General features: G+C 40.4%; 9 protein-coding genes across 19 annotated transcripts; 5 read left to right on the forward strand and 4 right to left on the reverse strand.

Moving 5' to 3' along the window:
- The first annotated feature begins 2,388 nt into the window (after nucleotides 1–2,388).
- Nucleotides 2,389–25,113, forward strand: mdu (mitotic spindle positioning protein meduse). The gene is made up of 5 exons (XM_089590315.1): nucleotides 2,389–2,619; nucleotides 17,950–18,087; nucleotides 22,999–23,456; nucleotides 23,551–23,719; nucleotides 24,722–25,113. The coding sequence occupies exons 1-5, from the start codon at nucleotides 2,608–2,610 to the stop codon at nucleotides 24,824–24,826; spliced, it is 882 nt and encodes a 293-aa protein (XP_089446441.1). The 5' UTR covers nucleotides 2,389–2,607; the 3' UTR covers nucleotides 24,827–25,113.
- An 899-nt stretch (nucleotides 25,114–26,012) lies between these two features.
- Sec5 (exocyst complex component secretory 5) lies at nucleotides 26,013–30,446 on the reverse strand. The gene is made up of 11 exons (XM_014350009.3): nucleotides 29,717–30,446; nucleotides 29,204–29,498; nucleotides 28,913–29,111; nucleotides 28,343–28,844; nucleotides 27,963–28,270; nucleotides 27,697–27,881; nucleotides 27,509–27,623; nucleotides 27,151–27,432; nucleotides 26,732–27,058; nucleotides 26,466–26,653; nucleotides 26,013–26,395 (listed from the first exon to the last, which is right to left on the reverse strand). The coding sequence occupies exons 1-11, from the start codon at nucleotides 29,823–29,825 to the stop codon at nucleotides 26,209–26,211; spliced, it is 2,697 nt and encodes an 898-aa protein (XP_014205495.2). The 5' UTR covers nucleotides 29,826–30,446; the 3' UTR covers nucleotides 26,013–26,208.
- Rfk (Riboflavin kinase) lies at nucleotides 30,287–32,625 on the forward strand. Of its 6 annotated transcripts, none has more exons than XM_014350015.2 (7): nucleotides 30,447–30,497; nucleotides 30,786–30,846; nucleotides 30,925–30,962; nucleotides 31,084–31,244; nucleotides 31,364–31,512; nucleotides 31,590–31,692; nucleotides 31,774–32,625. In XM_014350015.2, exons 2-7 carry the CDS (start codon nucleotides 30,826–30,828, stop codon nucleotides 31,875–31,877), a joined length of 576 nt encoding a protein of 191 aa, XP_014205501.2. In that variant the 5' UTR covers nucleotides 30,447–30,497; nucleotides 30,786–30,825; the 3' UTR covers nucleotides 31,878–32,625. The 6 variants fall into 6 exon arrangements, with proteins under 6 accessions (XP_014205498.2, XP_014205501.2, XP_089446271.1 ...); XM_089590145.1 differs by lacking the exon at nucleotides 30,447–30,497 and adding an exon at nucleotides 30,640–30,654; XM_014350011.2 differs by lacking the exon at nucleotides 30,447–30,497 and adding an exon at nucleotides 30,658–30,701.
- LOC106637296 (uncharacterized) lies at nucleotides 31,989–34,752 on the reverse strand. Of its 2 annotated transcripts, XM_089590143.1 has the most exons (7): nucleotides 34,101–34,752; nucleotides 33,735–34,037; nucleotides 33,404–33,671; nucleotides 33,207–33,321; nucleotides 32,860–33,128; nucleotides 32,631–32,794; nucleotides 31,989–32,527 (listed from the first exon to the last, which is right to left on the reverse strand). In XM_089590143.1, the coding sequence occupies exons 1-7, from the start codon at nucleotides 34,417–34,419 to the stop codon at nucleotides 32,073–32,075; spliced, it is 1,893 nt and encodes a 630-aa protein (XP_089446269.1). In that variant the 5' UTR covers nucleotides 34,420–34,752; the 3' UTR covers nucleotides 31,989–32,072. The 2 variants fall into 2 exon arrangements, with proteins under 2 accessions (XP_089446269.1, XP_089446270.1); XM_089590144.1 differs by lacking the exon at nucleotides 33,735–34,037.
- A 4,041-nt stretch (nucleotides 34,753–38,793) lies between these two features.
- On the forward strand, nucleotides 38,794–40,242 carry LOC106637317 (uncharacterized). Its single transcript, XM_014350051.2, has one exon. The coding sequence runs from the start codon at nucleotides 39,039–39,041 to the stop codon at nucleotides 39,672–39,674; it is 636 nt and encodes a 211-aa protein (XP_014205537.2). The 5' UTR covers nucleotides 38,794–39,038; the 3' UTR covers nucleotides 39,675–40,242.
- Nucleotides 40,022–44,383, reverse strand: Dok (docking protein homolog). 4 transcript variants are annotated; one of them, XM_014350049.2, is made up of 4 exons: nucleotides 43,978–44,383; nucleotides 43,580–43,871; nucleotides 42,716–42,889; nucleotides 40,022–42,622 (listed from the first exon to the last, which is right to left on the reverse strand). In XM_014350049.2, the coding sequence occupies exons 2-4, from the start codon at nucleotides 43,649–43,651 to the stop codon at nucleotides 41,129–41,131; spliced, it is 1,740 nt and encodes a 579-aa protein (XP_014205535.2). In that variant the 5' UTR covers nucleotides 43,652–43,871; nucleotides 43,978–44,383; the 3' UTR covers nucleotides 40,022–41,128. The 4 variants fall into 4 exon arrangements, with proteins under 4 accessions (XP_014205535.2, XP_089446412.1, XP_089446411.1 ...); XM_089590286.1 differs by having other exon boundaries at nucleotides 40,022–41,807; nucleotides 41,853–42,622; nucleotides 43,580–44,383; XM_089590285.1 differs by having other exon boundaries at nucleotides 40,022–41,203; nucleotides 41,237–42,622; nucleotides 43,580–44,383.
- A 320-nt stretch (nucleotides 44,384–44,703) lies between these two features.
- On the forward strand, nucleotides 44,704–52,243 carry Ir93a (Ionotropic receptor 93a). Its single transcript, XM_089590300.1, has 15 exons — nucleotides 44,704–44,742; nucleotides 46,267–46,425; nucleotides 46,634–46,732; nucleotides 46,801–46,950; nucleotides 47,631–47,854; nucleotides 47,917–48,078; nucleotides 48,543–48,710; nucleotides 49,341–49,586; nucleotides 49,727–49,909; nucleotides 50,720–50,947; nucleotides 51,044–51,200; nucleotides 51,277–51,521; nucleotides 51,590–51,834; nucleotides 51,920–52,080; nucleotides 52,146–52,243. Exons 2-15 carry the CDS (start codon nucleotides 46,317–46,319, stop codon nucleotides 52,241–52,243), a joined length of 2,475 nt encoding a protein of 824 aa, XP_089446426.1. The 5' UTR covers nucleotides 44,704–44,742; nucleotides 46,267–46,316.
- A 1,905-nt stretch (nucleotides 52,244–54,148) lies between these two features.
- On the forward strand, nucleotides 54,149–62,981 carry LOC106637255 (uncharacterized). Its single transcript, XM_014349967.2, has 9 exons — nucleotides 54,149–54,209; nucleotides 55,921–56,258; nucleotides 56,514–56,736; nucleotides 56,841–57,045; nucleotides 57,120–57,274; nucleotides 58,166–58,386; nucleotides 58,648–58,833; nucleotides 60,223–60,400; nucleotides 62,752–62,981. The coding sequence occupies exons 1-9, from the start codon at nucleotides 54,149–54,151 to the stop codon at nucleotides 62,889–62,891; spliced, it is 1,707 nt and encodes a 568-aa protein (XP_014205453.2). The 3' UTR covers nucleotides 62,892–62,981.
- A 3,028-nt stretch (nucleotides 62,982–66,009) lies between these two features.
- LOC106637256 (uncharacterized) lies at nucleotides 66,010–73,748 on the reverse strand. Of its 2 annotated transcripts, XM_089590281.1 has the most exons (11): nucleotides 73,673–73,748; nucleotides 72,586–72,882; nucleotides 71,852–71,996; nucleotides 71,473–71,800; nucleotides 70,986–71,239; nucleotides 69,626–69,818; nucleotides 67,484–67,668; nucleotides 67,151–67,420; nucleotides 66,773–67,070; nucleotides 66,270–66,395; nucleotides 66,010–66,168 (listed from the first exon to the last, which is right to left on the reverse strand). In XM_089590281.1, exons 1-11 carry the CDS (start codon nucleotides 73,746–73,748, stop codon nucleotides 66,010–66,012), a joined length of 2,331 nt encoding a protein of 776 aa, XP_089446407.1. The 2 variants fall into 2 exon arrangements, with proteins under 2 accessions (XP_089446407.1, XP_089446406.1); XM_089590280.1 differs by having other exon boundaries at nucleotides 67,151–67,668; nucleotides 71,473–71,996.
- Between the last annotated feature and the right edge of the window lie 59,220 nt (nucleotides 73,749–132,968).

The raw sequence follows: 132,968 nt of genomic DNA on the forward strand, positions 1-132,968 counted from the left end.
AAAAGGTACGAATTCGAAAGGGAAAATGGTGGTGGGTGGCGTATAAATACACACAGGTGATAACTTAACAATAATTTATATCATGAGAAGCACAGTGGGAAGGATGGAGTGAAAGATGCGCGCAGTGCGATAAAGCTGGGCCGGTACCGTTAACGTTACGCTTTACGGGGCCGTATTATATATATATATATATATATATATGTACTTATACAGTGCCCCCTCTCTTTTGCCCATCAGGGATTTATATATACCTATACCTACATTACGTGGGTACATAAAGTAGGTACGTGGTACCTTATTATTATGGATTTGTGAACACTTTGAAAGAAGAAAAAGTGCATTTTCTTGAACGTAGTACATTATGTATTTTCACCGAATAAATTCTTTGTACGTCACCATAAATTCACAATATAGTATTAAATAAGTTTAGCCCAAAGTATTTGAAACCATTGTTTTTTCTGAAAAATTTTTTACTCATTAATAATAAGAAATATTAAAGTTTATTCTAACGTATTTAAATATATTCGATTCTTTTTTATTTTAAATTATTTTTTCATCTAAATTGGAATGCATTGCTTTAGCGAAAAAAAAAATTTTTTTTTTCAGCTCTGCGTTACAAGTTGTAGTGGAAAAAAAATTCTTAGTATAAACAATGCCTCGTACTTTTAACAAAACATTTAAAAAGTACATATATGTGCCCAAGTCTGCTTGTAATTTTACAAGAACATACCTACCAGTATTCTCGAATTGGATTTTGGATTTAATTTTTTCAATCATCTCATAATTGTTTCAGTTTGGAAGTTCGTTAGAACTGTTTATTTTCAAACTCGTAGAGTGCAACAGTTTCATGTATCGGTTAATTTATTAATCGAAAACCATTTGTAAAATACACGTGGTATCATTCAACTGACGATAAAGTTAGGTATCACGTCCACACCTTGGTACAATCGGACGATGATGTACAAGAGCGAGCGCTAAAAGTGCAATTCAGCATTCGCGATGTGGTGATAAGATAACAATTTTCTGATTTATCGTTAAAAGAATGTGTTAAGAAACAGGGGATCGCATCGATATATACATATATACATATATATATATATATATGGCTAGCTGTTAAATTATATTTATTTATTTATTGTTTTAGTTTTACGTATTATACACAAACGACTTAAGTTGCGTGGATATATTAAAAAAAAACAAAGTGTAAAACCAGTGATATTTTTTAATTAACAAGTTCGAAAGTTTTTCGCAAAATTTAAAAAACGTACATTATATGTCCGTTGAATGAAAAATAGTGAATACACCGAGTTCCATTTTTTTTTATAAGGAAACAAAGACCATAAATATTTACGGAAGACTAAATGATCCAAGTCACGTGTCCAAGAGTTGACCAATTGATTCTACTATAAAATTTGTCACGTGTAATTTAAAAGTGTCGAAAATCATGGACGAACCTAAAACGTTATAATCTTTCTAAAGTACCAGAAAAGGTGCCTCGTGTCAACATCTTTTTGATATTAAAGCGAAGTAAAAAAAAATCTTTGAGAAAAAAACTATTTGTGACATTAAAAAAGTAATGAGATTTTCCTAAAATGACCCAGTTGCCGGTTCTCAGTTGGTTAAGTGTATTATTCAAAAACTTTATACCCCTTTCCCGACTGTCACATGGCTACTTTTTTCATTTTTTGTGGGAAACCCTCATCGCGTTATTTATGCTAAAGCATTTTTAAAAATTATTATTTGAAACAAAATGTTCAACAAATTTGATTCCTGCAAAAAATAGAACTTGACAGTTTGAAAGAAAAAGCAATTTCGAAAAAAAAAGGGTAAAAATATTTGATTTTAAGTACCTAACAATAAACTTTGATTTAGAAAATGTACCGAACATTTCTGCCCGAAAAACATTTTTTTCTATATTGCATTATAAATAGTGATGAGTAAAAAATTCTTTTTCTCTCAAGCGTTTAAAAATCCCTAAAATAATCGCGCCCAAGTCAGCCCCCGTCAATTTCTCCAATCAAGCAAAACTGCACCCGACCGTCCGCGAAGCAGCTACTACCTTGAAAAAATGACGCGAAATCCATCCGACGATCGGCCGAAAGCATAAATCACCTGCATCATCAACGGTTAAGAGAAAAAGAGAGAGCCCAGACCAGACACCGCCACCACATTGTGTACTTACCTGTGCATGGCCTCTTCATATATACCAAACGAGAGCCTATACACGGAGCCAGTCTTTCTCCGACCAGCGAGCGCGTACGTGTGTATACTTACCGAGCACGTCTGGATCACCGGTGCGCTTCGTACGCCTATTTGTTTATAACATAATTAGCACACGTAAGAAGGTGTCTTGAAATATTCGCACGCGTTTTTTTTCTTTTATTTTTTTATTTTTTTTTAATTTCTCTGTTTCTTTTGGAAAAAAATCGAACCAAGCGCCAGGTGGTCTATGCCAGTTATAGCCCCGGGACACCTGCTGCTTCGAAGTTGACTCTCTTTTCGGTGATACTCAGTGCAGTGCATGTTTGTATCATACGCGAGAGTAAAGAGGAAGAGACGCGTGCTGGAGTGGATTTTCACCAACGATCGCTGCTGTCATTAGCGACTATGAAGATCGAGGTAAGTTGTTATTGTTTTTTTTTATTTTATTGTTTAAACGCAAAGGGTTATTGGGGTACTTTTTTTTATTCGTGGTTTCTTCGAGTGGCGGATGATTCGGTTTATTGATTGCGCACAGTTTTTTTTTTTTTTTTTTTTTTTTGCGAAATACGTGTATGCAGTCAAAACGAGAGATAAACTCCGGCTAGCGAGTCATCGTGATTGATGTTAGTGCTTTTTATCACTTTTCGGCGATAACAATCGGGTGTTGTCATCCGTAGTGTGTTTAAAAAAGAAAAAAAAAAAAAAACGCGACACGATTCAAGTTTGCGATTACGTTGATCAAAAATCATGTTGGTATGTTCATGAGCAATTTTATAGTAAAATTACGCTTACGCGTGATTTTAAAAGTATTGTACAAGTTGCTATTTTTTTTAACTATTTGTCAAAATTACACTATGAACTTGTGCACTCTAGTCTGTGTATAAAATATGTGGATAATGGACTGAATAACACAAAATTTATGTAGCTTTAACATGAAGTTTGTGTAAAATATAATTTAAACGAAATCTACAATTGGCAATGTTTGGTTTTATTTTGGAGTTTTTTTCAGCAAAACTTTAGGGGAAAAAAAACCATTTATTTATGAAACTGCGAAGAATGTAATTGACAAAAACATTAACTGGATCATTTGCTACTTAGAATTAATGTAACAAATGGTGTATTAATCATCTTTCTACCATTTTTGCACAACTTGCCTCAAAGATGTACCACAAAAAAATTATTTTTTTTCAATTCTGAGAGACTCTTTGACAGTTTTTGTAGAACTGTCCATACGTGCTGATAGAGAGAAGTGTGTGTATGTGTGAGAGAGAGAAAAAATAGGATTGTCCTATATTAAACGTCGCTGCGTCTGTTTACCTACTTAAAATTCAAGAAATGTCTTTACTCGTTACACCTATAACGAGACTTGGTATTATGTACACCAAATTTTTTTAAATAAAAGTTGCGCAACCGTTGCCAATGCTATCAATGACACATCTTTCTTTATTGCGTGTGATCTCCAGATGATTTTTTTTTTTTTTTTTTTTTTTTTTTCTTCAATGATGCACAGGTAAAGAGCTTTTTTGGGCAATGCGAGTATTGTTACTGTTTTCCTTTGTGAGAATAAGAGAACAAAAATATGAGGAAAACGTGCATGTACCTTGTAGTACTGATATTTACGATCTTTAGATAAATCGGTGTTTCTTAGAACTAAAAAAAATAATACCTACAAATAAAACTATGTTTTTCTCATGTTTTGTACTCATCGTGAATTATCGCGCAAATATTGACGTAATTTCTAATCAAGATGGGAGTAGGGAAAAAATGTATTCGAGAAACGCAATCGGTTGACATGCTTTATCTATAAGTACATCGTAGATAAGTATCGTGTTTGACACCCACATAGGTAACTATACTCTTATTTCATCATTTGCAGTAATAAAGTAATTCTTATTTATACGATACATTTGTCAATGCGTTCATTGTAATGAAAAAATCTAAGATGGCATCTGAAATCATCGGACAAAATTATAAGTCCAAACAAATGTACAGCTCGAGTTGCTCAGAAAAGTGTCGATGTCTATAACACTGTACAGTTAATAATTTTATTAGAAGAATAAAAAAGTTTTTTTTTATTTATTTCAGTAAGTCGCTTTGAAAATAATTTTAATTTATAGAAAAAAATGTCCCTTGACCGAGATTTATTTTTAAAACCGCACTAACCACGTAATATTACTATCCACTGTAAAAATCAGACGAAGAGTTCTAATATTATTAGAAACCATTTATTTCTTACATTTTTATAAGCAAACAAAAAAGTACATGAAAATCCGTCCCGACACTTAATCATATAAATGTATAAAATAAAAGTGGCAATAATATCTCTCATACCTCATAGATACAAAACACGCGATAAAAAAATTACTGTTAATTATTGCCTCGGCAAGCAGGAAAACACACCATTTCACGTGACGACACTTTTAGTTTTTTACTCGATGGCCGCAAACTGAGTCTCTTTAGGGTTTAGTAATATATGGAGCGCGACACGATTTTCTTATCAGCATCATAAAGACAAGAAAAAGTGCATCCTTGTATTACGTGAATGCGTTTACCGCCGAGATAAGCTAAGCCTGGCCGAGTATAACCAGGTGTAAGTAACACTGCGAGTGAAAAAAAGACCACGACACTTTTTTCAATAGCTAGCAACTAATTTTCCATGAAAATAAAAAAAAAAAGACTTATTACTCAATCAACACCTTGTAACGTGTATCGCGTGATTGATTTTTCAAAACGACTTTCCATGTGTTTCATGTGCATAAAATCCGTTATCGCGATTTCGCAACGCGCGACCGTATACGCTCGAACCGCACGTTGAAAATTAATACTCCTCGAATTTCCATGTCTACGCACCCAATAAACGTATTCCAACCGTACTTGGATGGTAAAAAAAGAAAAGAGAAACCTGAATAAAAATGGAAGGGCTTTTTTTGTATATAAAATCATTAGACTATCCTTAATTGAAATCGGGCCGAAATCAACGAAAATAATTTATAAACATAAATTGAAATCTGATCAAATGGTATTGAACATTTCATGAAATCAACGAAATCGTGAAATTTTTTTGGAATCTAGATATTATTGTGCCGTAGGGACATAAATGTATTGAACTTTATTTTTAGTGGAAAGGTAAATTTTGTTTTTAAATACCAAAAAGTATATATACCAGTCATTTGAGGTATTGAAATATTTAGAGAAAACGACATGCCCTTATTTAAAGTGTTTATTACTTTTTATCATACATATGATAACAAAAACTGTAATGAAAAATAATACCAAAACTTAATTCGTTGTTGTCCTTTACATCTCCTTTGCGATTTTGATTTAAAACATTGTGTAAAAAAATGTAAATGACTTTGAAATAATTAAATTAAAAAAAAAAAAAAAAAAGAAAAAAGATACTTTATTTACCAGATACTATAGTCGACAGCAGCGACACTCAAAATCTATGAGTTAACACGTGAATTACACATGTATACGCGTATTAATTATATATTAATATAACATTGGAAGGTGTGTTTTACCAGTTTCCCGTAACATACACCCAGGCATTGCACAGGCAAATACTTTCATGTACAGTATAGCCAATGAAATCATTATGGAAACAATTATGGAACCATTAACAAAATTTTGTAAATCCCTCGGAACCCTCGAGTAAGCGTGAATAGTTATCGCAAAAATCGGCAGTTTCCATGGAATCTGATCCGTGGGACCTTTTTTTTTCGTAAGCCTCCTTAGCACCTTCTTGAGCACACAATTGAGAAACAACCCGTGGCGCTGCTTGTAATTAGCATAAAAAAAAAGAGAACGCGCGTTATTTCAAAACGAAAATCAAATTCCCTTGGGACACGTACAAACGTAAAAACTCGCGGCGATCCCGATTTCGAAACAACGTTGCTATCGCCTCCATCTCATGTATGTATGCACAGATGCTTACGGCGGAGAGACGAAAAACGTCCCTACGCGCTCGCTCACAGGTGCCCGATATGCATCCAAAAATATATGGCGAGAATCTACAACGGAGTCTTCCTATCTCATTTGCATACCTGCACGTTCACGAATAGACGCGCACCTCGAAATCATCGCTCGATATGCTGTTACGGTTTTTTTTTTTTTTTTTCTCCCCACAAAGGATGACGAGCCCGTGGAAAAAGAACCGCTAGGCGGGCGGGGAAATTCATAACCGTCAGTCGGCGGATCGAGCGCGGTAATGAAATCGCCCCGAAGCCTCGTGATTCGAAATGAGTTGTACGGACAAATGATAGGATACGGAATTTAGGTGTATCTATGTTGCACCCGGTGATTTGTTTCTTTTTTTTTTTTTTTTTTTTTTTTTTTTTTTTTTTGGTATAGGTACGCTGCCTGTACTAATGGAGGTACGTGTAATGACTCCGGATCGCCTGGACGTTGATTGCGCATTTATACATGTGCAAATCCATCCGACTGCGTCCGGAGAATTTTGAAATTGCACTCGAGCTATTGAATATTGGCTATGACTTTTTGGTGCGGAGACAAATCGCTTCACTTGGCGAATAAATGATTTTCGTTGATCAATGTTTTGCGACACATTCCGCCCGTGGGTGTTGAGATAATATTGCAAAGCGTCGCGTTTCGTACCTTCGCGGTTTCGACGCGGTTGCTCGATCGAACATGTTGTCGTCGGGGTTTCCTCGAGTCCGTCCCATAAGCGAGTGTTTTCAGAATAACAAGGTTTATTTATTCGAAACATAGTTTTGAGAACTAAGTACTGGATATTTTTTGGTGGCCCTCAAAGTAATAATTTAGTGCTCGGTTCAAATGAGGTTTAAATAATGAGAAATGCTTCATGAATTGTTTCATGAATTTTAAATACTTTGAAACAATTTTTTTTCCCTATACGTACGATGCACTGATTTTGCTGAATAATTTTTTTTTCATTAATATTTGTAATACAGAACAAAACAAATTTCTTTTCTGCTGAATGTGGCGTGATTTTTTCTAATATTTGAACATACTTTTTTTTCGAATCTTTTTTTTTTTTTTAATTTCAAAACATGATGCATGATTTTTGCTGAAAAAACGTTGTTTATTAGTATGGAGTGAGTCAGAATGAAAACAAAATTTTCGTCACACAAGTAATACATTGTGAATTTAAGAAGAAAAAAAAAATTTAGTTTAAAGTATTCGATGAGGTATGAATACCCCAATCAATGGGTATTGTTAGAAAAACAAATTTCAGAGTGATAAATACTCAAGCGTACTTAAAGTATTTGTTTTATTTTGAAAAAAAAATTTTTTCTTTTAATTTATGTATTATCCATTTTTGTAACTATGATTTATTAAATATCTTGAATATCGTAAAATTTTTTACGTGCGATATCCATTTAAAATGACTAAAAAAACTTTTTCAGTTTATTTTAATTAATATCAAGCTCCGTTTGACCAATCGATATGGTAACAATACAGAGAGAAAAAAAAAGGAAAACTTAATATAGGGGGGGAAAAAAATAGGAATGACAAACTCACTAATGGTACTGAGATTCGATCGAATGACAGTCAAAATTAAAAAAATAATCGACCGAGCTCTCTCCATAGTATAACACCCTCTTCAACATCCACTCGTGAAGCCCAACGCATGCATATTATTCACTCAACAGCCGGTCAGCTCGAACAAAAAAAAAAAAAAAAAAAAAAAAAAAAAAAAAAAAAAAAAAAAAAAAAAAAAAAAAAAAAAAAATGACAAATTGAAGCTCAGGTGGGCCCTTGTTGGGTGTAAATAATACCGTGCACACGTGTTTGAAAAAGAAAAAAAGGAATTATTACGTAGAAGGAGCGATACCATACGTGCATCGAGTAGGTAACGAAAAGTCGGAAGCGTGAAGAAGAGGTATAACATAATATTATGTTCTACATGTCGGCAGCATTGGAGGGGAGAGGAATTTCAACAAGTGCAGCCGCGTGTCCGGCCGGCCGTCAGCTTCCTCTATTGTTTTTTTCATTGCCGTGTGTATATATTATGGTGTACGGACGTAAAGAGAGAGAGAGAGAGAGAAGCCCGTTTGGCTCAGTGTTTCATTGGAATCGATTTTTCGTAGGCTGCACAATGACGATCGTTCATTTTTTTCGGTGTTGTGGAAGTTGGCTCGTTGTTAAAAATTTTTATTGTTATTTTTATTTCATCGATGCGCTCAGTTGTTTTTTTTTTTTTTTTTTTTTTAATACTTCCTCATTTATTGGTATAAATACATTTATTTAAATGTTTTGTCTGACTAAAACTGCTGTTACAAAATAATTTTATATTAATTCTCCAGTTGTGAGTTCAATTATTAATATTTTGTTTAAATTAATTAAATTATTACATTTGTATTGTTGCCCAGATATGAAATCCAACAAAACAATGTGCGATAAATTCTGCCAAAGAAAAAAGTAAAAATATCTATTTTTTTATTTTTATTTGCCCAGATTATAACGCCTTGTGCATAATATTTATTAAATTTAGAATCTCGGAAAGCTTTGATTGTGCTGCGACTAGACATTTAAAAGTCCTACTTTCCTGTCACTTTATAATGATTTTTTTAAATTATTAAATAACGATGTTTTAAACATGAATTACAATTGATATATATATATATATATATATATATATATATATATATATATATATATATATATTTAAAATCATAAATATATAAATTCAAATCACAAAAATGTGTAATCAATACAAAAAAATGAATGAATTTTCACGCACAACATAATATAGTTTTATTCAATGGGCTTGGAAATTACAATAAACAAAATTCAACTATAATTCTAACTATATACTCATATACATTTGCTTCGGATTTATTGAAAAAAACTTGTTGCTACGTACTTTCAAATTTTTTACGAGACAAATAATTAAACTTATCATTGTCAATTTCGATCCAGATTTCCAACGAATAATTCGATTTTGAGTTTAGTTGAGAAAGTGCTGTTTTTTTTTTTCCAAAATAAAATAAATGCAATTTGAACCTGAGTTTCAAGCATTCGCCTAATTTTTCAATTTGCTACGAGTAAAACATTTACTTCATCTCTACTACACTATAATTTGTGTCATCAATCCAAAAATCAATTCGTCAAAATCTTTGTAGATAATATTTTACGTGTTACATGTAACGACGAGTCTGCAAAGACGTCAGACCCGAAGAGTCAGCGACCGCTAAGTAAGAGCAAACACACACACACACACGTATGCGTGCACGTACAAAGTCACGCTCGTAATTTCATTTTTTTTTTTTTTTTTTTTTATGATTGTTCTATGAAAAGTGTTGCCACGCCGTGTCTTTTGCTGCCGCCATGTAGGATGCGCTGTACCTATACATCGAGATATAACGAGCACTTCCGTAACGAATGGTGTAAGTAACGTGTATACATAGCCATACGGCAAAGACTTGGTTATTCAAGTCGTGGTCGTTGTCACGCTTGTATGTACAAATGACACATCATCCACTTGGGTAACGTGGAAACATCGATGCCATTTTACGAGATTACTGTTATTTCCAAGACGTGTGGCGTGTCAAACGAGCGTTGTACGCGCGTGTCGCGTAATATACGCAAATACACGAGCGTATTTGGAGTTTACAGACCTGTAATTTGTGTAGTTTTCCATAGGAATGAGTTTGTCTTTGCAAACGTTTGCAAAATTACATGGCGTGTGTGTGAGGTGTCGACGGGTGCATTTGGGCTACTCGTTTTCACAAAATCGTACAATCATGTCGTACATGAATGATTGATCACTCGCGATACGTACCGATTCGTCAAATGCAAATTATGGTTAATATACCCTTTCTCGAGTCTTTTTCTTTCTCGAGTTTTTTTTTTTTTTTTTTTTTTTTTCACCTCAACCTTAGTCATCGCCGTTAAAACGTCCCCTGGATAAATAGTACACAATTGGAATACATCATCTCCTATAGACATTACCTCGATTTTGTTTACTTGTATGGATGATTTCATGGTTTTTCGAATACTTTTATCCATTTATTTGTATTTGTACTTGTCTATACTACTTTCTTGTGTTTTTCGTTATTTTTGGAGAAATTCGCGTTTGTATGATACTTAAATATTGATCCAATTTTACGGGACAATGGCTATTTTTTTTTTCTCCACCAATCAACTGCTCGATTAATTCATAACTTGTTTGTATAACGAAGTAACGAGTATATATTATGTTGTCGTCGTTGTTTTTGCCAAGAGGAGCAGGCGATCACTTTCGTCGCATGTAGGAGAAACAACAAAGTTGTCGCTCGACAACAGAAAAAAAGAAACCACAAGCCAACCACTCGCAACGAAAGCGACATCGTCGATCGGAGGGAAAAAGAAAAAGTTCGCTTTCATTATCCCACCAAGCGCGTGTTTCGCTAATTGTTGCAAACGAAAGCAATACATATATATATATATATATATATATATATATATATATACATGTATATATAAAACGCACGAATAACCGTATCGGCTCTCGCGATGCATGTACAATACAATGCGATAAACGCAAAAACGAAAGTATAACGTGTACGAGTGCGTCGAAGGCGACACACTTCTCATACGTGCAGTGTGCGGTGCCCAAACGATGACAAACAAACGAACCCTCGGAGAGCACACTCTCGCCCGCGGATCGACAATCAAACAATCGCAACTCGGTTCTCGCGAGTTTGTAGGTATGCATAGTAATTGTGGCAAAAATCTTTTCGCAGCGCAGAGGGAAGAGTCACCCAAAAGGAGGAGAGGGAAACTATTTTCGCTCGTACGTATATACACATATGGACCCATTTCTCCTCTCGAGCGCGTCGGGCAATGATGAGAGTCGAAATGGCCGATCGCGTTTTTTTCTTTCTCTGGCAACCTTTAGCGGATCGGCTGTGGAGATACGGGGGAGAGAGGCTTTCACAAAGATGGAACGATTGCTTCTATATGCGATATAAATGTATACCTACCAACGGTGTACAGGCATATTTATACGATGCAAGAAGAAGTTACGAAGCGCACGCTTTTCCCCTAACACACACGCTGCGGGCTTCGAGAGTATTAATGTGTACCAAGTTAATGGTTTCGTGGGTGCTCACTGCTTTTGGGCTCTTCTTTTTTTTTTTTTTTTTTTTTTTTTTTCTCATCGTACTACGTTGATTGACGCTACTTTTACAGTCGCGTATGAATATTTTCAAATTTCAACGTTTAGTCAGCACACAACACCAATAGCAACACTTTTTTTTCTTTCTTATCTTTGCGATTTGGATATCAAATTTTACCAGTACAAACTCTTCGCCATTTAATGGGTCACGCAACAATGACATTACAACTATACGCGGCGCACAATTGAGTTTTATACTAACGTAAAACAAACGAGTTTTTTTTGTTGTCAAACTAGTAAAAAAAAAAAAAAAAAATTTAATAACTCTACAACATTGTAATATCACATTGCAACAATTTGAAGCGTTGGGTTTTTTTTGAAAACCCGCTAAACGAACCATGGAACCGTAGGTTTGACTAATCACATTTCAACGTTACTTTGGCATCCTTTTACGTGAAATTTAACTTCTCGAATATATTGTACGATACAGTATATAATACAAAGTTTTTCGATTTGAGCAAAGGACGTGTGGATTACTTTACGTACGAGTGTTTGCATATATGCAACTGGCCACCCTCAATGTTAATCTCCCTTTGATTTCTCGTTATCATTTGTAAAATAAAAAAAATTAACCCAGCCTCAAAATACTCACGATCACAACTTCAAATGGGAACAAGGGATACATGGATGTTTAATATTTTTCGCTAAATACTAAATAACAGTATCCGCGAATCACGAAACGAATAAAAAAAAGCTTCATTGAGTGGTCCACGGTATTTTAGGAAAAAGTAATTATTTATCACAGAGAAATGTACCGATTTTAAAGAGAGAGAAAAAAAACCCTTTAAAATTGAATTAAACGATCGCGTGCAATGCATGTATCCTGGAGATGAAGAGACTTTAATGCCGGCAATGCGGAAGCCGCAATGGCTATAAGACATATATAGATAGCCAACCGCACTCGTTTCAAGAGAGCAAATCACGATTTCTCTCGTAAACGCGAACCAAGTTGTACGGGGTAGGAGAAAATCCAAATATGTGAACCAGATCAACAAAAAAAAAAAAAAAAAAAAAAAAAAAAGACACATCTCCAGCAAGCTCTTTTTTAATGTGTACCAGCTTACATAACGGCGTCATCTCTCTCTCCCCTGCACACCGGCAAAGGCAGCTGACGCGAAAGCGCGAGCTACTTTCACCGCGCCTGTATTAAAAACGAAAATGAGAAAAAAAGAAAAACATAAAAGTGAGTGTCGCGGAGAACCTTCAATTACAACGACGCGCCGTACAGATGTTCCCTCGGAGGCTCTTGCATGACCTGATTTTCTCGTCTCTCTCATTGATGCTATCTTTCTTTTCTTCCTTTTTTTGTTTCGAGAAAACGAGTGTCAAGAATTTTACACGAGGTGCGTGACTCGCTCGAGCCCAAGGGAAGAGGAAGCGCCACTCTCGCAACGCCGAGGGAATTCCTTTGTTTATCGCGTATATATATATACTTGCCTTTTTCGTCTCCTCCTCCTCCATTTTTTTTTCTTTTTCGGCTCAACCACCGCGCGAAAAATTCAACACTTTCTTGATCGCGCGGCTCTCGTGAGAAAATTGCCTCCTTTTTTTTTCGGCGGCGATATATGTTAATTCAAGTACACCGAGCTATGTGTTCTCGTACGCGCGTGCAAGTGTATATGCTGATGGGTAAAAGTATATCTGGGATCTCTTGGTTTCAAGAGAGAAAGCGCGGGGTTTTTTCTATCGTAAACCTAGTAAGGGGGTGAAATGCTTCGACACATCCAAGTAATTCTCCTGTTCGTTGAAAGTTTGGGCAAAAAGTTCCGAGGGAGATTCATAGATGGTATTTTAATTGCATTGGCTACAAGTACGTAGGAGTTGATGTGTGCCATTTTTTTTTTTTTTTTTTTTTTTTTTTTTTTTGTTTCAATGGTATTTTCGTGCGAAAACGTGCGAGAGTATTATCTTATTAATTCTCATGCGCTCGGAATAATCGAGACTGGAAATTCGTCAACATTGACAGTCGTTGGTAAAGATGATAAATTATTTGGACGATCCTCAATCAAATCAATCTGAAATGAGCTAAAATCATTCAAACCATAATAATTAAAAAACGACATCGGCCTACGTATATATATTTTCGAAGTAAAATCTTACTACTTCGAAAGTGAAGAGATATTTTTAGATATTTAGTTAAACAAAGCAAAATATGTACATGTATTTTGCATCCAAATACTAAATTATTTTCTAGTTGTACACACGCCCTGTACAAAACCAAGTGTGGAAAATTACTAGAATGTGTATTTTTAATGATTTTTCAATTCAAAAAGAAACACGAAATTAAACTACATCGATAAAAAGTGAAAAAAAATGTATATTACAAGTCGTAATCATAATCATATTCATGTTGAAATGGTTTAATGAAATCGTTATGAAATAGGAATAAGAAAAAAAAAAAAAAAAAAAATCCAACAGATTCACCCATTCAGCATGAAACGAGCCAAACGAGCAAAGAACCCTCCGTGTATGTAATTAAACCGAAACAAACGAGTACACGCGTGGCAATTTATCCGAGTCGAACTTTTCAATTGTAATTAATTTTTTTTTTTTTCTACCTCCCTTTCCCTCGACACACTCTACTGCACACACAGACACACACAAAAGCCACAGGCGTTGCGGGGAAAAGAAAGAACAAACGCGAGATAAAAACAAAAACAAAAGCGCTGTGAGTCCCCTTTCCGAGGGAGCGATCCGATCGCACGACGTGCCCCGCTATATTATACATATCGTGCCCAGTTGTGTCGGACAGTCGCGTCGCGGAAGCGGTCGCAAGAGTATATCCGCGGGACACTGCTCCTCTTCCTCCTTTCCTTTGCTTTACTTTAGCGCTTTTTTTTTTTTTTTTTTTTTTTTCTTCCAAGTAAAAAAACAACTTTGTATACAATATACGAGTGCTGCAAAGGTGAGATATCGGTTACACTATCGGGCACATGTACGGACGTCGTCGCGTGGACGGAAACAAAGTGCCATCACCGCGGACTGGTCTTTTGTCCCCTTTGGTCGTGTTGCATTTCACCGGACGGATGTGAATAGATGTATACTTACTACTTATACCTGCAAAGAAACGAATGATCATTAGTCTCGATGAAAATTTTGGTGTAGAGACGACTTTTGACTTATTTTCCGTAAGTGGCTACTTTTTTTTACGTGTATTATAGGAATACGGACAATCATCTATCAAAGTGATTTTTTTTTATAGGTGACACTTTAATGTTAATATGCGTGCGTAATACGCGACAGTTTAATATTCCATCGCGTGATTGTGATAAATATCAAATTATTTATAATAATAGCTTGAGCGCGTTAATTAACAATAACTTACATGTTTTGTACATTTAAACCACTTGGAAATTTGTATATTTAATTGTGTATACGAAAAAAAAATATATCGTTGTTGGATACGAGTTCTATCGAAGGAATTCATTCATTTTTTCACATTGTTTGAATACACATTTAACAAAGTGTTCCAACGCCTTAAAATTATGTTTTTAGTATTTTTTTTTTTTTTTTTTTTTTTTAAGAAAAAAAACTGCCACGTATTATTAGTTCCTACACGTGATTATTGTTATTATTAGTTCCTATACGTGATTTGATGAAAAATTTAAATACGTAGATATCTATGTATTAATTCTAAATCTGTGAAGTAACATGTGAAATTGAAAAATAATCCAAAAAAAAAAATATCCTGTGCCAAATAAATCTCGTTACAATAAAGAAAATAAAAGCACTAGACCAATTTTTTTGGATTAAAATTCGGAATGGTCCAATAAAGGTTCTCTTTATTTATTTTATCATTTTAAATTATTTAAAAAATGTGTTAATGATTATTTCTGTTTTCATATTCATCGTAATAAGATTGCTTGATTAAACATTTTTTGCTCTTCACAGCACAATACGATATTTAAAATTATATATGCTAGACTACATTCAGAAAATTTTCACGGGGTTGGATACGTTTTTCATCTCAAGATAACATACCAAAAGAATACACTCTGACATTTCCTTGCAATACCACATAGTGTTACCAACAAGACAATGCATATTGTGTAAAACAAAAAAAAATGGCATCAAAAATCCACCAAGGATTATACAATTAATTAAATATTTCAAACTGATAGTTTAAATTAAGAAATAACGTAGATTTACCTAAATATGATGTTATATAAAAAAAATATTTGTATTTATTATTGAGTTACGGAGGAGAGTAACACTTTGTTAGTTGTGTGTCATTTTAAACGCGTTTTAAGAAATTAATAAATTATAGAAAAATTTTTTTTCTCATCTGAAATTGTCTCTGTTCACATATTTATTAGAAACGTAGTTAAAAAAAAAAAAATACTGAAACCTTACGGTGATTTAATACATGAAAAATAATAAGAATTCTGAAACAAATTTTAGCTTTTGGTTTTAAATGGTTTGTTAGTTCTTTTTTTCTCCTGAAAGCAAAAAATAAAAAATAAAAATAAACGCACACCTGTGCTATTGGGAAATTGAAAAGAAAAACTTGATTTTCATCATCCGACAAGCGCTGTAGTAATCAATACCCAAGAGATCTAGACTAATGTTCAACCACATGAGCGTAAATATTTTTTTTTTGCCATTTTTATTCGGAAGAAAGGTAAAAAAATCGCTCGGAAGATTTCCATATGGCAATAACACATGTACGGATGTACGTGAAAGTAGGTTTCGAGGTGAGAGGATCATCCGTTTGAGATCTGCATACATATGTTATCGTTTTCTCATTCCAGTGCGATTTTACTTCCTTTTATTCACTCTATTAGTCCTTGCCTTTCAACGTCTTCAAACATACCATTTACACACGATTGAGTTTACTTTTTTTTTTATACTAAAAAAAAAAAAAAAGCATTTCATCAAGACATCGAACAAAACTCTTGGCCATAAATTAATCATCTCCTTCTCTGGATGTGCTTCCGAACTAGCAGCTAAAAGGTCAATACATTTCCCGATCTCGCGTGTACGGATACGTACACATTCAACTAGTTTTGCGGAATTTGGTTCCCGTTACGCGCGACGGGGCTTCCACCGCTGTATTGTACGTGTACGCTCTTCCTCGCTTTGCCCCGAGAAATAAAAGATATATAAGATCATAATGATACGGCTACGCGTCTCTGTAATACCTACTATTACTCCTTAAATACATTAATCGAGGTACGGGTAACAGTTGTTAAATCATTTTCTTTTTTTCTTTTCATCGTATTAGAGATTTCTTTTTTTTTTCAAATTTCGTCTATACGTGTACTTATATTATTTTTTCCATCAACTCAGACTTGGGCGTAGTTGTTTTATGAATTGTTTGAAACTTTAAAATAATTTTTTTTTATCAAAGTGCGGTTTTTTTGCTGTGTTCATTATTTTATTTTATTTTATTTTATTTTTTAATGTGATACTTTGTTTTTGATGGAAAAAACTTTATTGAGCACCAAATTTAAAGTATAGTAAACATTAAAAATTGTACGTATAAAAGACGATGGCTCGAACGGAGGCTTAAGCGTAACGTTTGTAAAAACAGTCTTTTTTTCTTATCCTCATATTCATCAAGCAAAACACAATCATCACTTAACCACTCAAGGATGCATGGCATTAAAAAAAGATGCCAATGTCCCGTCATCCCATGCAATGACCTTTTTTTTTTGTTTTTTGTTTGACACACCACACGCGTACGTACTTGGCAGTCAGTTTCAGTACTCCACGCGCTGTGATCGTCATTGAAATAAAACACCGCAGCAATGAGGAAGAAAGGAAAGACGTCAAAGTTGATGACACATCTCGTGAAACTTTGCTACTACTACTATTCTCCCTTCCCATAAATCACCGATTTTTTAAACATTCGCGAACGGAGGATTACTTTTTTTTTTTTTCTTTTTTTTTTTTTTTGTACGGAAACGTGGATGCGCCGATGGTCGATTGTACGTGCAACATCAATTGGCTAATGCGATTATGCAAATCGGCCATCGTTCTCTGAGCAACTTTCGTTGATTTAGTGATTTTTTTTTGCATCTCGTCTGCGACGGTATAGTGCACCATAATCGTTGATTTTATTATAATAATTATTCTCATCGTTTATAGAATATTCGTATAATGTTCACTGTTTTATGTAGAGGAGACATTTTGTTGTTTCGAAAAAAAAAGAAATATTAAAATTCAAAAGTCGCACCAAAATTTTTGACGCTCGGGTTGTACGGAGTTCATTGTTATGGAAGCAACCTTCGACCACCACCTCCGAATGCTTGGATAAATATATGTATAATGAGATCCTCATCGAAAGAAATCGGAAAAAAATTTAAGTAACAACTACCGCTATTTTTTTGCGAAAAAGAAAAGAAGGAAGGTCTCTCGTCACTTATTCTTTCGTACCTATATGTTTTTACTTTTTTGCGCGCATCCCTGCCCCAGGAGTATTTCCAAAGCTCCACCCTATCGATAATTACCGCAGACGGGCAATAAAAAAAAAAAAAGGAAAATCGAAAGCCAGAGATTGAATGGGCTGGTATTCCGATTGCCAGTGCATAATTACACCTATTGAAGAAACCCCTAACATCACAGCATTGATGTTTGCTTTAAAAAAGTTATGACATTTTCAGACGCAGCACAGAATCGAGCAGCTGAGGAAGGCGACAGATCGGATCCAGAAGGAAATCGAGGAGGTCACGGAACGAGAACACGAGCTCAGAAACGTCGGCAGCATTAAAACTTTATCCCACGATCTCGTCGACTCGAAGGTGAGGACAATGTATATTTACGTGCGATTGATTTTCGTTGTTCGTTTCACGGTTCGGTTCATTTTTCATCGTTAAATAAGCCCTCAAGCTCCAACGTTTTTTTTTTTTTTTTTTTTTTTTTTGCTTCGTCTCGCCCGCAAAAATTGATTCGAACCCAGTAGTCCACGAGGGGCTATGTACTCTTCAGTTAATCTTTAAAAATCTTGAAATGGATTTCAAGCTATTCAAAACTACACAAAGTCTTTTCAAAGTCACCTGAGACTTACGATCAATTTGAAGTCCCCCAAAGTCGTTCATTGGCTAAAAAATTCACAAAAATGCTTTAAAGCTAAAGAGTCACTTTGAAAATTTACTAAGAGTTTTTTTGCTGACTTTAAATTCTCTCGTGGTCCATCAAAGACTGTAAAAGTCTCGAAAAGACTTTAAACTTTTCATGAAGACTTTCAGCTATGCGGACCCTTGGAGCCCCATGAAATATCAATAACAGGTGGGATACACTCGCGTCGTCCACCATTGCAGTCAAAGCTTCATACGCACCGATCGCCTTATTTTGTGCTAATGGTTGATTGACGTTTTGGAGTGAACTGTAATTTAGAGATTTATTAGGTTTTCGCTTGTAATTATAAGCTATTTGGGTAATGTTCGGCGCTAATGACGATGATTCCGGGCAATGCTGTAGAACCACGTATTGTATACTTTTTTTTTTTTAAGCAGAAAATCATCCCGCACGTCGGGGTAATTTAACTGTACATGCAATGATATTTTAATGCACGCGAACGCGGCTTCCTTTACTACGTAATACTATATGTAATGCGTGTGGTAAATGGGATCTAGGTGAGATACCGTCGAATGAGAAATTACCATCCAAACGATCCATGTGTTAAAGTTTAATGACATGATGTCTGCGACGATTACTGAGTGCAGGGGAAGGGGTTATTCCACTTTTACGGAGATAGGTACGAAGGTTCTGGATGAAAACAGATTTGATTATGATTTCATTACGATTTCACGGTGATTTCCTAATGATTTCACCGACTGCCTTCAAAAAAATTATTTTTTTATGAAGCATAATTATTATTTTATTTTTAATTCATAGTGATTTAAATGATTTTGAAGCAACATCAAATAAAGAACCATATGCGAGTCATTTAACAAATGGAAACCAGCACATGTAAACAATAGAAATAATCTATTGAAACCTTGGTTTAACTTTTTTTCGTTATAATCTCCACCGGTAAACTTTTAAAAACTAATTCATGTTATTGGGTCTAGTTGCTGATCTGACCAGTGTATAAATAAACATTCACTTTATCGTTATCTAAATAAAACTTCCATGATATTATGATTTCCTTGTTTCCTTATTTAATTTTTTTCATCATGTATTTTTATACATTTATGAATGATTTCAGTTGGTTCCCTCGACGATTACTCTATACTTTCATTTCGGCAAAGAGAGAACTCCAGAATCCAACTCTATTGTGTTATATCTGGTGTAAGACCCAAACATCCGTCCTCATGAATGTCACAACTTAATTTAGAAAATTCGCGTCACTCCAGGGTCTAAAATCTTTATGTTGTAGCTCTTGAATGGTTGTATCAAAATCACCGGTAAAAAATGCCATAGCCGTCGATCCGACGTACACCAGAGCCGGGGGAAGGAATCTCCAGGCCTTTCTGGTGCACATAGCGGCGTTTTCGCCAACGGTATTGTAGAAATTGCGCCACCGCCGCCGACAACAAGAGCATCGCAACAATCGGCGGGACCGTTTGCCGGTGCATTCGAGAGCCACGTATACATAAATATCAGCCCGTGTGGGAAGGTTCTCTCTATAGCGTTGAGTGCCGAACGCGTGCTCTCCTTTTTTTTTTTTTTTTTTTTTTTTTTTACCCCCTTGTTCTCTCTAGGTGCTCGGGAAAAACGGGGTTTTTCTCCTTGATCTATAAGCTTTTGTACAGCGACTCGGTACGTTGCGTTTTGTCGTCATTTTTCTTTCCTTTTACAAAGGCCTTTTTAGCACCCGGCTTTGGCACACTTGTTTTTGAGAGGTTTTTTTTGTTTTTCAAAAATGCTTTCGTACTTTGTTTGATTTTTTTGGGGGGGGGGGGGGGTGAACAGTTTTGAAATCGGTTCGAGCGTCTTTTTCTTGGTACGCCTAAGTATAGAGGAACTTTATATGGAGATCAAAGGTTTTTTTTTAAAGCACTTATTTAGAACGCAGATTTTTGTTTTTCACGTGTCTTGAAGAGGAGAGAATCTGCGAGGAAAAATTGAGTTGAGGGTGGCATACGCATTTTGGGCGTTTTCAAGTTTAAAAAAAATATGTTTTCCGACAATTTCAAAGTATTTTTTTTTAAATTATTTCCGACTCATGAAAATATTTTCTAGGTTCGTTGGATTATTTTAAGCTGAAAATGTTTCATCCGGAAAATTAGTTTGAAGGGTTTTACTTAATAAATCTAAGAATAAAATAAAAGTTTTTTCATTTAAAACCGTGTATGCAGAATAAAATTCATGAAAGAAAAAAATATTGCCCACAAGATCTTTTTGTTAAAATTACATTAACTTCCATCAGCTGTGAGGATAGTGTTTTTTCCCTTAAAGTAAAAAGAGTGTGTCAATAAAAAAAAATAAAAAAAAATCAATAAGTAAAGCAATAACATCGTAACTCTAATATGGAGCTCAAACGAGAAAACCGTACAATCGACTTTCCACAATTCTCACCGAGCACGTAAATAAAAATATCCCAGTTATCACAGTGGCTCAAGGAAGTGATAAGAAATTATTCACTGCCACCTAAGCGAAGCGCAAAAAAAAAAATAAAATCGATTTTACTTCACGCAATTACCGATTTATAAATACATCTCACGTAAAAAAAATTTCTCCTTCGCTCGGGTACGCGTTAATTTTACTGTCACCCGTTTGAGCAAAAAATAATATTTTACTTAAAAAAAAAAAAAAAAATTTCTGACAGTAAACTCACTCTCGTTCAACAAAAATACGCACACGTATGTGTCCCGAGGAATTGTTCAAGTTTAGGTTCCTACCGCCTCAGGATAAATCTCTAGACATACAAAGGCTATAAAGTTCTCCCCCTTCCGGAGTAAAAAAAAATGCGAAAACGCCTACTGCGACAGTTGCAGCGAGAAACGAGGAAATCGCGGTTGTTTATGCACGTGTATAGGCGCATATAACTAGTTCGTCGTGCCGATCTCGACTGGATCGCCCAAAGAAACAAGAAATCGCCCTTTCTTTTTCGATGTTTATCGATGCTGTTGGCTTTTGTTTGTCGTACAATAATTTTCGTCGCTACGAGTTGTACTTTTTTTCTTTTTTTTTTTTTAAATCTTGAGTTTGTCAAAAATTTCGCAAATAGATATCCTCCAAGTAGAAACTGTGTAATTTAAATGAGTAAAAACGGAATATTATCATTGATAAATGCAATCATAAAATAACCCAATCCTCTAACTTTATCCAGATATAGTAACGCCAGAATGGCCAATCGTTTACACACCAATCATTAACACATAAGCATACAAAACCATTGATATTTTTGAAAACAACGTTTTTTCAACGTTTTCAAACCATTACCTTGTAATGATAACGAGCCCCGCTGTGAGCTCCAGGAAACAGTGCACCCCCACCCCCAACCAAGTGTACCATCCCGTTAAGCCTCACCCCGGAGAGAACAATGGCCACTAAGAAGGTAAAAAAATCCCGCGATATCTTATCAGTAATCGCAACTGTAAATCGATTCTGTCAACCGATCCAATACGTCTCCTTGGTCATACATGCACAGGTGTACCAATAGATAACCGATTTATCGCATTTATAGCCACGCTGCATCTGTCGCAACTGGCGATCGCCACCGGGAGCCGAGGTGGCATTCTTTTCCCACGACGTGTGAGAGAAATCGGTATATGAGGAATCGGCTCTCCCGCGCGATTATGACTGATGCTTGGAAAAACACGAAGCAACCGATCCCCCAACAGAGCATCGTCGCGCGAAAGGTTCTTTAAAAGTTTTTTTTTCGAGGCACATCTGTAATACCTTCATAAAGTTGTAAATTATAACAATATGGACTGGGTTGATTGGGAAAAATCGTTATCGTACGGGTTTGCAATACGAAAAATGTAGACTATATGCGGTGACAAGTGAAAGTGATTCATGCGTCGCGCATTTATTTTTTTCAGCACATATGTGCATGCTTCAACGATCGTTACTGCCAGAATCATCTGAAAAAAAAAAAAAACGACTTTAAGGCCACGCGATTCGTTAGTGAATCTATTCAAGTAAAGTAACGATTTAGGCTCTGTACATTCTTCTTTTTTTTTTTTTCAATCAGTTGATTTTTTTTTCGAGCTGATTATTTTGGTTAAAGATTATTTAGTTTCGAACTTTCTTGAAAGACTGTTTTTTCGATGAATTACAAAATGACTGAGGAAATCGGGTGCACTGTTATGAATCTGACTCATGTGTGAACCGATTTCATGGTGGCTCAATGTGATAAAAAAATAAAATAAAAAAATAGATTTCTTATTTGAGAGGGAGGCTAATCATGTATGTCTCTGAGTTGGTTGAATGTCAATCTGAGGCCTATTTAACTCTTTCACTCGCAGACCCGCACAAAAAATGAATTGGTCCCCCATCGCTTTACATTTGACTCGTAAATTCCTCATTTAGATTCGGCTTTGAATCATAAGTTCCAAGTTATTATTCTCATCAGGTGAATGGTAAACTTTTATTAAATCGCTTACAGTGAATTTTCAGTTAGATAATACTTAGTTATAGAGATCAGATACCGATTACACACGTATCACAAATAAAAAATTGATTGTATAAAACTCAAGTAAGTATGCTGCAAACGTTGATGATGAAGCGAGAAAAAAAAAAAAAAAACTTTAATTTTGCAGGTCCGCCGCATGCCCCAGGCGCTGTCCTGCGGTCGCCTGAAGCGCACGACCTCGACCCCCCAGATCCTCGAGCCCCTGACCCCGAGCCCGTGCAGCACACCGGTCGGCCAACCGCCACAGCTGCACAGCCCCTTGAGCCCGAAAATGACGAACGGCGTGATCTCGACCACCCGCAGCAGTCCCCAGCCCCTGCGCTTCGCCAGCGCGCCCAGCCAAAAGGGCCTGATGAACCGGTTCCTCGCGACGCGCGGCCGCATGTACCACAGCGACGCCAAGGACAACAATAACTGCACGCCGACCATCATCACTTTGGACCCCGAGTGCGTCAGGGCCCTTGGCAAGAGTTTGCTGGGGGGCAGCGAGCCCAGGAGGCCGCCCACGAGGAGAGGGTACGTGCCGGTCGAGAAGAAAATCCAGAAAGAACTCACGGAGATGCGCGAACGGGAGAACGAGCTCAGGTGAGTGTCCCTTTGGGTTTTTTTTTTTTTTTTTTTTTTTTTTTTTATAGAGGAATCGCGAAGAAATGTTGGGTGTGTGCTTTTTTTCGTATAGATTGATGCGGTCAAAGATGCTGGCCAAGTCGCAGCCGAATTTGCTTGACATTGGCAACGACAACGACTCGGACGTTTACGACAGCGCGGGATCGCTTAGGAGTGGCACGTCCAGCAATACCCTGGACGAGGATGAACCGGAGAAGGAGAACAAGGACAACAGGCACAAGGTTTTTCTTTCTTCTCTCTTTACTTTGATCTGTCTTTCTATAGGGTTTTTTTTTTTTTTTTTTTTTTTTTTTTTTTTTTTTTTTCTACACGTTGTACGTTGTTGTACGCGTTTGGGTCTTTCGAGAGTTGACGGTACCGATTATAGCTGTTTTACACTGATTCGTTTTTTTTTTTTTTTTTTGTTGATTTTATTTTATCTCGCCTTCTCGGGAAGATAAACGTTTTTGTGAATTTTTTACCAACCGTTTGTCGCGATGGGAGATATTTAATTAGATTTTTGAAGATTATTGTTGATCGTTTGCTGAAAAAAAAAATAATAACTAACGGTGATTTTACTACGAATTAATTCAATGCAGGTGAATGAGATTATGATGATAGTTTAATAAAGATATTTCGCGTTTTTTTTTTTGCTGACCATATTTTTAATAATATTAATTTTTTTTTGAAAAAAGGACAATCTTATAGTGTAAGAAATAATCCTACCATATGAATAGAAAATAGTAGTTTTTCGACACTTAAAAATTACTTTTTTTCGAATAATGTATAGTGTGTTATTTATTCGGATTTTTTTTTTTTTTTTTTATATAAATTATTTTTTTTTAATTAGTACGAAATTTTTTATCGATGATAAATATTTTAATAAATATTACTATGAAGTATTCGAGGAAATGTACAAAAATTGTATTCAAATACTTTGGCACTCGAAAAAAAAACATTTTTTTCCTTATCAAAATAAAATTCATAGTGTTTAATACAAATAATTTTATCGATTTGAATTAAATAAAAATTTTTCAACTCAAACATTTCACAACTTTTTTAGAAAGCAATGCCAATGCCGAGTACTTTAAAAAGTATGTTTATACCCATTTCTGATTGAGAGTAATAACTTTGCAAAATAAGAATAGTAAGCTATCTGCCAATTCATAGAAAAAAAAAAATAATAATAATTTTTAATATTAAGTGCATGATGGATGATAAAGCTATATTTATCGAAATTGCAGCCGCATCCGCGACGAAGAAGCAATCTGATTGCGCAGTGGGAGAGTCTAATTGCGGCAAAGAAGGAAGCCAACGAAAACGGCACGGAAAATGCCAACACCGTCTAAAGAGGCTGTTTTTTTCCAACAATGTTGAGAATTGATATCAGATTCTCGGTAAAACTTTTTTTTTTTGCGTAAGTTGAGCTTACTTTTGGATAAAGATGTTTTTGGATGAATGCATGTACATAAATATATATAAATATGCCAATATATACATAAATTATGCGAACGCTATCTCGCAAGAATGAGACGACTTTGATTTGGTGTAGCGAAAAAATTGAAATGGAATCAATATTACACATACTTATTTTCATGAATTTAATATAACTTGGTATGATTATGAAAAAAAAAAAAAAAAAAAAAAAAAATCCGTTATCCGTTGTAAAAATTAATAGATGAAGATTGAGTTGTGAAAAGCAAGTATTGCATGTAAATAAAGTCTAAATAAGAGAGCATATGATAATATATCGAAAAAAAATTTATTTATATTTACGTATAACGTTATATAAATTATTAAGAATAATAATCAATCGTAAACTATTTTTAAGAAAATAAATCATTAAAATTTTAATACTATCATTCATACCATGTACTGTATATCTTATTATCGTGTGCGATTTATAAGTAGTTACTTTAAGAACCCGATAGAATTCCCATCAAATGAAATATTTCGATCAATTGTATTTAATAGACTAAACAGATAAATAACAATATATTGTATATTGAACTGTAACAACCAAATATACAATTTTATTTTTAAGAAATATTTAATGTGGGCCATCGAGCGCAGCTTTATATTAATATTTGAAGTTGCATGTAACAAAACAATAAAATTTTTTTTAATCACCGTCATTATAAATTAAACACCTTGCAGTTGATGTATTTATAAGAAATGTTTTTTCAATATTTTTACAAAAGAAAATATGTAAAAAAAACGAGACTTGTAAACTCAAGGTTGAGGTAACATTACTGTTTTGTTTATCTGTACTGAAATAGTCTCTGTTCAGCCATTATTATTATTATTATTATTATTATTATTAAATTAAAATACTTAATTGTAATAAATAAACATCACGGAAAATCATGAAAATCTACTCATTTGTCTTTCTTTGTAGTCTTGAACTTTATTATTTTTTTCTTTATTTCAAAATCAAAATTAAATAATGTTTTACGAGCTAAGGGTAGGAATTTCAGTACTTTGAATACATTTGCAATAATAAATAAAAAAATTGTATACCACAGGGTATTTTTCATTTATTAAAAGGTATTTTTATGTACATTTTATTGTTAAGATACTTTGTTTCAATAGTTTTATTAATATCTATACGATCTAATATGTATAAATACGAGTACATCATAAAATATGTTAAAAATAAATCACTTTACATTTTCACCTGATCTTTCAAAAATCCGATTTCTACAAAAAAAGTTGAATCAAAATTAACAGTTTACACAACAGTTGTGTGATCTGAATCAACTTTGCTCGAGGTTGTATCGTCCTCAAAGTCATCTTGCAAAGATATAATTTGCAGTTTCATCCTCGACGTAACTTTGGTCATCAAAATGTCAATCCTTTCTGCATCTTCTTTCGCAACTGGTGGCGGTACAGCTTTTAAAGCTTCATCAAAAAAATTTCTGCAAAAATACATTGGAAATGGGAAATTCCAATCACAGCTAAAATTAATTGGAAGCCAAATGTACTTACTTGGCTTTTGGCGTACTAAAACTGGCAAGGATTTTTCTCAGCATCAAAATATCAAGTCTGGCTTGTATAATGCCACTTGGACTGAACTTTGAATTAACGCACGTCATCAGACGAGCCAGTTCCTCTGCAATGTTCTCAACGATATGTGATAGAACGCGACTCAACAGACACGGTGAAACTCGACGGACCTGTAATTTAAATTAACTCGAGCATTTGAGGATAAACATCAATCCCGAGTTTCGCAGTGCACTCTTTAAAAATCTCACCTCAGCGTGCACGCCTATCACATTGGAGATGATTTCTTGGGCGTATGGTTTCATGTGCATGGGTGGGAGATTCCAGCTCCAGTCCAAATCGCCAAGGTACATGTTTGGCTCGATAGTGCCGATCAATGGATCGCAACGGCGTTCCAGGTAGGCGTCGAGCACTGCGGTGTCCAAGGTTTCCAACTCCGTCCAGTCGGAATTATAGCCAATTGAAGAGGACAGGTCTGGGTAGCCTTGCTTCTTCAAGCTCTCTTCGACTCGCGGCAAGACGTCCGACAACGTGTACCTTATGTTGCTGAGAGAGATGAGTAGGCATTGTTCCCACGTCTGCGCGTGATTGAAATTCAAGAAAAACGTTAACATTTATGTGCATAAAAAAAAAAAAAAAAAAAAAAAAACGTTCAATCGTTAAGGCTGACCGGTCCATGCATCTTGCTGTCCCTCATTCGGTAAGAAGCAGTTTGCGTGCCAGCGAAATGCGACTCAGTGGTCATCTCATCATCGAAATTGTCGTCGGTACCACTAAAAGCTAGTTGCTGCAAGCAACGGGCAAACGACGAGAACAGCGATTTTATCGCGTCATAGTAGAGCGACTGCTGACCAGGGTCGACGAGTAAAGAGCCCTCTCGATGTCCACACTCTACTGCTGTTTCCCGAGCTAGCTTTGACGCTTCTATCGTCATTTGTTCAAAGAGGGACGGCTGAAAATGAAAACGACAAGGGTTGATGGCGTAGTTTGGTACACTATCACGCAAAAATTAAAAGCATGAAGGTTACCAATTTAGTGATGCCACCGGTGTCGTCCAAGTATTCGATCTGCCAGTTTTCCTTGCGGCCCAGTAATAATATGTTATCAGCAGCTTGCTTGAAAATAGCCACCAAACATTGCGTTCTTCAAGAAAATATTGTCAATGTTAACTTACAATTTTCAAAAGTTATTTACTGTAGTTAAATATATATCTCACCTTAGATCAAATATAAAACTTTCAAATAGACCCAAGGCATCGCTAGGCAAGTCCAAATGGATGAGCGACACGTACATGTGTCTAATGCATCTGAGACCGTGGAGGAGCCAAGGAGCTTCCAAGTTTGACTCACATACGTTCGACATAGCATCAACGGCGTGCTGAATATTTGACAGAACGAAATTCTGAAAACCAAAATTTCTCGTTTGAATGAATCTTTGATAAATAATTATTCACAAAATTATTTATTGAATATTCATGATAACCTTAAACGGCCCTTGCTTTTCATTGTCGATGGTAACATGCAGCTGCCCCGTAAAATAGCTTTGACCTAATCTCCATAAATCTGGCAGTTGTTCTAACATAATGTCACAGAGCGCTTCGATACACTGGACTCTGGAAGGTACGTTATTTTCATCGCTCTTTGTTAATTTGAATTGTTTGATGGACATTGGAGTCGAAGCGTTTGATTTAATAGTCAAGCCTCCTCGGTAATCATCGTCTCGACTGTCAGAATCCAAATACTCGTTTGTACAGGATTTTATACTCTTTTCCAAATAATTCGCATGAGAAACTGCAAATCAGTTTTATTTTCAAGAGCATAAAATTCACCACTAAACAAACAAAATTTAAAAAAATATCTTACCTATCGCATCCCAAGCCGGATCTCCATCAGCTTCAAGATTAATGAGATGCCTGATGATTTTTTTCTGTTCATCTAGGGTGAAAGGCACTTCCTCCAATTTTTTCCTCAAAACTTCTCTTAGAGTTTCTATTCTGTACTCGATTTCTCGCAGCACTTTTTTAAACACATCCACCTCGGTGTTTTTGAACAAGTTTTTGACACGTGCGTAGTCGTTAATTACAAGGTCGTAATTTCCATTTTTAATGTTCTTCTCGATATTAACAGGCATACAGAACAAAAACTTATATCTCTGCATGACTGCGAGAGCGTTTCTTGTAGCATCGGCTCTGTCTCTCCGCGCAAGAACATCGTCAAAGAGTTTATTTGCCTCTGTCATGGATTCTTTGATAGCTGACTCTAGTTTGTCCATGGGATTTTCGGGACAATTCTTTACGTCCGTCTCAAATTGGTCCTTTAAGAGTACGATTGTATCAAGCTGCTCCATCACAGATCCAACATTTGCCTGCAATAAAATATATTGTGCTTACTGTGTGATGACTTAAAAAATATAGGAAATTTATGCTGCAGTACCTTTAAAAATGAAAGCTGACCCTCTTTTTGCGAATTGACCTTGCGTCTCAAATAGGCCAAACCTGCTTTGAGGTCTTCCAGTGAAGTTGCATGATGATTTTGCAAGAGAAACATACCTGGATGGAATTTATCACTGGTCAACTCACCACTAACGTCCGAGCCAAACAATTCCATGAGCTCGTCTTCAGGGAACTTTTTTCTGTAATTTTAGATAAAGAATTAGTTTTTTTTTTATTGTCTTCAATTTCTTCTTCAACGATGCACAAGTAATCTCTTATTTTGTATACTTACTCATTTCCTTCCACACTGAGACCAAGAGGATCCTCCTGTTGGTAATTTGTGGGAGACAGGGCTCTCCTTCCCCAGACAAAACTAGGTGCTTCCTCAACCCATACAGCAGACTCCTTCATGGGACCAATGGTCTCATGGTAGCCCCTGAACTGAACAGTAGAAGTCCCTTGGCCGCCACTACGTGTTGTCACTATTATATCACCTCTGCCTTTACACGGACCAGATCGTGCAATTATTTTGTTAGGTGATTTCCATTCGGCAGATAACAAACAGTCGCAGCCGCATATCGTTAGACCTAGGGATCAACAATTTCATTGATGAATGTAACTTTGTCAGTCAGAGGCCTCTTGAATTAGACTTACAAGGATTTTGGATTGAGATAGTTTAAAAGGAGACGAGTGGATGGACAGAGCAGCAGATAAAGTATAGATTAATATAAACAGAATCCAAACACTTGAGGACAAAAAAAATACATGTATGACAGCTGATCGAAGAAACGTCAAATGAACTAACCTACGAGGTCCTGAACTTGAGTGCCAAGGAACTCGCCGCGGATGGTTATTCGCGTACCAGGCGGTCCTTCTTTCGGGGATATACCCGTAACGACGGGCGGTGGTGCCATTTATGTTGATAAATTACCAATTATCTTTTCATCAAATTTAATAACACTTTCTGGTCTCTCTTTTGATCATTTACACTTTTCACCAAAACGACGCCTAATTAAATTTTGATAAACATTTGATAACACAGTTGATGTGTTTGGATGGGAGTTTTTCACATCCTATTTTATATTCCAAGAACTTGAATTTATAACTTTCTCGATCACATAATCCACATCAGGACATTTCAGAATATTCAGGAGTTTCAGGACTCGGGGATTGTGTATGGATGCGTTTTACCGTAATGTGCAATAGCACACACGACTTTTATTATACGGAAGTATACTCCAGAGAAAAAAATTAATTGAATAATTTTTGCAATAAAAATCGAAAAGCAGACGATGCAATTTTACGGGGGGAAGAGAAAATCAGTAGTATTAGTACCACACACACGCGTAGACACACCCATTCATGAGTATTATTACTGTTATCGTGTTATCGCTGTTATCAACGCGAATATACTCGATTCACAATATATTTAGAAATTCTTGACTGCAACAATGACTCATTACTTGTGTATTTAAATTGCACTAATTACACAAAATGTTAATAATAACGTTGTGTTAAACGCAAAAAAATTTCGAGAAAAATAGAGTGAAATGCGTAAATTTGGCTGGAGATTGTTACTATGGCCCGTGAGTTTTCTTATCCAATTCAATATCTTCTTTATCAAAATAATTATTTACTTTAGAGGAGGGGGGGGGGGAAGAAACATAATATATATACGTGTATAAATGCGCTAAAGACTAAGTTCCTCGCTTAGTAATAAATAGAGAGGAACAAGTAACATTGGTAAGCCTTTTGATTTTCTACCACAAAATCATCCGTATGTATAATATGTAGGTACTAGCATTTGTAAACTGAGACTTCATACTTGTATTCTCAGTGTTTAATTTTTATAATTTGTTTATGATTGTTTGCAGATACGGATATGCGATTTCGGAGCTGACGCAAACAACTTCAATGCTGGTTGCAGAACATATGGTAATTGATCAAGTATATACTTGAGGGGTTTATATTTTCAATAACTGATGTTTCTACGTTTGAAATTCGCGTTTGTAGAACTTTTTACTGATAAACAAGCACACGAGAGATAAAAGGTGTGTATGTAACGTCAGCGTGGCTTATCAGAAATATCATATACATTCAGTTTGAATGAAAAAATTCAAAAGATATCTCCCCCATTAGAGGTTGATACACGCCAGTTTTGTGATTTTAAAGCCTTTTTTTAGGTAAGTTGATTACGGATGCCGAAAAAAATCTCATAAGCAAGAAGAATAAAACAGTTTCAATGCTGCACAAAAAATATCTTCCGTACTATGCAGCTGGTGAGGTTGTCTCTGGTTTTGGCAGGGGCTCCAAGTCCCTAGGCTGTCCAACAGGTGTTTGTCTTGTGTATATTACTTGTTACTTAGTTTTAATAGCTTATGCTTATGATTAACATGATTGTAATAGCAAATAGCCTTTTGTGTAATTAATGCTGAAATTGTATGGTTCTTAGCTAATTTTTCAGAAGAAGTTGTTGAAGCTCTGCCAGCAGAATTTAAAACTGGGGTTTATTATGGCTGGGCTTGGTTGGAAAAGCAAATTTACAAAATGGTCATGAGCATAGGATGGAATCCGTTTTACAAAAATGACAAGAAATCCATGGTGAGATAATGATTTGGCAATAATTTTAATGTATAGAAACGTGAACTAAATTTGTATTTGTTGCATTGACTTCATAGGAAATACATTTAATTCACAAGTTTGACAATGATTTTTATGGCAAGGAGTTGAAAATTATAATTTTGGGCTTCATCAGACCAGAAATGGATTTTAAATCCGTTGGTAAATTTCAAATAATCAGTTATTTGTTTGATTAATAACTTTTACAGAAAACAAATCATCTAACATTGATGAAAATTTCAGATGATCTTATAAAGGAAATCCAAAGTGATATTGAGATAGCGAAAAAATCTCTTGACCACCCAAGTATGGTGGAATATAAGGGTGATCCATTTTTCCATAGCTAAATTGATACACTTGCAAAACAAGTGTCGAAATGAAAAATGTACATCACGTGCTAACGCACAAGTTATTTTTAAATACCTTAAGTAGTTCAATGAATAGTAGAAATTATAATATACGTTATTTTATAAATTTATAGAAAAATTTATTTTAATTATTCAACAATTGAGCATGTAACAACAATAAATAATAATAAACAGCTATTTGTTTTGATCTGATGGAGGTGGGGGTGGGGGTGGCGGAGTCAATAGCTGATATTGTGAGACCAGTCTCGACAAATCTTGTACCGGCGGGCTTATATTAGCTTGCGGTTGCTGTTGCTGCATCTGTCCATAGCTATTTGTATCGATCTGTGGATAATAAGTAGCTGCCTGCTGTGGATTGCTGTACCCAAACTCGTGTTGTTGGGCCTCTTCGTGTAACTGAGGGCCGTAAGCAGATGCCCAGTTGGCTTGTTGTATGAATTGAGGGGGCTGTTGTTGAGACGGATGTAAAGGCTGGTACCAGGCCCAATTGTTGACTTGCGGATAGCGCGGACGGGACCACGGATGATGCGAGCGATAGAACGGCCTCGTGGCTAGTTGCTGTTGCAACTGTTGATTCTCTCGATATCTATTCCAGGGATGATTAGACTGCCAACCTTGTTGTTTGTTACCTGTGATCGAGGGGTATTAATTTTTTTTTTTTTTTTACTTTTAAATTGTTTGTACAAAATTGTCAATTGTAAAATGTGCAAATAAAAAAGTATTTTTCGTTACCACGACGGCGTTTGTTTGGAATTTCACCTTCTCCAGCTTGCTTGTGTTGATTAGCTGTATATTTATTGGACTTATTTTTCAAACTGGCCAAGTAAGCTCGTTCTTCCTCATCATCAGAAAATTGTGGAGGGTCATCCTCTTCCAAATCATCCACAGGTTTTGACCTAAAATTTAGAATTTTGGTACAATAATCATTCCAAGCTTGAATGTTATTATAACTTGTGCTTACTTTTGAAGTTCACTTAAAAATACTACGGATGTATAAGGTGAATTTGGACAGAAGTAAACAGTCATGCCCTCCTTAATATCACGTTCATGAATGTGTTCTGAACTGTTGAACCTCACGCAGTAATGTGGCTGGGATACTTGACCAAATACATCGAATATGTGGCCAAGAGCCCTTTTGCCCCTTTCAATGAACAATACAGTATCTAAATTAAGAGTCAATTTATCAGGTTCTGGCTTCACAACAACCATTTCTTTGACAAACCAAGCAACCTAAAAAAATAATGGATATTTTTAACAAATTGAAACGTAAATTGATTTTTCAACGATTTGTTTAGTAGTTGATATTACTTTGCCTAAAGGTTCACACAAAACTTCAGGAACACTAATTTGCAAGTCCTCAATAGGCGGCAAATCGTATTCCTTTGTTGGTTGTGTGTTCTTTCTAGTCCTACTATTTTTATTTCTGTAAGAATTCCAACATTATTAAAAGTTACAATTGCTTTTAGATATTGTCTAGAGTTACGAAAATAAACTGTATGTCTTACTTAGATTTTATCTCATCATTGGATTCATCATTAGAATTTTTACTGCCATCAGAGTTGGAACTTTTTGAATTAGTTTCAGAGTTACTGCTGCTTGAGTCACTTTCACTGTCACTAGAATAATCACTCGAGAGCACCATTACATCTCGATTTCTATAATCTTGGACGTTTGAAATACTAGTTTTTTTGGAAACTGTATCTTCATTGTCATTAGTTTCTTCATCCGAACTATCATATTGCATGGCTATTACTTCTAAAGGTGTGCGTTTATCTGAAAGTATATATTATATTAATGGTTATTGTGTGAACTGTGTTTTGTACAATAAGTACATACCTATGAAGAATAAATCATCTATTTTTTTTACATGAACATTATCATTTGTACTTCTACTTTCGACACTAGCTTCATTAACTGCAGAATTTTTTTCATCACCACAATTGTTTTGTCTGTTTGAATTGTCTACAGATGCAGAACTTTCCACTTTAATTTTAATATCACTGATGACTTCAACCGACTCTGATGTACTGTTTACATCTTTGCTAGACCCACATTCTTCATTTTTTTCAATTAAAATTTCATCATTTTCTTTCATATCATTGCTGGTATGTTTCGTTTCTTCAAGTACAATGGATTTATCTGAAAGTATATATTATATTAATGGTTATTGTGTGAACTGTGTTTTGTACAATAAGTACATACCTATGAAGAATAAATCATCTATTTTTTTTACATTAACATTATCATTTGTACTTCTACTTTCGACACTAGCTTCATTAACTGCAGAATTTTTTTCATCACCACAATTGTTTTGTCTGTTTGAATTGTCTACAGATGCAGAACTTTCCACTTTAATTTTAATATCACTGATGACTTCAACCGACTCTGATGTACTGTTTACATCTTTGCTAGACCCACATTCTTCATTTTTTTCAATTAAAATTTCATCATTTTCTTTCATATCATTGCTGGTATGTTTCGTTTCTTCAAGTACAATGGACTTTCCATTGTCGATATTCATGACTCGAAGTAGATTTTCACTGGATTTTTACCAATGACAATTTTATTTAAGTTAAACAATATTCGTGTTTAATAAGCGGCAATAACAAACCGGCATTAAAGTTACCCGGCGGTAAATTAATTGAATAATACTTCAAACAAAATTTCACGTTCTTGTGAATAATTTTAGAAACAAACTGGTGAAAATGATAAGCATAATTTGCTGAACAAACTAAATGACAAAGAATAAGTTATTACATTAGAATATGGAACTTGGTAAAAAAACTTGAATCGTATTATGAGCACAGCGTGACATAACCTGTTGACAATGAGAAAATAATCATGTGCACGGTGCACAACGTGTTGCGGATATGCACGGCATGCACGCCCATGCATGCACGGTCTCGGATTCAATATACCTATATATATTCTTCTCGCCTTTTGTCACCATTTGAAAGGGTCAATTTTAATTTTCAATTTTTCAAGAAATTCTTCGCCAGACAGCGCTAGTATAGTGTTTTCTTAATTTTCAAATTTTCATTTAATTTTTCATTTTCAAATTTTTTTAACGCTGCTCAGAGCAGCCTGCTCTTCAAAAAATTTTGCTCACCAAAAAGCCAAGAAAACAACCACCGCTAGATTGCGCTGACAACATTGTTATCAGCAATCGAGCAATCTGCAGTGTTTGACCATAGGATACCCTATGTGTTTTGTGAGAGCGCAAATTTAAATTACTTGCTGGTGACGACGATTGCGGAAAACACCCCAAGCGGTGTTACCACCACGACCTACACGTAACTTTACAGCCTCTGATTTTATCATTCTGGTAAAGAGAGCACGGTGTAAGATGTACGTGAAGTTATGTGTAGTAATTAAAGAAATTACTACTAAGTAATGCCATATGGTCGATTTTGTTAAACCATATGAATATCTCTATTTTTAGAGGTCAACTTTTGAGTAAAAAATAGATGTTAAACTTGCCGCAAACAGCACAAACCACGTCAAATTTTAATTATCTATCTGTAAGATTAGTTGCGGCTGGTTTGTAATTATCAAAGTGACTTTGCTGTAAATAGCAATTGTTATTTGGATCAGCGCCATCTAGCGGTCTTAATTTTTTGGCCAAAAGTGGCTCCTAAAATTCTCAATCAGAGCATTCAGGATTAGAGCCATTTAGTCAATTATAAACCAGCCGCAACTCATGATGAAGCTATAAAATAAAAAAATAACGATACATGTGTTTTTAGCGGCAAATTAACAATGCATCTTGTACTTGAAAATTTATCTTCAAAAGTACAAACACATAGGAGGTCGATTTTTTCGTAGAAAATAGATTTTACCTTGCCGCCAAAAATAAACGTATCGTTGTTTTTTCATTCTATAGCTTCATCATGAGTTGCGGCTGGTTTATTATTGACTAAATGGCTCTAATCCTGAATGCTCTGATTGAGAATTTTAAAGGCCACTTTTGACCAAAAAATAAAGACCGCTAGATGGCGCTGATCCAAAATAATTATTGCCGCTACTTACAGTAAAGTCACTTTATTAATTATAAACCAGCCGCAAATAATCTTATGAATAAACGATAAATAGTTGACATTTTTTGTGCTACTTGCGGCAAGTTTCTACATCAATATACTACATGTCTTATATGGCTCATAAAATCGACAATATTTACAAAATTACAATACTCTTGACCTTTTACCATTAACTCATGTAAGCACAAATTAATCAGTCCATTAAAGAGACAACCGAAGAAAAAAGGCCTGAAAAAGAAGCACAGTCACACGAAAAGTCTCATACAAGAATGGAGCATTGTATCTCACTTGATCAGAGAAGGTTGGGTTCTTTGTTTACTTATAACACTTAAAATTTACTTCTCTGTAATATATGTATTTTTTATTTCGTGAGATCCGATGCTCCATTCCTAGGAGACTCTTCGTGTGGCTGCTTCTTTTTAAGACCTTTTTTCTTCAGTTGTCTCTTTTCGACTGATTAATTTACGTGTATATTTGATCGTGATTTACGATTTCTGTAACACAAATTTTGCTATGTACATATTATATAAGTTAACTGTTTATTGGAAATCTAAAGTTGAAGGGCTGTTCTTTCATCAGTTAATGGTAAAAGGTCAAGAGTATTGTAATTTTATAAATATTGTCGATTTTATGAGCCATATAAGATAAGTAGAATATTGATAGCTTTGGAGGTCGATTTTTAGGTAAAAGATAAATTGTAAAGCAATTTAAATTAAGTGAGATCCAATGCTCCATTTTTAGGAGACTCTTCCTGTGTAACTGAACTTCTTTTTTAAACTTTTTTTCTTTAGTTGTCTCTTTTGGACTTATTACGTATCTATTTAATCATTGTTCAAGATTTCTGTAACACAAATCTTGGTATGTACATATTATATAAGTTAGCTGTTTATTTAAACTAGAAAGTTAAAGGGCTGTGCTTCCGCGAGTTAATGATAAAAGGTCTAAAGTATTTTAATTTTGTAAATATGGTAGATTTTATGAGCCGTATAAGATAAGTGGAATATTTATACTTTTCAGGGTCCATTTACAGGTAAAAGACATATTGTAAACTTGCCGCAAGTAGCACAAAAAATGTCAACTATTTATCGTCTATTCATAAGATTATTTGCGGCTGGTTTATAATTAATAAAGTGACTTTACTGTAAGTAGCGGCAATAATTATTTTGGATCAGCGCCATCTAGCGGTCTTTATTTTTTGGTCAAAAGTGGCCTTTAAAATTCTCAATCAGAGCATTCAGGATTAGAGCCATTTAGTCAATAATAAACCAGCCGCAACTCATGATGAAGCTATAGAATGAAAAAACAACGATACGTTTATTTTTGGCGGCAAGGTAAAATCTATTTTCTACGAAAAAATCGACCTCCTATGTGTTTGTACTTTTGAAGATAAATTTTCAAGTACAAGATGCATTGTTAATTTGCCGCTAAAAACACATGTATCGTTATTTTTTTATTTTATAGCTTCATCATGAGTTGCGGCTGGTTTATAATTGACTAAATGGCTCTAATCCTGAATGCTCTGATTGAGAATTTTAGGAGCCACTTTTGGCCAAAAAATTAAGACCGCTAGATGGCGCTGATCCAAATAACAATTGCTATTTACAGCAAAGTCACTTTGATAATTACAAACCAGCCGCAACTAATCTTACAGATAGATAATTAAAATTTGACGTGGTTTGTGCTGTTTGCGGCAAGTTTAACATCTATTTTTTACTCAAAAGTTGACCTCTAAAAATAGAGATATTCATATGGTTTAACAAAATCGACCATATGGCATTACTTAGTAGTGATTTCTTTAATTACTACACATAACTTCACGTACATCTTACACCGTGCTCTCTTTACCAGAATGATAAAATCAGAGGCTGTAAAGTTACGTAGGTCGTGGTGGTAACGCCGCTTGGGGTGTTTTCCGCAATCGTCGTCACCAGCAAGTAATTTAAATTTGCGCTCTATACGTTACCGTCAGCCTGACGGCGTCAGGTCAGTAAGTCAACAAATATATTTATTCGGTAATCTGCAAGTTAAAACAGCAGACGACGTGAAAGTCGAGAAAAAAGTGAAGATTTCATCGCTGTTGACTGTCGTCTGCTATTTTAATAGATTACGGAACAGAGCGCCAGTTAATTCAAGGTAGTTGACTTACCGACCTGATGGTATAAGCGAAGAGCGCAACCTTAAATTACTTGCTGGTGCAGACGATGGCGGAAAACACCCATATTCTGTTTGAGTTTGATATCAAATGAGTATGTAATGTAATATTATATTACGATTTGCAATTTACAAAGGTCCAAACAAACAGCAGGACAAACCAAGTCTGTTATGGAGTCTTTTCGTCACAGTTTCGTTGATAAAAAATACGCGGGAAATTTTAATAAACTTTACGCGTGTTTTGAGGATGACCAAATTTCATCGAAGTAAAGTTACATATCACTTTTTTAAACCATTTTTTAAAAATTTTACGTACATGTATGCACAATTTCAAATATCAATTACTCTCTATACTTTTCAAATTAAATTTTTATACGCCTCCAGTGCGTATACATACGTTTAAAATGTTTTTAATGTAGCTTCTATCAGTGAAATTATATTATTGTTATTTTTTTTTTCAACCATCGCAATAATATAAGTCTATACTTGCATAAACATATTTTGGCCTACTCTCAAATCTCTCAATATGTAATTAATTACAGTACATGCATACATGTACAGCGGCGCTTTTCTCCAGTTTTTATAAAAAAACAAAAAGTTTTTTTGTTTTTCCATCAAATTGTAGCACATCACTGATAATAAGTTAATAAACATGATAAGACTATTTGAATGTATAGAGTTGAGTTCGTTCAATAAGAAAAAAAAAATACGTCAACAACTGTTTATTTTTGTACTTAGGGTAGGAGTAGATTGCACCATCGTTTGCATTTCTTACATCACGTGGTAGTTAAACGAACTGAACACGCATCTTTCATAAGTCATCCATTACTCATTGTTAGGTTATGTGTTGAAACAAACATCTTCAATAAAAGTACCTCAGCCCAAAGTCAATCATACTTATTGTTAGAAAAGTTATAGTTAATCTGCGTTTCGGTGTTGAACGGGACTAAAAATGTGGTGCTTGTCGAGACGAGTATTAAGCTTTGGCTTGAGGATGACGTTGAGGCGCATGCAGGACAATGTCACGAATATGCAAAATCTGAGAAGAACAGTCATGTTGACGCATCAAAACAGCTTTTCCTTGTCGAGGAGCATAATGTCGAGGATCAAGTACGAGCCAGCTTTGAAGAGCGAGCCGCCGAAGCTTGAGGACGAAGGCTATAAGAAAAGTGGTAAAAATTTGGTATTGAACAGACATCAACTAGGAAAAGTCGAGGGTAAGCTGATGCTAGGTTTCACTTGCAAGCGATGTAACACAAGAAATGAAAACAAAATCATAACAAAGCTGGCATACAACAAGGGTGTAGTGATTGTACGCTGTGACGGTTGTAAGAACAATCATTTGATAGCTGACAACCTTGGCTGGTTTGGTCCTGGACATAAAACGAGAAATATTGAAACTATACTCAGGCAGAAGGGTGAAAGTGTATGCAGGATCAGAGATGACATTGGGGGATACTTTGAAGCCATAGCTGAGGAGGAGGTGATAAAGGTTCAAAGACGAATAAAGGAACAGGAGTTAATTGATGATAGTGCTATCAAAAGTGAGGAAAGTCCTAAAATTGAAGAGGATGGAAAGAACAATTGAGAAGATTAAAGTACCAAAAAAAAACTTGATCCGAGGACTCCTGTATATGGTTGTGTATAAAGGTTTCTTGTTATTTGTTGCTGTGTTCAACTGCATATGGTTTTTTACACTTTTGTAAATATTTAAGCAACTGTACAATAAGGTTTTTGTGAAAATTGTGTATTAATAAGGTTAGATTGTTTTGTAGATAGATAGGTTTTTTTGGATTGATTGTTTATAGCTGCATATTGATGCAGGCAAGTGTTTCTTGTAAATAAGTTCGAATTAGGTTGCAATTGTTGAAACTCGACACTTTGGTAATAATAAGATAGATTTTATTTAATTAAAACATTTGGCACATGATTTTTGACAGTTTATTTCAAAAAGTATTACTGATACAAAAACTTTTTTTTCACATGTATAATATACCAAATAAAAATTTATTATATTTTATGCAAACTATATTTCAATTGATTTTTTTGTACACTATTAACTCATGTCTATCAAAAAGCTATAATTGATCCACTGATGAGTTAACACGTTTAAAGTCTAAAATTTTCACAAAATATAATAAAAATTTGTTCAATTGGATGGAAAATAAAAAATTTATAAAAAAGTTAAAACTAATATAATTATTTTAAATTAGAAAATTGGTCCATTCTTATATAATAGCGCAAGGCACACACGAGACTATTAGCACTATTGACTCAGAAATTCTTTTGATTACTCAATTTTTCATGGCAAATTGTGATTGCAAACATATGCTCATAGTCTCGAACATCATTCTTTGGTCGCTCTTAAGAGGCATATCACGATTTTCGACACTTAAGGTAGCTTAAAATCTAACATTCCATTTAAAATATAAAATTGTTGCAGTACTTATACATATACATATGTATGTACGTGTATATATATATATTTCAAAAATATATTCGTATATTGTGTCGTTTTATCAAAAATGCTAATTCAATCGTAACAATAACAATTATTGGACAAAGTAATGGTAAGTACACAAGTTTCTGGAAAATTAATAAGACGTTAAAAATAAAAGAGAAGAAGAATTTGGTATTTTTTTTCGCACAAAGTTAACGATATAAAAATTACGAGATAACAAAGTATGACTCCATAAGGATCGAAGTTTCAATCAGTCCATAAAAAACATATGTACAAGACTTATTGGTCAGATCGAGGAACAAGATCAATATCCTACATAAATAAAATGAATGAGAATCACAAAAAGATTTGAATACTATTAAAAAAAGGCGGTTCCAAGTTGATTTTTTTTTTTGTGAAAATAGTCACAGCGAAAAGTAACCTTCAATTCTCGCTTTAATTGATTTGTCAATATTTAAATGCGTCTTCAAGACATAAATATCTAAAAAAATCCGTAGAATGCACAGTATCTATCATGTACCACATACAAGTACGAAGGCGTTGAATGGTAAATGAAAAGGGAAGAAAACAATTTATCGTCGTTAAACTCGCTTGGGTTTCGAAACGATGGCGTACTCGCTGTCATTGACCACGTTATACTTGGGCTCATGCATCATCTGATTGGTCGACGATACGACGCCAAAACCCGCGGACGACGAGCTTGACTTCTTCCTTATGCTGCCGTAACCGTGATGAGCATCGTTGGCCAGCCTGATGGCGTTCAAGTCCTCAACGAGGTCGTAATTATTGACGGAAACAGGACTCGAGTCCTTGGACGAGATGAGCTGAGCCGTCGACGAGGCGGAGGAACCGATGGAGGGCGTCCGATAACCAGGATTATTCTTGTTCTTGTGAACCGTACCAAAGTGCTGAAGTCTATCGTAGTCCGGTGGGTCGTTGGGGCTCGGAATGTTGTGTATAATGGAGGGCGAGTTGCTCTTGATCGAAGAATTCTGCGAGGAAAAGTTCAACGTCTGGTAGCGCGGTTCATTGATCTCTTGATGAGTGTCCTTATCCATGGGTGCTACCGCCGCTGGTTTACCGCTCTGTTTTAGCCTCTCTGTGTGTGGTACGTTCTCCAGGCCATGAGTCCTCCAGGCGTCGCTCCTGACCTCGACAAGGTCGTAGGGGTGCTTCTCGTCATCCGTGACGATAACGCTCTTACCCTTTGGTAATACCTCGGGGGAAGTCGGTGAGGCGAGGATCTGTTGCTGTTTGCTGCTGTACTTGTTACTGGCCGACAGATCGAGCACCAGTGGTTGGTACTCCGAGTCGAAGTTGCTGATCGGCGGCTTAACGGCGAACACCGGCTTTCTGGGAGGTTTGACGGGCTTTGGTTTGGAGGGCAGTGGCGGCTTGACGGGATCTGTCGGTGAGATTGGGCTGGGCAGTAAAAGCTGTTTCTGCTGGCTGTTATTGTTGCTGTTGTTCTGCGTGAAGCCAGATATGTCGAGGTCGATCAGGTTCTTGGAGGTGTTGACCGAGGGGGGCAGGGGCGAGCGCGAGCCAGCTTCCATCGAAAGGGCGGCATGGAACTGGGCATCACTGCAGTCGACCGTGGGACTGTTTTCGCCACCACTGAGCATCTGCTTCATTTTCGTTTTGTTGGATACAAAGCAACGATAGATATCGAGCTGGTTCTTGTGCTCCAGGCAGAAGGAACCCTCACCCGAGCCGCAACGCCTGCCCGCCTCGAAGGTAAACTTTTTCTCGCTGTAGCCATACTTGCGTATATACTGGTAGGGCCACGTGTAGAGTACGTGCAAGCTTGTATCCATGAGCTTCATCTCGGTGGCACCGACTATTAGAGTGTAGTTTTTTAAAGGTTCGAGGCCACACTTGCGCGACGCCTCGGTCTCGGATATTTTAACGGTGAAGACACCCTCGCCGCTCGTGCAATAAAGGTCGTTGTCTTCCTCGACAGTGATGCTCGACGCGTCGTCTTTGAAAGCTACCGACTGGAAGGCACTCATCCAGTTGGCCACCTCGACTTCGGAACAACAACCGAAGTGGTGGACTCCTGACTTGGTCACCAGCTGTGGAGTGGGTAAGAAATGCGTGTATGATGAATACAACATGTTATTTGGTGGTTCTTTGTTTTGTAAAATCGCTAGTGCTTTTTTACTTACAGTAAATGTGAGGGGCTGACTGCTCAGCGAGATTTTTATACAAGCCTCCAGGGTGATGATGCGCTGGGTGTGCTGTTGAGTTAGAGCTTCCTCCTGACTGTCGTAAATTTCCAGTCTCTGGATTCCATACTTGCTGGGTTTGAATATCTGGCAGTACTTTTTGTACCACGATTTCTATTGGCAGAACAACGAGTATTTTTCATTAACATTTTCTTTATTAACTCGTGGTCTAAGATACATAAGATAAGAATCATTATTTTCATTGACTGAAAAGAAAATTCGTTTTCTCATTCCGTGTAAATGATTCATCAGACATAGGGAAAAAAGAAAGTGAAAGTGCAAGAGTTCAAACGGCCGTTAGTCAAAGTTATTCGAAAAATATCGAGTGACAACGAGAACAATATTGTCCGAGAATAAGAAAAAAAAAGAAGAACGAGCAGGAATTTCCTGTCTCCTTTTTGTCAGCCGAGAGACGAATCACCGGATGTCGGAGGTTCCCCGAACGATAGTGCAGTGATGTCGGTTGATATTTTTGCTGATTTTTCACTCGCGTTCATGATGGTCGAAAGTGATTCGATTACCGGTCATGGAAGTCAATAAATTTTCACGATATTATACTAAATAGGCATTGAAAGATGTCAAAAGTAGAAACAAACGAACAAAAAACCGGCCGTGGTATTAGCTGCTGCAAAAACACTTGTTGCACCAATATACATGTATATACACCCGACAGTACACTCCCATACTGTCGAGATGATTTTTTAAACACATCTTATAGGTATACTGCATGGTGTCATAGAAGACGTTAAAAACAGTTGAAAGTAATAGATAGGCAGAGATGCATTGCGATTGTTGTTCACTGACCTTAAGTTGTTGCAACATGCCCTGGGGCGGCAGTAGCAGATAGCCCTTAAGAAGCGGCTCCTCCAACCCCATGACTCCTTTTTATCCACTTTTTTTCAACAACAGTAACAACAACACAACATAAAAACAATCCGGACTCCGGACGAGGGGCGCGGCAACAGTAACAATGATAATCAACAAGAACAGCCAATAACTTTATTCCTTTCTCTGCTGCTGTTACTGCATGCACTCTCTTTCACTCTCTATGTATCTCGAGGGCACTTATAATTGTTCTGCCTGAGCTACGGTACTCCTTTGACATTTGATAAAAAGAATAAAGAATTGTTACAACGTATAGGTAACAATGGTAGTAAATCGTACTTCGACAGATGCGAAAAAAATATTTCCTGCTCTGTTACCATGTTTATAGTCGCCTCTCTCTTCAGCCCTTTGCCCAAAATGCTAGTGATGACGACAACAAGGACAATAAAAAGGCTTCTGTATCCATTGCCGTTGCTGCTGATTTGACAATTTTGAGGCTAACGATGACAACAGGAGACTGACGACTATGAGGACAACGGCAAGTGATCGTTGTGCAGCAGCCCCAGCTGTTGCGCTTCCTGTTTCTTCGGCGTCCTGGTGAAACTCTCCTCGTCGACACGCACATCGGTTGAAAATTTGCTGTCTTTGTGGCGAGGGTTGCTCTTTTTTCCTCCAAGGTTCACGGCTTTACTTCGACACTATGCCATATTAAAGTATAACTGTTACTTCTCGTGTGCGGTGATTAATTTTTTCGTACACTTGTTAACTTGCATGCTTCGTAGTGCAGACTACACGCGTGTTATGTGCTGTGCAGAACAGAAAAACAAGCTCATATATATATGTATATATTACAGGTGAAAAACACTCTCTGAAAACCTGAAAACTTGCGTGTGGGGGGAGTGTGCGTGTGTGTATGGGTGTGTGAAGGAATCAAGTTAAGCGCATGCGTAACGTTGAGAGCGTGAGCGTCAGAGCGTCGAGCGTTCATCAGAGGTGACTTCTGACTCGGACCGTAAAAGTTTAAAAATTATCATTCGGCAAATTGAAATTAAGTTGTTTTGAATCTATCGGGATGGATAATATCTCTGTGAGCGCTGGGGAGAAAAAAAAACCAGCAACAACATAGAGTTGCAAAAATAAAAGTTATTTTTTAACCGTGTACATTCGTAAAAGTATCGTTAAAATGTTGTGTCCTTTATTTCGGTATAGTTTACAACCGATGGACTATAATTTAAAAAACACCCACACGATCCTTTTTTGCAGTCCTTCGTTTCGCAGAATCAAAAAAAAACTAAACGAGATACATGAAAGAGCAAAAGTTTTTAATTAAAATCATCGATCGCGAGACACACTCCGTATACGGAGAAAAAAAAATCAGAGCGGTAGTCGTTACAGGTGTACGTACATGTATACTTGGGAAAGCTCATCACGAAAAGAAAATCAACGCGAAACGCTGCTAAAAAATTCACGAGCAATTCCACAAGTTGATTCATAAGTTTTTTTTCCCCATTTGCTTTCTCAAATGTAACATAGCGAGTTCGTTATTAGTTTTTGAATTTTTAATGATATTCGAAGGATGGAACGTTGAGAAAATCGATCTTTTTCCTTTAATCTTCTTAGCTCATAGCCACATATAAGTATATGATCATGTATACTTTATGCTCGTGATGTCGAAAAAGCCAAACTGGGTGACCCAAAACCAGGACTGCATTATTCACGTACGCGTAAACGAACTCTCGTGGCCCGTTCGATTCTCTTTTCAATTAATAATACGAAAGTCCGCTCCGCGTGCGCATACCCTTCGTAACCCGGATTCTCAGTGTTTTTTTCCCCTCCCCTGACCCTGAAGATATACGTTTTCTTTTTTTTTTTGCTCATTTCAAGACTCTCCACAGCCAAGTATGGTCGTGTGTTCCGTATTAGCTTGGAGTAATGAAAAATTTCATAATTCAGTACTAGAGCATAGTGAATCGGTTATGGATTTAATATGACGAACGCAACCATCAGGTGCAGGTACTGTTCGTTGACTCGAAACGCTGGACGCAACGATGAAGAATCGCGCGAATATATCGTTCTCGGGACGCAACCGTCGCGGGTGTTGTTTTCGAGTTTATTGGTGTTTTGCGTTTGTTTCAGTTAAAATATGGTAATTCGGCGAAAGCCGTAGTAAAGAGAGATGTTATTCGTTTTTCCATTTGTTTTGCTGTTGATTATCAGAGACACCGCGGGCTACAATGATTTTCCGTCACTCGTTACGGCTAACGCATCAATGGGTGAGTTGTGCTCACACTAAACCGATGTTTAATTACTTTTCACGGGACATTTACGTATGTATACTTTCGTCGTCCAACTGACATGGAAAAAAGCAATGAGTCAAAAATTCGAATGACGTCCAAGTATACAGTCAATCGTTGTGTTTTGTTAGATTTGAAATGCGACTCACCGAGCGTTAGTGTGATAAAACAATCAAATTTCAAAAATACTGATGAAGCACTTCATCGTACGATGTTTGCAGTGACGTCCATGCTTATCAATATCAGCAAACAACGCACATGAAATGTCTTGCTTTTCGTTAACACTTACATTTTGAATCATCTTTTCGACTGAAGTCATTTAAATTCATATAGTTGTATTATCAGTAACTTTTTGATTTATTTTAAAAAAAGCCGTGGTCATCGAGAAAGATTTTTTCGAACACGTCGAGTATTATCACAAAATGCTATCGGAGATCTCGGATATCATCGCCCACGTGGTTGGAAAAACCATGAAAACCGGTGGAATCGACTTTGCAGTGTATGGCGATTCGAACGCCAATTTGCGACGAGGTAAATTCTGAAGTGCAAATGGTAAAAAGAAGTATGTACTTACTGGTTTTTTAACGATTTGTTTTTTTTTTTTTTCGATCAACAATTATGATCCATTATTTGTACTTGATTTTATCAAACATTGCACTGTGTGACTATGAAAGAACATTATAGATAAAAAAAAAATTAAAATTTGTGATTGTAACAATTAATTTATGCTTTTATTCAGTGGACTACACGGTCTTGTTCACCGTGGCGACTTGCGAATCAACTTGGCACCTGCACAAACAAGCCGAGAAAGAGAAACTTGTGCATCTCGCGATAACGGGTAACGCAACGAGCTTTTTTCAATTTTCATAAATATTCCGAGCTCCATTCTTCCTCTGTTAAAAAAAGATCCCGATTGCCCGAGAATACCCGAGAACTTTGGCGTGGGCTTGCCGCTAATCGTCCCGGGCGAGGAGCTGCCCCAGATTTTCTTCGATCTCCGAGTGAGCAGCACACTATCGTGGCCCAAAATCAACTTTATCCACGACGACACCTTCGGTAAGATTCCAACGAAGCATTGCAAATAACGTCCTACTCTTTAGCGCTTATCACCGGCTAAAAAAATATTTTTATTTTCTCACAGCACTCATACACATATATGCAAACACCTCATACATTTGTTGGGGTGGCCCGCGTAAAAATTTTTACGTTTTGCCTAACTTTCGCCAAAGTTCATGTGGCCAACGTTTGGCCAAGCTTGGGCAACGAGAAAATCCCAAACTTGAATTTTCGTAGAAATATTTGACTCAATATTTTTCGTAAGTCGTATATGCAGACCAACTAATATACTGACACAACAAATTAATTTTTTAGACGTTTGGATGAACATTTGCTAAATTTGAGTCAAATATTCCAACGCAAATTCAAGTTTGGGATTTTCTCGTTGCCCGAGCTTGGCCAAAGTTTGTCGAAAGTTAGGCCAAACGTAAAAATGTTTACGCGGGGGAGTATCGAATCTTCATCGATTTCACCATATTATTGATCAAACATCGAGTAAAATACACACCCTTCTGAAATCATTGCTCGAGGTATACATGTATTTAATTTTACGGTACAATTATTCATCCCTCATTGTTTGTAGAGGAAAAAAAAAAAAAAAAAAACCCAACTTTTTCCCCACACTCAAACGTTGGGCTAAAGTGTTGAGTATATGTCGTAAATAACGTGACAATCCACAGCTAGAGACACCATCAGCCGGGTGGTGAAAGCCCTGTCGGTCGAGCTTCCGGACGAGCGACTCACGTTGTCGGCCCGAGCCCTGTTCTCGACCAAGTTCGAGAGGAACGAGGTGGCGATGCGCCAACGCCTCCACAAGATCCTCGCGGACTTTCGCGTCGAGCAGCTCGGCACCTGTTTCATGGCCATCGTGACATTCGACATGGTGTTCTCGATCCTCGAAGTCGTGAGTTTCGGGAACGGTTTCCCATAGACCCGTGCACGTATCCGGTTTGCTTTTTCCCGCAGGCGAGGTCGTTGAAGATGCTCCACCCGGAGAGCCAGTGGCTGTTCGTCATAAGCGAGAGCTCGGACCAGGAGACCAACTTCACGTCACTGGTGCACTTCCTCCGCGAGGGCGAGAACGTGGCTTTCGTGCGCAACGCCACCGACGTCCAGCCAAACTGTAACGTTAGTTCATTGGGGGATTTTTTTTTTTATGTGGCTCGACTCGAAAAGTTTTCGCGCCAAAACTTTGAGTTTACTGAAGGGACATTTACTGTTATTATAGAAAATGGTGTGATTATGTCGGACGAAAAATATAACGCGATTGGTTCTCGATTGTTATACATTCGGAGGACGCGAGATGTACATGATATGAACTTTTTTTAAAAGTATTTGTCAGTATATAATTAGTAAAAGATAATTGGGAACTTGCGTTATACTTATACACGAATAATGTCTTTTTAATTCGCACATTCAATTTGGGCATCTTTGTCTGCATATTATGTGTATGGTTTTTTTTTCTTTTAAAATTTACCTTGAAAATTCACAGATGCATCATAATAACGGATTGTTGAAAAAAAAAAAAAAAAAAAAAAAAAAAAATGATAAATCGACGCTCTTCGGTCCATACATATTATTATCCCTCATAGATGGGTTTGGCGTGCCACGTGAAAGAGATGATTCGAGCCTTGGCCAAAAGTTTGGAAAATTCGCTGATGAGCGAACAGGAGCTCTACGATCGCGTTACCGAGGAGGAGTTCGAAGTCGTCAGGCTGACAAAAGCCCAGCGAAAAGTCGAAATCATTAGGAACATGAACGTGAGATTTTTTTACATTATTTAATTCTTGTGTTTTTACTGCTGCCGTATTTATTATTATTATTATTTTTTTTTTGTTGCTAAAAAGTACTAAGGAATATTTTTTATGCCATAAACTTGGTTGATGTATTTTATGTAGAGAAAAATTGTACGAAGAAATGTAAATTGTAGCTAGGAACTTACGCAATTTTATGCTTGAATGTTGTTAAAAGTTAGTGTCAACTATGTTTTCAAGTCTCGAGTTCTATCGAATCTCCTACTTTGTACATATACTTGAGAGGAAAGAAAAAAAGAAACGACATTTTGATTTAAAGTTGGAATACAATGCCCATAATATATACATACCTTTACCTGTACTTACAGTGCAACTTTTTTGCGTATAAGACCCAAGAAAATTTATTGTCCATAAAGTTGATTTCAAACAAAACTTCAATCATCACGTTGGTATCAAAGAACAAAAGATTGAATAAACACAGAGTCATGCTTGAAGGATGATTCTAACTCAAAAATCTGAAATTTACAGCTTAGCTTTTGAAAAACCATCAAAACATTTTGGAAAACGATCGCTTATTACGGATAAAACCAAAACTGCAAAAAAAAAAAAAAAAAAAAAAAAAATGCATCATTACAGAGGGAGCTGTCTCGTGCCCGCTCACTCCCTGGCTCCGGCTGCGGGGGATGTTTGACCTGGAAGCTGGTATCAGCCATCGTGTGGGGCATGTCCTTCGATGCCCCGGAATCTGCCGCGAGAGGAGGGCCGTGGTTCCAGGAAACGGGCGACTGGAGCCCCGGACCCGGGATTCGCATGACCGAGCCACTCTTCCCGCACATCAGCCACGGCTTTCGCGGCATTTCCCTGCCCGTCGTCTCCTTCCACGTACGTCGACCGCGTGCCTCTGTTTTAAGACCAATTGTGAGCCCCTCCGTTGGGACGTACATTGGCTCAACCGTGCCAAACTCCAACGGACGGGGGTAAGGTTGCAACGAGAGACGTGATGTTTGATCCTCCCTCCACAGAATCCGCCGTGGCAGATAATCAAGCATTCGAACAATAGCGGACCCGTGTACGGTGGCCTCGTCTTTGACATATTGCGACAATTGAGTGCTAAATTGAATTTCACGTACACGGTGCGTCTGCCCTCGACTCTCACCCCCACGGCATCCACGGCGCTGCGGAGCGACGACGACCACTCGTCAAAGGTATAATACCAATGTGAATGAATTATTTATTTATCGCCTTTTCTTTAGTACTCTCAGTGTCTTGAAGCACACGTTCAAAGCGTGTAATCGGAATTTAATTCATTTCAGTAGTCTTGATGAACGTTTTTTAAAAACAACCAAATGGATCCACTGAGAGAAGAAATAAAAATTACCGTGCCAGAATGGTGTAATCTGGTGCCATTTTGATGTTGCATAAGGACTTTTTGCCGTGGCAAACCTAATTTTTTACCATTTCATTGCTGTACAGTAATTTATATTGTACAAACCGTAAAAAAATAAGTGGTACTTACAACAAAAACTGCTGTTCCGATCATTAAAAAATTATAGAAATGGTAAAAAGTCTGTATAGACCACCTAACAGTATACCAGATGGCCATTCTTGCACAGTAATTTTCATTATTTTTTTTTTTTTCTTTCAGTGTACTTCGTAAACTATTGCACACCAATTCCATTAAACTAAACCATTTTTTTCTTCTTCAACGCTTAATATGGGATTGGCTGTAGGGAGTAAAACATTATTGTCACGGATAGCCAAGTTTTTCAACTCTACAGCTTTCCTACATTGGGTTTTTCCATTAAAAAGTATCCAGTTTGATGGAACTGGTTAACCAGTTGGTGCACCATACCTCCTTAAAATTATTACCCCCGATGTCCTTTATGAGAAACAAAAATGTTTCAACTACACCCTTTAATCGAGTACTTTGACGACATTTAAAAATTATATAATACCTCGATTTCTCTCTAACTTTGGCGGAACTGTACGTACACATCTGTCATTTTTGTCCCGAGGATACCGCAATCGCGGCCATATCCGTAGGCCATAAGGTGCCGCACCAGGTAGCAGAGCTTGTGCGGTCGCGCAAGGTGTTCTTGGCCGCGGTCGCCCTCACCGTGGGCGAGAAAGTACACGGGGTCAACTTCACGGCCTCCGTCGCCGATCAAACCTACGCCCTGCTCTCCGCCAAGCCGAAACTACTCAGCCGGGCCCTCCTCTTCGCTGCCCCCTTCACCGGAGCTGTCGGTCTCTCCCGAATACACACACACACTCGTGTCCTGTACAAATACAACATACAATGTTTTTGCTTTCTTTTTTCCCCCTTTCCCCCCCAGTAGACCTGGATCTGCCTGTCATCGATGATTCTGGTGATCGGACCGATTTTGCATCTCACGGTGCGCTACAGTCCGCGGCCCCTCGACCCGCGCGACAAAACTGCCCTGTCGAGCCTGTGGCAGTGCTCCTGGTACGTTTACGGTGCCCTGCTCCAGCAAGGTCAGTATCTACCAACAATCTCCTCCCAGGATATACACCTCCCCGATCTCGTATCTGCAGTGTGTGTGTTCAACAGGTGGTATGAGCCTGCCCAGGGCGGACAGCGCTCGGCTGATCGTCGGCACGTGGTGGATCGTGGTGATGGTCGTGGTGGCCACCTACTCGGGCTCGCTCATAGCTTTCCTCACTTTTCCCCGGATGGACGCGACCATCGACACAATCGACGATCTCCTGGCCCGCGGTTCCGACTACCGGTGGAGCTTCCCCAACGGCAGCGCCCTCGAGGCTTACCTCGTCTACGCGGCCGCCGCCAACGAGCGCGTACGTCTTTCCTTTCGTTGCGAAAAAAAAAAAAAAAGGAGCCTTTATTCTGTCTGCGTGTATTACAGTACAAGGAGCTGCTGGCGGCCGCTGAGAGGCAGGACCCGACCAAGCCGCTGGAGATCCTCGAGCGCGTCAAGTCAGAGAGCCACGTGTTCATCGATTGGCGGGTGTCGCTCACTTTTCTCATGGGGATCGACCTCAACGAGACCGGGACGTGCAACCTCCATCTCAGCGCCGACGACCTCATGTCCGAGAACCTGGCCATGCTCGTGGCCGCCGACAGTCCCTACCTGCGGCTCGTCGATGCGGCGTGAGCGACCCACCTTTTGGTACATGGCCTTGCAGTTTGGGTCGGGTGGCCGCGACGATCGAGCGTTTTTTTTTTTTTGTCGCAGGATCAAGAGGATGCACGAGTCGGGCCTGATTAAGAAGTGGACCGAGGACAAGGTGGTGGCGAAGAACAAGTGCTCGGAGGGGATGAGCGCGATACAGGAGGCCACCAATCACAAGGTCAACATGAGCGACATGCAGGGGATATTTTTCGTCCTGGCCATCGGTGAGTATCTTCCCTGTGTGCTTTCTCTTTTGAGCCGTTAATTGCTTTTTTTTTTTTTTTTTTAGGGTTCACTTGTGCCTTCGCCACCATCGCCATCGAGTACTTTTGGCACAGGAGGAAGGAAGCCGCCGCCCGGAAACTCGTTCGTCCGTTCGTGTCCTAAGGATCACCGTTGGTATACTAGGTTTTTTTTTTTGTTTTTTTTTTTTTTTAAATTTTGGTTCAAGAGAATAAAGAATGACGAAAAATTAACCAAAGCAAGGCATTTTTTTTTTCATCCAACTACACGCAACTTGATGAACAATTAACTTGCAATATTTACTATGGAAGACTGCGGACATGAAATTCCCTCGAAACTTGGGCGTCTCCATATAATATCTTCTTATACATATAGCATAATTATATTCGCCAAGGAGTGAATTGCAAACCCTGGCAGAGAAAAACTATATAAGCGATCATCTACATTCAGTTGGAAGGGGGGGGGGGAGAAATCCTCGTCAAAGCCTGAGGAGCAATTTATCGCGAGTGCGGCGTTTAAGCCATGATTAGCCCATACCTATATACAGTGCACTCGCTACAGTGTCCATGTATAACATCCTCGTAAAAGCGTGGAGCAGCTACAACGTCGATCGTATATAATTCCCGGCTCGTCCCCGCAATTATGTATCGAGCCATTGTCTCCATCCACTCGGCCACTCGAGTCTTCGTTACGTGTTTAAGGTAAAAAGTCCAGCCCGCACTTGTTCGCCGGTTTACGTAACGCGCTCTCGGATAATGAGGCCCCCCCCCCTCTATCAATCCTTACCCCCCCCATGGGAGATGCCACCTCATGAATAGCTTCTTTTCTTTCTTCTATTTCCATTCCGTTTAACGTGTGCATTGCGCGAATAACGTGCAGCACGGATGATTCCAAAAGACCGCAGCGCCTGTTGTCTCGCAGGCGCCCAAGGTTTGCACGGACGCGGAGGTGAATGCTCGGTATACGGGTGATCGATGGTCGGATGGATTTTCCTTGCCCTCGAGTGGATTATCGAGGTTTCGAAACAAGCCCGCGCAACTGCAGCGTTTTGGTCGTTAACGGAGATTGGACGGCCCGACTGCTTGGGCTTTCGAAATAATTTTCACGATCGATACGACTCTCGTTTGTAACGGATAGTATAAGTCAGCTCACCGTCGCCCTTTTTTCTCTCCACGGTTGTTTTGGCTTTATACCCCCTGCGTATCTGTACGAGCAGCCACGGAGCCACTGGGTTTTTTGTTTTTCCAACTGCACACCCAAAGAGGTCGTTTGTTCGTTTGTTTAACCAAAAGGTATATAAGGATGCGAACTCGATTCCTACCCTTTTAAAGTGGCCAATGCTAATATCTTTCGGAAAAAAAGCGAGATCTTTGAAAAAAAAACCCCGTATTGCATTTTCTCACAGACGGGCCTTTGATCGAAACGACTTGTATCAGACACCAACGTGTGGGCGTACAAAAGTAGAGAGAGAGAGAGAGAGTAAATCTTTCTCCCAGAGAGAAAGAGGAGCGTAATGCATAGATATAGTGTTCCGCGAGAGGTATGGAAGGGGAGTTTGTGTGTTCGCCGTGCGACCTTGTCACGGTTGACCTGATGCCGAGAGGAGTACAACAACGTGTATATGTAGGAGGGAACAACCGAGCAGCGCTCGATCTGTTGTCTTTGGCGCTGAGGACCCTGTGTTACACAGACGCGCCGCTACGGCCAACTCCTCAGTCCCATTGTGACGCCCGCGCTGATCGCCGGACGATCTCCTTGTATACATTTTCTTTTATCCCGTCTCAACTGCATGATCCACCGTTTGACTGATACGTTTTTTTTTGTTTTTTTTTTCCCCCTCTTTGATTTTCTTTGGCGAATCTACCAAATGTGAGTTTCAAACGAGCTTGCCCCGCGGTGCGTGTTTAAGGACTTTGGTGTGCTAGCATGAAAAGCCGCCAATCCAAAGCGGACTAGGACCAGAGATACCAAAAATATCAGGGGTCGGGCGTGACAAGAACGGTAACAGTACACACACATCCACCACCATCAAGAGGAAAGGATATTATGATGGGCGACCACGTAACGTGCATCGTCAGTTTTTTCTTCGCCGGATGCTTCGTCCTGTCACGTAATGCAAATTCTATAAACCGCACATCATATATGTTATATACACACACGTGTGTCCTTATTTTTATTTTTTTTTTTTTCCGGATGATGATAATAGTTTGGATTGATTTGGCTGGCCGAGATGATAAAAACGCGCGTTGCGCAATCGCGCAGTATAATATATATGTATACGCGTGGTAAAACTTTTGTTTTTTTTTTTTTTCCTTTGTTTTACAACTTGGTGTTTTCAGCGTATCTCTTGACTTTTTCATGTTTGAGCGAATTTACGTAATTGGGTTGGTATTTTATATCACTGGGGCTCTCTCGGGTGCGAAAAGAGCCATAACTTCCAGGCAATTAAGTTTCCGATTGTGCAAACGAGCCTGGATTTTTCCGCCAAACACAATATATATACTTTGTCACTTTGAGAAAGTTGAACCAAACAGGTTGAGTTTATGTTATATAAATATACTCCATGCTAATAATATATGCGTGTACGCAAGTTGTCAGCGAGTGGGAAGGAGGAGAGTTCGTAACTAACCAACTGTCGCGAGTATAAACTCGCGTGGAATCGGCTAATTGAGTTGTTAATTAGACTCGCTTCAAGAGTACCTAATAAGGGGTGTTTGTCGGTTTGCCTGCTGAGTTTCACGGAGATCTAGGGGGGGTATGATTTTGCAATTGAAAACAGATGATAAAAAATAAATAAAAGTGTAAAATTTAAGGTATAAAGAGACGCGTATACGCGCGTGCTTTTTCTTCTTCTTCTTCCCACCGGGTCGTAAATCAAATCAAAGATTTTTCTCCCGGGCGCCAATCGCGTTTTTGCTCGACGGATCAGAGTCAGAGATAGAAATAAGGATTTTTCATCCTTTGTGCAGATAAGAGAGAGAGAACGCGATTCCGAGGAAAAATAGTGCGGGTGGCGCGTCCGCCGATTCTTTTTTCTTCTTCCCTTCTCCCCCTTCCCCCTTGAAAAATAAAACCAAGGCGTCTCGTGTACCATGTACTCCTTTGAAGGGAATTTCAAAGAAAATACAACTTATTCGCGCTCCTTGCGAGTACTTTGATTTGCGTCGTTTGCTCGCTGTGGGCATATCGAGACCTATACGTGGAAGCTCTTGAATCACGAGGACTCGTCTCGCATGAAAATCATACAATACGTTTTGCTCCTACACAATGACTCCTTTTAACTTGCAAAATTCACCGTAACCCCTCGTTGGCTACGACTTGTCGGCGAATCGTTATCTTCCCACAAAACATTGATGATACTGACATCGTACAGATGTCTAATTGACGCCAAATTCCATCACTATGACGTCTTTTAGTTATAAGTTGTCAAAATGTTATCTTCAGACAACTGATAACTAAAAGACATCATGGTGATGGAATTTGGCGTCAATTTGACATCTGTACGATGTCAGTCATGATCATTGTTTTGTGGGTTTGTTCAAAAACACTTTCCAAGAGTAAAACTCCGGTGTTGTTTTTTGTTTTTAGCTCATGTACACGGAAATAGATTTCGTCCCAAACGTTGTATGTAAAAATGAAAAAACACACCGTATATTTGACCAATACCCAAAGGTATTGTAAACCCAGCACGCACTTGTCTTTATCTAACGACGAAGGGCGAAACAAAGGGTCGTTATCCACGTGTGGCGTTGAACGGCCCATCCGTATACTCATGCCCCACGCCTTTTTTTTTTTTTTTGTCTCATTAAATGACCCAACAGCCCCACCGGAAGCCCACGGCCACTACTACGACGCGCAACTGCACTACCAACAACCGCACGCCGGCTGGCAGCATAGGTACCGGGTGCCGGCGCCACCCCTCATCAAGCCCGTGGACCTCATGGCGGACGTGGTCAACTCCCTGGGCGCTCGGGTCCTCCAGCAATACGTGGAGGCCGGCAACGTGGCCTTCTCCCCGGCCGGGCTCGGCTTCATCCTCGCCGCCCTCTACGAAGGCTCGGCCGGCCGGGGCAGGCAACAGATCGTCGAGTGCTTGGGCTTCCCCAGGGACCGGGCCATCGTGAGGCTCGGCCTCGGCGACATACACCGGACGCTAAGGGTACGGGCCCACCCCCCTCTCAAATTTTACACCAAATTCCACAGCAAATGTTACCGCTTTGCAAGTATATATAAACAGAAAATTATGTATTATCATTGCTTCGACAGTGCGCAATAAATTACTGAAAGGATATGCTGTAGAAGCAATAACGATCATTGCCGTTGAATATAAACAGCGCGGAATGGTAATTTTTATCATTATTTCCTCCCCCCCTCCCCCGCCCGGCAATGTTGGTGCTTGGTCGTCGGTGCGCAGACCTACCTGAATCCCGACGGCTTCCTCGGTGGGCTGAACCTCAACCGGGAGAACACGAGCTTGCGGCCCGAGTACGAGGCCGTGCTGAGGATCTACGGGTTCGACCTCACGATAGACCTGTCGAATTTCGGGCCCAACGGGACCAACAGCTTCGGCCTCAGGGGCTCGCCCACCACCACCACACCTCCGACCACCACCTCCACCGAGCAGACCCCGTTGAACGGTACACATATACGTATATAATGTAATGACGATGCTGCACGTGATGGCGTGAGAGACAAAAGTACACGGTACGAGTGTGGATACAATTGTGGGTATATCATGCAGTGGGTGTGTCGATGTCCATGGACGGCGTGACGGTAGCGACGACGATGGACCCCTCCGTGGATGACTCGACGACGCCAGCGGGTACGACGGTCCCACCGCCGACCAGCCCAACGAGGGCGACAACCACGACGCAGGAACCGATGACCACGACAACGGATGCAGCCACCACCACCATGGCGACCACCAGCCCGAGCACCACTAGGCAGTAAGTGTGTTTTGGGGTGGGAGGGGGGAAAATTTTCGATCGAGGCGTGTATGATGGGTGTTGGGCTGTTACAGGCCGACCACGACGAACGAGGCGATCGGGTCGACGATGGTGCCAAGCGCCGCCGAGACTACCACCGGGCTGGGGGATGACATCGCGACTGTCGCCGCCCCGAACTTGAGGAGGAGGCGACGGCGCAGCACCTACGGCTACTACTCAAATTATCCAGGTACACGTGTATAATAAGGGCTCACACCAACTCGAATCGCTCAACTTTAAATGTTAAACAAACGACAAATGGGTGGAAAACAAAGGGTGGTACGTGTTTGGGGCTACAAATGTCCATCTACGTGCCGATGAGAGAGATGGTATTTCACCATTTGCAAGTATACAACTATATCATGTGGAATGTGTAAAATTTACGGTGTGCGCGTGCTCCATTTGTTGTATACCAATGTAATAGTTTCAAATTTCGAGAGAGACAGAGAGGCCTTTTGAAGTCGGGGGTAGAGAGTAATTGGCTGCTGGTGCGTTGGAGTCGGCTTTCCCTCGCTCGAGAGAGCTTCAAGGGAAATCGTTGAATTTCGTTATTACGTATGGTTTTCCGATCTTCCGTGTATACGGTATTTTGGTATTTATCCCTTGTTTTGCCTCGATATGAAAAAAAAAAAAACAAAAACCAATCCTACGCTGTACTTGAATAATCACGAATTTACTTGAAATGAAAATTAGTTTTTGTTGTATATACGTGGGTGGATCGAGAGGCAACTCGTCATGCTTTTCCCACGAGTCGAGTTTTCTCATAAGAATTTGATCAACCTCTAATTGGTTGAAACAAAGTTTTCGCAGATAAATATTTCCCGCTTAAACTGTCAATACCACAATCCAATATGAAAGTTGTGCACTACGTCTCATGCTCACCGCGGCCCTGAGAACAGTACATGTGTCGCTTTTGACGTTTCATCGGATTATTGGGGTGTAGGTATATACGTGTGCACCGCAAAAGGAGAGCTTGGCTCTGTGCGTTTGACAGCGCACGTATATATCACGCATACACGATACGTATTACACCTACGACCACATATATGTATATACATCACGATAACGTTATGATTGAAAGGACGATCCCTTCACTTGGTGGAGGAGGGCCCGTGGATGCAAGACTTGAACGCATGGGCGGACCAGCCGGCTCTGCCCACCAACGTTCAGGACACGACCGAGCTGCAGTTTCTGGTTAACGGGTGCGAGCCCGTGCAGGTGCCCGCGGCCATCTACACCACCGTTTTGCCCTTCGCCTACTTTCCCACCCTCAAGGCTGTCGGGCTCGAGTTTCCGCTGGACGTCAGTACAATTTTTTTTTTTATTTTTGTTTTTTTTCATTTCCACGAGGGAATTATTTTGAAATACCTTGAAACTCAATTGTCGATGTAAATGAGAAAAAAAAGAAAAAAAAAAAAAAAAAAAAACGGGGTATCGAAAAATTATGTAAAAAAAAAAAGTCGAGGGTAAAAAAAACAAAGAGCGTTACAATGTTACATTGTCGCCTTGTCATGATAATAATAATAAACAACAACAAATACGATGGGGTGCGCGTGGGCGTAGAATCCCAAGTACAGCGTGCTGCTGTTCCTGCCGACCGAGAGGGTCGATACGAGCCGATTGGGGCGCGAGCTCACGGGCCAGAGTCTACGACTGCTGCGCAAGCACCTACAGCCCACCTGGATACGCGCCACCATACCCTCCTTCATGCTACGGGGCTTCGTAACCCTCACCCCCTACCTGCAACGGGTGAGTTTGTTTTTTCTTTCTTTCTCCCTCTTTGACCTCCTCCTTTGATTTTTCTCTTTGGTCCTTTGCCGTGGCGAGGGGGGAGGTTTTTCTTTTTTTTTTTTTTTTTTTTTTTTTTCATCCGAGGAGATAAGGGTGTGCGTTTGATGGGACTTTTTTTTTCTCCCCTCTTCCTTGAGGTCACGCTTCTGCATAGCGGACGAGGGGTGAGCTGTTTTCTTTCCAATCGATAAAATATTAATCCTAAAGATACAATTGGCGCAAAAAAAAAGTATACAAATCGCTCCCTTGGTTTTTTTTTTTATTTTATTTTTTTCCTGGTGACGTTAATTCTTATTTGGCTGCACGGGCTCTCGCGCTATAATGTATAGAAGCGAACAAACGAGGTCCCTTCAATTTCAGAGTCGAAGCGGACGAGGATGGAACGAAAAAGAAAAAAAAAACAAATATATAGGGAAGGTAATCGGGGGCGTCGATTTGATGATGACGAATAGCCCAACGCCGTTCGTTATCATTTATTACCGCCGGCCTACACACACACGCCAGCCCGAAACGTTTGGTCCCTTATTTATCGAGCACTCGGGGGATGTCGATAAAAAATTCACGCGTGTTTTCTCGAAACGAATTTCGTCGAGCCATTTGTTTGTGTGTACGGTCAAGCTTCGTTTGCGCCAAGTGAAAAAAAAAAAAAAAGCAAATAAATAAATAAAACTCATTAAGAGTAAGAATCACAATGGTTTTCGGCGTCAGTTGCACAAAGTTTGCGCTTCCCAGCTTTCCAAAGACAAGCGACGTGCAGCGTTGATAAACTAATCCGGTCGAGTGGCTCTTTGAATCATCGTCATCATCCAACCTTTGCCGAGGAGCTTCTTTTCCTCGCTCGGAAAAACGAATAAACCGAGTTCATTCGGAACTCATTACCCGTTTTGACGTGGTATAATCGAGAAAGTTGATTAGGACGAAAAAAAAAAAAAAAAAAAAAATATATATATACATTGGTGTGGTATAAAAAAAGTAGATACGGGGGAGGCAATCCAGGGACACGAAAAATTCCAAGGGGTCGTTTCTCATTAGCAGCACATCCCACACGTCGGAGGAGGAGCGACATCGGATTCTTCGGGGACAAAAAAGCACGACCTACGTCAACGTCGATCTGCCTTCTTTGTATCCCCTCCCTGGGACGCGCACACGCGAAGATGACGCCGTTAAATTCGACCCGATTGATTTAGATGGACCGAAGACTCGCCGAGCAAATTTCGCGAGATTAGATCCCCCCCTCTCTTTCTCTCGGGGTTCATCAATTTTTCCTCCGCTGAAGCCCCTCCTGCGTAAATATATTATATACAAGAGGGGGAGAGAATAATATTGCCCTCGTTTTCGCCTCTGCAGTTGGGGATAAAGGACGTTTTCGAGCCGCGGCTGGCCGACCTGTCGCCGATGACGCCCGACCTGGGGGTGTACGCCAGGGACGTCCAGCAGAGCGTGGCCATCAACATAAGGAACTTCATGAGGAACAACAGCGACGCGCCGACCGGCCACAACAGCGAATATCGCTACCTGCGTCCAGGTAAAAAAAAAAAAAAAAAAAAAAAAAAAAAAAAAAACGAAAAAATTGTTTGTCCGACCATACCCGGCTGTTACTACTTGTGGAGGAAGTCGTTTTTTTTTTTTTGTTTTTTTTTCTCATATACCGGTCCAAGGCTCGAAATGGCGCTTTGTATACACGCGGTTGTGCAATCCCGGGCCGCCATTGTTCGGCATCGCGCGGAGGATTTAATTTTTACTTTTACGATCGATCCGCCGGTGAAGTAACTCCGACGGCGCGTCTTGCGTAACGTCCTCGTTAAATAATTCAACCGTGTACACTAGCACGGCAATTCGAGAATGTTTGGCTTGCTTTTGACGACCAATTGGGAAAATTATACACCTTATCGGGTAAACTCTTTTCCCCGTGTACCTACATGTAGGGGCAAACATGGGCAGGTGGGGTGGTTGTGGCATTGGCCCATTTTCCGGAAAACTCGACTCCGATGAATTAAACGCGCACACAAACAAGGGGAGAAAGCCGGCTTCCGTGCAAAAAAACAGAGAGAGAGAGGGTATCACGATAGACTGCGCAGTTTACACAACGGGGTCGGATTAGTTTATCCTTCCGGCGATGGGTGCAACGTATGATTGGATTCCACGGGGACGTTCTGTGAATACCTCCCGCGAGTTGGATTGTTTTCATTTGGTAATGGTGACTCGAGAATACGAGGATACCCGTCGAGGAGAATGTTAACCATGTTGTCCGGGGGGGTTACGTTGATTTTGTGTGTGTGTGTGTGTGTGTGTGTGTGTGTGTGTGTGTGTGTGTATATACGTAATACGAGCTCGTGCCGAGGGTGCAGACCCTATTTCGCCTCCTTGCGATGTTGATTCGACGGGATGCATATTAAATTTTATTCATTTTGGGTAAGTGAGTACCGGTGCACATAGAAATCGGTGATTACTGTTTCGAAACTATACTGTGTTTATTTTGTTTTTTTGTTTTTTAATCATGAAACGGTTTTTTAAATACTAAAACCGGTGGTTCGAAAGGTGACACAAATCACGTTTATCGGCTCTGATTCTACGTTCCAGTGAAGTATATGTAACGTATGATCGGTTATTCGAGAATCTCGAAAAGCATAAGTAACGAAAGAGAGTCTTTTGTTGTCTAAAGCACATTCTTGAAAATCACTCGGAGCTGTTTTCCAGCGCCGCTCTCGTATCCCGATAGGTATATCCTCTTGAAGGAGCGAAGGAAAGAAAAAAAAAAAAAAAAAAACCTAGTAACAACACGGCAGCCATTAGCATCGGAAGAACGGCAATTGCCGCAGACTATATACTGCTGTGGGTATCTATATTTTTAATCGAAATCCCGCGTTTTCCATCCAACGACACCAAAGAGCGCACTGAATGAGAGCCAAGAATTTTCTCAGCATTGTCGAGATTAAAAGAGATCCTACGACCTAATGGCTGGTATCCTGGCGGGTGTGCGTGAGTCACGCGCTACCACGAGGATATACCGAGCGAATGTGAGACAGAGGAATATAATGTCCGATTCGTCCTCGTCTCTTCTTATTTTTATATATATGTATGGATGGGTTTTCTTTGTTTCGCGCGCAGTGTTAATACAAACATACATTTTCCTTTCTTTGCAATCGTTGCGCGGAGGCTGAAAAATAATGTCCTCCCCCTTCTTGCTCGCGTTAAGTAAAGGGTTCTTCCGTCGCTTGTGCACATCGGGAGTTTTGAAAGCCCCCCGTCGCATCTTTTCCTTTTTCTTTCGCAACACTGAAATGCTAAAATGGCTGACAGGTATTCACGTGCAAATGACTATACGTACGCTTGAAACCCCTCATAACACGCCTCCTCGTTCGAATCGAGGAGGGTCGCAAAGTTGGTAATTAGAAATGCCTTTGGAGTTGAATGGGATTTTCTTACTCCGGACTATTTTTTTTCCCCCTTTCGTTCCTTAAACTTTAATTGACGCTATTGGTATAACGGCAGATACGAGAGTAGTAATTTTACGCTGGTACAGTTCGCTCCACATGGGCTACGTTATCGCGGGATTTTAGGGATACGCCTTTTCCAAGGCCTTCTTTCTTTCATTTGGCGCCCACGATATCACCTATTTGCTTTTTCGTTACTTACTTGAATTTTGACAATTTTCGCGCGAATACCTTACACACGTATGTATAATACACGAGATCCGAGGTACAATTACATGTTTAACTCAGCCATCATTGACTTTTTTTTGCGCTGATGTCAATTACAAAACCGTGCGGGGTTCGAAGGATACCTCATTGATTACAGGTTTACGAAATGGTGAAAAAAAAAAATCTCGAGCGAATGGGGTATATTATGTCGTGACTCGTACCGTAACTATTTCAGCAAACGGCCTGTTGGACAGACTGGGTCTGGTGACCTTTACGGCGGAGCATCCGTTCCTCTACTTCATCATCGACAACGAGACGTCGGTGTCCCTCATAGCCGGACGCATCGACGATCCCCTCAACTCTCGAATACTCTGAGGAGCCGAGGAAGTCGTTCGAGCCATTTGTCCCCCGCTCGACCATAATATATGTATGTATACGTACGGACGAACATTACGGAGCGGGATATTGCAGTCGGCCGGTCATCAGTAGCCCTGTGAGGCTCCATTTGAATTTGAATCGGGACTTGATTTCCACGGAGGAGAACGCGATCGATTCGAAATTTTATGCGTCCGTTAAAGGGATTTTTTTTTTTTTTTTTTTTTTTTTTTGCACTTTTATATAGATGAGTCCATGATGAACGTATTTCAATGGTCGTTGGGCACATTTAACGGGATTTTTATTCAACATGTGTGCATATACGTATGCGTAACACTTATGGTTATTTGTTGGATAGGATATGAAATAAATAAATACCATGACCAATTCGTTGTTTGCACGGCAATAATATGATCTAGAGGTGAAACTTGTATTCCTAAGGTGGTTATAGCTCGATAGATGTATAGTTTTAGTTGATATTGCTATCCATGTACAAGTACATGTTAGGTAAGAATATCAAATTTAAGGTGAATAAAGTGATCATCGATTGTAATACGAATAATTGTATGTTTAGTATAAAAAAAAAAAAAAAAAAAAAAAAAAAAAAAAACATGTACTTAGAGTCCACAGTAAAATCCGCAAGATAAAATAAAAGACAAATAATTAGGTAGGAGATTATTTAGTCCGTCCTGTGTGTTAGCAGCAGCAGCGTCCGAGAGTGTTACACCTTTAAATATCCAATTAAGCACCAGTTTCGAATAATATTTTTGGTAGTAAGGGATTAGTAATCAATAAAAAAAACTTGATATAAAAACTAAAAAAACTTAATAATAATATCGTATTTACTATTTATCGATAGTAGGGTTAAAAATACTTAAGTAACTTTTCGCAAATAGAAATAAAATAAACGCGAACCAAGAAATCATGAGCTTTATTCTAAATCAGATGGAAATATGGAGTTCACGGCAAGCTGAGGAAACATTTTCCATTGGAGTGTCATGTTTTACTACAGGTAAAAGCAACGCCGTATTATTGAGTTGCTGACTATAAGGTCAGTTGGACTCACAGCTTAAAGCGAAACACGTACTATGCTAGTGATATGAATGAGATGTTTTTTTCAAGATTTAGGTGAATAAAAAAAATGTTTTATATGCTACACGAAACACCGAGAAAAGTGAAAAAAAAGAACTGATTTTGTGTAACGTATTTAATTTAATTTTTCTTAATCTTTTCTTTCCTATGAATTATCTCGCTTAAGTAACAATTAGTATCAATAGAACCTTTTAACGTTTGAAGTCAAATGGAAACACCTACTCTAATCACAAGTAAGGTGAACATCAAATTCATACTGATTGATTGAAATATAATTTTTCAGTTTCACCATCATGGGGTTCGCACTTCTTTCGAGCATGCATGGTATGTGCGATAGGTCTTGCGGAAGGAAACATGATGGATTTCGCTACAAATACCATCCGTATGAATACTCATGTGGACGCGTTTTGCTGATCAACTAGAACATAAATATATTGGATGAAACCATTTTTTAGTCATAGATTGATCTTAAATTCGTACGGATACGTATGTGATAATTTTAAAAACCTTCAATGGCTTTAAAATTTCCAGTGAATTCAACTTGCGGGTATTGTTTTTTTTTTATCCGTTCAATAACATAATAGTACGTTCAAGTATTAATAGTCAAAAGCAAAGAAATTGACAGATAACGCATGAGTGTTCATTGAAAATGAAATAAAAATAGGTATGAGGGAATTTTTTTTTTTTTAGATTTTCAAAACGCCAAGTACGTATATAATAATCAACTTGTATTTATTTGGCAATACTTAAAGATAACAAAATTGTCAAGCTCTACAAACAAATTCATTTTTTACAATCAACTGAATGATATTGTGTATAACTTGGTTTTTCGAGCTGTTAAGGTATAAGTTGGTGCTACTTTGTACAAAAAATTGAATCTAATTTTTAAACGTATAAAGTAAACAAGGTGTATCCATGGATGATCGGCAGTGTCAGGAGATGATACGAATAATTATAAATCTAGAATGATATAATATTATAATCTGTACAAAAAAATACACGCGTGTGTACATAAAATCGATAGACGAAAACACGAGATGATGTGAAAAAAAACAAAAAAAAAAACAAACGGTTACTTTGATGACGATTAAGCTTATGATGATGGGCAAGAGCGCAGCATTTACAAAAGTGATTAAATGATAATCTCGCAGATTTGCACGCACACGCAAAAATCCTATCTTGGTTTATCTTACGGCGACTAGTATTAGAATCATTGTTTTTTACCCAATCGCTGATAATCGTCGGCTAATTTCTTTTTTCTTCCACCAACATAAGTTTTAGTGAATAAAATAGATAATAATGCCAAGTGTGAAACGATTTTGCACGAAAATACCTTTATCTTTTTTTTTTTTTTTTTTTTTTTTTTTTTTTTTTCCAGTTATTTCGAGGTACTAGGATTCAAAAATACATGTATATATATCATTCGCCGTGAGAGTAGGAATTTTCAGACTTTTTACATTTCATCCGCTCACATCCACACGCACACGTAGGTACATAAACATATAACGTGACTTTTGGCCGCGCGCGTATTCAACCATATATTATATAAGAACATGTATATTAAACAGTATTTATTTTTATTCCTTAAATTTACATGTATGTGTACAAGTGTGTGTGCAATATATATATGTAAATACAAAAATATTCAGGCAGTAATTGGTTGCTCTGACTCTTTTGTTTCTCCTACACTCTTGTGCTCGTACATGCAAATGACTCTTTGAGTACGCAGTTTCAATTTCGTTTTCTGTACGTCTCGAGCACGCGAACAAAAATCGTCTTGGTAAGGTAAAAAAAAAAAAAAAAAATAATAAATAAATAAATAAATCACCGGTCATTGATATCATTATCGACAACAGTCGTTGTATCACTTCTGGTTGGCGTACAAGTAATTCTCGTACTGTCTATGCTATGAACTTGTGCCCACGAAATAGGACGCAATCGGTGTTCTATTCCAATGGTGGAAACAGAAAAGAAATAAAAAAAAAAAAAAAATGTGCAAACGATGGCCTGGGAAAAACGAAGAGGCTCATGTGACGTTTTTGAGGATCCAAGGGACGAATTTCGAGATTCTTGTGCACACGCCAGGTAAGTTGGCTTCGGCGCAGCCGATGCCCCAAGAGATAATACCGGCGAGGAAGTAACGGCCGTCCTTGCCCCGTACCTGCAGTGGACCGCCTGAATCGCCCTGTGAAAAATAATTACTATCGGTTCAAAAGGAAAAAAAAAAAAAAAAACATTTGGTACTTTTTTTTTTATTATTAAAGTGGTATTTTTTATCATAGTCACCTGACACGAGTCCTGGCCACCGTTTTCAAAGCCAGCGCAGAGAAATATTTCAGGTATAAACTCGTGCCTGCCAGCTCTGAGGAACATTGATTTGCACCTGTCGTTGCTCACGATCGGCACGGATACCTGGGCAACAATAATTTTGATTTATTTTTAAATTAAATCTTGACGAAAACGCCAAATGATCTTCACGGATATTATTGAACAAATGAAAAAAATAATGCTATCCAAAAGAGAATTGGAAGACCCAGGCAAATACACGCTCAGAAAACACAATTGAAAGAATTTTACACAATTGCAGTTGGTATATTTTTACGTTTCAAATAAAACACGAGAAAATTAACACTACATTTTTATTACTTTCAATTATATCACTACTCCAGGAACGATTGCATTTTCAACAGGGCATAATCATTTTTTCACACCTCCAATACACCTTTAATAAATAAATAAATAAATAAATAAATAAAAGGCTGCGAAACGGACAGAAAAGAAAAACTCACCTCCTGCAAAATCGAGGGCAAAGTGCCACCCTCGCTGAGCCTCCCCCAGCCGGTGACCGTAGCGTTCTCCCCGATGAGTAGCTCGTCGCTCGCCGGCAAACAGATGGGCGATATGTGGGCCGCGAAGGTAAGGGGCGACTCGAGCCTCACCAGGGCCAGATCGTACTCGAAGGTGAAAAAATTGTACTTCGGATGGACCACCTTTTTCGTGATGCCCCGCTCAACGTAGGGCAGACGCTCCTGCACCGATGAGAAGTCGTACTCGCCCACCCTTATCCGGATCTGCGACGTCAACAGGCTACGAGGAAGCAAACAAAAAGTTACGTTTTCCAACGATTACTGGGGGGGGGGGAGGAGAAAAAAAAACACTAGACCCACTCGTCGACGCAGTGACCAGCGGTGGCGATCCAGTTGTCGTTGAGGACCGCACCGCCGCACCTGTGCGTGCTCGAGAAGCCGAAAAAGGACGTCCGGCGCACCGACACCTGCCACGGCCACTTTCCGAACGCGGCCTCCTTGCCACCCACGATCCGCGTCTCAGGCATCCTGGGGAACAGGGCCGGCACGCCGCAGGACATTGCCCGCTGGTGCTCACCACCCTCGGCCACAGCTGGCACCGTCAGCACCGAGCCCGTCCTCGCCTCCGTGCTTGTTTCCACCGCGTGCGTCGTCGACGCCGTACTCGGTGCCGGCCGGTGGGTCGTCGTTGACGTTGTCGAGGAGGTCGTCGAGGAGGTGGTCGAGGTTGAAGTGGTCGGCGTCGAGGTGGTGGTCACCGGAGCCGCTGTCGTCGACTTTTTCGTCGGTCGAGCTTTCGTCGGGGCCTCCAGGTACGACGTGGTGATGTAATGCGCCGAGTGGGGCTTCTGGTACACGTGGTTGTGCTTGTGGTTGTTCTGCGACATTTTGCACGCGTTTTTTTTTTTTTTTTTTTTTTTATTTGCATACCGTAAGAGGCTGCGTTTTTTTTTTCAACAATTGTACATAAAATAGTTGTGCATTGCACAGAGCAAATCAGGGGATTCCCGAACCGCGAGCAAGTTGATTGGTTCTGGTGAGTTTGAACATAAGCGCAAGCGAACATTCATCGCGTCATCAAACGCACAAAAACTTGTGCCTTGTTTTTTTTGCCCCCTGACAAATCTGCGCGACCGTACCAATTGCGTTACAATCGGAAATGAAGAACGTGTACTTTTTTCCAAACCATAGAAGATTTTGAACAAAGTGTTCGCATTGCAATTAAAAAAGTGCTGCCCTGCAACATAGACACCCACAGAGAGGTACACGTAGAGGTGGATTTAATTGTTTTTTTTTCAAATACTCTTCAGCTTTAAAACGACCGTCAGTCCGGAGCTTGGAAAAAGTATACCGTTCGGGACTCGTGGGGTGGTACACGGCAGATTCGCGGGAGACCGCATCCACCCCCACGGTACAAGGGGTGGGTTCGGATGATTGGAAAACTTAAAGTCGGTGGGTATACTTCATCCACCGTTTGGGTTTGAATGACTCGATCGGGAACCCAATTTCGATCCTGTCACACGCGCGCTGGGCTAAAAGCTCAATTTCTGCACTCCTCCGTTGAATATAGGGAGGCAGGGGTAGGCGCGTCGTTCGTCCAAGTAACCGTAGGTACGCTATTGCTCAAGTGCGGTCTTAAAAAGCAACGCTACTTTTTCGTAAAGATATATAATGGCTGATTCGAAAATCCGGGTCCAAACGAAACAAGGAAAAAACATTGAAAAAATGTAAATGAAAAAAGTGCGCGTTTAACTATACGCACCGAAAACAAACTAAAACCCGTCCCATCGGTCCAACAGCCAGTGGTGTTCTCGCTCGACACATCCAGAGCTTCGAGCGGTAAACTACAAACATCCATAGTGGATCAGCTCGCGGGGTACGGGCGTGTATGCGTGTCGTACTCGCGGGGAAATTAAAGCGAAAGAGGGACGGTAGAGTTTCCTTCGCGGAAAAACGCCTTTCACGCGGTCGCGCGGATGTCGCGAACAAGGGAGTGGAGATAGAGAGAGAGAGAGAGAGAGAGAGAGCGACCTTGGGAGAGAGAGACGCACCGTTGGGCTTTTCAAGTTTTTTTTGCCCGGTGGATTGCGAAAAGAGAGCGCCAAATTGGAAAGTCACGTCTCGGCCTTTTTTTCTACTCTTCGCGAGCTCGTAGCCGGAAAAACTATCGCAGCTTCCTTTCATTAAGGTCAGCGAGCGTATGAAGAGGAGCGACATCCGGATGTATATGTTGATGGTGGTACACCTGTGTACGATGAATAATAAAAAAAAAAAAAATAAAAAAAAAACGATTGTTGTTTCGTGGTCTTGGCTGCATGGTGCAAGTGGTTCGTCGTCATTTGCATTTATGTGATGTAACTATATGCGTCCCCTCTTGGGATATCGTGAGAACGAGATGTTATGTACATACGTCATTATCATTGAAAGCTTGGACGTGTAATCGTAACATTTGTGTATTAAAAGGTGTCGAGCTATGCCAATGAAGCGGAGTAAAAAAAACCTGGAAACGTGATATTCAGGGTAATTTTGTATCTTTTTGTACCACCAAATTCAACTACTGCCTTTCTATTTCCAAACTAATACCCCTTAATATTTTTCGCGTAAGACATCGAGGCTTTCTGCTTTTCTCGCAAAAGACCCACGGTATACTTTCATGCACACTTTTCGCGAAACTGTTTCAATTGATCCCTTTCCCCCTTTCAAGAAAAAAAAAAAAAAAAAAAAAAAAAGCCTCATTGAAACTAATTGAATTTAAAAGGTCCCGGAGGGGAGAGAAAAAAAAAAGAAAGAAAGAAAGGAAACCATTATACTTTCGTTTGGATGATATATACGTACCTCTTGGGTCTCGGTGGGCTTGAAGCTCGGCCTCTGGGACTCGGGCCACTGGGGCTTGTGGGGTGGCTTGGGCGGCCAGACGTTGCTGCTCTCGGGTCTCAGGGACGAGGACAGGGACGGCTTGTGCCGGGTGACGAAGGCCGGCTCCGTCGTCACTTGCCAGTGCGCCGTTTGGGGCACCGATCCGGCTGCGCTACAATGATAAGGAGCTGAGTGACGACTGGACCAAACGTGGCTTATTTCATCATACCGAACATACAAACGATTTTCGATTCAGTGGGACTTTGAGCGATTGTACGGGCACATAGAGCGAATCGACCGAGTTTTAGTATACGTGATCAAGTTACAACTCGAGTATTCGCAATCCAAGTATAAGCTCAATTTTCGTAGACGGGCTGATGGTTAACGTGCGGACAGTTGTCATCGGAGGGAAAAATTTGACTGCAGCGTCACGAGAAGAAAAAAGAAAAAAAAAAAAAAAACAATTTATTCGCGATAACTTTTTTCGTTTCGCGTGCAAAGCCAAAGTTGTGGATCTTACAATGAAATACGTACTTTGTCAAAGTTTTTTTTGTTGATTAATTAGTTTTTTCCAAAAAAACTACGAATGACGTAAAACTTGTTTGGACATTGTGTTGAACCATAAAAATTGCAACAAAATAGAAATTTAAAATATAGTACTGGTAACTATTCTTAATCTTCTATTGATGAAAAAGAAAAAAATTGTAAGGTCGGTACATCGTTCCGAAATCGGGGAATCCCATGTCTCGAACTTTTCCATTTTTTCGTACAACGAAAAAACGAATAAATGAATTCCTAATCAAAACTTATTTTATTTTATTTTATTTTTTTTTTTTTTTCATTAATAAGAACGTCACTCAACTAAAATCGATACACCTAAAAAAATACATCATCTTCAATTTTATGCGCGGGCAACGCGGTATTTCGAAGAAAAGAGAGAAAAAAAAAACAGTGTATCGCGTGTACGCGCCCTCCAATTTACCATTCCACGAATGTTTTGTACGGTCGGCTTGAACGAAGTTGGGGGACGAAAAAAAAAAAAAAAAAAGACACACGCGCGCCCGTTTCGCTGATGTATTTATGGCTGTCGTGTTTTACGACCGCGTAAAGCTCCACTATACGCGCACTCGTTTCGTGTCCCATTATACACTAATCGCGCGGAGCTGGCCACGAATATTAAAAGATAAGCCGTTGGAAAGAAAAAAAAAAAAAACTTTGTCGATAAACCACACTCGAGGGGCAACATCAGTCACCATTGGAGGGGTAAGTTGATCAGGCTTGGTAAGATTCAAAAGGTTCCCCCAAGCCCGGCCAACTAGCAAATGTGAGTAGGGCATACCTAGTCGACTGGCCAGTGTAGTACGACGTGGAGGCGGTCGCGGTCATCGTCGTCGTAGGCCTCGACGAGTACGGCCGATGCGTCGTGCCGGCAGTCGTCGGACTCGTCGACGTTGTTTTCACCGAAAAGTAGGGCTTGGAGTACTCGAGGCCCGCGGGCCGGTTGTTCGAGGAGATCGGCTTGGTGGCCCACTGCGGCCGCTCCGTGTGGATGAAGTTCAGGCTTGGGTTGCTCCCGAGCTTGTCCGGCGCCTCCTGGGGGCATCGAGTATATTTCATATACACACCTTCATTGTATACGAGCGATTCCGCGCAAAAAAAAAAAAAAAAAAAAAAAAAAAAAAAAAAAAAAAAAAGAAAAAAGGAAAAAACCGTTGGTCCAGTCGCTTGGACCATTTGTACCATTCGCTTCGTATACCACTAAGAGCAGATAAGTAAAAAACAACAAAAAAGGGGCGGGGGAAGAAGAATCCAAACAAATGTCTCACGTCGTCGTCCACCGAGTTGATGCTCGGCCTGTGTATCGTTTCCTGTACGCTGAGGTCCTGCGCTTGGTCGTCCTGAGCTTTCTCGGCGTCCTCCGCTTCGTTCGGGTAGGGCCTTGGCCTCTGGTGGTGGGGCCTCTGGTTTTTACTGGAGGAGCCCTGCTGTGGTGGTGGCTGGCCACTCTTATTGGGCAACCTGACGAGAAGCGTGTTGTGCGGCGAGCTGGGCACCTTGTCCTTGAAATTCTGATGGTGCAGGTGATGGTGGTGGTGATGGTGGTGGGTACCGTGGTGCCGATCTTCCTCGGGCCGTTTTTCCAAGTAACTCGAGCTTATGGAGTTTTGGGGTCGGTTGCGCGTCGCGTTGGGTTTTTGCTGCTGCTGCTGCTGGTGGTAGTTGATGGGCTCGTTTGGGCTCGCTTGTGGCTTCGAGTGCGGCCTTTTTTGGGGCTGGGGTCGCGGGGCTTCGGATAACGGCGACGACGATGGCCTCGACGGCTGCCTCGTTGTCGACACTGACGTGTATCCTGTTTTAAAACACGAGAATCTATATATTGAAACAGATCGTTTGAGGACTTCCAGCCATGGGGGGTATTGGCATACGGTATTTTTTTTTTTTTTTTTTTTTTTTTACATATTCGTAATACAGAAAATACACTAACGGATGAAAAGTCAGGTGTATGTTGTAAGTAGTCATTTTTATTAGTGCTGTATAGTTTCCATCAAAACTCGATATTTGTCTATAAGTTTTACCTTTTTAGGGTCACGTAAGATTTTATTTTATTATTGGTTTTCTAAGGCTCAGTTGTTTACTTTCCAAAAAACTAAGTAAAACATTAAGCAAGCAAGTGCCTAAAGTACAGAATAAATGTTTGGAGCTTCAAGGCTAACTGTTTTAACGGTTGTTTGAAAATTAAATGACTACCTTTTTCAGAAAAAAAAGGATCTTAATCTTCATTGAACCTATTAATCCTAAATAAAAAAAAAAAAAAACAGTGTCTAGTATTCTTTGGTGATCTACCTGACAGACCCAACGGATGTTTTTTTTTTCTCCCTAAATCCTCTCACGATGAGGGTCCAACAAATTCCGTTGAAAATAAGGGAAAATAAAATTACCGTGTGATCCGGCTTGGGAAGCCGCAAAGTGACTAGTAGATACAGGCCTGCTGGGCCGATGCGTCGTCGTCGATTTTTCCAGCGCCTCCGCCAGGGACGGCCCGGACCCCACGGCACTGCTCGATATACTGTTTGTGGTCGTATTGTGCACGCAACAGCTACCGAACATGAAGGTATCGACGCACAGGCCCACGTGAGTACCCTCGGACTTTATGCACTCCAGGACGAACATGCAGGTGCCCTCGATCGTCTTCGACTGGCCCGGCACCTGGCACGGCTTCGGACTGATTTTGTAGCCTGCGTATTGACCAAAAATTAAAAAAAAAAAAAAAAAACTCCCGTCAATAACAATCGTATCGTAACTCAAGTTCACGCGCGCGTATTTTACTCACTGTAAAGTGCACGCAGAGATGGATATGTATATCCGCTATACCCGGTATTCCGTCGAATCGATCGGTTGGAAAGTTGCGCGTGTTCCCGAAGTGAAATGTAATGTACTAAAGTTAATACTTTTCCGTGAAAAAAAAAAATATATATATATATATATATATATATATATATATATATATATATATATATATATATGTACACATATACAACGCGGTTTAAAAACCGTGAGATTACACACACACACACATGTGCGTGTAGACGAGGGTTACGAATGACAGGAATTCGAAAAGAAAAACAGAAATGGTCAAACATATACGAAAGAGGGAGAAAAATAAATCGTTCCTCGTTGCCGATCCGCGAAATTCCGGCGAGCCCGTCTTATCGCAGGCTCATTAGCAACCGCGTATCGGAGTATGTGCATATCATACAGGCATTGGAATTTCACGGCAATCGCGCGAATCGTTGAAAGCCGGGCAATGTACATATAGTGGACGGGGGGAGTCGTGGGTTTTCGATTTCTCCTCTGGGGCAATCCAAAACTCGGGCTTTTCGGACTCGTAGGTATCGGAATGAGACAATAACGCATATATGTACATGGGTGCTATGCGTGCAAGGGAGAGAGAAAACCGCAAGTGCGCGAGGGATTCGGGCGTGGAGTAGCGATATATATGTATATATGGTATGCAGGTAAACTGACCTCGATTCATGGAGCTGAGGGATCTGGCGGTGCACGACCACCAGAGTATCGCCGCCACGTAACCGATCCACCGCATTCTGAGCCCTGCAATCACACAAAGAGCATCAATTATTTTTCATGAAAGTATATAATATGTACAAAAATATGCCAACCATATTATCATTGTACGTTTATCCTATAAGTAAATATAGTTGGATTTGTAACTTTAATCATAAATTACACGAATCAGTGTGTCATATTTGGGGTTCAAACAGCTTAAACTAACTAAAATGAAGAAATCTGACTAACTAAATATTACGGAGGATTTTTGTTTTGTTTCACAACTATCAAATAATGATTACTATTGAACAAAGTTCAAAGTACACTTCCAAGTTCAGCCGAAGAAATGAATAAGCTTGGAAAAGTGTGCTTCACAATATAAAAAAAATAAAAATAAAAAACAAAATAAACATACGTCATTAGAGCGAAAATTGGAGAAACTGGATCAGCGTTTTCCAATAAATTTTTTCATTCCCACGCAATCGTCTCTCGATTCCTGTTTCCTCATGCGCATCCACTAATCGGATGCGACCTGCGATAAAACTTCGCGAACCGAAAGTCAACGAGATGAAAAACGAGAGATCGCGACGTACCCACGTGTACACATACATACCTGTGTATTCTGCAAATTTTTCAAAGGTTTCGCGTTTCGTTGGGACCCATCGGACACTCGTTCGGATGTGAAACGTTGCTTGGTCATTTTGCTTGTATAAAACTCACACCAGAAAAAGGTAACAATGTATCACATTGACGTGTCGGAGTACGGAGGTACCACAAAGGAATTTTCATTTTTTGTTTAAAAAAAATAAATAACTTATTGCGACAGAAGGTTATTATTATTTTTTGTTTCCTTGCGATGGAATAGTTGTATCGATCCAATATAACTAAGCATTGACTTTGCGTGGAAAATTTTACTTTTAAAATAGTATTGTATCGAGGTATTGAAACCAGAGTCCGTTTACAGCTCAAGTATAGCAACAAAAGCCATTGACCGTATATTCAATCAAGGGTCATCCACTCGCAGCTATAATACCACCTTCACAAAAGTCATCTAATTCCATCTCGGAAATATAAAAGTTCCGCCGTTCCAAACACTCTCTACGATCGACCATTATAATTGTCATTTTATTATTTTATTCGTCGATTCGACACTTTGAACTTTCCCACTCGATGAGAGCCCCAGTGAAACTGCCTGTCCAGGAATTTCCGCAAATTCGAAAACCCGGCACTGGATTACCAAGGACTGACAAGCAAAAAAAAAAAAAAAAAAAAAAAACATCGAATGATCGATCGACGAACCGCCACTATTCTGTAACGAGCCTGAAATAAATTGAGCGGAACAGGGTCAGACCGACAAAAAGGCAGAGTACGAAAAAACGTAAAGTTGGGAAAACGAGTTTGTCCCCTGCTGCACAGCCTCGGGATGATACATCTCCATATATCTGCACCTACTTTGCCAACGAGCCGAACTCGGAAGCAACTTTTAAATAAGCGCCCCAGAGGACATACCGCGTGAGGGAGGATTTAGCAGATCTCGGCTTTGACCCAATATTAGTTTTTTTTTTTACAAATAAAAGCAAGAGCGCCTTTGGTATTCACCACAAAGTTTCCACCGCGTCACTGTGTCCGCGCAATCACTTTGGGGGTGAAATTGCAAAGTTTACAAAGTATAGTTTTGCCGCGTGTGCGTGTCGTCAAACTTTACCCCCTTTATGCGCGATGTTGGGCGGGGAAAACGTATTTCACGTCCACCTGCTGCAGGTGAAATTTTGACGCGTGTATTTAAAGAGGAGAGGTCGCACGCGCGGACGTGCCCGCGGCTTCGGTCGTTTCGTCCATATCGGTTATACGTCATGCATGGTCGAATCCATGCGCCGCTTTGGGCCACATTGTAGGCCTCGTTTGCGCGCACGCAAGTTACGTTTACCTTTTTATGTCCCGCTTTTGTCCTTGTTACCTATGGACACTGCAGATCAGCCCTGCCCTTTTACGCCCCGGTGGACATAATATAATAACGTCCGAAATGGAAAACGAGAAAGCGAGAGAAGAATAATGGCCCGGGAGACTTTTTCGGGCTTAAATGGTCCACTTTGCGGTCCGCGCATCCTCCTTTACGGTGTGTGGTTGGGCACGCGCGCCCATCTCTCATTCAAGGGTAAGTACGTCGTGAAGCTGAATGGCATCGCCTATATACAACGGGAGATGAAGCACCATAGACGCACTCTGTGTCTCCTTGCCCGGTGACACGAAAAACTACTTTGGGCCGAGGTATGGGTCGTATACTTTGTTCCAGACGCTTTACGGTCGAAAGCTTTCAATGTGACAAAAATGCCACTCGCGTGTTTTGGGCCCAACAACGAGAACACCACTCCACTTTGTTTTTTGTTTTTCTCCTGCTTTTTTTACTCACTCATCCGTCAATTTCGCGATCAAATAAAAAAACGTGAAAAAAAAAAAAGAAAAGCGAGGGCGATTCGGATATTGTATATTACGAGCTGCGTTTTTTCTTTTTCTTTTTTTTTTTTTCACGCATAGATATGCGTACACGCGCGACCGAGTGACAATGAAATATCGACACAACCGCGTGGAAGACACAAACGCACGCGTGGAAAAACCAAGAGACCAGCTCGTGCGCGTGGCTCTCGATTGATCAATCAACTTAATTAACACGACCATCTCCCGGTGAATTAAATTGAGACGCGCACCGGTATAATTAGTGATCTCTCTTTGCACAAGTGACGCATTAATCACCCCTTTCCCTCCCTCGGTCGATTGTACGGGACGCGGGTACATTGTATATACACGCTCGTTTGGCCCCCACCTCCTCCTTTGTAGGTATACGCATCTTCCGGTAAAGCCTCGAGGGAAACCTGTCCGAAAAAGGAGTGCGCGGGGTAAAGCTTTATCAGCCGAAATCTCCCTCGACAAGTGGCCCATTTTTTTTTTGTTCGGACGGAGATTTCCTGCCGATCGCTGCCGATTTTCCATCTCTCGTGCCGTACGGGACACGGGCGAGAGAAATTTTTGTAATTCGAGGGGGGGGGGGAGGGGATTTGCTCTCAAAGCCGCGCGCCGAAATCACTTTCTAAAAGTTAATACCCGTACGCGCTGAAACTCGATTTTCGGAGTTTCACTCTTAATAAATCCCCCCCGGATCACAACAAGCACGTGGTAACGCAAGGTACACGTTCCATACAAGTGGTGGCAGAAACAGTACGCTCAAGCCCAAAGTAAAAGTAAAACCGCGTAACGCGTGTATATATATATGTGTGTGTGTGTCCGAAGCGCCTAGCGGAATTGAATCGGAATTGCAAATACGGTCTCGGGTTTTCGTAAAAAATTTCCATACCCATCGGGAGTACAAGAGGGGGGGGGGAGTTATACGTAAGCGATTCGATGGGCTTTTAACCCACACCCGATTCACGCAACAAATATAAATATGCATGCAAGCAGAGGTGGTGGTCGAAAATGTGTAGACATCCGCGAGATGGGGGTAATTCAATTTGAGCCGCATATAGTGTGGATTGAAAAAAAAAAAAAAAAAAAAAAGTGGAGACAATGGACGCGGCAATCTGTTGGATGCACACGACGATGTATATAGGCGCGTGCGGCGTCACCTCCCGTGACCCAAAGACACGCCGCGTGTGTTGTCTCCGTGTCCTTCATCGGCTCTTGTCTCTGCGCCGTTCCTCCGACCTGAATTCGCCGACCCTAAAGTACAAAGAGGATACGTGCCCGGCATATTTTTCGGAGGGAGTTTCTCGTTTGTCTTCTTCTCCCTCTTTTTTTTTCTTTTTTTTTTTTTTTTTTTTTTTCGTAAAACGAAGAGAAGAAGATGAGCGAGTAACCGGATTCTGATTTCGAGTGTACAATTGTGCCCGACGCGCGTACGCGCACGTGTGTTTTATGAGCCCCCCCGAGGCTGATGTACGTGCGTGTATAAGTAGAGCGAGCAATTATTTGTCTTCGTTTCTTTACGTTAGTGGCCGCGAGAGTTGCATTGCGGATGTTGGAGGCACCTGTACGCTCAATTTGTAGCGCGATTCTTTTTTTTTTTAAAGTGCGGGTTTAAGGTGAGGATGAGGGTTGATAATATTTTTGAAGCTTGGTGTTTTTTTTTTTTTTTTGTTTTTTTTGTTCCAATGTTAGGTCACGATGAGAAACTTTTGTGATTTTATTTTCCGTGAAGAAGAACGTCGTATAAGATACATTGTAATTATACACATATACATTGATTGGGATTGAATAGTGAATCCTAGGAAATAATGTTTAGAGTAAGCAACAATGAAAAACCACATAGTTTTCTATCATAGTTTTTTTTACAAATGTTTATTTAATGCATGAAAAAACTCAAAAAATATTACGATTTGGTCACAGAAAGGCATTTCCAAAAGGTCTTGTATTAAAAAATTCATCTGAAACTAATGAAAATAAAATGTACTTAAAAGTACGAAAAAAATGCAATTTCAGTCCTTCCAACAAAGTACGAGGACATTGCTGTAAAAGAGGACGAAATTCCCTTCCCCGACGGAGTAATCTCGAAATGATATTTTACAACACCGAAAGAGTCAAGGGTAAAAAAACAAGTAAAATTCCCTCGGGACCCTATTATTTTTGAATGAAGACAAACTAATGATCCTTTTGTTTTAATTGATAGACGCTACATGCCTTTTTGATTAAAAACTCAAAAAGCACCCCCCACCGATCCTTTCCTCCTAGGAGCACTTGCAATTTCATTTAGAAAAAAAAAAAAAAAAAAAAAAAAAAAAAACACCCAACTCTATGAAACCCCCTCGCCGGTAATCACGGCAAAACGTTCCTTGCGCATCGGCACGGCAATATCTTATTATTCACCAGCGTTGTACAGCCTCGCACGTATAAACGCACCTGACGCCATCAACAGTATATACACACACGCGCGATAAACCATAAAGATAGGGCCCCCTACCCCGTGCACATATACATACATATTTATATCTCTCGCGGTGAATGGTAAAACACACGCACAGGTGGACTCTTTGTATATATAACATACTCGTACTCCTTGAATTTCACGGACGATTGGCTCCTCGGAAGCTTTTTCCACATCACGTGGGCTATTTTTTTCATACGAGGAGCCACCGGGGTAAAAATCCCTCGTCTCCACGCCCGTCACCTTCCTCTTCGGGTCCAACGACAAAGTTTCACCCCCTTGAAACCCTCAACCCAAACTCCAACTTTGGCCATACAAACCGCAAACATTTATATATATATACTCGAGCGCCAAAGGGGCAAACGCCGAGCACACCTGCAAGGGGGACTTTTCAACTTTATGGAAGCGACCCCGTAAAGTTTTACAACGATTCCCGAGCACTTCAATTATTTTACTGCACGTACGCGTAAGGGCGTTTCATCCCCACCGAAAGGAATAATGGGAGAGCCCCCGCGCCAACCATTAATTCCTCGTAAACATATACACACAAAACCCGATGGTAACAAGGCTCGGGAGATTTTTTTTTTTTTACGAGCCCCCTCGCTGTTAAAACCTTTACGGGGCTTGGTTTGTTGCTTGGAAATTGAATTTTGACGAAAAAATGCTTCTTTTTCGTTTCGTCCCTCATATATAAAGTGCATCCTGAAATGTAAAGCTCGCCACGTGCCAATTCACAGGAGACTACATCCATTTGTTTGTGAGCACAAGTACATAATATAATATGTACACACGATGAACGTGTCACGAGAGTAGCTAGATCCCAATATCACGTGTCGCTTGTAATGGAGTTTCGGGGTGTCATGTATTGTATTATCGGAGAGCCGCCTTTGTTTGCACCTACGTCCCGCAGACGCGTGTCCCCGTGATATTTTGCGAGTAAGTAGGTAACTTCCTCCGACCTCTTCGTAACACCGGCAACAACGTTTCTCTCTGTCTATACACTCTCTTTTTTCCAACTAGTACTCCCGCGCGTGTGTACAATATATTGCGCGCGTTGAAAGCTTTTTTTTTTTTTTCTGCCAGCCGGACCATTGTCACCAGATGACCATCGATTCGTGGATTTGGATCCTCCTCCTCCTTGTTCTTCTTTTGCTGTTTCCATCTGGTAAGTAGATAAGCTCCATATTTACATTATTGCGAGGCATTTCATAAAATAGGTCTCTCGGCGGTGGGATTCAAGGCTCGCGCGCGCTTATGTATACACGCATTCCTCGACTTGTTGATCAGTTTATCGGTATATGACGAGCCATTATTTTCATCTCCGAGCGTTTATAGCCGTGAATCGTTTGATCGTCGATAGCGTGCGCGCGTGTTGCGTAACAAAAAAGGGATAGAAAGGGCTACCACGTCCCACTTTTCTCGAGGATTCGCCGCTCGTTCTTTCATCTCTTCCCACCCCCCTTCGCTTTACAAGCACCCGTACAAGTGAGCTCGTTTGTTTACGATTTCAAGGTGGAAAAAGCATCATTGGTTAACTTTGATTATAAAAAATATACACTTTCCGAGCCCATTGACCCGTTAACGATGCAGGAAAATAATATCCCGATATCGGAAGTGATTCGCGCATCGTTGAACACCCTCTTGCCTGCCGAAGCGTGTGCGTCCTTTGTCGCCTGACAGCTGTGGACGATCAATCGGCTCGTCTTCCGATTCAGTGGAATATACAATAGACTATGTAAAAAATAAAGAGGCATAGGTATATATGTTATAGCGTAGTACGGGTTTCCTTGGACTTTACGACTCGTTGTACCGAAGCGACGTGTTTACGTATACTTGTGTACACGTAACAGCCCATGGGGTAAACGAGATTGAGGACGAGGTGTATTGCACGCAGTCGAATAATCGCCTCGAAGTAAGTAAAACGACAACATCGGTGGTGGGAGTGACTCCGAGGGTGGGTCGTAAAACCGGGAAAAACTTGGTTTTTTTTTTTTTTTTTTTTTTTTTTTTCGAACCAAGGCCGGAGTAACGCGATAAAAGGTACGGAGTGCCTCCCCCGAGTTAAAGGGGGAGGACAAGGAGGTGGACTCGGTGCCATTGTTGCGTGCACCTCATCTCGTGAAAATTCTCCCCACCCACCCACCCCTCGGTGCATCCCAAGAGTGAAAATAAATTCGATTTGCGTCGTCGACCGTGGAAGGAAGAGGTACAAAAAATGTTTCCCCCCTCGGTTTGTTTTTTTTTTTTTTTCTCTTTCATACCGATCCATCGTATCCTTCCTCCCGCGCGCACTTTTCAAACGCGGATAATAACTCGAGCCTCCCTCCTTCCACCCTTCGCGGGCCTAATAACAGTGTTTAGCGTCTAAGCAGTCTATACAATTAACTTTAATAACCAACCGCGATCGGAGGAGAGGAATACGTGAGCGGGGGGGTGGAATGAAGACGTGATGCGTAAAAATCGAAATTCCCCGCACGCGCCTCTCCGTCGCGGGATCTTTCAATTTCACTCTCTCTCCTCGCGTAAATTCCATCGGTAGAGGCACATATAATATGTGCATGCGATTGATTATTATACAAGACAATGGCGTCCTTCGGTTATCCGACGCGTGCCCGGGAGGATATATTTATCGTATATTGTAGTGTGCAACATATGTGCGCAAGCATATACGTCGTTTTATCGACAGCTTTTCCCCGCTCGTAAATACAATACACATTTTTTTTTTTTTTTTTTTTTTTTTTTTCCTCCTCCGCGAGAGACTCTTTTACCTTTATCACTTCATCCGAGGCAGTGGAGGATACGGGTGTGCGATACTTGTTGTGTGCTTACTTTGCAACGCCATAATACCTGTACAGGGGATGGAAATCGCGTGATGGGATTCCCGAGGTCTTGTCCAAACTCGTTGACTCTTTCTAGATACTTTTATCGTGGAGGGTACTCGTATAAAATCCGTATACCGTGGCGCAAGTGTTTTCACGCGTACGGAGGATTATAAAATGCATATCAAAGCCTGTACGATCGTATACGGGTGCCCCTTTGGTTGCGGGATGTACATTTAATTAGTTATATACGTTTGTCCGAGAGGCAGGTATAGGTATACGTATGTTACATAAGCATAGATATATTACATATATATATATATACATTTCAGTGGTAGAACCGAAAGTGTAGTTTTACAGCATATCCAAATGTGCAGGGTAATTTTCTTCGTGGTTGTATTATGTTTGATTAACTGGTTTCTGGTGTATGCCCAGCCTCATCATAGGCTGGATGAAACAAAAAAACGCACAAGTTGACACATTTACGATTGAAAAATAAAAAAACAAAAAAAAAAACATAAATTTTACCTCAACAATCAAAACCAATTATACGTGATAACGTAGCTCCTCAACTCATGTATGGCAATAGTGTGACTCCAGCTTGAACAAAGGTTCGGCCAAATTGTGCGTTGTAAACATTTTTTTTGTTTGTTTCTTTCAACCTGATAAAAGGCTGGCACACCTGTGAAACGTTGCTAATAGCAAAGCAAGCATGCATGGAAATTATTTCCACTTTATTGCCTCCGACTCGATTTTTCTCAACAACGTGTAACAACGGAGGGCACCGATACCCGCGCTATTCGCGCCGATCGTCCCGATTATTGTCATACTTACGCTCGCCTTCACCATCACAGCGCGATGCTTCGTCTCGCGAGGAATTCCGGGTATATACAATAAAACTCATACGTTTCAATAATAACGCGCAGAGGCTCTCACATATTTACGACCCGAAATATTTAAATGAGGAGCCAAGTATATTATTTAGTGCCCATCGCGTATAAAGAGGCGTATAGCTGTCCCTCTCTCTCTCTCTCTCTGTACTTATATACACGCAAAGTGCGACATGTCGCGTGACTAACGCTTACGAGGAAATTCGCCTATTAGGGGTAATCGCGGTATAATAAGTGGCACGTTGGTCCGCAATAGATGTACGCCGAAATACGCACACAGTGTGTATATTACACCGAAGAAAGGAGGGAGGAATTTACGGGCCGCCGGTGTTTGCGGAGTGCTAATTCCGCAACGAAGATCCATAAATTTTCTCTCTCTCTCTCTCTCTCCCCGGTTCGTCCGTCCGTACACGTGTATATATATATATACATCATCGGATCGACCGATGCCCACTTGTTTTTGTATTGTATATGTACCGCTAGGTCTTTGGGGATAAATAACACCGTCGTAAATCATAAATATATTAGAGTTAATTGTAATTAATTTTATCATTGCCACTACGTGGTGGTTGTGGTTGCTGCCGACGCGCCATCACTACCGTTTCATTGCTTAATTGAGGAAAAAAAAACAAAAGCATGATTTTTTCCCCAGTTTTCGAAGAACCGGGGGATTTTTTTTTCTCTCTTTTGAAATGGCTCTTGTGTAAAAAAAAAAAAAAAAAACCAACTCGAATGCAAATCAAGGAGGGGGGTATCTAATGACGGTAAATCACCCGGAGCCCCGTGCTCAATACGCCCATTACGAGTCCTCGAAACTGTTTAATGTTAATATGGTATATGTATACGTGTAGGTAATATATGTGAAAAAGGGAAATCATCGGCAAACCGCGAGATTGCTCTTTTCGCGAGAGAGAGAGATAGGTTCGGAAAAAAAAGTAGTTAGGTATATATGTATCTCAGCTCGCTTTGTCAAGGGGTTTAATGGGTCGATGGGTGCTTGGCCATGGGCCCCACTTGGGCGGCCTTGCGTGGTTATATTGCCACGTTGGTACATGCGAAGGCGATACTTTGTGGTTTTCCACCCTGTCCTGGGGTACGACAAGTTACCGTATCATCGCCCCTTGGATTTTTGCTGGTTCGAAAGATTACAGGTTTATTGGTTTTTTTGTTTTTGCTTCAAACAAAAAAACTGGAGACGGTGCTGCTTTGTGTGTTTATCATATGTATGTATATGTTTTGTGTTGGTTGACTTTGAGAGAAAAGTTGATCCTCCCGTGTATATCTTCAGTGGATGGAGTCGGCTAATTTCTCTCCTGGGAAGAGACCGCAGTTTTTTTTTTCTCTCTGGCTGTCGCTGATCTTTGTCTTGATCGAGAGAAGTTTTTTTTCTTTTCTTTGCCTTTTATCTCATTCGCGCGAGAGTGAAAAGATGTGTTGGGGAATTTTTTTTTTTTTTTTTTTTTTTGTGGATACGAGGAAAATTAACTTTTGCCGTAGCTAAAAAAACTTACTTTTTTCTTCTAATGCTCATCTTATTTCTATTTTGGTGATACTTTTTTGGTCCATAGATTGAAAAACTTTTTCCATTACGGAGGGTCTCTTGGTTTATTGTTTCATTTTTTATCGATAAAACGCATTAGACCAATAAAAGAAGAAAAAAAAGTGTACAGAGAAAATAAAGAAGGGCACTCTGTTGGTAATAACAGTGGGAGACCGTGAAAATCACACCTGTAACAAAGTAATGGCCATCAGTATTGTATAAAGAACTCAATTTCATGGGTAACTGGTCAATAATTACGGGAAAACTTTTACCGAGAGAATGACATGTCGGTCAAGCCGGTGTACGAGTAAACCTCGTAGCCTTAATAGACTGAATTTCAGGTTACTGAAAAAAAAAGTGTGCCTATCGTACGTGATTGATTTCACAAAAAAAAAAAAAAAATGTTCAATCAAGAGTATATCTGGAACCTTAAAAATTATTGTTGCAAATTTTTAAACGATAAAGTGATACACTGTTGTTCAACCGTTTTAGGCCTTTTCATCAATTTCACATGAGTTTTTAGAGATGAATTCTTTGGAAATTCAATATACAAAACGCTTTTTTTTTTGTTTTTATTTTGTAATTTTTTCGATCGAATAAATCAAATTGTCACTATTACTTCTAAATCTACTTTTTAACTAAAAACTCATCGTAGTAAAAAGAAAGAGAACATTTATTGTTTGCCATACAACTACAAATTCTAAAAGTTTGAAGCGTATGAAAAAAAAAAAAATTGTATCATCACTCGATCACCGTTACTAGTGACCTCATATATGTTCATTGATTTAGCAAAATGTACACAGACATGTGAGTGAGGTAAATTAGCTTTTTATTTAAGAATATAACGAGAGCCTTGAGCCCGTAAATTTAATCTCTGGGATCCAAATCTACCTCTGTACCGTGGACGACGGGTATTAATCGTAGAAAAATCACCAACAAAATGGCCCATACTTTTCGGCAAGTGCACGCTTGCGAATAAAAAAAAATACAGCTCAAACTCTCAGAAACTACAGTATGGTTGGTTCACCATTCGTTAAAAAATGAAAACCGCGATTCCAAATGAACATCCACGGCCGACTCTATCAAAAAAAGTTCGTCGGCAAACAACACTCACTCGATCGGCTCTCTCGAAGGAAAAAAGGGAAAGAGCCAACAAAAACCACCAGAAACCTATCGGACGAGGAAGGTGTGACACTCGCCTACACGCACATGGTACACCCATGTACGTATATTTATATATACACGAAAAGGCACACGTGCCAATAATCGCGAAGAGTCGGTCTCGCGGAAATATGTGTCACTTTTTGCCATCAGCCGCAACGACGACTCTTCTCGGCTTCCTTGTCGGTGTATGTCGCAGGGGGGAAGGACACGGCCCACTTGGCCTGTCCCAAGTGAAACGCGAGCACCGCAGCTCTCTCGGGCAGACGCACCATCAGAGAGGATTAACAAGGGCAGCCTCGCTGCAGAAACAGAAATGCCCCAGGGGGGGGGGAGAAAAAAGATTACCCGCGCGAGAGAAGAAAGTGAGGAGGAGCTGGACCGACAGATCTCTCTCTCTCTCCCTTGCTGAATTATGGCTCCAGGTTGGGTTTTTTTTTTCTTTTCCATTGGCCGCGACGAAAGGAGTTTTCGCCATAAATTTCCGCGAGTTTCTTTTCTTTTTTTCCCTTCTCTCTCGCGAACGAAATCGAAATATATACATATAAGTATATATATATATGTATATGTACAGACGTATGGTTTTTCGAACCGATTTCCAACGAGTGTATATTATATGCACGTACCGATCGGGCAGTACCATCGTGACCCCCTCGAAGTTGCGCAATTCCAACGTCACACCGGGCGTTCGTTAATTAATTTACATAACGAGCGGACAAAGGGCCGATTTCGCAATCACCAGCCGATCTCGTTGAAACAAGGTAAAACTGCGGAACCTGTATGTCTATACAAGTAATGTACGGTGCACCGAGGAAAAAAACAAAATATGAAAAATATCGTAAAAGGCCGCGCTCTTCCGTGCGTGTCTGTACAATGTACAAGTATTATTACGTTATCCAAGCGGGCAGAGGATGAAGCATATATAGTTATCCGAACACCACGCGAAGGAAGCTGCTCCGTGGGATACGGGTGTGCACACTATCGTGCATATATATATATAGAGAGAGGGAGAGAGAGAACCGTGACGCTAAACAGTCCGTCTCGTGCAGCGTGTATGTATATATGCGTGTACACAACGAGTTATATGCAGGGTTACCCGATGCATTGCGTTATGCACAAGCAATTTTGTCGATAAGAAAATCGGCGTGTCGGCGTATCGAACCGATTTTTTGGCTCGGCTTCCGATCGCGCGTCAAACCCCGATGTCCCAGTTTCGTCGGGGGCTCCTCCGTCCTTTGCTTCAGGAGCGGTACAGAGGCACGTTTGTACAAATGTGGCCTGTAACTGTCATCGCAAGGGAGGGACATTAGCATTCACGGTATGAACGCCGGCTTAGTTCCGTATAACCGCCGGAAGCGAAAGAGAGAGAGAGATTTTACACACGCTCGCCTCTCCCCGTTATAACTACTTATAACGTACACATGCAAAGTATCTTCTTCGTAAACGCTACACTACACTGTAATACCGCCACATCAAATTTTGTCGTAGTTGTCCATTGGTATTATTATTATTATTATTATTATTATTATCATCATCATCGGTGCTTTCATTTCTCGTAACTCCTTGCTTGCTTTTCTCAATACATAATATAGATATAATATACGTGCATTCAGGTGTACCATTGTGTCACTTACTTGATATGGTTTTACTTTTATTGACGTATTGCAAATACCACAATGGCAAAAGTTAACGGGCAACCATACGAATGAGCAACAAATACGATGCGAGTTATTTTCTTTTTTTTTTTTTCTTTCAAGGTTTTTCCTTTCGTTACGCAACTTCGGGCAGCCGATCATGCACGACGCGCACATACACATCCCGGTATATATTTATCGAGTGATCGTCAATAGGTGCATGAGAGTTTTGTGTGCAAACATAAAGATGGCTATAAATTAATGTACAACGTAGTACGTATAGGTATACCCAATATATTATTATACATACAATTGGTTTTTTTTTAATACATTCGATTGTACATCCTATGTCCTCCCAATCGCGGATGTAATAAAACGAGCTTTGCTGCAAAGTCATCTGCGAGTTGCAAACACACACACACACGCGCGCGCGTCATATAATCCAGTAACCCAAAGTATTGCTCCGTCAAACGATTATATCCAACAAAAGCGTACGAATAAAAGGATATTCGCAATAAGGGAGGGCAGGACTGCAACGTACGACCAATGATCGGCTAATATAGTGCGCGGTGTAATGCAGCGTCACATCTGCCGTTGAAAAACGAAAAGAAGAAGAGGAAGAGGAGAATGTGCCGAGGCAGAGGCAGCGATTAACCCTGTTATAATGTACCACGAGGAAGCTTGAAATCCCTCGTTTTATTCCGAGTCCCAACCCCCTGCACATCCGCGTTTGCACGGCATGTACATCTCACAATTACCCATATACAGCTTCGATCTTCGTTTAAGCTCCATACCGCCGTTCGTTTTCCCACACGCGCGTATATGTTATGTACATGTATATGTGTACCGCGGAGGATCGCAAGGCAGCGGTACATTAACAAGCACCGCTCGATGCCTTGGGAGTGAGTGCAAAATTTTCATCAATTACAGGAGGGAAAACGATTGGGAAAAAAAAAAAAAAAAGAAAAGAGCCGACAGATCGCTACTTACCTCGAGACTTTTTTTTTAATATTAGCGTATGTACTTACAGGTGGCAGCTGTGCTTTGTAAGTGTACATATATACGTATATTATGTGCTCACGGGAGGCAAAAACACTTTTCTCGCCGATAGCATCGCGGCAAACGGTATTGTCCGTGTGTGTATGTGCGAGGGCGTTTATCGCAGGGAGGCGCGCGGAGGGCCGTGATTTTACGTGTGTACGCGCGTGTATTTTTGGCGTTTTATCCGAGCCGGTGATCGCGAGCCATTATAGAGGAGCTCCTCGGGTGTCTTTAGCGCCTCTGCTTCTGTGTGCGTTTATGGCTATAATGTTTTTTTTTTTTTTTTTTCTATCGGAAATACCTTTGGTCTGCTTTCTTTTGTTTCTTACGTGTATTTTTTTTCTTTTTTTCAAGATTCACTGGTTGGTGTATCAAACGAAAGGCGCAAACTCTGCCCCGGAGATCTGGTACAAAAATGTTTGTTTTCGCGAATCAAGGGGATGGAAGGGTATAATATTTTTTTTCTTCGCACACACGTGTAGTTTTCGTCATCCATCATATTATATATATTCTTGTACCATTTTTGCATCGACGTTGGACATTTGGTCAATTAAGCGAGTAAGAAGAAGAAGAAGATGCGTATGACGATGTGCAACGTTGATCCTTGGCACACGATTTGCACGATTGAATAAAACCGTGAAGATGTAACGGAAGCGCGTTGCACGTCCACCAGCAATGGCCGGCAAAAGAATGGATCAACTCTTCTCGCGACCCGAGTCAATAAAGCAAAACCCTGACCTTAAATTTCCACCCGAGGTGGCTTCGCAAGCCTTATAATATACACCGCGCGGAGAAAGTTATTCCCTCCCACGCTTTCGTTTGGATTTCGAAGCGAAGGATCGTCCCTCCGTCCCCCTTTAATGGCCACGGAATAGTTTAGAGAGTCTCGCGCTGTCCAGCGCAAAACAAAAGAAAAAAACGAGGAAGTCTACATTTGGGAAGAAAGGCGGGAAAAGTATATCAGGAATTGTCACGCGTCGCGTGCGCGGAAGGAAAAAACTTTCTTTCTTCTTTCCAAAGGTGTTTGAGCGGGTGGATGTGCTGCGCCGGAGATTTTACTCTCCCCCACCAGAGTAGAGGGGGAGTGCTTTACCCAATCGGGAGCCTCGTCTCTTTCGGCGAAAATAAGCCCTTTCTTTTATCATTTGGTTTGCTCTCGTCTGCTCGTTTTCGCCTCTTGTTGTGAATTTTCTTTCTTTTCTTTCTTTTTTTGTTTTGTTTGTTATTGTTGGCTCACAGCGCAGTCACGGGCTGTAAAGCAAACTCGTAAAGGGCGCGAGGGGTCGTAAAAAAAAGGAGGAGTTCCGGTGCCGTGAGGAGGATGATGATGATGATGTCTTTTTTCTTCCATTTACAAGTACCGCGATGGCGTCGGGGACGAGTCGCTTAAAACGAGCTGTCGGGTCACGACCTCGCCTTTCCACGAGGATGATGCTCCGGTGCGCGGGAGGATAGAAGCCGGGAAAAAGTTTAATGATTTGATTAGCCGACGGGAGAATACGTAATTTTCTCCCTCGCAGCCTTGGATCTTCTTCTTCCTCTTGTGTTTTTTTTTTTTTTTTTTTTTTTTTTTTTTTTTTTTTTTCTTTTCTTTGGCTGCTCGAAGGGAAAGGCAAACCTTTATCTGTCCTCCACGTCGGAGGGGAGGAAAAAACGAGCCGCGTTCCGTTGGCGGAAGCGCGTACATCTTTGCCATCTCAACTTCCCGCCAAGGGTACATAGCGCAGCCATCGATTTTTACCTTTCAACGGCTCAAACACTCATAATTGTATGTCGAACTATAATTTTAACTGATAAAACTATAATTTTTACTGTTGATAATAATATCTTTTTCTTTTTTCGCCAGCTTTCATTCGATTTACTGGGCGGAATGATAATTTTTGCAGGAGTTTCTCTACAGTTGACTGTCTAGCAGATAACAAGATAAAAGCTTCAAAGACAATATCGAGCCGAGCAAAATGTATATATATTACCCCATCGTGCAAGGGGGAGGGGGGGGGGGCAAACAAAACATAGCTTCGGTGCTCCCGATATTACAGTCCAAACATCGGTAAGCACACACACATGTACGAAACTCGATCAACGCGCGTTAATTAAAACGTGAGCCGTTCGTCAGACAAAAAAAAAAGTCACGAGCTTCCTGTGGGGTGTATCCGTGCACGCGCTCGTGTGTATAGGGGCTCGCGCGCTACGCGTTGGGAATCCCGTGGGTTATTGCTTTTCTTTCCTTCATTGCTCGGCGCGTCGATACCTGTAATCCCCCCGCGATCATCGGGTAAAGAAAAAGAAAAAAAAAAAAAAAAAAAAAAAAAAAAAAAAAAAGAATTTCCTTCATCCCCAAATGCGCACTTTTACGCGTAAAGGATCAAGCATTTTGGCCGAATGGTGAGTCACACGATATTGAAAATCGAGCACTCTTTTTCCTTTAGCTTTTATAATTACCTTGTGCCCAATTAATCCATGTATCAATTTAGATTTGATACACGCGCGTACATACATATATATATATGTAGATGCGCGTACGAGCGCGTTAAAGGAAATTTCGAACGGAAAATAAATGGGCGTGTGGTTGCGAGAGAGGCTATAAATAAAGTGTCAAATGGTCTCTCTCTCTCTCTCGGCAACTCGCTCGAGCCCGCTCTACACCGTGACCCATTTATCGCTCGTAAATTGTGTTAATTAAAACCCACGATACGCCTCTAATGCGCGATTTGAAATATATATATATATACATATCGCTAAACAGCTTAACGTCTTTTTTTTTTTTTAATATCACCCCCCTGCCCCTCGCCCTCCTACCGAGAAAAGTAAATTGAATACCTGTAAAAAAAAAAAACTTGGGGTATAATCGCGTGGTCTTGGCTACAGCTCGACTTTTTGTTAAGCATACATATATTATTGTACGTACCTTTCGTTGTCCAGCGAGTTTGACTAGTGAAATTAAATAACTACTCCAAAATGTGTGGTAGTTCGAAAAAAGGTTTTTTTCCCCCCCTAGCTAAATCATCCCCATCCCCCGCCGTTTGTGATTCGATGCAAAACCGAAAATCAGCCCCAAAAGCGCTGTTGGGCGATCAATAGAGGGAAAGAGTAAGGATGAGGGAGGAAAAAAACCAGCACAATCGATAAATGTACGCGCGTAAGTCCCTCGTACATTCGTACATAGTCACATAGTCCCGCTTAATTTGTAGGTATTGGTAAAATAATCGTAATCAGCGGGGAAAAAAAAAAAGAAGAAGGCGTTTGCTTGTAATTCGTAATTGATCCGATAGCCCGAGTTGATCGGGAAAACCAGTTCCCCCCGGCGTGTATACACATATGTGTACAAATAATACACGAGGGAGCTTGGCGTGAAAATCGATTTGAAATTCTTTTTCTTTTCGAGCAATCGCGTGTACTAAAGTACCTGTCGTCGCGTGTAAAAATCAACTGCGCTTGTTGGTAGGAAGGAAGAAAAAGAGAACGCAAAGTTTCCTTCGGTATATATACTCCCGTTCGATGCGTCCATCCACGGCATTTGATATCCATTCACAGGCGGTGCGAGGCAAAAAAAAAAAAAAAAAAAAAAAAAAAGAGCGGGAGGAGGACGGACCAGTTTTTCCCGCTAATGTGCGCCCACTTTGGTCCTTTTCTCTTGTTTCCCGTATCGCGCGCCGATACTGTTATAATGCGCGAGCATGTAAGTATACTCCGTGCGCGCCTGTGTTCATACGTGCACACGCGCACGAAAAACAGAAACGGAAAGTGCCGCTGCCGGTACCTGTATATGTACACATAATCCCTCTTGCTAACAGTATATACTGTACACGCGGCGCTAGGATGGATGGCAGTATAGCGTACTACTTTTTTTTCAGTTACTATTTTTTTTTCTTTTTACGAGTCGAAGTTACGATGACGTGGGAATTGTGTGTGGGGAAGAACAAAATGACCAAACAAACTGTAAAATACGCGTGTACGCGCGCGTTACTTCTATTTTTTTATTTTCAAACTATGATATCGCAACCGTATCGCGCGCAAAGAAAATGATTATTAAAGTGCCATTTTTTTTTTTAATTTTTAGTTTGGTATTAAACATCGTTTGATCGATCAAATAGTGAGAGCCGTGGGGGGGGGGGGAGTTTACGATGCACGTACACGGCCGATCAGTCTGATTTTATCGAGCCAACTTTTGAATCTATCACCGCGTGCGAGTCGTATTTTATAACATTTAATGGCCTTTCATTTGTACCGATATCGAATTAACGTGGTACACGACGAAATTGAGGAAAATTTCCAATCCACCGTGACTACCAAATTTACGCGTTTTTTTTTTCAGGTGATTCGAATTCGAATGCCGCCGATGATAGCTTCCGTATACGTATGTATATATGTACGCGTTACACGCGACTCACTGCATGTAGATATTTCCACGGGCATAATGGAAAACTTTCGTGGGTATACCCACACTCGGGTAGACTCGGGCGCAACAAAACTCAAACACGTAGGTATTGTCATTCGTTGCACTGTAATGTTAAACGGAACCTAGTCTGAGAAGGAAAAAAAAAAAAAAAAACGGTACCCTGTGGTACGATGGGGTTCTCGTGAAAGACACCGGAGGGACAGACGCGCACACTCGAGTGTACCACGAAACGAGATCAATTAACATTCGGTCTCCCCGTGTGGACGATAAGCGACCCATTATCTGGTCCTCTCGGCAAGTATTCACATCCGTTTCCCACTGCTCTCAAAAACTGCGCTTCCTCTACGGTCACCCTTCCCGGAGGCGCGTACGTGCAGACTAGCGGCGAGCGCTACGTATTTCTGGATTCCGCGCGAGGTATGCTCGGGAACGAGGGGCAAAAAAAAAAAAAAAAAAAAACAACCATGCGTTCCAACGCTGGACCCGGTCACCTCGTTTTCTTTCCACGTCTTCTCCCTCCTCGGGAACTGCTCGACTTGTTCTTCCCCCCCAGCATACCCATCCAGCTTCGCGAAAGTGATGCTTAAGGGGACGTCTCGTGACATATTTTTCGGAGGCTTTTACCTTGCGGGGTGTCGTGCATGCCTTTGGAACTCTGTGATTCCCATCACCGACGTGGCTACAGGAATGGGTATGATTTTTCATGTGAAAAAATATATCGTTCAACTTCCCTCCAATCGAGGGAAGGGGTAGGGGTTGAAAAAAAAGAAATAAAAGTTCCAGAGCCGCCTGATTCCGTGCACTTTCCCAATCGACACTCCAAGAAAAACAAAAAGATATACACAGCAAAATGTCAAACAAGCGCATGGAGATCCGTTTGGGTGGAAGCAGGAAAAAAAGGGAGAAGAAAAAATTGACGACGGGGGATCCCTGACGGGGGCGTAGAAAAAAAGAAAAAAAGAAAAAAAAAAAAAAAACAAAGTTACACGGAATACGTAAATCCCGTGGACTGTGATCGCGAAACTGATGTATAAATTGTATGGATAGAGAGGAGGAAAGTATAATATGCACGACATACAATGCACACGGGGTCAAGAGGGTATACAAGTATCGCGGAAGCGCTTTATATTGTTATTACATATATATATACGTATGTATGTATCGAATATAGTATGCGGTAGTAGTAACAGTCGCGCTGTGGTAAGGCACGGCTGAAAAGGCCGATCGGCACCTCGATGGCATGCCGCTGCTGTCCGTCTGTCTCTGTGTATGTACTTATCTTATATATATACTAGAGCACGCGGTGGCTCAGTCGGCTAGGTCGTGGATTGACATGCGGGAGACCGTGGTTCCAAAATTGCCTAATTTCCCCCTACCCCCCTCCCAGTAATGTGAGGCCTCCTATCCCTCTTCCCTTCCTTCTCCCAAGTGCTAAGTGCCCTGTGTAGTGGCCCTTATTAAAGGAGCCGGACGTAGAGCACTCTAATATAAAAAAAAAAAAAATCTGTATATACTGCTGTACACTGCCGTGTCTAGTTGATGATGTCGATGTTCCCCCATCACCTCTCGTGGCACCGTGTACCTCTATACACATAGTCATATAGAGTTTCATTGTACATTGGTACATACATATTATATTATAAGTATACGTATATATAATAAATCGCGTCTCGTCTTGCCTTTTTTCCTCGTTAGTCGAAAATCGTTGGACTTTTTTTTCCTCATCCCCCATTCATGTACGCACAAATATCTATATATATATATGTGGTAATGGAGGACAAATTTCGTCCTACTATTGGCCGTTTCTCAATGTCCTTCACGTACAGTACAAGCGCGGTGAAACAGGATCACCCGAGCCACGTGAATGTATTAGACGCGATTCTCAGAGGTATGCCGATCGAAACTCCAAACTGCAGCAATAGTATGGTCCTATTAGCGCGGAGGCGATCGGGGGCAATTATCATACCTCCCTCTTGGAAATTGTCACCACCTCATAAACATTATACCGTATTGGCAGTAACGTTTGCATTTTGTTATACGGTACCCATGCCTCTCCACACGGAGGGAGACACCACCGTCGCTAACAACCAGCGCTCTGTATATAATACGTATGTAAAGGTATGAGTGTATGTGTGCGAACTACAGAACGGCGTATATATACGTGTGCAGTTGACGATTGTGATGGGCACGTGCGGGCACGCGTTCTCCTTCAGTGCAGCCTATAATGTACGAGCTGCTTCTTCTCTTCCGCTCTTCGGTCTTTGGTAAGTATTAGAGTGGATCGACGTGGGCATACGTAATAGTGTATGTTTACCGCGACCATACGATTATAGTTTAGGATGAGGGGGGGGGGGCTTCTTCTTCTTCTTCTTCCAACCGTCCACGTGTAAGTTCGCGAGAATCATAAACGCACACGATCGGGGTACACATACATCTGTGAAATGGATAAGCGAGATCGTTTTTAATTTTCCAGCAATCGGCGATCGTTGGTGAAGAACAGTTTCCGCAGGCCCCCCTCCGAGTGCCGCTCGTGTGATGCCCTGTGCACACACCCAAGTCGGCATCAGAGGAAAACCGCTCGTTGGCAAACTCTCGCCCTTAACACCTTACTCTCGCGCACGAGGTATAATTGGAGATCGTCAAAAAAGTACCGATATCGATCACTGCACGGTAGCCCGCCGAGTTTCCCACCGTGAGCTTTTTTTTTTTTTTTCCACAGACACGCGCAAATGGGAGAGCGTCGCGGCAAAAAATTAGAATACAGCAAAGTGCCGGCGATACAGAGATCGGTCGAATGAAAAATCGTAACGGCTACACACGTGCGCGATATATACTCCTCGCGAAGAACGAGAGATCGAGGTGAGGGGACCGAGCGTGCGTTGTGCCGTAAATATACCATATGTGGAGCAAAGACAGGCTGAATGGGGCTCCTCTCGCCCATACGTATACGAGTTCTGGTTTTATTGCGCGCGAATCGATCCAGTCTCCGTGTGTGTGTCAACTACACTGGGAAATGGATTTTTTTTTTTTTTGTTTCCCTCCACGAAAGCGCGAGGGAGGTACATACAGTGGGTAGCAAGTAGACAGCCACCATATAATATTTGCAATGTATGCACCTCGCTTCCTGTTCTTCAACAGCTCGCGCCGTCTGCAAAGGGTCGATGATGTATACACGGTTGAAGGATCCTGCGTATTTGTCAATACAATTTCGCTGGATTTTCATTTAGTCCTACAGTCGAGAAAGACAAAAAGTTAGTCGATGCGCGAGCACGTACGGCAAACGAAGAGACGAAAAAAAAAACAATATGTAGGCAAGGTCGTGCGCAATTAAGCTGTCCACTAAGAGAGAGAGAGTGAGGGTGTGTTTGTTGAAAAAAAAAAAAAAAAAAAGACACGACGTATATATACACACGCACGAGAGCAACGACTGCACGTTTGTACGTTAACAACCTTATTCGGTGACCTGCAAAAGAGAGACACTTGGTCCGTGTCACCCAGTGCAGGGCATTTCCGTAAAAGTATACATGATAATAGCAGCCCAAACGGGGGAAAGAAGAAAATTAGGCACGAGCGTGAATCGACGTCAGCCGCGTTGGTGGTGTTGGACGATCGAGAGAGAGAGAGACGTATATTATACGGCACAGATCGCGCGGAGGAAAGTTTTTTTCGGATAGTACAATTAGACGTGTATCCATCTCTTTCATTGTCTTGTAATATCTTGAGGCTGCATCTTTGGGATATGTTATTCTCTTTTTTCACGAGTCATTCACTCCACCGAAGCCGTCGCTCTAAATTATGACTCCTCGTGTGTCCATATGTGTACTACTATCACTACCGATTTTTCCGTGTTTCCGTGGAAAAGAGCTACTGTACAATGGAAAAAAGAATACCAGTGGAATAACCAATGAAGCCTGGCTTTGTCATCGACACCGCATAGTCGCGACGTGACGTCGTTATTGCAGAGGACAAGGGGATGAAAGAAGGGTGTTTTCCCTTTTACGCCCAAAAATCATCACTGACGGGGAATTCTTCGCCATTACTTTGCCGAGCACGTGTGGGTGGAGAACTGATGAGTTTCGCGCGTTGTTTGGAAAAAAAAGGCGCGACAAGGGTGTTATCTAATTTTTCATCGAAAAGCAAAGGGGGGGGGGGTGAGACTTTTGAATGCTGCGAATTCCGCGGGTAAAAGCTTTCAGAGTTTATAACGGCCTCGGTGCTCTTAGTGCGCTATCTGCAGTTTGTACTTTACGAGCTGGCGGCCTGGGAAGTCGTTTGTTCGCCGAGCGCCACGTGGAAATTTTGTTTGTTCGCTCGGGGCAAACAAGGGGTGGCTTTTTTTTTTACTTTTTCGACATCTAAGGTTTTTTTTTTTTTTTAGCGAATCGGGAATTCTGCTGGTATAAGTGGGTGCAACGGAGGAGCGGGGGGTTGGCGTATTCTCTCGCTAATGATGACGGCTGCCGGTGAAAGGTGACGCGCTTTCTTTTATATGGCTGTGTGATTTTTCTCTGAGAGCTGCGGATGTACTGTATCGGAGTTGTCGAGTGGCTCGAAATAATTGAGAACAATATATACACACCTTTCGGATGATTATTATTTTTAATGACCTACGCGTTGTGACGATTGAAACCAACGCGTTTGCATTGGTACTTTGCAACGTGAGCCGAGCTAATGTTTATCAAATATTAACTGAGAAAAACAATACATTTTCTAATGGCTTTTTCGAAGTTTTTTTTTTTTTTTTCTTTATTCAAAATAAAGTGAATTGATGTTTATTGTAATTCACAACATTTGTAAAATCTACAGATTTTGGGACGACCATTTCGAGCATTTTTCAATACAATGAAAAAAAAAAAAAAAATTTAACATATACACAGTGCATTATGTTAAGTGGAAGAATTTTTTATTTACTTCTATTCGCACTATAATATTAAGAACAATTTTTTTTTTTCTAGCAGACAAGTGCAATGAACAAAAATTGCACTGCGTTGTTTTAGCTGGAAAAAGTTTTGTTCAATATTGTGGTATGAGGAGTAATAAAAAAAAAGTTTCTTTCGTACAGATGATGCATTGAATTTAAAAAAAAAAAAAAGGGTAATTTATATACTTGCGAGATTGTTCTCTTTTTTAAGGTTCAGGCTTAAAACTATACCGCGCATTGTGTTAACCGAAATGTAATTATTTTACAGCATGACATGCGTTTTTTGACTCGAGCTAATAACCAACAAATCTAGTTTGACTGACGACAATGATAATAAAAACTTAATAATTAATTTTAAGCTGTACGCTTTTCTCAGTTGCAAACCCTTGGACTTGGACGATTTATTGTCAACCTTCATACATTGAGATTTCAAAACCGATTATATTATTCGTACAAGATCAAAATTTCCTTTTTTTTTTTTTTTCAATCAAAGGCAACGAACCTGTACGTCCTCTTTGTAAGATTCGGCTGATGTATAATAGCTGACGCTTCCCCCCGTCGGTGCTCAGTTAGCGCCGATCGGCGCGTCGCTCCGCCAACAGCGATCGCCGCTCCTGCATTTCGCTCATTCTGGCTCGTTCACTTTTTTTTATTTCCCACCTCCCTCACCTCAAAAGCCTCTCCAAAAACTGTTTTTTATACTGGTGAAGGCAAATTTCCACCGATCCGTGTCAGTGTTCAACTTATCGTGGCACGAACATCATTTTACCGATTTTTCAAATCATTTGTGAAGAAAATAAAACCAACCCTCGGCTCTCTCGGCACTGAACAACCAACGAACACAGGACCACACACCTATATATGTTTCAAAACACCTTGCCGATCTCATACCGATCCATGTCTATCAAACAGCACGGCCGAAGAAGGCAACAAAAATACGTGCACAATCGGTCGATCAAACGTATATACTCAAAGATCGAGAATCCCCCCCCAAAAAAACAACATACACGTATATATGTATATGCGGCGCGCGCGCGCGTTTATATGTACAATGTGACAGACTCCACGGGAGTCCGATTCGCACTGAGCGACGGGGCGCGCGTAACCGCGGCATAAACGCACCTCCACGTCTGGCTGTAAACCTCGGCGGCGCTCGACGGACGGGACTCTCTTTTCTCCTACTACTGCCACTATCTTGTACCACCACCACCACCACCGCCACACCAATACTACTACGACGACACTACATACATTACATACACTTTTACACGTATACTCTTGACTCCCGCGAAAGATCCTCTCTTTCTCTTGTAATTTTTCTTTTTTTACACTCGCAAAGGAGGAAGGGAAGGACACGCCGGGAGAGAAAGAGACGTGGGGGGGGGGGCACAGGTGTGCGGTGTGATGCTCTCTCGGCTGCTGTCAATTTTGCTGCTCTTGTTTTCAGGGGGCATGGAAACCGTTTCGCGCTCTCCCGAGATGTATATACGTTTGCTCATGGTTGCACGAAGAGGCGCGAAAAGTTTAATTGGACGAGCCGAGGAGCTGAGAGGAGGACGCTTCCGCCACGAGGACTTTGCACTTAAAACAAATGTCACTTTTTGACGCTCGATCGAGAATCCATATCACCAAGATTTTTTCATCGCCCAACGTGGATTCGACGTCCCAACTGATGGATCGCGTTATCCAACAGAGTAGCAACTTGGCGCGGAAAAAATCTCGCAGGTGAGAAATATGGTCCCGAAAAATCCAACACCACCCGCGATAAATCACTCCGCATCTCTTGAGTCAAAGCGAGGGGGGAGGGGGGTGAAAACATCGCCCGAAAATCGTTTTTCTCGCCTATACCACGAACCGATCCCATATAGTATATATATAATATATACTCTCGTACCAAATAGAGAGACACGCCTCGGCTGTGATATATACACACGCAACCTGTTAACCGACTCCCCTCGCATACAAGTATATATCCATGCATGGTTATACACTCGAGATTCAAGGTCACTGCATACCGATATACGTACTAAACACCTGGTGTGCGTGTGTATGTACTGCGCGTCAAAATCAGATTCCAATATCCCGTGTACGCCATAAAACACCCCACAGTCGTGCTTATCTATCGACGCGTCGAGCTCCGTGCGCTTTATACGTGTGTATTGTATGTATGAAGGAGTTGCAGTAGGGGCCTTGTCTGCGATACAAGATCGGGTTGGGTATGTATAACGGGCCTCGGTTGGGTATGGATCGAGCGCGCCAAAGGAGGGGAAGTAAAAAATGAAGAAGACAAGAAAAAAAGAAAAAAAAAAACTAAACCCCAGCCGGGAGTGTCGTGCTCCTATATTACTGTTCTTATGCGTATACTTTGATGGCATCAGATGTAGATATCAAGTGCGGAATGCACACTTTTACCGGAAAAAAAAAATCATACTATACTTACGTGTACATGTATATACGTACCGTCCAAATAAATCATGCATCCCTTTCACTTCTCGCCACCTTCTTCCCTATATATACCTGCTCTTCTTCTTCTCTTTCCACGCGAAGCTCCTCGGGAAATTCATCACAGTCACTTTAAGCGCGCCTGTATATGCATGTATGAACGTCCAGCCCCATTTGTAAACGTTTACTCGTGCCTACGTGTCAAAAATAAAGTTTCTTGGGTTTTTCACACCATACGACTCCTTGTACCTGATCGCAAATTTAGTTGTCCCTCTATACCTCCCAAAAAGAGAAAATGGCCAAACATCATCCCCCCTCTTATAATGGCCTCTTACCGCGTACCTTGGCATGTATTATACATGTATATATACTTCATTCGATCAAGGGAAAAGAAAAACCACTCACGCAAGCCGTACTTTTTTTTTTTTTTTTTTTTCTCCAACCAAGAGGCTGGAAAATTTCATTTACATTTAAATGATGGGCGATGGTGCAAAAAATTCAAGGGACACACCCACGCGCGAGCTCGAACGGCACGATAGAGCATAGAGAACTTTTTCCTTTCAAGTAAACGTTGCTACAGACGAAATCTTTCAATCCTTGGGTACATACTTAAAGGTCCGGGATCGGTGGGCACAAATATACTGTATGTACTTGGCGTTTATTCGTACATTCGAGCGATCAATGAGAAAGGGGCATTGGAGAGAGAGAGGCAGGGGACACAAATATATATATATATACATGGCTTGATAACCTTTTGTTGCAGAGACGCGAATCCATCCAATAGATTTTTTGTCGTACCGATCACACTTTAACACACTCCACAAAAGTTGAGGGCTGTACAACAGCAACAAGAACAACATTACCCGTACATCTGAATGTATATACACGCGTATAGGTACTGAGACATATTTGTCACGGAGTGGGTAAATTGTGTCGTCCTATAATTACCGGAGTGCAGACTACAGCGACTTAAAGTTTAAATTTCCGGGGTGTCCCTTACACGTAAACTATACGCGCGAATAAATATAATCGTCGCTTCAATTATATGTATACGTACACTCGGTCGCGCAAATGAAAACTGCTGGCACTTTTGCACTTGTGTACATATACATATATATATACACTTATTAAGTTTGTTTATTCACTTCTGCAGGTAAGATACGATTATGGCAAGTAATTGAAGAACTCCCCGAGTCGAGTACAACACGTCACGGAGTGTATAATATATAATATCATGCAAGCGGGGTTTTTACCGTTTTTCTTACAATTCCATTATGTACATACGGTCGCACGTATACGTTTTTTGCGGTGCCATGAAAGAATAACACCACACGAGTGTGTAATATGTAGGCACGGCTAGTGTTTGAAATCAAACTGTTATGGACAATAAAATAATTGTATCCCTCGGGCGTTCTTACGGCGTGTGAGCACATACAACTACTTCAAACAAAAAAAAAAAAAAAAAAAAAAAAAAAAAAAAAAAAAATAGAGAAATGGTGCTTAAATGACAATAATTTCTTGGATTCGGGACTTTTATTTCAATCACGGAGCTACGAGCTTGGGTGCACTGTACCCATACCCCCTGTTGAGTCCATGCGAGCAATATGTATATCCTAAAATATAATTTCACTCTTATCGAACCGCAGCGCGAGAATGAGTATGCGTGTTTTTCAATACGCGTGAGCATATATGTATGTATATACGTGAGTACAGTAAAAGTATTTACAACATATGGGCGAAACGCGTGGAAAAAAGAAAAAGTACCGTAAACGCAAACCTGCAGCCAGAGAGTAAATACATATAGGTATACCTATATACGTTGTTTAGTGTACATTAGCTGGTTATATGTATCAGACGGTGTGTGTTTATATGGATGTGCGTTGAAAATGTTCTTCGTCCATATAATATGCGTATTATAGCTGCACAACGGAGCCGCGCGTGTGTATTACAAGGAGGATCGGTAAAGAGGTGGCCCGAGGCTTTTCTCGCCCCGAAAACTGGAGATAAGGACTTTTTTTTTTTTTTTTTCCTCTTAGGACACGCGCGCGTTTTTACCCGTTCGTTTGATTGCATCTCTCTCGGCACGAGGTGTTGCAAGGACGGAGAATTCATTGTTTTGGCGACACCCAACCGACGTGATACCCGTTGTTTATGTTTGTATTGTTGGAAAAGTTGAAGGGTGTGCATCCACGTGAATAGGATTTTAAATGTCAATGCAAACACTGGGGGAGTCTCCGTTTACATTTTAATACTCGACGCAGACAAGAGAGCTCAAATTGGGTGTACACGTCTGTATACGTCGCGTGGTGTTTGTACTTCCTGATGCGGAGTACTCAAGTAACACTTGGACGGGTGTAGCGCAGGAGTATAATATATACAATCCAATAAATGCCAATAAATGTTTCGGTGAAAAATATATACGGCACTCCGGATCTCATTGTTACCTTTGATTTCTCATAATATGTATACGCCAATATTTTCCAGTTGGGCGTGCGTATATATACATGGGCGGGAAGAATTGAACCCAAGAGGCACCGGTTGAGAATAATCAAGCCCGTGTGCTGCTGTCGCCACCGTACACCTGCACACGCAAAACGCTATGGGTAAAACCACAGAGGGACGACGAAAATTCCCCCTGTCCAACTTGTTCGCGACAACTTTGTCGCTTCCCCCCCAACCACACGCGTGTGATTCTCCTCCGTACAACAAAATCAACATCCACGAGAGCGAAAATTAAAATTCGCAGGGACGCACACCGCGAGTAAGATAAACATGTATACATTACACGAGGCAGAGATAGGTTCGACTCATGCAGGCTGCATTCATGCGCGGGTGGATAACGGAAACGTACACGTAGATATACGAAGCCGATCGAATTTCCACGGGTCAAAGACTCGATATCACCCCTGATGAAAAGGGAATCACACCGTACCCTTTGACGAGCTGTGGAAAAATCTGCGCGCGCGCCAATTGATCATACAACCGACGTGCATGTGTATAATATGCTCGATTGATTCGTCACATTCCTCCCATCCTTGCTTTTGACGCGTATTACCTATTACATACGGGTGTACATTATATTATATATTCCGATGAATTCCAAGCAGCGCTCGCACCGTCCCGTCGCATGTGAAATCCGAAAGAGCCGCGTTTACGCGCATCGCGAGCCGAGAAAAAAAAATAACAGCACGCCGGAGAAAAAGGAGGGGGGGGGGGTCGATTGAGAGCGACAAATTGCAAATCGATCCGGCTACCGCTCCGCTGCGTCAAGTGTATATTGCTGTGTATGATGAGACAACGCGCGCCGTAACGTAACCGTACATGAAAACGCGACTCCACCTTTCGTTAATACGCGCGCCTATTATAATAGTGCGGGCGCGCCCCTTATACGTTCCCCCGTGTGCATACGTGTGTTGCACGTACTCATGTATATACATATATATATATATACGTGTACCACTCGCGCACTTTTTATATCATTTGTGGAAAACCACTTGCACGTGCACAAAATGGTTACATACACCTATACGCATCGGATATATGCTTGCCTCATTTGCCACATCATTGCTAGAAAAAATTCCAAATCGGTATCGCTACATGTTACAACTTTGTTTCCAATTTAACAATAAGAGCAACCAATACGCGTTATACCTGGTGTATGTTAATTGTGTTGTGTATATAATTATACGCTGGTGTCGAAATAACGCGGACGTGTTTTGATAAAACCTGTAAGCTATGCACGCGTCGTTAATCCCCACCCAAAACACAAAAAAAAAAAAAAGAAAACAAGAAAAAAAAAAAAAACAACCAACCGCAACGATAACGATAACGACACCGCATTCCGTGCGCGTCTCATATTCCTCGGCTGCGGCGGTGGTGGCGGTTAATTAGCAGTAACATTTATTTTCCGAGCCCCCCCCCCCCTCCACTCCAACGAGTGCCCACTTCCTAGTGCAACGGCTAGATCGTTATTGTAGCGTACGCGTAAGACTCGGGATGTATAATTTTACGAGCATATGGCCGTATCTCCCTATATACGCTCGTCACTCCCGGGTAAATCGAATCGATGTTACGACCGATCGCCAATGATCGAATCTCGAGATTTTGCCGATCTTCGTTGGAAACCACGCGGAGAAGTTTGCGCCGATTGGAAATCGTGGACAAAAAAAAATAGAGCAACAAAACACGACGAGTACTTAAATCGGTTGCTCTATATCTCGCTGGGCTGCACCGATATTAGATGGCGAAGCGAACGAGTGAGTTATCGGTCATTGCCAGGTCGATTCGAGGATCAACGGGAGATGAGTGTTTTTTAAGAACTTTCTCGACGTTCGAGACGATTTATTTGACCAAACGATCAATTTTGATTCGACACCGGACACTGATTTCGCGGTACCTTGAAAAAAAAAAAAAAAAGCATCGACGCCCCAAGTATACGTACACTCGTCATCAATCATATAACTTCTCCGGCTCTTATCGGCATCGGGGCACCTCTTCGTTCTCGCGAGTAATGTGAGTGTGTATATTAATCAAAAGCCAGTGAATACAGAAAGAGAGAGAGAGAGAGGGAGGGACGATTTTTTAATTGAATCAAAGCGTATACCTCGTTGGCGATCGATCCCAATGACGATTAATTTGCGCGGCTGTCGCGGATGTAATTTATAACACGCGTTTTCGAGCGATCGCGTAAATTCAGACGGCTTTGGCGCACAAACAGACGCGATCGAGCATTTGTGTGAAAAAAGAAAAAAAAGAAAAAGTAATAATCAAAGTCAACCTGGAGTGTATGAATGCAACGAAAGGAGGTCGGTGACCCATTTGCCATCGGAGGCGAAGCAAAGGTCCTTTTCTTTTTTCTCCCTCTCTCGTTCACTTTCGGACCGCAAATGGGAGCGACGCGCCTAATTAAGGAGGGAGCCGGGGCTTTACCTCCAGGGCACATGTTTATCTCATCCCAAAATTTATCTCTTCCTCCTCCGACTGTACGTCATATACGTACAATGCATGTGTTGCTCCACGCTTCAAAACGCCACGTTTATTCCCATGTTCCTGTGCTAAAGTCCGGGCTTTTTTACAATTACAAGCGTACGGGTGATTAAGGCAAATGTAACTTGGAAACAAATGCCGCTTACATACACTTTACTGAGTATAGCACGAGGTACACCGAAACCCGAGTGTTTGCTCCCCCGGCCACTTGTATCCCTCCATTAGAATCATCGAAAATGATGTTTACCGATTGTATGTATACACGCCGCAACAGCAGCGACGAGCGCTACTCGCTTCCCGTGCAATACACAATCAAGAGGACCCTCAACACCCGTACACGGGCTTGCCGAGTGGACGGCTCTAAACACGTCCTCTCTCCGGTCGATCTGTGTCAATATAATATGTAATGTGTATAATATATATAGGCATGATACTTGTATGCTTGCTGCCACTTGTGCGAATCGACTATCGTTTATTTTTAATAACTTGCAGACTCCTTGCCCCCTTCATACGAATCTTATATATATTCTTGCTTGTATACGAGTCCCCATCGCGATAAGATGATTATCGGGACGTATGCGCGCGTGTGTGTGTACGCGCTCACAATAATCCCGCGCTAAGCCGCCGCCGCTGCCAATTGAGCGATTTCACAAATCGAGCTTTATCTCTCTCTCTCTCTCTCTCTCTCTCTGTTTTTTCAAGAGGAAACTGGCCGAATTTTTACGGCAGGACCACTTCCGTGGTTCTTAAGGGACGTGCCTGTAAATTTTATGTGTGTGTTACCTGTGTGTACTTAATTGTTGCTTTTAAAGACTTGTCGTCTGCCTATTTGGCTCATTTTAATTTATTTATTTATATGGTTAATTATTATTATTTATTTTATTGTTGTTTTATATTTGTTTTATGTACAGTCTCTTTGTTGTTGGTGCATACGACACCAGTGTCAATTAGTAATTAACCTTACAATTGTATTAAATCATATGTAACGAGCCGAGCTATAAAGAGCGCTCTGCTCTTAGCTCTATAATAATAAATTCAATTCAATTCGATTCAATTCTCTGTGGGTGTGCTTTTTCTTTTAGAAGCGTGTATAGGTGTACTTGGGCACCGAAAATCAATACAGCGCATCCTGTGGGACTTTCTACCCCCGAGGGCGTCCCCTTGCGTTCCGCTCCTCTCTCGGGGTCCAACAGCGAGAGGTGCGTTGTTTCGTACTTTTTTTTTTTTTTTTTTTTTTTTTTTTTACCGTCCGAGCGCACCCAACGACGCGAGATATTCATTAGAGCGCGGCCTCGCGAATTATAATAGTATATATGCACGTCAGGCTGTTTTCATTTTCGGTTTGACCCTTTGTTTGGAGGAGCTGTGTAGGCATGTGCTTTGCTCCAATAACTGCGATGTATATACATACTCCTTATACCGATGCCCCTCCGAAGTTGTTCGTCATGGGAACAAAAAAAAAAAAAAGGAAGAGCTACATCTCTGCTGCGTTTTAATATCGAGAGAGAGAGATAACGAAGCGGCCCATCGTGTATACTCGATACTTACCCATGCGTTGTATCTATATGCCAATAACCCAATACATGTGTGTACATTTCCGGTCGCGAGGTTACGTATCGGCACCATCGTCGAACAACCTTCCCCCGGAACACTAATTATTCCTGAATTAGGTACTCTCGTACGCTTATATCCCCGGTACCTGTACATAATATACACCCCATACATGCGTATGATTTCTCTCGCGTCGCGAATCGTTTTTGCCCGTACGCCTGCCCCCCGGAGCTAATGAGCGAAGGGCTCGTATCGTGCGCGCGATCGATTTATTGTCCAAGTGGAGTTGCGTGCAATGCGGAGATCGGCTAAACATATATATATATATATATTATGCACAATACACGGCGTATCATAATCTCGTTCACAATTGCCTCCGAAGGAAGCGAGTGGTACACAACGTCGACGACGTCCATGCGGGCAAATAAATACTAATTACGCCTTCCCCGGGAGCACGGGCTCGATAAAACGTATTTATCTGTATTTGCTCGATTTGAAAGCTCCTTCCTTCCCCCCTCCCCCTTGTGGCTCGGCTAACTTATTTCCGTGGATGAGCAACGCCCGTGTTATGTACAGCTAAAAATAGAAAGCGCGAAGCGGCGTTCCATATATTACAGGTATCCGCCGACTGCATTCCACCTCCGCCGGCATAAGACTCGTCCTCGGATCTCTCACGCGCGTAATATGCAAAGCTAAAATTAGAAATCGGCGCGATAACGAGTTTTCCCCCGTGCGCGAGATCGGTATGAAAGACCTGTTGTATAGATCGGGTGCAGGCGTGTGTTGTGCAGAGGAGGAGGAGGATAAAAGACGCCGGCGATTAACGGGACCCGAGTGCAGAGTTCACTGAGTTACGCGCGCGCCTTCTGATGTATAAAGCGGAAGACGAGCCGCGATTGGGGAAGGGGGGGGAACTAGATTTATCGTCCTCGGGTGGAGATGATCGGTATGGGGGGGACGGCATTTTTGGAATAATTTTCACGGAGAAGAGACGGGGAACGTCGCGCGCTTCATGCACATTTTTGCGATCGCGTGGATTTTTCTTTTCTTCCCTCCCCCCCTCCAATCCTCTTTGACGTATTCATTCGATATTTATCGAGAGGGTGTCCTATCGATGGATCTCAAAACGCCTATTCCGAGTTTTTTTTTTTTTTCCAAGCCTCTCGTGTACACGTAGGTGCGGATGGTCGTCCGCTAGGAAGTTACGGTAGCGCATACCTGCGGATACACGCGGCTGTACGCTCTTTAGTCCTGTATCCCCTGCACTCGGCAAAGAGACAACGTTTGTACGCTTCACGTGTACTATAGAGGCAGATAATACGTATGCGGGAACTCGATTTGCTCATCCTTGCGTTATTGGTATCATTGGTGCCAAATAAAATGAAACACTTTTTTCCCAAACGCGAAACTCCTAGTGATACTGATTGAAATCCGTGGTGAACAAATTAATGTAGGTACCTATAGAAAAAAAAAAAAAAAAAAAAAAAAAGTCATTCATCGATGCTTCTTGTTCTGTGCTCTACATTAAATTAATCAACTTACAAACATGTTATATAGGTATCACACCATCAAGGTAAATAAAAAAAGAACGTAATTGCCTTGGGTAGACGTGTAGGATCAGGAATAAATACCATGTTTACTAAATAGCGTTAATATCAACAGACAAGTATTCACGGATAGTTTGTCGAATCGCCATCTATTCGTGAGTCAACGTGAATATTAATATTCGATATGGGTTTAGCTCTACTATACGATAAACGTTTCAAATTACACGACATTTACATCAAAATTCGATTGTCAATATCATCGAGTTCTACTGTATAAGCAGCATTAGCGTAGCGTGCAAACACCCAAAAAGTATGACCAATTCCGGGTATCACAGTGATGCCGCAGAGTCAACACCATCGCGTGCAAAACGATCGCGACCGTGATGGTGGATAATAAGAATAATGGCCCCAAAAAGTGCACCCGGAAGCTTCGAAAAAGTAAATAAGAAGAAAAACCCCCTTACAATCAGCCCCTCTCCCCCCCCCTCCACCACCATCAACCAACTTTCTACCCAATTCCAACGCGTATCATTACATAAATGCAAGGTACCTTCATACCCAGTATAGGTAGACGAAACGAAAGGACCCAAGAAAAACAGCAGCAGCCGTACTTCGTAAACGAGATAATGACACGCGGCTGAAGAACGTGTGCAGAGGGTACCATATATAGGTACCGTTACAAGCGGCGCTCTCTCGTTCCGAGAAGTAAGTAGTCAAAAGGGCGTGCATCGTCGTTTATTTATTTATTTACGGGTATACGAGAGTGCGTGTGGTTTTCGAAAAAAAAAAAAAAAACCAATTATCGGGGTATGCTTTCTCTCTGCGGGAATTATCGTTCCATCACCGAAATCATTATGCTGTATCCAAGTGCAGGTGTTTGAGTACGCGAAGAAGGGGAAAAAAAAATAAAAACGGGCGAAACGTCCTTTCGAATTGCCGCAATTTCAGCTACCAATTGCAACAACGAACAGTCATACTTCTTTTTTTTTTTTTTTTTTTTAATGTTGGCCCTCGTGGATGAAAATTCATCTACGGAAAGGGGGGCGTGGGGGGCCAACCAATTTTTGTTTGTTTTTTTTTTCTACAAAGAGAGAACAAAAATGTGTGTACGCACTTGAAAAAAAAAAAAAAAAAAAAAAAAATCAATTACTCTCGCGGTTTGCGCTGAATTAAGCCCACGAGAAAGTCTTGTCCCTCTTAGAAACTTCACTTTACAGGCCCAAGTGTATATTTACGATCGAGAGAAACAACGACTGTCACTTGGGACTTTTGTACTATCAGCGTTGACCTGGAATCACTCGATTATGCTCGCTGCCGCTGCGGTTGTGTGTGCAGTGTATACATACATCCAGCCGTGAGGCTACCGACTATATTGTACCTACGTATAACACACACACACACACACACACACACTTTTTGCACGTTTCTCACGCTGCGAATGTAAAAATGACGAGGATTTTTCGAATAACTTTGAGCACTAAGATTCATGTTTTAATGCGATAAGAGTACAAGCACACTAGCCGGGACTACAGATAACAGTAGTTTTCACAGAGCACATAGGAGGTCGACGAAGTATCCATGCCCACCTCATACCGAGGACACAACTTCTCGCGTCGGTTCGAACTTTGTTACCCTTTGACCCTATTGATGTATTTTCGAGCAGTTTTCCTCTTTATTAATCGTATCAACTGTAACATCATTTCTACTTTGAACATTTTTCCATCAACTTTTAAAAAAGGTCCTGGCCCCGTTCTCCCCCACCCCCCCTTTGTATGGTAGTCGTCCAAAGTGTAATAAATACTTTGCAAAAGAACCGTAGAAAGATTCAAGTACAGGAGGGGGGCGTGTAAAAAACAGGTATATACTTGCTCTGGGGCGTGATTATTTTTTTTTTCCTCTCGTGCTGTTTACGTTTTATCATGGAATCTTGGGAAAAAACTGCAGATGATGAAGAAATCATCTTTATTTCGTATGAATGCTCGGAAGGGGAAACAAAATTAATATTCAAATATAGGTAATACATCGAGCATTAAAGTTGTCAAGCGAGACACGCGCGCGAAGCTCCGAGCCAAAGTTTCGAGCTTCGGAGATTCACGGCCCCTTCCCTTCCTTGCACAGTTTGAGAAACTTTCGTGGGGGGCTGTTCCCCCCCCCCTGCACTCGAGTCTCGAGGATTTTACAGCCAAGCTTCGAGAGTGCCGTATACAGGATCCCAACTACTTAGGTGACTGCCTTTTTTTAACTTTTTTTAACTTTTTTACTCAGCTGGGCAAATTACCTCGAAAGTGATGTCAATTTACGACCTTGTGTGTTAGATTGAAACTTTCGGCGGATCGAACGAGCCTCAAAGGAGGCGCTTCCGTCGAAAATTACACAGTCCCACCGGCGACGTGGCGCAAAACGTTATAGTTACACAGCCTGCATGCAAAACGCGTCTTATACGCGACCTGAATAATAATCATCCAGTTGGACGCGCCACCTCATCCAACACTCGTATACATTAATACATCTCCCTCTTCCGTTGTACAATCGATCGTATAAATTATGCTTTCGATTGTAACCGGAAGCTGTGCATTGTGCACATATTTTTTCGGCGTTTACTTCGGGTAACGCGATCCGTCGGTCAATTGTACTCGATCCTCCGTGCGCTCGGGTGGATTTTTAACGCATCGAACGAAATAAAATCCGCGTGCGCTTCGAGGATCGATCCGTCCAAGGGAGTAATCGGCATCCGGATTGAGTCCGTTGTGTTTCTCGGCACAACCGTTTCAGGACGAGATATGTACGCGCACTGACATGCGAGGCGACCGGAAAGGCGAGGAAAAAAACGTCACAGGCTTACCTATATGCACATGTGCACTTACAACGCAGAGGGATGTCTTCATTAGACGCATTCCTCGTGTTGTTGCCAGAGAAAGATTGACGATCGCGAGAGAGTGTATATCGGAATACGCATGGGTCGACATCGATTGTTATACCTTTGCCTGTACATAAATCATCTATCGAACAGATATATATATACAGCTGGTACAATGTAATTTAATCACGTATATACCTGCATATACACGCATACGCGACTCGTAATGTTATCGCGGTGTCGGTGTTTATAATCAATTGGGCTTGCTTTCCGCGGAAATATCTCTTTGCATCGCACGCCCATACCTATACTTCCCACGCGTGTACTACTGTTGTTATTATCATATGTGCACGATGAGTATTTAAACGCGCCGAGGGCATCTAATCAGCTACTTCGGACCTGCTAATTGCCCGTATATACACTCGTTGGATTAATCGATATGCGAATGGCGCGAGTGTACGCAAGTCGCGGATGCAAAAATCTATATGTGTATGTACTCACGCGCGCACGCGCTTATGATTAATCGACTTTCGGCCGTTTTTCGATTACACGCAACGATTCGCGTGTATACTTAATGGTACTCTTTCCGATTATTAATATATTAATGTGTATATATATACTTGTGTACACGCATATAGTATATTATATACCCACTTCGCTTTCAAACGGCAAATCCGCGAGCCAACGATTTCACGTGAATAAATGGGTCTCTCCGTTTTTTTTTCCTTTTTTTTTATTGTTATTATATCTGTTGGTGCACACATACGTGCACGTCACAATAATCACATAATAAAAGCCAGCGGGTATAACTTTCCTGCATGTATACCTCGATGTATACACGTATACGGGGTATACACATGTAACATAAATGTGCGCACCGCAATTTTCCCATTAACGGTACACATATATGTATACTTTGCTCCTGTGTACGGGTATTACACACTGCAGCCATCACGAGGGAGCCACGAGAGATTATATGTATAAACGTCACTATGTATAATATGGTATATACGGTCACGATTGGAAAAGGATAAAGCGGTGCAGTGGCCATCAATCGACGTAAAAAAAAAATCGTACAGAGAGGAGGTATGGACAAGTGGGGTGTTTTTCTTTTTTCGTCTCTTAGTCACGCTAGCTGCGTCTATATATATAGATGTATTATTACGGAGCGTCGTTGTTATCGTCCCCCCAGCGAAAGATGTTCTTTCACTTTCGACAAAGGCAGTGTTTTTCCGTTAGGACCTCGTTGCCCAGAATCTTGATTGAGAAAAAAAAAAAAAAAAAAAAAAATCGGTAGCTGTTTTGTGCGGGGTCCTTTTGGTGACGTTTGGAAGCTTCCTCGTATATAAATGATAATATGCACTTGTAATTCGAGTGACAAAGTCCTTACACGATAGCGTTATGCGCTAGTAGAGGCATACGTCCACTGTGGTACAAGCATCATAACATAGACCAACAAGTTACAAGCTCCAAAACACATTTGCCTTTTTTTTTTTCCTCATTTGGAATTTTCGCAATGGCACAAAAGCGTCCACCCACCCGAGTAATAATATGCGGTGAAGCTACATGTGCCGGAAGCTTAATATTTACGTGCCGGCGAAGGATAAGGACTGGAGGTAATTTAGCCCGGCGTATCGGAGGTAATTTTCCGGCAGTGTCGAGTAAGTATTTCGAAAGCGAGAGCGCGGCGCATCGGAGAGGAAAAAAAAAAAAAAACAGCGGGAGAGGAGTTTTCCTTATGCGCGGGAGGCGCGACGTCGTTTGTCGCTGATTCGGAGAAAGTTTTGTACAGCTCGGATTGTTGATCCCCGGGCGCTCTTCCAGTGCGCGAGCGTTTCATTTTTCTTTTTTTTTCCATTTGCTTATCGATTGCTGGAGTGCCAGAACACGAACGAAGCGAGGAGGCCTTTTTTTCTGCTGATGTGTTCGTTGAACCATGACAGACTCGTACAGCTAATTGCCAACCGAGGGGACAAACTTTCCCTTGGCAATTTGCTTGTTAAAATTACGAAAAAAAGCCAAAAGTTTGCCGCGCATGTACGTTGCTGACCATAAGCGTCAGAATCACTTTGGTGTACCCTAATATAATGTAGCAATGGAAAAGACAATGTCCGTCGACTTTAAGCATCTTCCTTTTTTTTTTTTGTTCAAACTAACATGCCTCGTATAAGATTGAGTAAGAAATAATAAGGAAGGGAAGGGGGGGAGAGAAAAAAATTTGCAAAAATATTGTACATCCGCGTGTAATGGGAATAATTTTGTCATCAGATGCGCCACGGTAGCCTCGTACACTTACGAAATATACCATGTATACCAACAACTTCGACCCTCAAGTTTTTTTTCTTCAAACTATATATTTAGCAACGATAGAGATCTACTAATTTGCCGAAATAAAATTTCACCTTAAAAAAAAAAGGCACAATTTTTTATTTCCACGGCTCAAGGTCGCTTTATTGAGCATCTCCCTCCATTACGCAACAAGAGAGCCACTCACACGCAATTTCGTGGCCCCGACACTTTTCCCAAAAAAATACACAGCATTACATTCAACCTTCCCTGCCCCGAAAAAACCCTCCCACGCGAGAGCCGAAATTGAAAACCATAATGGGTTACGTGAAAGAAGAAGAAAAAAAAAGGAAGGAAGGAAGCAAATTAACAAAACGCGCGCGTGACACCCAACCTATGCAAGTACCCCCGGGTATGCACAGCTTTGAAAGCCAGGCGAGCCCGAGCGCGAAAATTAGTCCACCAGAGTAACAATCCACTTAAGAGTCGGTCTCTCTCTCTCTCCGCATTCAAATTACAGGAGCAGCTCATTCGCAGTGCTATAACTCCTATACAACGCATCGCGAGGATACGCTGGCTTTTGGTCAATTATCTTTTACTACCGTACCTACAGAGGCGTGTCTTGTGTGTTTAGGAGAAATCCCGGGAGAAGAGAAGAATAGCCGGATATAAATGTTGTATGTATACATATAGAGCGGGGGATCGTATGTGTGGAAAGTTACAACCATATCTATATAATATATGTGTATAGGGGAAAAACAAGGTGTATTTGATTGATTGTTAAAAATAATATTATATCTACCCATGATGTTTGTGGTTCAATGTCTGTTGCACGTGTCTTTTACGGTGAGAAGAGAATTTCGCTTTTCCGAAACTTTACGGCTAGCCTTGTGAAATTTTTCCCAATTTCAGGTCCAAGCTGCGATATTATCAAAAACGGAGATTTTTTTTCATTTACGATTAATTGGTATATAACATATACATCCACCCTCGATCTTTACGTGTGTAACTAAGCCACACATACACGAGTATTGAAAATTTCGTAGCCTTTCGGGGATCCTCTACAACAATTAGTTAATACAAGTTAGTACGCAAATTAATAGGTAAATACATAAAGAATGTGAATACATTTGAGTTAACAATTAGTGTTTAAAAGAAAGAACAAAAGAGAAAAATTAATTAAACAATTTCATTCAAAGATAAGAATTAGAAGTTTATAATCTAGGCAGAAATCCGGTATTCAGTATCCCACTCACTCTTGTCTTGGTTTAGGAGAAACGCAAATACATATGTATATATGTGTATTACGATATTTCTTGGTAACAAATAGTTGAGACACTCAAAAAGTATAATTAAAGCCGCCTCTTGGTGATTTTAGCCTTTGCATTGAATTTCCCACAACTCCTTTATATTCGATCTTTTTACATTGGACAACTGCATCATCGAAAACAATAGTATACGAGTATCGTGGCTGAATCGAAGCTCATAAATATGTCGGAGCAACGAAATTGCTTCTTTTCGTCCAATTATATTTCAATTGTATGGAGGGTATATAGATACCAGATTGGACTGCGAAACACCAAAGCGATCCTTAGACCGCTCAAGAAAGTGGAAAAAAAAAAAAAAAACGGCACGAGTCATAATGAGACACGGGAAAGCAGTTCTAATCTCTTTTGACGAAGCGAGGGGCCCACGATCCCGATGCATCAAAAACGTGTTTGTTCCGAGCGGTTTATCCAGCGGCAACGGCTTATCGAAGCGGACCAAAGGGATCCTCCCGGCTGGAATGGCAGATAAAGAACAACAATCCACCCCCGTCTTCCATTGGAAAAAAACCTTTCTTTTTTTTTCCTTTTCATCCTCCTTCGCTCTCTCATTGGCTTCCTTTTTCTCGCTATTATTTGTCTTATCATCGGGCCCAAGACCCCATCTACGCAGCAGAGCCTCCCATTGTTCGCAAAGAGGTGCAGTGCACGTGTGCGGGAATGATTGAAAAAAAAAAAACGAGTTAAATATCGTAGTAACAGGCGCGGGCCGAGAGGGAGAAGGCGTTTTGGGGGACAAAATGTGAAATCACGAGTTGACCCGCTACATAGATAACCGGCGGACGCTCCGTGGAAGAGAAACGAAAGCGCAATCCCGGGAAGTCTCGTATCTTCGAGCCCAACGAGCCGAATCGTAGAAACGATTAACGGCTGATAACATTTAAATACGTATACGTACGGCGAGTATTTGTTTTTTTTTCTCTTGCGCCTATGCATACAACAGATTGGATTTCTTTCAAGCCTCGTGCCCTCCAATATAAATTTTTTTTTTCTTATATTAAAGTGCACGAACCCGTAAGGGTATGTACACAACTCCAATGTAGATACCGCGATACATTATTATGCTCTGCTTAGCTCTTATGGAAGAATGCAAGTATCAACTGATAAATTAACGAAATGAAAAAATCACTAGATTAAAATTACACTAAAATTACACATAGATTCTCCAACGCCAAGCTGGAATTCGAAAATACGAAACGTAAGCCAACAATGCCTATTAACTTATGTTTCGATGATATCACCGTTCCAAATTGATTCTTAATGAGGCTTCCTCAAAACGAAAGTTTGATTATCTCATATTTGAACGCACTGAATGCGTGGCACAGTAAAAACTGGCAGTTAACGTTGGAGCTTACACCTCGTTGGTATCAGTCGCAGTTCTGGAACCATCTCGAAAAACTGGTTTTGCTGTGTTGGTAAAACTCTTCTCAAAATGAACTCAGTGAGACGAACGAAAAGCAAAAAGTCTTCCGACTCCAAGAATCGCATATCGAAGACTTACATGTTTTTGGTAATGCACGTTTGTATTATTGTTACTATACATATATTCTTTTTTTTTTTTTTTTATATATTATAGTGCTCTACGTCCGGCTCCTTTAATAAGGGCACTACTATGGGCACTTAGCACTTTGGAGAAGGAAGTGAAGAGAGATGGGAGGCCTCCCATTACTGGAAGGGGGGTAGGGGGAAATTAGGCAATTTTTGCTGCGAGGAGGTCGCCTAAACCCTCCTCGAGGAGCATTGCGTGGTGAAAAAGCACATGTGAAAAATCACAGAGGTACTAGGCCCGTAAAGTCGCACTGGCCGAGAATCGAACCACGGTCTCCCGCGTGCCAATCCACGACCTAGCCAACTGAGCCACCGCGCGCTCGCACTATGCTTACATATATTTCTTTATTCCAACATCCCAAGGTTACTTGTTTACACGGTTCTACCTTTGCTGCCGACTAATAGACCACTCCAAATCTCACGACCATTTGTCTCTTTGTTCCAACAATCCCGAAATCCCATTGTGGGTGCAAAAACGTAATGTAAATAAGCTGTACTGTTGTTTCAGTGGATCAAGGACATGGAGAAGGCTATAGCTTCTCAAGACGGCAACAGTATTCAGAATTTGTTGAAAAAAGTACACGAGTACACAAAGTATGGAAAATCAAAGTACACGGTGTTCCATTACCTTGTGAAGAAAAACAAAATAACGATCGTGGATTATCTGATCAAACGCGGCTGGGACGTGAATTCGGACGACAATCGACGGGAGTATCCCTTGTTGTTCCAAGCGTACAATAACGTGGAGATGACCAAAATTTTGATCAACGCCGGAGCCGAGCTAGACAATAATTTCTACGTACATGGAATGGGACCGTTGCACGTGCCCTGTTCTCTACCCGTGTACAAAGTGTTCATTGAAGCTGGCTGCGATGTGAATGCAACCGATGACTCTGGGCTCACGCCACTGCATTTCGTCATCTTCCAGCCGAATCCAAGTAAGTAGCGTTGATTTGTTAACGTGAACGTCATGGAGAACCTCGCAGTGGCAGCAAAAAAGCCATTGTCGTTTAGAAAATTCCAAAAACACCAAAGAACTAGAACTTGGCATCCAAATGAGAACTGTTCTCATCAAAGGACTTCCATTGACTCAAGGTGACTCGGGTGGAAAAAAAGCTGGAAAATGGTAGTTGCGAGAATCAATACATTTTTTAGGGCACCCAGCAAAAGGTACGTCAGCCCTTCAGTAAAAGAGGTACGTCCCTGGCCTGCCTACAGATGTGTAGTTCAAGCAGTGGAGGGAGAAAAGTTTTAATGTTTCATCATTTTCTTCTAATTAAAGTGGTCAACTCAATATCTTTTTAATATCTCAATGAACTCGTTGCAGAAAAAAAAAATTTTTAAAAACGTCTTTTTCAATTCACGGGATTCATCATTTACTTCCAAAGTTATCGTCGATTTTGTGACGATTCTCAAATTAAATCGGCATACTTTATTTTTTAACAAAAAAAATACCAAAGCCACCGTTAAGTCATCAGACGACTTGGAATTCTCACATTAATCCAATGATTGTAAAATATTCTAGAATCCATATTATTCCATCAGTTCTCAGCTCCTCATCATCAATGTAGATTAGTCCTATCAAATAAATCAGTATGCGCTGATAACTGAAACAGCAATGACTTGTGTTATTTAAACACTACAAAATCTGATTACACGTACACATACGCATACATAATTTTTTTTTTTTTTACCACAACGATTTATTATGAAAATTGTACAACTTTAAGATAAGAAACCAATACAGCTATGCTGTTCCGAACGAAGCATTAACGGAATGACTGAACCACAGATCTGGAGATCATGAGGGCCCTGTTCGATGCAGGGTGCGACTTGAACAAGCCGAGCAAAAGTGGATTCACGGCGTTGCACTACACGGCCAACTACATGGAGTACAAAGCAACCAAGTTTCTGCTGGAACACGGTGCCTCCGTTAACGCATTGGACCAGAACGGCCTCAGCCCGCTCAGCTACTGCTTCATCGAGGAAGTCAACAACCACATGGCCCACGTGAGGGGCTGCCTCCACCACCGCAGGAAGAGAATCACCAGCTGCGCGGACCTGATGCTCAAGCACGGGGCAAAGATCAATCACCCCAACGCCCATCTCTCGCCGCTCTACATCGTCCTGGGGAAGGCTTACCTGAAAAACCTACGCTCGGACAAGGAGGTGCTTTTTTTACTGACGCGCGGCGCGACCTTCGACTTTGATCACGAGCCGGTGAAGCGGGCCATCGCCACTAACGAGGTGTTCGCCAAATATCTAATCAGACACGCGGCCATGTTCGACGCCCGAAACCAATCGAACGAGGGACCTAGAAATCTCCGTATCGAAGAACTCGATTCCTGGATGATGCAATACTACATGTGCTGCGAGGACGAGTTGAAAAAAATGCGGGACACCCCGGTCTACAATGTCTTCACGCTTTGGAACGTCCTCCGGGACAAAAAGGCCCAGCCGTACCTCGGTTACGTCAAGGTTTTGAGGCGGTTCAAGGAGCTGAACACCAGCATCAACTTCCCGATATACGACGACTTGTTGACGGAGCGCTTCTACGCGATGAGGAAGTATCAGAAGCACTTGCAGAAGGCCACGATCGGTTTGCGTCATCTGCTACGTTTGAACTCGTCGACCCACGCGATCATATTTGACAGGATTCTTGATAACTTTGGCTGCGACGAGCTTGAGACTTTGGCTATGGTTGGCAAGTGCTTCTGAAGACTCCGACCAGAACGTCAAAGGACTGCGACGAATAATAATAGTTTTCGTGCCTGGTCGCCCCAAATTAGGAATAAGATGTTTACCATTCGACCGAACGTTCATCAAATTACTCAGTCATGTTGATTTTAGTTCATTTAAATACGTAAAATATACATTATTCGTATACGACAATGTTCAAAAATAAATATATAAAGGTCATCTAAGAGCAATCAATCATAACACCTATAGTGGTACGTGTCGTGCTTTGCCCGGACAATCATGATTTACATGATTCAACTATTTACAGAAAAACCATTTTTCCGAGTTTACGTGTCGGTCATATTATTTTACGCTCTTCCAGAAAATTTTCATTTTTTACTTCCTTTAAAAGATACATATCCTCTTTGTAATGAGTGAGCAGTGAGAATTTTACTTATTCAAAATGAAGATTCCAGTGTTCTTGATTTTAAAAAGCTGCTACTACTCACGTTAAGGCTAATAAAATTTGTAAATGACCATGAAATCAGCTGCTTTTATTAAAACGTACATTCATGTGAGTACACGATATTTTTTGCGTTGTGTTAATTAAGACGAAACTATTAATAACATACTCTGATTTTGTTGGTACAACAAGGCGATTAAATAAATGATAGAATTCACGAATTATTTCCAGACTCCACTGGAAAGTCAAGACAAAAAGCTTGTGAGCTGTGTTCTCGAAATATTTCTTAAAAAAAAAAAAAAAATAAATTCCAAGTCACAATGACTTATTTGCAAAAATCGATTATTTCGCTCTTGTGTACACCCCGATGTATGTATCTTTTGTATTTTGAAATAAAAAATAATTTTTAAAAAACATCAATATTATTATTCTAGCACTACCAACTTGGGAATTTCTTCCGCTGTATATATCCATCTTTACACGTAAATAAACATCTTCCGTCATTACCGCGTCTATTTGTACACGTTAGTCATAGTAATGGCCCAATTAATCAAACACGCCATACGTAAGGTATTATGTCGTAATGGCCAATCGTCGGAGTAATGAATTCATCTTTCGCTTATCACCTCACGCATTACTCGTTTGCCTTTATTTCTGCTACCGGGTCTTTTAAAATTACAAGCCAGTGGATCGACGCCTCCCCAATGAAATACAAAAAAATAAGGGAGGCAGGAATGGCTCTCGTTTTCCTAAATCAATCAACATTGCGGGTCGAGATATAACAAATACCTGCACATTGAAAATTCGCATTTTTTTTTTTTTTTTTTTCAATACCACGTAACTAAGCATACTCCATGTGGCGTACAAAATAATTTTGAGGTCGGATAAATCGATCGACACCCAATGGTTGCGGGTCATTCGAGAGGCCTTGAAATGTCATTTCCTTCGTGTGACATTTATTGAAAAAGGTGTTGTCGCCACTGTGCGTTATTCTTACGCCAACTTTTGTCGAATCGATGTTCGACCCCGACACACATCGTCAAACAACAATCCAATGAATAAGTTGCCCGGGCGATGCGTGAATAAATGACCCCAATCACTTCGAAGTGTCGAAAGACGAGGTTCGATACGATCTTATTTTCGTCTGGGTCGATAAAGGGCCCACAAATAAAATTGTCACTTGCTCGCCACGGTGACAGTTACATGCGTATAATCGAGGTGGTATACAGTCATGAGTAAATCAACCAGAAATAGACCATCCTGCGATCAAACAGTCGGTTAAATATTTTGTAAAGCTAAAGAGCCGTAATACCAGTATTTACAACCACGATAAATTTAACATATCGGACGCACAAGACGAAGTGAGCTTCTGCGCGCCGGGGTTATTTATGCATCAAGCAATCAACTTCCGACGGTAAAACAAAATTAAGTGATCCTGAATTGCTAAAGTGTAATTAAATGAGTATCTGCAACTTTAAGTACAATGTTTTTTTTTTTTTTTTTTTTTTTTTTTTTTTTTTTTTTTTTTTTTTTTTTTCTACAATGGCCCTTACCGAAATCGGAAAACATTTTTTTTACTATTAAAGTTGTTAGTACAAATCTTCAATTACATGTTCATTTGGTCGTAGTCATTGATTTGAACTGTCAATAATTTTTTTGTTTAATTGAAATGACTTTAAATTTTCAATTAGTCGTAGTAATAGATGATAAACATAAATCGCTATTGTAATTGATCATTTAGTTTAATTACTTTAATCATAAATAAAAGTAATTAACAATTTATATCAGTTGTTTTTAAAGGCGCTAAAATGAAAAAATTACATACAACTGTATTTAAAACATTTTAGTGATTAAATGTTGTTTTTAAATCTTGTACTTCAAAATAAATCATTAAATCCTGCACAATGCATTTAAGATATTTTAATTGAATGGGTTTTTTCAAACACGATTGTTTTCAAATTGTTTTATCAAATCACTGGTTACGATTTTGCTTATCTCTGCGTATTAGTGCGAGTGTGGGGCACCCCCACATACGTTTCAGGAAGGAAGGAAGCAAATTAACAAAACGCACGCGTGACACCCAACCTATGCAAGTACCCCCCGGGTATATACACAGCTTTGAAAGCCAGCGAGCCCGAGCGCGAAAATTAGTCCACCAGAGTAACAATCCACTTAAGAGTCGGTCTCTTTCTCTCTCCGCATTCAAATTATAGGAGCAGCTCGTTCGCAGTGCTATAACTCCTATACAACGCATCGCGAGGATACGCTGGCTTTTGGTCAATTATCTTTTACTACCGTACCTACAGAGGCGTGTCAGGTGTGTTAAGGAGAAATCCCGGGAGAAGAGAAGAATAGCCGGATACAAATGTGTGTGTACATATAGAGCGGGGGATCGTACGTGTGACAAGTTACAACCATATCTATATAATATATGTGTATAGGGGAAAAACAAGGTGTATTTGATTGATTGTTAAAAATAATAGTATAATATCTACCCATGATGTTTGTGGTTCAATGTCTGTTGCACGTGTCTTTTACGGTGAGAAGAGAATTTCGCTTTTCCGAAACTTTACGGCTAGCCTTGTGAAATTTTTCCCAATTTCAGGTCCAAGCTGATACTTATTATCATGAACGGAGATTTTTTTTCATTTACGATTAATTGGTATATAACGTATACATCCACCCTCGATCTTTACGTGTGTAACTAAGCCACACATACACGAGTATTGAAAATTTCGTAGCCTTTCGGGGATCCTCTCGAAAATACCTGGCATTTGAAACCGTCGAAACGAAAAATCGCTCCCCAACGTTTTATCTATGCATTCGTGTAAAACATAAAGAACCAAACGAGCTATAGAGTGCTTTTTTTTTTATCGACATTTCTGCACAAATAACAGTTGGAGTTTTTGCGTGAGCCAAGTGTTTTGGATAGGTTTTCCGGTGCAGCGGTGTTGTTTGCGTGTACCGAAATGGGGAAGGAAAAGAAAAAAAAGGTACGGCAAACAAAGAGATTCCACTTGACTTTATGATCGAGCATGTCGAAACAAACATTCATAACCATCCACTCCGACATGCAGTTCAATCATCCCTTCAACCACCACATGCGTATATTTCGCGAAACCACCCATCACGCACTGCACCCCTGTACCATGACACACCCATGCGAAATCCAACATCCGAAAAGTTTTCTCTTATTCATCCATCATCCGAAAAGTGTGTACAGCATACCTATATACTATTTTGATACTTGTCACCCAAGGGTGTACACGTACACCCATATTTGCCGTGACAAGTGTTTTCGCATGTACGCACACTACAAGTCGAGGACCCTATATACTGTACAAGTATACCTACACACGCGTTCCGTGCCGTTTCACTTATCGATACATATATAGTCGTATATAAAATCGTCGAGGCTCCGTTGAGTCTCGTCGATGCATCCTCTCTGGGTAGTCTGGAGTATATAGCTGTATATATATATATACAAACATACACTGGTGTACGTGGGTAATAACCCACGGTTCGCCCACGTAAATCTCTGACGTCGCTCTGTTGGACGCGACCTCGAGAGGGTCGTACAGAATCTTATACGTATATATATACACGCGTGTGTGTATGATAGGTTTACATTGTCGTCGCTGCACAAGGGTATACACACCACTGCATGCAGGAGTAGAGGACTCGGCTTTGAAGGGTCACGAATTTCGAGATGCGCAGGGAGAGGCATATATACGAGTGGGTAATGGAATCGTCATCGTCACCTGAAAATTCGTCTCAACGAATTTAACGCGTCGACACGTGGCAAATCCACGCGATTCTTTCCGAGAGAAATGTCGAAAAAAAAAAAAAAAAAAAAAAACCAACAAAAGAGCAGTGCGCGGCCCTTCCTCGAAATACAATTTGTTTCGTACTTTGTACACCTACGCACGTCAGCTACGTATAAAACGTGTCATTCTAATACATAAGAGTTGCGTACATATATAATATTACTCGCAGCAAAAGTACCCCATAAAGTATATCCATGTAAAGAAGAGCCGACACCGCCTGCGCACCTACATGTAATAATACACTTGTACCGGCAGTGAAAGTGCACTTATACTGTATAGGCTACTGTCGTTCGGGTTGAGAGTTAAAAGACAGGAGAAACCCGCGGTACATGCATGTAGTACGCATAAGTATGCATGCACGTGATGAAACTAGGAAATGCAAGACACTTTGGCAAATTACACCCTATACTCGGGTAACACGATTATATGACTTCTCTTTTTTTTTTTCCCCCTCTTAATTTGGGAAAAGTTCATATCCTGCAGAGATCTTGATCCTCCATGAAAAGTCTGCGACGTGCGTAGCTGAAAAAATCATCAGAAAAAGATAGGACGGCTCTTTGTCTATCAGACGCATTAATTGCTCTTATATCTGATGCCTGTACAACATTCCAAAGAGGAATGGTCAACAGTTGACGCACTTTGCTGGAGTTATTTAAAAAATTTTTTTTTTAACGAGGTATACGAGCCATTTGGACTCTTAAAGTATTTAAACAGGAATGTTTATAGTATAGTATAGTATAGTATAAGTCTTTATTTCAGCCAGGGGGTACAACCACGTATGGCTTCAAGGGATTATTACAATGTATGTATTAAAAATAAAATATAAACAATTAGTTAATACAAGTTAGTACGCAAATTAATAGGTAAATACATAAAGAATGTTAATACAATTGAGTTAACAATTAGTGTTTAAAAGAAAGAACAAAAGAGAAAAATTAATTAAACAATTTCATTCAAAGATAAGAATTAGAAGTTTATAATCTAGGCAGAAATCTGGTATTCAGTATCCCACTCACTCTTGTCTTGGTTTAGGAGAAACGCAAATACATATGTATATATGTGTATTACGATATTTCTTGGTAACAAATAGTTGAGACACTCAAAAAGTATAATTAAAGCCGCCTCTTGGTGATTTTAGCCTTTGCATTGAATTTCCCCCAACTCCTTTATATTCGATCTTTTTACATTGGACAACTGCATCATCGAAAACAATAGTATACGAGTATCGTGGCTGAATCGGAGCTCATAAATATGTCGGAGCAACGAAATTGCTTCTTTTCGTTCAATTATATTTCAATTGTATGGAGGGTATATAGATACCATATTGGACTGCGAAACACCAAAGCGATCCTTAGACCGTTCAAGAAAGTGGAAAAAAAAAAAAAAAAACGGCACGAGTCATAATGAGACACGGGAAAGCAGTTCTAATCTCTTTTGACGAAGCGAGGGGCCCACGATCCCGATGCATCAAAAACGTGTTTGTTTTAAGCGGTTTATCCAGCGGCAACGGCTTATCGAAGCGGACCAAAGGGATCCTCCCGGCTGGAATGGCAGATAAAGAACAACAATCCACCCCCGTCTTCCATTGGAAAAAAACCTTTCTTTTTTTTCCTTTTCATTCTCCTCCGCTCTCTCATTGGCTTCCTTTTTCTCGCTGTTATTTGTCTTATCATCAGGCCCAAGACCCCATCTACGCAGCAGAGCCTCCCATTGTTCGCAAAGAGGTGCAGTGCACGTGTGCGGGAATGATTGAAAAAAAAAAACGAGTTAAATATCGTAGTAACAGGCGCGGGCCGAGAGGGAGAAGGCGTTTTGGGGGACAAAATGTGAAATCACGAGTTGGCCCGCTACATAGATAACCGGCGGACGCTCCGTGGAAGAGAAACGAAAGCGCAATCCCGGGAAGTCTCGTATCTTCGAGCCCAACGAGCCGAATCGTAGAAACGATTAACGGCTGATAACATTTAAATACGTATACGTACGGCGAGTATTTGTTTTTTTTTCTCTTGCGCCTATGCATACAACAGATTGGATTTCTTTCAAGCCTCGTGCCCTCCAATATAAATTTTTTTTTTCTTATATTAAAGTGCACGAACCCGTAAGGGTATGTACACAACTCCAATGTAGATACCGCGATACATTATTATGCTCTGCTTAGCTCTTATGGAAGAATGCAAGTATCAACTGATAAATTAACGAAATGAAAAAATCACTAGATTAAAATTACACTAAAATTACACATAGATTCTCCAACGCCAAGCTGAAATTCGAAAATACGAAACGTAAGCCAACAATGCCTATTAACTTATGTTTCGATGATATCACCGTTCCAAATTGATTCTTAATGAGGCTTCCTCAAAACGAAAGTTAGATTATCTCATATTTGAACGCACTGAATGCGTGGCACAGTAAAAACTGGCAGTTAACGTTGGAGCTTACACCTCGTTGGTATCAGTCGCAGTTCTGGAACCATCTCGAAAAACTGGTTTTGCTGTGTTGGTAAAACTCTTCTCAAAATGAACTCAGTGAGACGAACGAAAAGCAAAAAGTCTTCCGACTCCAAGAATCGCATATCGAAGACTTACATGTTTTTGGTAATGCACGTTTGTATTATTGTTACTATACATATATTCTTTTTTTTTTTTTTTTATATATTATAGTGCTCTACGTCCGGCTCCTTTAATAAGGGCACTACTATGGGCACTTAGCACTTTGGAGAAGGAAGTGAAGAGAGATGGGAGGCCTCCCATTACTGGAAGGGGGGTAGGGGGAAATTAGGCAATTTTTGCTGCGAGGAGGTCGCCTAAACCCTCCTCGAGGAGCATTGCGTGGTGAAAAAGCACATGTGAAAAATCACAGAGGTACTAGGCCCGTAAAGTCGCACTGGCCGAGAATCGAACCACGGTCTCCCGCGTGCCAATCCACGACCTAGCCAACTGAGCCACCGCGCGCTCGCACTATGCTTACATATATTTCTTTATTCCAACATCCCAAGGTTACTTATTTAGACCGATAGAAAATTCCCTGAAATAAAAAGTTGATGCTCGAAGGGTCGTTTTTGATATAATACGTAATTCAATGCGTAGATTACGATAAAAACACTTAGAACATTGAAAACTCTCTTGGGAGCCGTAAAAACAGCGTTTGAAACTTATTTTGCTAATATCTCGTAAACGGTTGAAGATCGAACGAAAATAAAAATACCAGCGGGTAGAGCGGAAAATTTCCTACCGATTTGGTATTTTACTTTTGTTCAGTCTCGCTGAAAATTTCGAGGTAAAAATTATTGAAGGTATTTTTTCCTCAATGCTATAGGAGAAAGTGAGACAGGAGATACACTGTATGTCGAAGCCGATCAGCTGGAGAGTCGTGGAGAAGGGGGAGAGGATCAGAGCTATATAGCTATAGCTATATATGTATGCTTGAGGCGGTTTTAGATCGACTGACGGCCGAAATTTGATTTTTGGCTTTTCAGTCAGAAAATTTCTAAGACCTACGATTGCATTGATAACGGAAAAAAAATTGTTCCCCCCAAATTTTTTTTTTTTACGTTTTCAACAATTTTGTATCAAAGGAACATAATCAATTTTTTTTTTTTTTTTTTTTTTTTTTTAATTATATTTGCTTATCGCTATGAATTAATTATTTAAAAAATTACCCTGAAATTGTTGCGTGCACGTGTACTATAGCTTACAAAAATGTAATAAAAGAAATAGTGTGTAAAACTGTTTTATTTATTAACAAATTAATTTGTATCAAAAATATATGTAACATAAATACACTATATTAATTGGACTTTATTTTATTCAAACGTTACCGTCTAACGAGATTAAAAGTATATATAACGACTCCGACTATATTCATCAGCGTATATATCTATATACATGCGAGGAGCAGCCGACGATCGTTGGAGCACACAACTCTACACTTATTCCCGCGCTCTCTGTCTCACTTTCTCCTATAGTATTGAGGAAAAAATACCTTCAATAATTTTTACCTCGAAATTTTCAGCGAGACCGAACAAAAGTAAAATACCAAATCTGTAGGAAATTTTCCGCTCTACACGCTAGTATTTTTATTTTGAGACAGAGAGCGCGGGAATAAGTGTAGAGTTGTGTGCTCCAACGATCGTCGGCTGCTCCTCGCATGTATATAGATATATACGCTGATGAATATAGTCGGAGTCGTTATATATACTTTTAATCTCGTTAGACGGTAACGTTTGAATAAAATAAAGTCCAATTAATATAGTGTATTTATGTTACATATATTTTTGATACAAATTAATTTGTTAATAAATAAAACAGTTTTACACACTATTTCTTTTATTACATTTTTGTAAGCTATAGTACACGTGCACGCAACAATTTCAGGGTAATTTTTGAAATAATTAATTCATAGCGATAAGCAAATATAATTTAAGAAAAAAAAAAAAAAAAAAAAAAAAAAATTGATTATGTTCCTTTGATACAAAATTGTTGAAAACGTAAAAAAAAAAAATTTGGGGGGAACAATTTTTTTTCCGTTATCAATGCAATCGTAGGACTTAGAAATTTTCTGACTGAAAAGCCAAAAATCAAATTTCGGCCGTCAGTCGATCTAAAACCGCCTCAAGCATACATATATAGCTATAGCTATATAGCTCTGATCCTCTCCCCCTTCTCCACGACTCTCCGGCTGATCGGCTTCGACATACAGTGTATCTCCTGTCTCACTTTCTCCTATAGCATTGAGGAAAAAATACCTTCAATAATTTTTACCTCGAAATTTTCAGCGAGACCGAACAAAAGTAAAATACCAAATCGGTAGGAAATTTTCCGCTCTACCCGCTGGTATTTTTATTTTCGTTCGATCTTCAACCGTTTACGAGATATTAGCAAAATAAGTTTTAAACGCTGTTTTTACGGCTCCCAAGAGAGTTTTCAATGTTCTAAGTGTTTTTATCGTAATCTACGCATTGAATTGCGTATAATATCAAAAACGAACCTTCGAGCATCAACTTTTTATTTCAGGGGATTTTCTATCGGTCTATGTTTACACGGTTCTACCTTTGCTGCCGACTAATAGACCACTCCAAATCTCACGACCATTTGTCTCTTTGTTCCAACAATCCCGAAATCCCATTGTGGGTGCAAAAACGTAATGTAAATAAGCTGTACTGTTGTTTCAGTGGATCAAGGACATGGAGAAGGCTATAGCTTCTCAAGACGGCAACAGTATTCAGAATTTGTTGAAAAAAGTACACGAGTACACAAAGTATGGAAAATCAAAGTACACGGTGTTCCATTACCTTGTGAAGAAAAACAAAATAACGATCGTGGATTATCTGATCAAACGCGGCTGGGACGTGAATTCGGACGACAATCGACGGGAGTATCCCTTGTTGTTCCAAGCGTACAATAACGTGGAGATGACCAAAATTTTGATCAACGCCGGAGCCGAGCTAGACAATAATTTCTACGTACATGGAATGGGACCGTTGCACGTGCCCTGTTCTCTACCCGTGTACAAAGTGTTCATTGAAGCTGGCTGCGATGTGAATGCAACCGATGACTCTGGGCTCACGCCACTGCATTTCGTCATCTTCCAGCCGAATCCAAGTAAGTAGCGTTGATTTGTTAACGTGAACGTCATGGAGAACCTCGCAGTGGCAGCAAAAAAGCCATTGTCGTTTAGAAAATTCCAAAAACACCAAAGAACTAGAACTTGGCATCCAAATGAGAACTGTTCTCATCAAAGGACTTCCATTGACTCAAGGTGACTCGGGTGGAAAAAAAGCTGGAAAATGGTAGTTGCGAGAATCAATACATTTTTTAGGGCACCCAGCAAAAGGTACGTCAGCCCTTCAGTAAAAGAGGTACGTCCCTGGCCTGCCTACAGATGTGTAGTTCAAGCAGTGGAGGGAGAAAAGTTTTAATGTTTCATCATTTTCTTCTAATTAAAGTGGTCAACTCAATATCTTTTTAATATCTCAATGAACTCGTTGCAGAAAAAAAAATTTTTTAAAAACGTCTTTTTCAATTCACGGGATTCATCATGTACTTCCAAAGTTATCGTCGATTTTGTGACGATTCTCAAATGAAATCGGCATACTTTATTTTTTAACAAAAAAAAATACCAAAGCCACCGTTAAGTCATCAGACGACTTGGAATCCTCACATTAATCCAATGATTGTAAAATATTCTAGAATCCATATTATTCCATCAGTTCTCAGCTCCTCATTATCAATGTAGATTAGTCCTATCAAATAAATCAGTATGCGCTGATAACTGAAACAGCAATGACTTGTGTTATTTAAACACTACAAAATCTGATTACACGTACACATACGCATACATGATTTTTTTTTTTTTACCACAATGATTTATTATGAAAATTGTACAACTTTAAGATAAGAAACCAATACAGCTATGCTGTTCCGAACGAAGCATTAACGGAATGACTGAACCACAGATCTGGAGATCATGAGGGCCCTGTTCGATGCAGGGTGCGACTTGAACAAGCCGAGCAAAAGTGGATTCACGGCGTTGCACTACACGGCCAACTACATGGAGTACAAAGCAACCAAGTTTCTGCTGGAACACGGTGCCTCCGTTAACGCATTGGACCAGAACGGCCTCAGCCCGCTCAGCTACTGCTTCATCGAGGAAGTCAACAACCACATGGCCCACGTGAGGGGCTGCCTCCACCACCGCAGGAAGAGAATCACCAGCTGCGCGGACCTGATGCTCAAGCACGGGGCAAAGATCAATCACCCCAACGCCCATCTCTCGCCGCTCTACATCGTCCTGGGGGAGGCTTACCTGAAAAACCTACGCTCGGACAAGGAGGTGCTTTTTTTACTGACGCGCGGCGCGACCTTCGACTTTGACCACGAGCCGGTGAAGCGGGCCATCGCCACTAACGAGGTGTTCGCCAAATATCTAATCAGACACGCGGCCATGTTCGACGCCCGAAACCAATCGAACGAGGGACCTAGAAATCTCCGTATCGAAGAACTCGATTCCTGGATGATGCAATACTACATGTGCTGCGAGGACGAGTTGAAAAAAATGCGGGACACCCCGGTCTACAATGTCTTCACGCTTTGGAACGTCCTACGGGACAAAAAGGCCCAGCCGTACCTCGGTTACGTCAAGGTTTTGAGGCGGTTCAAGGAGCTGAACACCAGCATCAACTTCCCGATATACGACGACTTGTTGACGGAGCGCTTCTACGCGATGAGGAAGTATCAGAAGCACTTGCAGAAGGCCACGATCGGTTTGCGTCATCTGCTACGTTTGAACTCGTCGACCCACGCGATCATATTTGACAGGATTCTTGATAACTTTGGCTGCGACGAGCTTGAGACTTTGGGTATGGTTGGCAAGTGCTTCTGAAGACTCCGACCAGAACGTCAAAGGACTGCGACAAATAATAATAGTTTTCGTGCCTGGTCGCCCCAAATTAGGAATAAGATGTTTACCATTCGACCGAACGTTCATCAAATTACTCAGTCATGTTGATTTTAGTTCATTTAAATACGTAAAATATACATTATTCGTATACGACAATGTTTAAAAATAAATATATAAAGGTCATCTAAGAGCAATCAATCATAACACCTATAGTGGTACGTGTCGTGCTTTGCCCGGACAATCATGATTTACATGATTCAACTACTTACAGAAAAACCATTTTTCCGAGTTTACGTGTCGGTCATATTATTTTACGCTCTTCCAGCAAAATTTTCACTTTTTACTTCCTTTAAAAGATACATATCCTCTTTGTAATGAATGAGCAGTGAGAATTTTACTTATTCAAAATGAAGATTCCAGTGTTCTTGATTTTAAAAAGTTGCTACTATTCACGTTAAGGCTAATAAAATTTGTAAATGACCATGAAATCAGCTGCTTTTATTAAAACGTACATTCATGTGAGTACACGATATTTTTTGCGTTGTGTTAATTAAGACGAAACTATTAATAACATACTCTGATTTTGTTGGTACAACAAGGCGATTAAATAAATGATAGAATTCACGAATTATTTCCAGACTCCACTGGAAAGTCAAGACAAAAAGCTTGTGAGCTGTGTTCTCGAAATATTTCTTAAAAAAAAAAAAAAAATAAATTCCAAGTCACAATGACTTATTTGCAAAAATCGATTATTTCGCTCTTGTGTACACCCCGATGTATGTATCTTTTGTATTTTGAAATAAAAAATAATTTTTAAAAAACATCAATATTATTATTCTAGCACTACCAACTTGGGAATTTCTTCCGCTGTATATATCCATCTTTACACGTAAATAAACATCTTCCGTCATTACCGCGTCTATTTGTACACGTTAGTCATAGTAATGGCCCAATTAATCAAACACGCCATACGTAAGGTATTATGTCGTAATGGCCAATCGTCGGAGTAATGAATTCATCTTTCGCTTATCACCTCACGCATTACTCGTTTGCCTTTATTTCTGCTACCGGGTCTTTTAAAATTACAAGCCAGTGGATCGACGCCTCCCCAATGAAATACAAAAAAATAAGGGAGGCAGGAATGGCTCTCGTTTTCCTAAATCAATCAACATTGCGGGTCGAGATATAACAAATACCTGCACATTGAAAATTCGCATTTTTTTTTTTTTTTTTTTCAATACCACGTAACTAAGCATACTCCATGTGGCGTACAAAATAATTTTGAGGTCGGATAAATCGATCGACACCCAATGGTTGCGGGTCATTCGAGAGGCCTTGAAATGTCATTTCCTTCGTGTGACATTTATTGAAAAAGGTGTTGTCGCCACTGTGCGTTATTCTTACGCCAACTTTTGTCGAATCGATGTTCGACCCCGACACACATCGTCAAACAACAATCCAATGAATAAGTTGCCCGGGCGATGCGTGAATAAATGACCCCAATCACTTCGAAGTGTCGAAAGACGAGGTTCGATACGATCTTATTTTCGTCTGGGTCGATAAAGGGCCCACAAATAAAATTGTCACTTGCTCGCCACGGTGACAGTTACATGCGTATAATCGAGGTGGTATACAGTCATGAGTAAATCAACCAGAAATAGACCATCCTGCGATCAAACAGTCGGTTAAATATTTTGTAAAGCTAAAGAGCCGTAATACCAGTATTTACAACCACGATAAATTTAACATATCGGACGCACAAGACGAAGTGAGCTTCTGCGCGCCGGGGTTATTTATGCATCAAGCAATCAACTTCCGACGGTAAAACAAAATTAAGTGATCCTGAATTGCTAAAGTGTAATTAAATGAGTATCTGCAACTTTAAGTACAATGTTTTTTTTTTTTTTTTTTTTTTTTCTAAGATGGCCCTTACCGAAATCAAAAAACATTTTTTTTATTATTAAAGTTGTTAGTACAAATCTTCAATTACATGTTCATTTGGTCGTAGTCATTGATTTGAACTGTCAATTATTTTTGTGTTTAATTAAAATGACTTTAAATTTTCAATTAGTCATAGTAATCGATGATAAACATAAATCGCTATTGTAATTGATCATTTAGTTTAATTACTTAAATCATAAATAAAAGTAATTAACAATTTATATCAGTTGTTTTTGAAGGCGCTAAAATGAAAAAATTACATACAACTGTATTTAAAACATTTTAGTGATTAAATGTTGTTTTTAAATCTTGTACTTCAAAATAAATCATTAAATCCTGCACAATGCATTTAAGATATTTTAATTAAATGGGTTTTTTCAAACACGATTGTTTTCAAATTGTTTTATCAAATCACTGGTTACGATTTTGCTTATCTCTGCGTATCAGTGCGAGTGTGGGGCACCCCCACATACGTTTCAATTTGGGAAAAAAATTTCAATCGATCTATCGGAAACCAGCATTCACGTGGGACACGGAGTATTCAAAGTCACACCACGCGCACTTATTATCAGCGAGAAAAACACAATTACCACCTCTAAAAATATATTTACACACATCCAGACGCCAATTTACCCGTCATCCTCTATATTATAACGTAGGTACACACGCGTACAAGGTCGATTTTCCCAAGCGATGGCCATCATCGATAAGAAGCAAAAGAGAATCACAGAGAAAGGGGGAGGGAGTATACTCGCAGGAGAAAACATATCCGCTCGAAGTGAGAGATGCGCCTCGGCCCCGAGGGACTTTTGCTCCGTGTATACATCTATTGCGAGTATATTTTGAATGAGTGATTGGAAACCGATGGCTCGTTTTGTTAGAAATCGGCCGCAGGCCATTTAAGAGCCGATGCCGCTCTCGCTTGCTTTCGCGCTCGAGTTTAAGCTCTCGTTTGCTCGCTCGCCTTTTTTTTGCACCTCCGCGCATACGTACATACATATATCCGTACACGATGCGCGCTTTTGTCGAACCGATTGTCGATTCACTCGGCTCCCCCCGTACACCGATTTGTCTTTACCTACTTTCGCGA

The sequence above is a fragment of the Copidosoma floridanum genome, unplaced genomic scaffold (assembly GCF_036245765.1).
Source record: "Copidosoma floridanum isolate Cflo_tuat_1 unplaced genomic scaffold, Cflo_Japanese_pri ptg000012l, whole genome shotgun sequence".
Taxonomy (NCBI): Eukaryota; Metazoa; Arthropoda; class Insecta; order Hymenoptera; family Encyrtidae; genus Copidosoma; species Copidosoma floridanum.

Bases quoted from the DNA above. Each gene is read 5' to 3' on its own strand.
- LOC106637296 (XM_089590143.1), bottom strand. From the start codon at position 34,419: ATGAATATCGACAATGGAAAGTCCATTGTACTTGAAGAAACGAAACAT. The intron at 33,322-33,403 runs GTAAGACATACA...GAATTCTTACAG, and splicing joins AATGATGAGATAAAATCTAA to AAATAAAAATAGTAGGACTA. The intron at 32,528-32,630 runs GTAACGAAAAAT...CCTCGATCACAG, and splicing joins TCCAAACAAACGCCGTCGTG to GTAACAAACAACAAGGTTGG.
- mdu (XM_089590315.1), top strand. The intron at 23,457-23,550 runs GTGAGTGTCCCT...TTTTTCGTATAG, and splicing joins GAACGGGAGAACGAGCTCAG to ATTGATGCGGTCAAAGATGC. The intron at 23,720-24,721 runs GTTTTTCTTTCT...TCGAAATTGCAG, and splicing joins ACAAGGACAACAGGCACAAG to CCGCATCCGCGACGAAGAAG.
- Sec5 (XM_014350009.3), bottom strand. From the start codon at position 29,825: ATGGCACCACCGCCCGTCGTTACGGGTATATCCCCGAAAGAAGGACCG. The intron at 27,624-27,696 runs GTGAGATATATA...ATTTTCTTGAAG, and splicing joins AGTTTTATATTTGATCTAAG to AACGCAATGTTTGGTGGCTA. The intron at 27,059-27,150 runs GTCAGCCTTAAC...AATCACGCGCAG, and splicing joins ACAGCAAGATGCATGGACCG to ACGTGGGAACAATGCCTACT.
- Ir93a (XM_089590300.1), top strand. From the start codon at position 46,317: ATGCTATCGGAGATCTCGGATATCATCGCCCACGTGGTTGGAAAAACC. The intron at 48,711-49,340 runs GTGAGATTTTTT...GCATCATTACAG, and splicing joins AAATCATTAGGAACATGAAC to AGGGAGCTGTCTCGTGCCCG. The intron at 51,835-51,919 runs GTGAGCGACCCA...TTTTTGTCGCAG, and splicing joins CTGCGGCTCGTCGATGCGGC to GATCAAGAGGATGCACGAGT.
- LOC106637255 (XM_014349967.2), top strand. From the start codon at position 54,149: ATGGGCGACCACGTAACGTGCATCGTCAGTTTTTTCTTCGCCGGATGC. The intron at 56,259-56,513 runs GTACGGGCCCAC...GTCGGTGCGCAG, and splicing joins ACATACACCGGACGCTAAGG to ACCTACCTGAATCCCGACGG. The intron at 57,046-57,119 runs GTAAGTGTGTTT...GGGCTGTTACAG, and splicing joins AGCCCGAGCACCACTAGGCA to GCCGACCACGACGAACGAGG.
- Dok (XM_014350049.2), bottom strand. From the start codon at position 43,651: ATGGGGTTGGAGGAGCCGCTTCTTAAGGGCTATCTGCTACTGCCGCCC. The intron at 42,890-43,579 runs GTCAGTGAACAA...TTCTGCCAATAG, and splicing joins GCATGTTGCAACAACTTAAG to AAATCGTGGTACAAAAAGTA. The intron at 42,623-42,715 runs GTAAGTAAAAAA...CCCACTCCACAG, and splicing joins GTCAGCCCCTCACATTTACT to CTGGTGACCAAGTCAGGAGT.
- Rfk (XM_014350011.2), top strand. The intron at 30,847-30,924 runs GTAATTGATCAA...TCGCGTTTGTAG, and splicing joins TGCTGGTTGCAGAACATATG to AACTTTTTACTGATAAACAA. The intron at 31,693-31,773 runs GTAAATTTCAAA...TGAAAATTTCAG, and splicing joins AATGGATTTTAAATCCGTTG to ATGATCTTATAAAGGAAATC.
- LOC106637256 (XM_089590280.1), bottom strand. From the start codon at position 73,748: ATGCGGTGGATCGGTTACGTGGCGGCGATACTCTGGTGGTCGTGCACC. The intron at 72,883-73,672 runs GTCAGTTTACCT...GTCAATACGCAG, and splicing joins CCTCAGCTCCATGAATCGAG to GCTACAAAATCAGTCCGAAG. The intron at 71,997-72,585 runs GTAATTTTATTT...GTTTTAAAACAG, and splicing joins TTCCCAAGCCGGATCACACG to GATACACGTCAGTGTCGACA.
- LOC106637317 (XM_014350051.2), top strand. From the start codon at position 39,039: ATGTGGTGCTTGTCGAGACGAGTATTAAGCTTTGGCTTGAGGATGACG.